Raw genomic sequence first — 121,896 nt, forward strand, 5'->3', positions numbered from 1 at the left:
ATCGATGTGCTGCCCCTTAGACTGTGGATCTGTCCCTAAATAGAAAATTCTGGAAGAGAATTATAGTAATTACTTGACCTATTCCTCATTTTGCTTATGGTTAAATATTTAATACACGGTAAATATTTTTAAATGTTTTTCTTGTGGATCACAATTGCCTTAATCATCTGGATTTTCCCACTGGATCCCTGCAGGACACAGTTGTGTCCCGGTCATCCAGATTTCAATTTTAAATTCCCCTGGGAGTTTTAATTAGTGTTGTTCTTAGTAGGGAGGTGAGCACTGAAAATGCAGTTCTTAATCATTGAAAACTTTTATTTCATTTCAGTGGCTAAGACATACCATGCTGGTCTTTAAAATGCCACTTTCAATGGATACAAAGGAGCCTTTGGCCCCTGGGATAGCTGGACTCTTATTACCAGGAGCACAACTTGTGCTTCTGCTCATGGGCATGGCTACTTATCAACATAAGAGTGCCAACTGAGAGTATGGTAGGGTCAGTAATTCGTTATTTTGTAAATTGTTTTGTTACTGGGGCTGTAAAAGGTGTTTCATCCTTCAAGCCTGGGTCCGTTTGTCACAAAAATACCCTGAGGTGACAGGAGGCTGAAAAAGGTGATTTTAAACTTCCTGTGCTTTCAGCAATAACTTCCAACCCCGATTTACAAAGCACAGAAGAAAAGAATCCGAGGAATGCGCTCAATAGCTATTGAGCAAAGCCCAGCTCCTTTCACTGGGAGTAACCAAGTAACGCCGGGAGCCTCAGCTCTGAGCTCTGCCCTCCCTGCCAGGGCAGGCCGATGGGGAAGGGCTGCCTGGAGGGGTGCTCTCTCCTCCTGGGGAGTCCCCTCATCAGCACAGGATGTGGGAACACACGGATCCATTCCCCCACAAAGGGGAGGCAGTCTCTCTCCCCAAGATTGAAGCATTAAAGCACTATTGTTCTGCATTCATTTTGTGCTGCCGCTGAAATTTTTGGGCATGCAAGAGTAAAAACGGATATTGTACAGAAATGCTGCGTTAGCTGAGAGCTGTAAAAGGAGCTGCTGCATGTGCTGTTCCTGGGAGAGGAGCCTGGAATAGCAGGGCCACTGCTGTGCTGGCACAGGCAGCCTGCACTGCCCTGCGTGATGTGACTTCGAGGTCTCTGGCACACAGAATGAGATGAACAAATTAGTTCTCTCCAACTGAGATTGAGCTGGGAATAGGGGCAATGGTTTTGAACTGAGAGAGGGTGGAACTAGACTGGATATGAGGGGGACAGTTTTACAGTGAGGCTGGTGAAACAATGGAACAGCTTACCAGGGAGCTGGGAGGTGCCCCCAGCCCTGGAAACATTCGAGGCCAGGTTGGGCAGGGCTCTGAGGAACCTGTTCTAGTTGAAGTTGCCCCTCTCATTGCAGGAGAATTGGCCTAGATGACCTTTAAGGTCCCTTCCAACCCAAACCACTCCAGGATTCTAGAGAACACTAGGTTTTGCCTGTAATGGAGAATGGCCTGTAATAACATGGGAGTTTATATTTATTTAAGAACTTTTGAGTGCTTCATTCTTATATCTTAAGAAGTAGAAGAAACAGAGGGACATGTAACAAGCAAACACTTCAGTACCTGAAGTTAGATTGGCACGCTGCTAAAAATACTTAGCAGGGATGGGAATGTGCACAGCATGGGCTGGGGAGGCCTTCAATTTGCACTGGCAACACAGGCAACCTTGTAGGGACTTTGTGTGGTGTGGTTAGCTGCAAAAAGGGCTACATCTCATCCTGTGTAAGTAGGTGGGATGTCTAGTATAAGTTGGAGCTGAATGTATTTCATTAAAATATTTCAGTAGAATTGGGAGCATGTTAGGCTGGTGTGAGAAATTTAATTGAAGTGTATGATAAGAGCATACAAGATACACAAAGTCAATTTGTCCAGGGTGCAAATTGAATGTTGCAAATAGCCATACAGACTGTACCTACAGCTATCTTTTTGCAGAGCTATTGCTGCTTTTGTCAAGGTCTGAGCTTAACAAGATTTTTCACTGTTCAGAAAGACAATCGGTATTCACCAAAAAATTAGCCAGGGTTAAAAAGTTTATGGTAATCAGTTCTTGGACTGAATTGTTCCTGAGGGACTACCTGTGAAACTGCTGTCTGAGCTATAATATTAAGCAGAAGAATCTAAAGAAAATCAGCTAAATTTATTTAATTGCCTTGCAAAGTTCCCTCTCTCATGAAGGGACTCAAGTCCCTATGAGTCATTTGCACTGCGTGTATGTTGGTTTACACCCAAGATATGCTCTGAAGTAAGTTAACCAGACTTCTGTGTGGGCAGGGAGCAAGTCTTTCTGCTCTGCTTCCAAGCATGGGCAGTAGGATAATGTGCATCAGAAACCAGGACCCACATGAAATGCAGCTGCAGTTTGCATCGTTTGCATCACCTGTCCCATGGATCGTGGTGGGCCACCTACACAGATAACAAAGGCAGTGCAAAATCATCCCCTGTCTGGGGGTGTCTGTGTAAAAGCATTAGCTGCTGCACATTGGTTGTGTCAGAATGCATCAGAAATTCAGATTATCTTTCATGACACACTGAGTGTAAGTATTAGCTTTTCACTGCATCTGCAGCACTGTCAAGGCAGTGACTGAGACCTTGCCTTCACCAGAGGCCATGTTATTACCCTAAATAAACTTAACTGGAAACTGCAGTGTCACAAAAACAAAGTGAAGTTCATCTGGATCTCTCCCACTAATGCCCTTTGCAGCTGTGTGTGAGCAGTGAATCACAAAGGAGGAAAACCTCGAGGTAAGTGGAGAGCAGGAGCTGCTCCAGTGGGAGCTGCCTGTGCCCTAGTACGGGATCCTTTGTGCTGGAGCCTGCTTGTGGTAGCTGGTCCTCAGCTGTGGGCAGAGAGAGAGCGCTGTGGCTCTCAAGGAAGCAAAGGTCTGACAATGCCATCAAATCTGTGCTGTCCATTTCAAAAGTGGCAGAGCCATAGATGGAGCCAGAGCATTTGACTTCCTGTGAGATTTGTTAGGACACTCCATAAGTGGCTGCAGAAAACTGGGTCCTGTGTTGCTGGGCTTCTGGACAGACAAAGATCCTTTCAAGAGACCCTACTGGTACTATGGGAAGAACAGCCTTTGAAAGGACAACATGGCAGAAGCTAAAAATTGATAAAATGGCAGTGCAGCACAGTTAAACGTTGTCTGGCCAAATTCTATTACTGAGATCTTAACAGAGCTGTAAGGATAGAAGTACCTAATCAGTCAGAGGAAGAGACTGCATTAAAAAGACACCTCTATTAACAGATTTTGAAGAGAACAAGGAGTGCGGGGGATGCTTTTGGTTAGTCCTTTTGCCTGTCTTTCCTCCAGTGTTGGCTCATGTTTCTTGCTGGTTTGGTGTTGTGAGCATCAGACTTGTTGTCATATTCTTGAAGCTTAAAAGCAAAATTTTAACTGTTATAGATGATGATTATACTGATTTATTTAAAAAGATTATATACTTCTACCAAGTGTTCTGCCACCTAATTGATTTCTGACAAGGCTGTCTAAAAGCCCTCTGAAGCAATTCAAGTAAAACTTGATAACTAGATTTGAAGTGTTGCACTGACTTAATTGAATTATTTGTAGTTTGGATAATTATTTTAAATGTCATCTATCTGGAATGAATAAGTAGCATTACTAATTTGATAAAGGTTGTGTGGCCTCTCTTGAAATGGTAATTCTTCACTGTTACTTTCAAAGTATCTCTGGTAACAGCCAAACAAACATACAATTTATGATGTCACTTAAAACTATGTTAATTTACTGGCCAGCTTCAGATTTTAGTTAAAAATGTCTGGTAGCACTGGAAAAACACACCTATTTGGCAAACTGTCAACTTTTTTCTGGGTCAATGCTCATAAAAATATCTTTTATTTACCAAGATTAAACAATAGCAGTTTGTTTTCCATTTACTATCCTAAAACAATCATGGCATGAAATCTGGTACATTCTGCTAAGAAATATAGGTCCAATTAGTTCATTTATTTCTGTCAACTCTTTGTCCAGACCTGCATTTACAGCTCTTGATGGTTCCAGATCTATTTTTATGGATTCAATTTTAGCTCTGAAGACTGGAAAAATCTAGTGTACAATCTATCATTCCAGTGATATTTTTTTCAAAGACGAAGCAAGACCAAGTCGTCTGTTGTATTATATGTTTGTTTCCTTTTAAAGCAATAGCAATTATCTATTTACCTGAATTTGATTGATTGAACATTTCTAGGTTGTTACGTTTCTGGACTGAACAAACAGTTCTGCACCATGGATCCTCAGCAGAACATTGTTTTCTTGTAACAACTGGTGTTTGAAGCAAGTAGAGCCTCAATGTGATGTTAACCAGAATATTATCTGTTTGGGTTACAGGATTTTCTTACATAATACTCTTTGCTGTTACTTCCAGAGTTCGGCAGCTGTTAAACAAATATTGTTCCAGAGTGTCTGCAGATTTCAGTGTTTAATTTCCCCGTGGCTATTGTTTGTCATTCAACAAAATGTAAGTGTGAAAGGCTGTTCAATGGGAAACGAAAGTGGCTTCATCAAACAGTGTCTCAGAAAGAGCTACGCCTTTGTAATCAAAGTTCTCTCTAGCTTTTACTCCAAAAGAGGGACTGTAGGAAGCAATAGTTATTTTAAAGATAGGATTTTTTTTTTACTTGATGACGTAATAAAAATATCAGGAGGTTCATGGGTAGAGCAGATCAGTAATAAAGTCTGTAATGCTCTATGAGGAGCCCCTTCATGAGGCTCCTGGTGAAGGTTTTCTTCCTTGTAGAAGTTTGGAGCTCCTGTGCCCAAGGTATATATTTTTAATGATATTTACTTAATATTGTTTTCTAGGTAAGTAATGAACTTGTAAATTATATTTACTTTGTCTTAAGCAGTGACTTTGTGCTTTGTGCTGTAAGAATTTAAAAATGGAATTAGTTCATGAAAATCATAGCAAGCAAAAGAAATTTAGAATATAAAAATCATGAAGTAGACTGAGGGGAGTGCATTCCTCTCATGGCTAGAAATGTCTGACAGTCCCTTCTAGTCACAGACATGTGTTTACAAGCTCATAAGAGATATTTGCCAACTTTTGAACTTTGCCTAAAAGGCAAAGCTCCCACCACCTTTATTTAAGCCTTAAAATGGAGAGAGCTGCCTGTAAACTGTAAGGCAGGAGTTTGACAAGTGTTAGTGTTTCACAAGTGTGAGGGGGAGAGAGAACAAACATGTGAAAAAGAATAAATATATATGTGTAAAAATACCGCCAGTGAAGATGAAACACAATGGTCAGAATGAGCCTTGGAAACAAGACTGTCAAATGACCTTCCAAACCCTGCTGTTGCATGTGACTTTTACTGAGCCATAAAGTGAGCAGGTATATTTTAACAGAAGTTCCAATACTCTGCCTTGAATTACCTGGGGGAAAACAAAAAGAAAACAAACAAGTTTTTTCTTCCTTTCTTTTTCATAACATTGCAGCAAGAGATGCTACAGAAAGGGAAGGAAATGAAACTTGAATCATGAACTTTAGAAAGGGTACAAATAAAATGTCCAGGCTATTAATTAAACCCATTTCCAAATGAACAATCTAATCTCTTGTCTGTGTAATTTCATTATCAACAATTTGAAAGGGCTCAAATATTCCCTCCAATGTTTTAGCAGCAGATGTGGACTAGACTACATGAATTGAGAGAGATTGTTTTTCCAGTTGCCAAGAAACAGACAGCTTTTTTGGAGAAAGCAGTGTTGTGCTGACAGCCTCAGCATCCTCCTGTTCTCCTGCAGGTTTGGGAAGTTGATGTTCTGGTAAACCAAGCTTTCCCTGACAGCAGTGGAACTAGTGGATAGAAAGTACCAGCAGTAACAGCTGATGTTCAAACATGTTGGACATTTAAAGAGAGCACTGCAGTTCTGCCAAGGACTTTATACCTTCAGGAAGGGAATTAGATTTTCAGGATGAAAAGAAGGGAAGATACATATTTAAGTGAAGATTACTGTCAGAAAGTTTTAATAGACTAATAATAAATCCATTCCAAACTGGCTGCCAGGTACTGTGAAAAATTCTGTTCATGTTGTCTGAGTGCTGTAGTTACACTTAGAGTTTGTTTCCTGATGCCAGTGATTGTGATGTCTTGTTGCCCTTTTTCTGACATAAAATGGGCCAGGAAATCTGGAATCTTTAACTCATAAGACTAACAAGCCAAGAATTTTGATTAACTTTGAGCTACGAATGTTTAATTGAACGGATGATGGATGCTTGATAACCTTTTCTGATGTGGCATGCTTTTTATGGTATTTTCCACTTTGTAATTGAGGTATTTGTTTATTAAATTGCACTCATCACTTCTGTCAGTTATCCATGCCTTCTTATATTTCCAGCTGTTTGTTTCCATCTCAAATATTTCATCTTCCTACTCCCAGTCCACCAGCTTGCTGCTTAAGCTGCTTAAGGTGCTTGTGCTCTGTAATTCTGTACCACACCTCAGGGGCTGATTGGGGCTGCAGCTTCTCGAGGTGCTCAGCTCTCAGCTCAGGTGGAGCAGAAGCTCCCCCAGCAATGTTGGTGCTGAGGAATGCCAGGTCTGCCTGCGTGTGCTCAGCAAGCAACCTTTCCCTCTCCTTGTACCCTGCCCCACTCACCTGGAGGTGATGCCTGCTGGCCTGGGCTGGTGGCTGTCACCAGGCTGCCCTGCTGCCTCTCCCAGTGCAGTGGCACGGGCTCTGAGCCGTGTCACCGCTCCAGAGGGAGCCCCTGGGGCTGCGTGCCTGGAGAGCAGGAGAGGCTCGTCTTGCCCCGGCTCGTGGCATGTCTCTGGGCTCTGCTGCTACCTGCGCTTTCAGCATGACTGCAACAGAAGGTTCCATTGGAAGCATTCAGTTTGAAGAGTTTTACAATCTGCTTTAGCAATGTCTTTTGTTTGGCCTAGTGAGAAACATGCCAACCTTCACCTTTCCGTGTCTTAGTGCCTTTTGGAGGGTCTAGGCTTCCTGACTGAACAGTATCTGTCTTTTTGTGACGTACAGTGCTCTGTAGCAATTACCCTTAGAACAAGATGACTTGACTTTCAGCAAACTTTATCCTGGATCATCTGGAGAATTAGTTCAACAGAGTTTATGTTAGAGAATGTCAGGCCAGATTTTCCAAAAAAAAAAAAAAAAGGGATGTGGAGAGCTAAAATGCAAATTAAGGCCAAATGTATTCACCTGCATCTGAGTCTCCAAGAGTTCCAGTAGTTGCACACATCCAGACATCCATGGGTATCCATATTTTTGCCAGGCAAGCTGGGTAGGCTCTGGGAGCTGCACCCAGCCTGGTCAGAGCCACTGCATTTGTAGATAAGCCTCTCTGCCACCTGGGATCCCTCATGCAGAGCCTGCCTGTGGGGCTGATTTGTGAAATGTCATGTGAGGATTAGTAAGATTCAGTGATTAAAAGGAGGTCAGCAAAAAGCACAGAACTTGCATCCCTACTGTCATCGAAAATTACAGTAGGTTGCAGAAGGGAGCATTGTTATTGAACAACCTGGAGGCCTTCGCTGGGATGAGAGAAATGAGCTCAGAACCATTTGCAGACAAAAGGAACTGCAGTTCACATTTTTGCTAGACAGGAAACCATTAAACTCTGCAGCTCTTCTGCTAAAGGGACCCTTTTACCATTCCCTATGAAGTCCATGAAGCCATGGCGTTCCGATAAGATATGCATGGGGCCAAGAGAGCCTGGCACTGTGGTCTCACCATAAGAGAGATTTTCCTTTAGGGTACATAAAATTTTTGTTTCTGGTTGCTCAGACAGAAGCTGCTGCTATATTTTGTGTGGATGCTGGGAAAGCAAAGGTATTTTTAAAATAGCAGACTCAGAGTCCCTGTCTTGAGCCCTGAGTGGCTCCTGTAGGGTAAGCTAGTTCCCTGGAGAGTGATACAGACATTTCACTTCAAAGCAGATTGGGTCTATAATCTGGCATTTGCATGGTGCTAACACTGGAGAAGCTTTTCAGCTGTTCTTCCATGTGGATGTTGTACATGGCAACCGCAGGTGTCAAAGCCTTTCACTGCTCAGAGGATGTGAGGACTCGACTCGGGTTTGCCAATTCCATTCCTGCAGCTGAACGGCCCCTGTACCACCAAATGGAGCAGCCATCCCACTGGCCTCAGCACAGTACCACGGGGGCTGTCATCATAATGCTCAGATAAACTGTGGGCTGGGTTAAGGCTGTAATACAGTAGGCCCTAGGAGATGTGATTTGCAAGATAATGTAGTTACTTGCTACAAAATGGAAGAGCATTCTTGGCATTTTATAAACATTGCAACTTGGCACTCCTGAGAGGTTAATTTGTGCCTGAAAATAATATTACAGCTCTTTTTTATCAATACTTCATTGTAATTGGAGCTGTCTGTAAGCTGTATCTCTTCTTTCAATTAGAAGCTACTGGACAACTCAGCTGGAATTCCCTTCCTTGCATTATTAAACCACAAGTTCACTCTTCAAAAAGCAAATATTCTTAATATTCTGTCCAAGCTACAGGATTAAATTCTCATGTTTTGTGTTCCTCCAACAATATGTTAGGTGGACACAAATATATCCTTTGTATTAGTATTAGTTTTTACTGTTTTTCTATGTAACCAAAGTAATGTTTCAGCAGCTTGCTTGTGGGTTCAAGATATCCATTATTAAGAATTAGATGTATTTGATTTGAACCTACAGTAGCTAAATGTAAAAAGTGTAATATACTCTGTTCCTTCACAGTGCTGGGAAAAACTCCAAAGGTCTGGATTGAAGAGAAGAGACGTAATGCCCATACATGGGGGTAAAAAAGCATGAGAGACTGATTGGGATCATGCGTTCAGCCTACAGCCATTAAAGGGAAACGGTAAGTTGTAGCAGAAGCCTTTTGATCTTTTGCTTGTCAGACTTCTCAGAAGTGCTTGTTCTTACTCAAGCTGTCTTGTTTTCCCAAGCCAGGGAGCAGGACTTAATGCATCCCTGTGCCTCCTTCTCTTAGTGCCTGCCCACACTTGAAAAGCCAAAAATGTATCTTTGCCTAGCAAAGAACTGTTTTAAAATTAAAGGATCTCCAAGACCAATATTGTTCTATCAGCTACATAGAACAAAGCTGCCCTTTGTTACAGCAAAAGCTTCTTATCACTCCTGCAAATACCTCTCTTGTCTCAGTTGTTTTCTTTTTGTGGCTGGCACTTGTCTACAACAGTCCATTGCTGACCCCTGTGCATGGTGCATACAGCTGTTCTCAACCTTCAGCTACAGCAAAGCCTTTAAGGGCTTCTGAGAAAATGCTTGTTTTTATTGCTGTCACCTCCGTGGCATTGCTCTCTTTACTGTGCTTAAGATAAGTAAAATTGCATTTTCTTCCAAATTTGACACTTCCTTAAACTGTGAGAATGCGGGGCTATGAAAAATATTCTGTTCTTCACTTGTTTGCTGGTTGGTTTGTCTTTTTGTTACAGCCATCATGTTTCAGCTGTTTTTCATGCAGTCACCCCTCCTCTAAGGTGTGTTACATGTGGCTGTAATATGTTTGTAGCCAGAATTTTCTCTGCAACCAGCACACAAAGAGCAAGATGACTTTTTTGGTGGTTCTGCAGTGGGATACAGCTGCAGAGTGCATCCAGCCAGGTGACACGAAGGAAACTTTTCACCCGTTTCATAACAAAGCCTGAAATTACAGGATCCTAATTCTTTTCAAACTTTAAACAAATGGTCTTGAGCTTCTTAAGAAGGAATTCTTGGGCTTTGTTATTTTAAGTTAGTTATGTCTGAAGGGAACCACATGCTGTCGTCTCAAGTCTAACTTAACAAGCTGTAAAAAAACTTGCACAACTGTGTGCAAATAAACAGCTGTTAAAACCACCCAACAAACAGAGAAGCCAAATCTGATAGAAATTAAACAGCAGAAACAATGTTCATATTTATTCAAATGCCAAAATTACATGGGTTTTTTTTCCCCTTATTCACCCCCTCTTTCACTCTAGATTGAACTGATTCAGATGCTTTCTTAGGAGGAGGAGGTAGAGAACACTGACAAGTGTCTGGTTATGAAGAGGTAAGAGCTCTGTGAAAAAAGTAAAAGCTGGGCTATTCTGTTTGAGATTTGTTTGCCATTGTATCTTCTTGTACACATGTGCAAGTGTGTGAACCTTTGAGGATTACTCCTGTGTTCTATCTTAGCTTTTTCTCAGATTGTGATTATTCAGAAAGAAGTGTGGGCTGCTGACCCCACATGAATTCACTGTATGCCATCATTCAAAGGCAAACATTGGCCTCACCCAGGATGCATTTGGTATACAACATGCCTTTCCTAGAGTCAATCTCATCATGACATTTGCATATTCTGCAACATCATTTAAGGGTTTTTTTTTTTTCTGAAATGCCTTTACTTGCTTTGAAGAGAAAAATAGTGAGGAATGTTGTCCTTTTGTAAGCAAAAAGACACTGAAGAAACAGTGAGTTCTTGCATTTGTTAGTGCTATACCTGACTGAAAAGACACAGAGCCACACTGCTCCCTATGGCTCTGTACATTCACTAGCCCAGAGCTCAGCAGCTGGAGTTTGGATCCACTTCATCCACTATCCTCTTCTACTAACCAAAATTGCATGTGTGACTCTGTGCCTGTGATGGGTCCTTGCTTGTTTTACTGAAGGAATATGGAAGAAGGTTTGAAAGCAGATCTCCTGCAGCTAGGCCACAACCAGAAGAATAATTTCACTTGAGCTCTCCTTTCTCTCTTCTCCTCAAACCCATCTCTCTCAAAATCAGAGGACACTGACCTTTAACCTTTCACAAGCACTTCTGGAAGCCCTGCCTTAGTTTGCCCATAGACACTGCTTTTTGGAGAAACAGGAAATCAGCTTGTGCTATTTTAATCCTGGTGCTTTCATATAAATATGTGCTATTATTTTTAACAACTTTGCGGAAGGAAAAATATGTTTACAAGCACCAAAAATTGTGTCTCCAGTACAAAACATTAATCTGAAAAATAGTGATGGAAACTTGATACTGCCTCATAGAGACTGTAAGGCAACGCCTCTGTTGTTCATGTCCTTTTCATTAGTTCTGATTCTTACTTCTTCTATCTGTGCAAAATACAAAGGAGGTGTCATCTTTTCATGGATAGTACTAGTCGATATTTTAGGGACAGCTGAGATGAATAATTAAAGGGCTGAATAGCACAGTTCTTCGTGCCTTGCATCCTTCACACTCTGGTCTAAAGCACAGCCACAATCACAGCAGGAACTTTGTTGAGAACAAATAAAAGTGAAAGGGTAACATAGCTGGAATTTCTGCTTCAAGTCTCCCACTACTATAACCTTATTCCATCCAAACACTTATTTCAAGCAACCACAGTATGTTTCACTAAAATTTTTACTGGACACATTGACTGCACATTAATGGCTCTTGCATAGCTGATGTATTTGTAGCTCTAGGGGAAGGAAAAGCAAGGCCACTTTGATATCAGTTTATGTAACACAGATTTTGTTTCTTGGAAGGCTCGAGGCCATTAAGAGTAAAAGCTATACTGGAATATGTTCCATATGGCAGTTTCTCAGGTATTGTGATAGCTAATCCGAGTTAATAATTAAAATCCACTTTTATCACTCTTTCCTTCAGGATGCAAGAAGGAAAGTTGGAGGTTGGAGGTTTCCTTTTAACACCATATCATATTTTCCTGAGTATTTGGTCCTGTCCTTACTACCACAGCATTCTTAATATTTTATTATGTAATATTTCATCTGGGTAAACTAGCAAAAGGAAGGAGGATTCATTTGTTCTCAATATTTGTAAGATATTTTTTTACTAAAATGAGCCCACAGTGGTATCAGTGATTGATGCAGCACTAATAGCACTGGCTAAGACCCTGTTTCCAGAATAGTAGTGGAAAATGTCCTCTGCTCCTTTTCTCCTATCTGCACATTTTTATGATGTTTTTATCTTGGTTTGGGCAGCTGCAGAGATGCTGTCCTTGTGCCCAGCATCTGCTGTGCTCAGCTTGAAGTGTTTTTGGATTTGTCCATGTTGGAGGGACTTTCAGAGGTTGAAGGTATAAGAGTCGCCATGAAAGCAAGATTAAGATCAGAAGCCTGGTTTCATGCTCTTGGGACATTTCACCTCCCCAATTACAGAACATAAGGTTTTTGTCTGCCTGCCTGGCAGGATGCTGTGATCTCGTGAGCACTGGATGGTGCGTCCCCTCTACTGAGCCCATAAAGGAACTATCACCAGTACAAACACAGGAACTAGCTGTAAATACTCAGAAACCTGAACTTTCAAAATTATTGTACTTCAGGCTTGTTTGTTGGGATTTTCTGCTCATAAAAAGTTCTTCTAGGAAAAGAAGGCCATGCATAAAATGGAGAATATTCCAGTGTTCTTCTTCAGTATATGGAGATAGGCATTTTTGGTGTCCTATCATCAAACCAAAAGAAAATGTTTAGACTGCATTACCGAAAATGTGAAAGAAAATAAGAAAACAAACTGCCCACTTGGCAGGGCAGCTTCTCCTCACGGGTGTAGGTAGGGCTGTACACATTTGCAATTTAGTGATTCTTAGATGTGACCACCAGCTAATCTCCACAAAGACCCCACAATATCAACTGCTTGCCTTTGGCCTAAAAATGCCAAATTAAAAAGGATTTACTTTAAAACTGTCCAAAGAGCAGGAGAAGTTGGAGACTCAGGATTATCCACTTGCAGATGCTTTCACACAGTGTCAGGACTGGTGTCCAACCTGTTCTCTGGCATGTGGGCTGATGGACTTGCCCTGTGCCAAAGATTTTCATGTTCTGTGTTTTTTCTGCTGCATAACTGTCAGACAGCTTTGGAGTTCACAGTGGGAGCATTCAGACGTAGTGCAGCTGTGCCTGTTGCTCCAACAACTACTTTATATCCCAGGCAGGTCACAGAACAAGACAAAAAGCAGCTGTGCTGCCAGTCCATGAGTCACAAAGCATCTTCCACCTGGGAAGAAAATGGTTGCATCAGTAGATTATGTAAATTGATTCTGCAAAGTTACTAGGAAACTGATAATCAGTTGATTCCTACTTAATATAGTAAACTGCATAACTACAGCTAGCCCATTGCTTACTTGGGCAATTCTTTTGAATTAAGAGGTTATTTTCTCTATTTTGACTAACATGAGATAATAAGCTAAGTTAAACACCTTTGCTGAGTGTGCATCTGACTTCAGATTTCAGCAATTTTTTAGTGAAGATTTACCAATTAAAGTTTTATCAATGGAAATAGCTAATTAGAAAAAACAAAGTTAATGGCTTTTCTCAAATAATGCATGTTTATGGCAAAGTTTTGGCTTATGATAAAAGGAGAAAAAAAATGGGTGAATTCTGAGCATCATTCTCTTTTTCTTCTGGCACAACTTTTCAGGTATCTAAACCCAGTTGCTTTCTCATTTCAAAGCCTTGAGTGTTTGTGGCCAGAAGGCCAGATTTGCTGACACCTGGGGCCAGAGCTGCTGCCAGTGCCCACACGCCTGCCCGAGACACTGTGTGCAAGCCCAGATGGGGGCACTGGCAGCGGCTCTGGCCCCAAGGGTCAGCAGATCTGGTCTTCTGACCAGCCGGGGGAGGTCAGCCAGATTTCTGCCCATATCCACTGCCTGAGGGGGTGAATGCTGCACCAATCTTAAAGGGACTTTGCTTTAGTTCCTCCTTCCTTTTGGATTAATGCTTCATGGGAAAACAGATTGTAAATCGGTATAGCTGACAGGTTTGTTAGTGCTTATCAGATAGCTTAAAATTCAGAAGAAGCAAGCACACATACCATTCTCTCCGGGGAGAAAACCTACCTGCAGGAATTTAGCTGATTCCATTTATTTATTTATAATTACATTATTTATTCAGCAGATCTGGAAGAAAATACTTGCATTTTATTTTTAATTATTTTTTCATATTTTTTAGAGGAAAGCAATAACAGAAGTCAAGTTACCAGGTACATTTTGCATCTGCTAAAACCACCCCCAGCAGGGAGGAACAGCAGCTTGCCACTTCTAGTCAGGAGCAGCACTGCCTCTCCCAATTCACTGGTTTTAAGATGTTTAGACTTGTAAAATATTTCTGCTATTGGTTGTTGGGAGATAGTACCTATATATTAATTTCTTAAACATACCACAACTCCATGGTGGTTTTTGTAAGCTCTGGGTAATGGGCCAATTTGAACAAGTTTAGTGTTTTTTCTCTGCCTTATCATCCTGTGAGGAGGGTGCCCAGAGCTCTGCGGTGTCTTTTTGTCCCCACTCCTTCTAAGAGGAAAGTTTGGCTGTGCCCAAGGACAAGAACTCCCTCCCAAAGTCCTTCTGGAGTGTCAGCATGCATAATGTGCCTTGGAAACTGGTGGGGACAGTCCCTGCAGTGCTTGGGATACAGAGTACAGAATGCTCTCTCCAGGGCAAACAGTTTGGAAAGGCTAAACTACTTAAAATCCCATTCACACAGCAAACTGGTGCCGTCAAGGAAGAGCAGAGAATCAAGAATCTAGCAGTGTTTAATATACTTTTGCAAGGATTATTAGACAGTCTCTTATTTTTGTGATGTTTAGGAGGGAGAATTGTTATCTTTCACTTCCTTTATCGAATCCATTTCCTATGTCTTAGCAAAGGGTAAAAAATACTCAGGTACTGCTCTGCAGCTGTGGTGATTTTACATGAAGACAAATTCCTGAGGCTGGAATACTGTGACTGGTCTGAAAAAATGCTGCACATTTTTTCTTTCTTCATTTAAACAGAAGCAGCATAGAAATTTTGCAAAGAATGGGGGTGGAAGAAATGTTTTCTGTTTTCCAAAAGTGGGCGAGAGGTTGAAATACAATTGCAATTACATTTTTTACGTGTCATTGATGTTGAGATGAAGCTTGTTTGGATGGAGTTTTTCACGACTTTATTTTAATTGTCTTAATCACAGTTTTTAAGACCTTATACACTGTATTTAGAGGTGAATAGGAGCTTAGCTGGAAGGTCCTACTGTTGAAAGCTGAGTATCTAACTTTCCAGTAAGCAGTAAGCTCAGCTGATGTATATATTCACAATGTAAGTGCTGTCACAGCATTAGTTTTCAAGAAGTGATATATAAGGATACACATTAATGCACAAAAGACTTATAAGTGTCTGCAGCTTGGATGTTGCAAAAAATAGTGATCTGTATGTAGAGCCATTTATTTCCTCTTCTGACAGACTTCTGAAGTGGAAATGCTTTAGCAATCTTCACTGCTGAGTGCCCTGGGACCTTTTTCTGAAGCAAATCAGCTTTCACCTGGCAGACGTGGATGAGCAGGGTGGTTTGAATTTTGTCACTGCAGGCAGCAGATCCTCGGTGCTGACTGACTCTGCTGCCTTTGGAGTTAGACAGAAAACAGGAGCTGATGCAAACTGTGTTTTTGGAACCATCACCCTTTGTCAGAGGGCATCGATTCCCTAAACACCATCAGTGTGATGGAAACAAACTGAACTCCTTTGCTCTGCTATTATTAACTGCTAATGAGCTCAGTGAAACCCAGCAAAAGGGTGTTACCAGTTTATGACTCTGCCAAGGCAGCGAGGTGGAGTTGCATGTGGGAATGAAGCCCTGTTTAATCAGGCTTTGTAACTACTTTGATACAATTTTAGCTGAAGCGTGTTCAGTCAAGCAGTTCCTGGTTTAATGCACAACTGTTTCGACTTCAGTTGCAGGTTTCAGAATCTACCAAATACCTCTTCAACAATAATTTTTTACCGTGGCACACTGATCATCTACAAATGTGCCTGTAGTAACTGTACATTGTGTTTTTATTTGTTTTTACTTAGGAAAACAGTTTTAGATGTCAAATCTCCCCTGAAGTCTACTCAATTTTTGGGTAGGATTTAAAGATGAGAAAATTCAATCCTCAGCTTGAGCTCCCAATAAAGGCAAGTGAGCACAGCAGCAGCAGAGCTTTTCCCTCTCTAGTATCAAGCACGGTTTAGTTTTACAGGGTTTTCTTGACTTTCCCCTTAGATCTAGAGGAGGAATATCTTCCATTGTGAGGCGTAGCAGGGACAGGGCAGTTTGAGAGCAGAAGTGCCCAAGGGGAGCTCACAGGTGGGCAGGTTCCAAGCTGCACAGCAGCCTGGCAGGCTCAGCAGTGGCAGCCTGATCCCAGGGCACACCTCACCTGTTGGGAGCACACACAGGCTGCAGAGAGTTTGTAGCAATGGATGGTTGTTATTTATAGACAATGGCAAAGTTTATGCCTTGTGTTTGCAGTTTCAGTTGAGCAAATATACAGTGAAATTGCACTTTATCCTCTTTGTTCAGTTGTTAAACCTCCAAGTTCCTTTCCCAATAATCTACCTGTTTCTCTTGATTTCTTGATTTAATATCTGTAACCAAGGCACCTATCAATCTGAGGATTTACAGCTGTTTTTCTATTTTGTTTTACTTTAAAAACCAACAAACAAAAACCTCAAAACCCCCCAGATTCTAAAGTGTTTCTGAGGAAAAAAAAGCTGTTTGTTTGTTTGTTATCTGAGAAGAACATCTTATAATTAGAAAAAAAACAAGATATTCATGTTTGTAGCAAATGAATTATAGCCTGCAAAGTAGCTTGAATGTTTTCAGCTGAAAGCTGCTTTGGAAGCTTAACATGGGATTAATTTTTGAAGTCTGCCTGGACTATCAAGAAGTTAATTGATGGAGTGTGAGCAATACCCACTTAAAAGGCACAGACAGGGAAATCAGTGCATTCTCCGTGAGAGGCTCTTAATGATTTCCTTTCAGAGAATGTGCACACTATCTTAATTATACAGGAGCCTACGTAAAGGTACCATTGGATTGCATCCAATGAAAGCTAAAACAAACAATATGACAACAAAAAGGGCACTTGCGTCATTTCACTTTAGCATTTATAAGACAAACAATAACTAGCAAATAAAAACCTCCTAGCCTATGGTGTGCTTACCAGTGCCAGCATACTTATTCCTTCACATGTAATCTTTAAAACAAAGAGCTACATATCAGTAAATGCTGGGACAGTCTTTTTTTTTTTTTTTTTTTTTTTGCCTGCACAAAAACGAGACCATCTTACAGCAAGGAGACATGTTTCCTGTGGTGCTCTGCTGGCTTCATGCGATTAATGACCTCAGCATTTCACAGATAAGTCTTTCTGTGTGAATGTGATCTTCTCCTCTGTGCACAAGGACACACTGTCACTAAAAAAAAAAGCATGAGAAGGAATGGATAATAAAGCTAGCAGTGAAACTGAGGTGCTGGAGCATTCTCTTAGAGATGCCACTGTTTTGTGTAAAGTGTAGATTTCAGTATATTCAGTAAGGGTGATTGAAATTGAGTTTTCCTACATGGTAAGCCTTGCCTCTCTAATCAAATCCACCTTATGAAATTCTGTACCCATGAGATCCAAAAATATAGTTTTGGAGATTTTAGCTTTAACATGTGGGTTCAGCTGTGGCAGTTCACTGCTAACATGCTTATTTTAATAACCAAGGGGAAAAATGTCCAGATCTTTGCATATTAGTTCCTGAAAGGGTACTGATATGGCTTCAAATGTCACTCTGGCATTTTTCTGCACCTTTGATCACTTTAGGCATATTTTGGTGACGTCATTCAAACATTTCTCAAAAAACTGTTGCCACAAAGAAAAAGTTATTGCGGTGTTACTTAGCACTGTGGCATCGCCAAACCACCTAGATGGTCTTGGGGAACTACCTTCAGAGGATGGAAGGTGGAGGAAGGGGTTCTCTCTTATCCCACATCAGCCTTTCTTACCTTCATCTGACCCCTTTGGGAACAGTTCCTGTCCATTGAAAACTTCAGCCTTTCCTTGAAGCTGCAGAGTGCCATGGTAGGCTTCAGAGCCACCTCCTTCCGCTTCTGGGAGGAAGACTCTACGGTAGTGTCTCCTGTGCTCCCTTCAGGGCACATTCAGACACAAACTTGCTGTGTCCCAGGGTGTTTTGAGGAGTGCAGAGCATGTTTTCTGTAGGAAGACAGGAAGATACACAGCCCTCCTCTAGCTTTGCATGAGTCAAAAGCTCTGAAAGGTCTGCATGTGGCAGGACATGATTGATAGGCATCAGCATGGCAGCAGTGACACTCAGTACGTGTTAGACATTAATGTACAACACCTCTCATCTCTACAGAGTGTGGTACAGAGGAAGGGAGGACCACAAATGACATGTTTTGAGGTAAAAAACAGCTGCCTCCATTCATGGAGGGGTAAAAATAATCTTCAACATTAATAATGACTTTTTAATTCATATTTTCCAGTGCTAGTGAAGCCTAACTGATCTGAGCAGTGTTTCAAAACCAAATTCTTGTTCCTGTCAGGAAGTCCCACTTCAAGATGAACTAATCCATTCCTTCCCATAATGAGATTAGGAATTTGTGGAGAAGAGGGATGTGCACCAAACATACCACCATAGTCCAGTGTGTCCTGCTATAGCAGCACAGATAGGAGCCTTGGGGAAAGTATGTCATGTTCTTTTCCTTCAGCTAGTGTCTTCTGTAGCATCTCCTCTATTCAAACTAACTCCTAACTTATTTACACAAAAGGTGGAGTCCTCATTTTTAGCTGGACGGGTTTTTTCCTCACCCTTCCATATATACCAGCCTGAATTTTCTACCTGTGATAACTGAACCAGTCCCATAGTAAATGACTGTGTACTTGGAGAGAGGCCCAGGTACCAAAGTGTGGAGTTCTGCCTGACTGCAGGGAAGTGGGAAACTGCAGCAAGAGCTCTGTGGGTTTAACCAGCTTCCTGGGGAACATGCAGTCATTGACTCTTCCCAGTGCACAGCAAAAAAAGGAAGGTTTTCCTCTGGCTGACAGCTAATTTTCAAGAGATGCATTTATATTTTGGGACACTGCACTTGGGATTCCAGTTAATATTTTAATCTGTCAAATGGATATTGACAACTGATGGCAAAATTCAGGGACTGGAACTATGTGAGTTAGAATTAATTAATGATCTAAAGGGAGCTGAACGATAAAGCCCTCTGATAATGTAACACCAGAAAGTTTGAACTTCATTGTAATAGAATAATTTCTCTGGACAGGATAAATTTTGCTCCCATTTATTTCTGGTGTCAGGTTTACCACTACCAGCCCCTGCAATGCCCTTTAGGGAGCTAAGTTTAAAGTTAATGTGACTTCTTGCACAAAGGGTTGGCCAGCCATAACCTCAGACAGCAATGAAGTACCTGATTAGTGCAAAATGTGACGCTTTCGCTGCTTGGCCTCCTGCCCAGGGGCAGCTACTTCTGCTGAGCACATCAAATGAATTCATGTAAGTCACCAAAGAATTGCAGGCCAGGAATGGCTGTTGGTTGTTACTGGATCAGACCAGCTTCTGACCGGTCAACTAGAGAAATATCCTGTACTTGAAACACTGGACTATCCATTTAAGAACACTTAAAAAATACATACAGTGAAATAGAGTTGTTAGATTGGAAAATCCTCTTTAGCATGATACCATCTGACCATTAAATGTCTGAAGAGTTGAAATAGCATAATGTCTCATCAAGAAGTTATTAAATTGTGCAAATAAATCTTTCTTTAGAATTTATTGATTGGTGTGGAAGTGCTTGTGAAGTCAAACATGCTTCTTTGTCTTTAGACAGCTTCAAGCAGGAAATTTGGCCTTTACCCAATTCTCTGACTACCCACAAATTCTGAGTAGTTATGTTAATGCATACTGCAAGAGAAAACCACTATTTTCTTCCTTTTATTCCAGCTTCATTTTAATGGGATTATAGACTGGCCTTTTAAATGCAGAAACAAATTTCTTCTGTTGCGTGCTACAACAGTTTTTAATTGACAGTCTGTTGCTGGCCAAAGGTTATCTCAAAAGAGCTGTAACACCTGGATCCCCTCCCTCCCTCCTTCCCGTGCTACTGCTGCCATGGATCAAATGGATACCAATGCCCTTCTGAGCTCAATGATTTAAACTGATGTCTCAGCACTGAGTGAATGAGATTTATAGCAAATAATGTGAATTTATTAGGACTGTCTAGCCCACCTTAGCTGTGGTTTTGCTTGGGAACTCTTACTAGTTTCTGTTTAGAATTTTCTCCTGATGCTTTTTGTTCTACCGCTTGTCACAGCTATAGGATAACTTGGTCAACGCCTTAAAGTCAATACTATTATCACTCTGGAACTCCTTGTACTGCCCAGGGAAAGGAAATGCATTAATTTTAGAGCTCAGTCAAGCCCAGAAATGAATTAGCACATTGGGTAAATATCTGACAGCACATTTTTAAAAGTAACTAGTCACGCACCCTGAGGTGTTCACGAGCAGATGATAAGAAAGGGATATGTCCTCTGGGCTTGCTTATGGACAGCCTTTGTGCCAGCTTTCTGCGTTTGTTTGCTGATCTCATTTGCTATGAAAACAGGTATTAAATGGATTCTTTTCTTCTCCTCCTCCTGTCATAATTCCTGATCTCACTGGCCAATTTCAGCCCAGATCTAGAGAGGGAAGAGGACTCGATGCTAAGCATTCTTTGTACTTCGTGATACAGATAGTTGGAGAACTGAGATGCAAGGGTTGCACCATGAAGTTGCTCATTATCTGACAATAGGCAATATATAGAAGAGATAGATTACAAATGGTCCAGTGATTAAAGACTTAATAGAAGCAAAAATGTCCAATCCAAATCCATAGAAAATATGACTGTATTCATTCTGGAGCTGACGAAATTTTATTTCACTGATTCATTACAAAACTCAAAATTAATTCAGTGAGTGTTCTAAATGGATTTGGAAGGAAATGTAGAGTAAGTTGCTCAGATCTGGATATGCTGTGTTCCCTTGTTTTTTATTCCTGCAGTTTGCTGTGAGTGTGGACAGTGTAATGCCTACTCTCTCCCTCAATGCATGTTAGAAAGTTTAATTACCCTAAACACACACAGCTTTATCAGGGATCCCAATGAGAGCAGAAACAGGACAAAATATAAACTGAGTGCTTTTGAAAGATAAGAAAGATCTTTTAAGTGCAGATAAATATCTCTCTCTCCCCTTTATTTTTTTATGTGTAGTTCCTTTATCAGCCTTTTGGAACACAAAAGATTTAAAACATATGAACAGTAACAGTATTTGAAATTACCATCTTAATGTACTTCAACTGTAAAAGCAGAGAGCAGAATCCTACAGTATAGGAGACAGATGCATAAATGGACATGGCCCCAGCGCCATAGTCTTGGATAGGCAGTGATCAGAAAGGCAATGAACACAGTCACTGAATTTAAAGAAAGACAGCACTGAATAAGAAAATGCACAGAATTTGCTTTAAAATGAACAAAAGTCTTAATTTCCTGAACCTGTGGATTTATTTCCTTTGCCTGGTTTCTTGTTAAAAATATGAACACCAAAAATTACAGCTACCCACTGACATAATTCAGTGACATGAAGTGCATTTACTTCTTGAGAGATCTAAAGCTGCTTTTCGCTGTTCCCCACGCTCCTTGTTTTCACACATTTATGTGTACTTGGCCTCAGTTCTGTCCATCTGACTCGGTGGTGCAGCTGTAATCCACTTCAGTACAGATATCCGGCTCTTCCTTTAGAAACTTCCTCTTGCTATGCTATAGCTCTTGTAAACGCCCTGGCGGAAGTGGCTTTTTCCTCCTTCCTACTCCTGCAAGAGGTCCCAGAAGTACAAGTGGCTTAATAAACCAGACAACATTTGGTTTGAAAAGAGCCTGAAGAGATATAGTTTGCATTAACTTGAATGCATTTTTTTCCTTACCTTATAGAAACATCATGCATATCACTCATGTTTAAACAAAATGACTGGCAAAGATGTAGAAGCTGTAGACACTGTCCTAACAATTTAATTTATTAGAGCAAAACTGCCAGGTTACTTTCCATCCTCTCTACTCTACATATTTGAGAGAGAACATCTGTCTGGCAGCAGTAATGGTTCCAAGTCAAGTATATTTCTTTTCTTCACAGAGGAAGATAGCTGAATGGTACTCTAGATGTAATTATCTTTCACTTGCACCATTTCCCTTTAAATATGTAATTTTAAAAATAAAAATTTAGGAAAAATACGGCATGCGTATTATTATCGTTTCATGGCACAATTTTTATTATTTATCATCTTATGTTACATATATTTTATAGGATAAAAGGAGGCAGTCCATTCTGCCTTAGCAACATAGTACTCTGGTTACTCAATTTGGTTCTGGCAAGGCAGGATGATACAAAGACAAGCGAGGTTCCCATTTTTAAGTACGTTAAGAAAATCCCCAATAGTTCTGAAATGGCAGATATTATGGGTGTGCTTGGTGTCAGCACTGTGAGAGAAAAAAGGCCTTCAAAAGGCCTAAAATAATAGACAGTGGCTTAAAAGGCCAAAAAAAAAAAAAAAAAAAAAAAAAAAAAAGAGAGGGAAAGAAGCAAAGAGGCATTTCTGCTGGTAGAGAGAAGACTACAGATGCTCTGTAGAAGACAGAGGTGCTTACCTAGAAGGACCAGGGAGGTGAGATATACATGGAGAAGCTGGGAAGTTGCCAAATCTGCCTGAAGAAAGGCAGCAGCACCTTCCCAGCTACCAACACCCTGGTGGAGCTCTGCAAGGACTGACTTCCAGCCTTTTGCTGTCTTTTGCAGATGCAGGGTGGAAAAGCCAGGGGACAAAACTGCCCAGCCCTGTGGTGGGCCATCTGAACAGAAGATGGCAAAAGGCAGTGGTGGGCCCTTTCCCTTGACATGGAATAGATACTACCCATGTCTGGCCAGGTTGTCTTTCTCATTTACAGCATAGCAGAGTCCTCAGTAGACTTTTTAAATTTTTTTTTTTAAATAATCTTGGCTTAGAAAGAAATTCCTTAATTTAACAAAGCGCGTTTACTAAAATGGAGCTGTGGAAACTTTAAAGATGTGCATGACAGTGGGTTGTGTGTTTCTTCATGCATTCTTCAGCTCTCAAACACAGACCCTGCCAAAGAAAATAACTGCACAGTATTTATCATAGTTTTGTTACTATGTAGGAATATTTTTTTTTTTGTAACAATGCTTGCAAAGGTGAACTGTTTGTTAGCTCCTCCTCTCTTCTGTCTGCCAATAATATGGAAATCCAATTGTGGTCATGAAACATTGCTGACTTGGAGCTGCAGTCCCAGGACCAAACCACATTAGGCAGCAGCATGGAGTTTCTCCCCCTGTCAAGAACCGGTTCTACTGCCACGTGAAAGACCAACAGAAGGTTTTTGTCATATTGCACTACATCTCTGAATGCACAGCTATGAAATAACTCCCATTACTCCTGTCAAAGGATGACACAAGACACAGAGAGAGTTTTGGGGGGTTTTGGTGTTTCCTTGGGGTTTTTCCTTTATGTTTTTTTTTGGGGGGAGGGGATTTTTTTGTTTGTTTGTTTTGGTTTGTTGGGGTTTTTAATTTTTTAAAAATTTTATTTTCTTTTTGTTTTTGTCTATAAACTTATTCCTAATTACTCCATCTCATAGCTTCTGTATGTGTAACCCATTTGTCACAGTGCCTTCCGTGTGGTGAGATCTGCCAATGGAGCTTTGATGGCTGGTCCCATGTAGATGGTCATCCTGAGGGAGTGGGCTTAGCCCTCATCTGAGCTGGAAAACAGAGGAAACAGATTCCAAATCTGACCAGTCCAGATCTCACCAGAATGTTTTCAACCCATTTCCTCCAATCCTTCTCCAGCACTGGATGCCTGCAGTTCCTGGGAAGGCAGCAGAGGACAAAGCATAGGCTTTGACCATGCTACCAAGGGCCCAGATTCACAGCCTGGAAATATTTCTTTGGTTTCCAGAGGCTTATCCCTATCTCTCCATACTGTATGGAGGGATATAGATAAATTGTGTAATCCTTCCTGAACACTGGAGGCTCTCCTGATGTACAGAACTAGCACTGACTTTTTTCCCAATCAATTAGTGCTTTGAAGTATAACTAACAAATTTCATTCTGAAGCAAGAGAAACTTTTATTGCAGAGCAAACTGACAAGTATTAAAAGAAATAGCAAGCCACATATTTTCCTTGAAAAATGTTCTGCTTAATACAGGATTTGATTGTGCAATCCTTACTCATATAGAGACAAAAAGGATTTTGCTGGTATGGTATGAAGGTACAAGAGAGAGCCCAGTGCTGTACTGGCAGGACTTCACTGCAAAAAGCTATTGGCTGCTGTTTACATTTCTGACATTCTCTGAGTAAGTGTTGTCACAACAGACAAGCAATTATAGACAATAATGTCAGTAATTTGTGGATTAAGAACTCCTTAAGGATGTATTGGCACGGCCAGACAGTAGCTGCTTTTAGCTTGCAACTGTTCACCCTTAGCTGTGCCAGTGAAACTGTAACTTTCAAGAAGACATTGTGCTCCCTCTTAGGCAGCAAACAATAGCAGGGGTTAAACTTCTCTAGACCCTCCCTGCCACTCCTACAGCTCTCATCCAGGCAGCTCAACCTCAAAGGGCCGCTTTTTAATAGGTACATCTATTTATGCATACACATAAAATGGAAATACAGGCCATTATGGCGAAGAAATGCTGTGCTAGGCGCTTGCCAAAAAAGCCAGAAAAAAATCAGATTTTAAGATTCCAGTACTATAAATACACCTGTAGGAACCTCAGCTGAAGTCCAAGCCCCAGCACGCCGTGGTGGAGGGCGCAGGACCTGTGCTGGCCCTCTGACACACCACTTGGGACACCCGTGGCTCAGGACACGCTCCATATTAGCTTATGCAAATCCTGTACTGTGTGAAACATGCCCTGCTGAGAGAATTATTTGATTATTTTGAGGATCAACAGGAAAGATTCAAATGCAGTTTGCTCTTTTTAAAAGAAATTCAAAAATACCATCTCAAAACATGCACAGAAATGATGTAGATGTGTACTTTCAGCATCAAATTAAAAACACTTTGTTTGTCCTTGGTGCTATTGTTCTTCTGGTTTTATTTCAATACAAACTATTCAGAAAATTAGAGTGTGTTTAGGAAATTGACTAGTGGCGAGGGGAAATTTATCTTACTAAGGCTGTATATGTGTAAAGTAGTCAGTGGGCTAGAGAGGTTTAGGAAAAACAAGAAACAGAAGTTCCTTGAAAGGTTTTAACTATAAAACTAGATAATGAAATTGATTGGGTACCATTAACCTTTTTCTTCCAAAGGCAGATTTGCCTTTAAACATGAAGTACATCATATGCCTGGCTGTCAACACCAGCTTTACAACTCCAGAGAACACAGGTTAGTTTTGCTGCTTGTGCTTACTAATTCAGCATGTTTTCATGAAAACGTTGTAAAAGACCTTTTTCAAAAGCTTGTTTTTCCCAGGCTCCGTGGGTGCAGGTGAGCTCGCTGGGCATGCAGGGCTCCTCTGGCAGTGTCTGGGATGTGATGTCTGACCCCACGCAGGATGGCAGTGCCCTGCTCCCCATCCAGGGTGGGCACCAGCTGGCCCACCGTGCCCCCAGTGCCTGACCCAGCCAGGGCTGCTGTCACCTGGTCTCCTCCTCAAGGAGACAGTGCTTTAGCAATGGCACTCACAGTGAAAGCAGCTTTTTGTGTGGCACCTCCTTCCCACATATGGAGACTGGTTCATCTTTTGCTGGGTTTATCAGTTGATTCTGGTGGCTTAAGTACATCCTGAAGGAGACAATAAAGGCTTCAAACCTAAAATTTTCAAGAGGGTGGGTTTGATGGTGCTGGTGTCCCTGCAGCCCCCAGCCTATGCCCGAGCAGAGGCTGATCTAATTTCACACCCCTGGAAGTGAGGCAGAAGGCTGTGTGTACCCAGAACACATCCTGTACCTTTTCCTTGAGCCTTTTCTCCGCTCCCCACTCCCGTTCTCCCAGGATAAAACCCTGCAAAGTCCCTCTTGGCTGCTCTGCATCTTTTGTAGTTTGGAAACATCCTTTAAGGGCCCAGGCCAGGGCCGGCCCTTCCGAGCCCGGCCGGGCCCGAGGGGCCGCGCTGCCGCAGCGCCAGCGGGCCCGACCTCGCATCCCTGCCCCGCATCCCTGCCCGAGGCGGCGGCCCGGCCCCGGCGGGAGGCCCCGCTCTGCCGCCGGCCCCGCCGCCGTCACGTGGCCGCCGAGTTTTCTCATCCCGCAGCGGTATGAGGAAGTCAGAGCCGCCGCCGCCGCCGCCCGCAGCCCGGGCGGGCGCAGCCTCCGTCGCCTCCTCGCCGCGGCACGACATGTGAGTACCGCGGGCAGCCGGGCCGTCCGGGCTCTGCCCGCCCTGACGCCGGCGGGCCGCGGCGGACACCTGCGGGGCCGGGAGCGCCCGTCCGGGGGCGGCCGGGGGGCGGCGGTGGCCGGGTCTGGGGCTGGCCGGCGTGTGAGCGCGGGGAGGAGCGGCCGCGCTCCCGGGGGCTGCGCGGACGGCGGCCCCGCGCCCCCCGGCAGCCCCGCGGCCCCCGGACGGGCGCACGGACAGCCGGACGGACGGCACATCTCCGCTCGCCCGGCAGGCTGGCTCTCTCCGGCACTCGCCTCCCGGCGTGAAGCCCCCGCCGACGCCGCCGCCCCGATGGAGCAGCCCCCGGCGGCGGAGGAGTGGCAAGGGGCGACCCAGAAGAGGAAGGCCTGGGCCAAGAGCCGCGACTCCTGGCAGGCGTCGGAAGCGGAGGATTTCTCGGCAGCGGCGCTGGCCCGCGGCGAGGAGGAGGAGGAGGAGGAAGAAGAGGAGGAAGAGGAGGAGGAGGAGGATCTCGGCGGCGGCGAGCTGCCGCTGGCCGCAGGAGCAGGTCAGTGGCGGGGGCAGCAGCCCGCGGGCACCGGGACCCCGCGGGGCGGCCTCGCTGTTACTGACTGTCGGCTTCTCTCTCCTGCTCTGCCCCTAAGGCTGCCACAGCGTTCCCAACGAGAAGATCGCGATATGGCTGAAGGACTGCAGGTGGGTGCTCCCGCCGGCGGGTCGCTGCGGCAGCGGGGCCGGGCAGCGCCCGCGGCGCGGAGGGAGGGACGGAGGGAAGGAGGCGGCGCGGGCACCGGAGCGGGCACGGGCGCTTCTCCGGCCGGGCTGCACCGGAGCAGCGCCGAGCACGCGTGGCCACACGGGAGCTGGCGTTCGGCACCGCTTCTCTCCCTGGCGTCTCATGAATGCTTTCAGCCGCCGGGGGAGGAACTCAGCGGAGGGTCGGGAAGGCAGCGGTACTTTGGAAGCTGCAGTGGTTCTCACCAAGGGGCTCCAGTTTAAAGCTTCCGCTGTTTCCTTGCCTGTTTTTTGGTGCAGATTTCAAGAAACGGTACTTCCGCGGCATGGCCTCTGTGCTTACGTGCCTTCAGCAGTGATGCCACAGTTTAGACTAACTTGATTTATCTGAGTCTCATAATGTCTTCTGTCCTTAACTTGAGGCATGGTGTATGTATTCTGCGTTTCTATTTCTATTGCAAAATAATCTTTGGTGTTTAGAACAGGTATTGATGGAATTACTTTTTCTTCATCCTCAGTCACATAAAAGCACAAGTGCCACATTAGTAGCAGTTGCTTTTGTCCTTTTTCTCCAGTCAGTCCTAACAGCCCTTTGAGGCAGAGTTAATGGGGAGAAGTTAACAATCAGCTTTCCAGTAGCTGACAATGATATTTCAAGACCTCTGCTATTTGATATTTGTGGTTTCTTTCTCCTTTTAAGAACAGCTATGTTAAGGCAAGAATTTACCACTGAGATCAGCTGTGCCTTTGTGATCTCTTGATCCAGTAAGCAGCTGACTGATCTTACTCTGTATGTAACTGAAGTGTGGGTTGTTCTATAGGATCCTCCATATAGTTTTCTTCAGATCTTTACAGGCTGTGCCTTGGATAGGGTGTTGGCAGCTACAGGCTTGAAATTTTACTGATCCCTAAAATATAATGTTCAGATCTGACAGACCATTCTTCCAAAATGCTAGAATGAGAGAATATTTTTCTGACTTTAATTCAGATCTCGTGTCCTGTTGGTCTACTAAGAGGTTTTCTTAAAATCAGTATTACTAATTCAGTGCTTTCTTGGAAGGATTGTTTGAGTGGGGAGGGCTGGAGGGGAAAGAGGCCATTGGGGAAGATATTCTTCCTGATGCTGCACTGCCACTGTGTCTAAATCTGCAGGATTTCTGCCTAGAACCTTCCCTGGCCCTGTAGTCCTTAACATTTCCTTACAGAATTTAAGGAATAGCACAAAGCTGCAAACTGACAACATGAACGTCTAATAGATGGCCAAAAATCTTGAGTAATAACACAAAGCTTGCAGTTTCCTACCCGTGCTGTGGTAGCTATCTGTTGTCAAAACTGGCACCACACATTTCTGTGGAATGTGCTTGCATCTCTGGCAGCTGATTTCAAAAATATGAGAATCTTGTTTTACAAATATCAAATGAAGCACAAGTTAACTTTCCTTTTGCCAATACAGAACCACAAATTTAGTTAATTCATGTCTGTGAAACCTGTTGCTCTCCTTGCACAGTAGCCTTTTAAAGTACAGCTATTTACTGTTGTAAGTATTTTCAGAGGAATCTTGTGTTCTGCTCAGGAGGATTTTAAAACCAGATTTCCTAAACAATGCTGTTCAGACAGGAGTTAGCCTCTTCTCTGTGGCGTGCAGGGTGCCAGCGTCTGCAGTTCATGTCTGGAAGATGCAGTCCCAGCTGCCTGTGAAGGGCTGCACAGTTCCTTGTGTTTTAAACTGCAGAATAGTTTAATTTTTTGTGCCTAATGTACATGCAAGCAGTTGCTGGCATGTGCAGAAAAGTGATAGTTCAATTTGCAGTGTTATAAGTGATTGTATGTATAGAAAGCTAGATAACAATGTACATAGGAAAAGAGGACAGCATTAGCAGAGGACAAAGGAATAGCTCTGCAGATACTACAGTGTTTTGTTTAAAAATAACGATCGTGAAATTTACAATTTGTAAGTTATCCCTGAAATTTCTTGCTTGTTTAATAACACTGGTTTTGCTGTCAAGCTTTGATTGCTAAAAAGTGTGAGCATACACAAAGCGAGCTGCTGCTTCTGGTTCATGGCACAACCTTATTTTAACAAGTTAGCTCCACAGCAAGTTACCACGTAGCTATTATTACAAATGAAGATTCACTTACTGAATACAGTATTTTTTCTGTTACATATTTTCTAAAGTAGTCCTTCACATTTTCTGACTTTCTGTATGTGTTTGTGAAATCAGAAGAAAATTGGCACTTCTAAAATCTTGTTTTCTGGTTTGAGTTGGCAACAGCACAAAAAACCTTAATATCAACCCACTGCATAAATAGATCAGCTTATAAGTTTTATTCCTTTGTTTGTTTCTAAAGGCATCAATGGTGTTCTAATATGGATAAAAAGAATTACTAGCTGTCCTTTGATACTTATGTTAGTGGTTTGGGGCTTTTATTACTTGGCATCTCTATTTCACATCTGCTTTAGTGAAGAGGAGGGTTCCTAATTTCCCATATTATTTACCTTGATAGATACCCATTTTGTTGTTTTGGGATTTTTGTAAAGAAATAACTAGCAGCAAACCCCAAAAGCAAAAAAGCAAGTATTTATCATGCTGTGATTAGAATTATGGAGGCATAAAAAGTGTCAGATGTTACTCAAAGTGTCTGGTTCATTCACGTTTTGGGAATCACATGCCTTTGAAAAAGGCCTCTTTTTCTCTCCCCGTACTTTGAAAAGGCATCTTGAAGTGATAAGAAAGCTCATTAAAGTTGAAGCACAAGTGCTTGTATTATACTGATAGATAAAAAGAAATTTTTGTCAAGTGTTATGATGACGTGTATTATTTTGATTGAATATATTTAAATTCTGCCAGTAATACAGGGGATGTGGGAGGTATCTAGGAGCCATCTCCTGAGATATGCAGGAAGTGAGTTCTTGAAATGCCTCAGAAAGAAGAGATTTTTTGCTTCAAGTTTAAAATTAACATGGCTTCTGCCCAGATAAGGTTTTAAAAGCTGAGGTTTAAACACTTCCACAGCACAGTGCAAAACCCTTGTCTTGCTCTGAGAGACCACCTGACCCCAGCTGGTAGCTGAACAAAGTTCTGGGATGAGAGGAAGCCTTGAGGCTGTGTGAGGCAGGCAGACCCCTTCCTGAGGGCACAGCAAGGGGAAGGGTCCTGCAGCCCTAACATTCCCAAGTGCACAGGGCTGCTCTGAGACAGAGCCGTGGGCCTTGCTGGTGGGAAACAGCCTGGTGCAGAGAGGCAGAGCTATCCGTGCTGTTGTCCAAAAGGATTTTTGTGTGGTTTTAAACTCATGTTTTGTCTAGCTCTGAAGAGCAAGTTTTTCAAAGGCAGGGGGTGTATGGCAGCTGTGTGTAGCTGTGCCGGTAGGGCAGCAAGGGGTGGTTGACAAGGATGCTTTTCTGGTAGCTGCTAATGTGCTGTAGTGGTGACAGACTTAATTTCGAAAGGAAAATGCCAGCTTTGATGGATGTTTTTACTGCTCTCTGCCAGCCACTGCATGCAGCACTGACCTTGGCTGTCAAAGTCAATGCCAGCAAGTTTCTACATCAAAAACATAGAGGCATGGGAGTCACCAAGGAAGGAGAGGGAGAAGATTGGGAGTGCACCCATCAGAGCCAGGGAGTAAATATCCAGCATAGTTATTACCTCAGAACACAAGGCTTCTTGTAGCCTGACAGGTTTAGACAATATAGCCTAAGTTATTTCAGACTCTGACTGGACAGACATCCAGAAATGCAGGAGATCTGGGCCTCGGCAGAGTGTGTCCCGTCACCTGGAACGTGCTTATGCACCTGGATGCTCTGGCTGTTTGCCTTGGAGTCCCACCACGGTGGGGCTTGGCTTTGCTTTGCTTTGCTTTGCAGAAGGCGTGTTGAAGTGAGCTTGCTCCATATCAGCAGGCTGCATCTGGAGAGAGTGAGCTCTTTTCAGAGGGAAAGAAAAATAAGGTTGTGAAGTATAAGGTCTGTTAGAAAGCAGATGCAAACTCTCCTTGCTTAATTTGGCTATGGCACCAAAATAAATACTGTATCAGAGCACTGTTTACTTTCAGGTCTTTGGGTAGGTTTATGTGTTTGTCTAATTAAAAATTCAAATGAGACATACATAATGTAGGTGCATAAATCATCTGCTTTTCCCTTCTTTATGAGTATTCTATTTCTGAATTTGTTTTGAGCATTGAAAGTTAATGCTGTGCTACTTAGAAGTGACAAGGCTTTGGTTAAACATGTCTGAGAGACAAGATGTGGAAACATCTAGCTAGTATCAACAAATACAGTGTGAACCCAGAGTGGGATTGGACCTGTCATTTGTGAGGCTTCTGCTGCTCCTTTCAAGCACCATGAGGTTCGGCAAATCCCCTGCCCTTCAGGCAACAGCTATGGGAGGGATCATCCAAAAAAGAACTAGTGTGAACAGCCTGTAAAGCATCAGAACTGAGAAGTGACAGCTAACATAGCTGTCAAGATTTTTTATCTTGATTCTTCCTGATCATCAAATACAACTTTTCACCCCTTTCTCCAAAAAGTTTTAAATGTGTAGAGAAATTGCAACCGTTTTTGCTGCATAAATGAGATTGAATTAATCAATTAAAAAAATCCATGCTTGTTTTTTTTTGGACATTTTTCTGAGAAGTCCATGATTTGCCTCAGCAGGGGCTGCTGCTCCTGAAGGTGTTTGAGCTTCGCAGTTATAATGTTTTGTTGTTTTTGTCTGCAAGGTGTATTTATTTAGAGGGCTGGGGGTTGATTAGGAAGTTATTGCCAGTCATCAGATGTTTGTGCTTTCTGGGGGCGGAGGGAGGAAAGGAGGGAGGGAGGGACAACTGCTGCTATCACAAGCTTGTTACATGCTGTAAGGAAGGACATGAAGCAGCAAGTTTGTAAGTAGTGTTAATCTCTTCTGTGGTTTCAGAACGCCTCTGGGAGCCTCCCTGGATGAGCAAAGCAATCCTCTGTTGAAGGGTAAGGAAGGGTTTTACCTACTGAAATCTCTTTTGCTGGAAACTGTGTTTTCAAGGACATTTGTGTGAGTCTTGGTGTCTTTAGTAGCAAACCAAAGCCGGGTCAGTGTTGCAGAGTTATTCTCACAGCAGAGCAATTGTGCCTGAGAAACTGGAGAAGGGGGAAAAGAACCTGAATAGGTTTCTGGAGATCTTAGTAAGCTCTAAAAAACCTCCCAGATGTGCAAAACAGGGAGATGATTTTGTCTCCAAACTGGAGAGCATTAGGCAGTCTCTGCCTCTAATAACTGTGGTTGCCACACCTGAAAATTTTACTATCCGAGCAGGTCTGAATACTAAAGTTCAAAGTACAGTGGGAATGTGCAGGTAGTGACAGGGTGAAGAAGAATTACTTGCTGTGCCTGGAGTCTTCACTTCAGCTCCTAATCTGGTACAGGAAGGTGAGAGGGGAATGCCCCAGCAGGACTCAGACTCTGGATTCTCCTGGTAAGATATCTGGAGGATAGATAACACAGCAGCTGAAGGCACAGATGTGCTGAGTGGTACCTCCAGGTTCCCACTTGAACTTAATTTGCTCACACATTGACCAGGAGGTGTTTCTGAGTGCAAAACCAAAGCAGTGTTCTAGTTGTTCCCTTTCAAAATAATTTTGCTATGTTCTGAAATGTAACTTCTTGCTTCTTAATGCATTTTAACTGCATGAGTAATGCAGGGATTGTAAATAAAGTCTAGCTACTTCTTGTATCAAATGAAGTGTCTTGCTAATATCTTTAGATAAGCAGCTGGAAGGAAAACATTGGAGCATTGTAGTTGTTGAAGTGCTAACTGTATGTTTTCAGGCATGCTGGTGAGAAATGGAGGAAGTTTTGAAGATGACTTATCCCTGGGAGCTGAAGGTGGGTGTGGCAGATTATGACTCTTTTTCTAGCAAAAAAAATTACACTCAGTCATCTGATTTTTATTTTGAAGGACAGCATTGGCTAGAAAATCAGGATGAATCCCACAAAAAAATGCAGGAAGATTTGGTTTTTGAAGTTATTTAGACTATTGCTAGAGATAAACCCCTGGGTCTCTGGCCCAAAAGTCAGAGGCAGCCCTGAATTTACTTCTGCCCTCTCATTTTAATACCCATGATGACAGGACAGCCTGGAGCACTTACCAAGGCTGTGAGAAAGTGATTTCTCCTACTTGCTCTTCTTGTCCATGGGTTACTCTTGGCAGCCATGCATGCCCCACTTCCACTGAATCCCTTGGGAGTGGCATGTGCGAGCTTCTGAAAGGAGGAATGAAATTCTGTCAGCCAGGAGGCAAACCCATTAAGAGCTAAATGCTTTTAAAAGTGAAAAGTACCAAAGCTGAGTAAGTATTTTGGATCAACCACAATACACACTCTTCTGTTGCTAGCTGCTTGCCTTTTCTTTCTCTTCCCTTTTTTAAGGGGAAGGAGATGTGGCTGCTCCCTGTGGACTTTGTAAAAAAGACTTCTATCCTTGATATTGATCATAGATCAGAGGTGCCCATAAACCAGCTAGCAAAAGCACTGTGGATTCTGTTCTAACAGAAGTATCTTGTAAAATAGCAAAAAAAATATGTCTCACAAACCAGGTCCTGGGGTTATCTGTAGGACAGGGGATACAAGACATTATCTGCTTTCATTGTTTAAAAAAAAATACAAGACTTGCAGTTTAGTTTTTAATGTTTTTGTATTACCGCTTTTGCTAAGTGCCAGAACTGGTGTAGTAGAAAGCCCTTTCTTTCCACGCTTGTCTTGCCATTAGTGTCAGAGTAGTGGGACAAGGCCTGGAGGAAGGAAATATCTTTAATTTTTAAAGATTTAAGACTTCTAAGGGGAAAAAAGTTTGTCTGGTAATGATCTTGATCAGATAATGATGGAAAAGCAGTAAACGAGTCTCCTACTGCAATAGATTAAATAGGATTAAATTTTCCTATTGACAGTCTTTTCCACTTGTTAGATTGCCTGCAGCACAAAGATTTCATAGAAAAAGTTTCTGTGTAATGATAATCCAAGGGTCTGAGCCTATGACCAAGAACACAAGAATCAGTGGATTTTAGTACATCATGTCACTTTTTTCTTTTCACTTTTTCTCCTTAAAATTTCCAAGGACTGCTGGTTTTTGTGGGTCTTTAGCATGATTTAGCTTGTTCAGATGAAAAGATCCCAGTACTAGAATTGCTGGTTGATTTTTCTGGATAATGATGTGGATGTTTTTGCTGGGCTTTGCTTCCCATCCAAGAACAAGGGGACAACAGAGCTGCTTGGAGCAGGGCTGCGTTCCCTGCCAGACAGACAGCCCCTTTGAGGCTGGGATGAATGGCCTGCCCTTGTGCAGCTGTGACTGCCTGAGTCCAGATGCAAGCCAGAGCCCTGTGTGAATGGTACAGAGGGCATTGGGCGGGGACCTGTAACCCCAGCCCACTGCTGAGCTAGTAAAACCCATGGTTCAGCTGTTCAGCTTAGTCACTGGATAATCCTTACAGATAGGCTTACCTTCATATTATAGGCAAGAATAGTAAAAAGAAGAGATGTGGGATCTGTGTTTTGCATACATTCCTTTGCATACATTTCTTTGTGATGTCTCTGAAACCAAGAGAGAGGCCGGGAGGTTTCCATTTTTACTCGTGGTTGCTGACTTTACCCTGCTGGCACGGCAGTCAAGATGTAGAGGTTTCCTGGCTCTGTGTGACATCACTCTTTTCATAGCTGATTCTGAGGGCTGCTATAACAGACACATTCTCCTTGCCTGTCTCCTGGGGCAAGTTGTTAATGCTGAGTTGCCTCTTTGGGGAACTGACAGTTTAAGTCTGAAGTTCAGTTCTGAAAGAATAGTGCTGCCCGGAACATTCCCATGTGATCCAGCTGTGGAAAGTGCTGACTTCCCTGTCAGCCTGGTGACCAGGTGTTTGGTACCTGGCAGACAGCCTCCCTCTTGAGTCTATCAGCTCTGAGCCCTGTCAGCTATCCCTGCTGCCCTGTCAGCTCTGAGCACATCTGCTGGCCCCATCAGCACCAAGGGCTTCACTGAGCTTGGTCCATGTATTGCACAGCTCAGGCAGCCAGGGCCCTGCCCCACTTTGCTGATGAAAAGATGAACAAATAGTCTCAGTCTCTCTTTCTTATATTCTTTACTTTCTCACCTGGAGCAGTCTTTGCGTGCCTGCTTGTCCTCTTGCCCTTCCCACCCAGCAACAGCCCTGCAGCTGGTAATCATGTCTTCAGTTGCAAAGCAATAAATGGTTTATATAACAATTACCAGCTTATCGCAATTTAAATTTCAAGTAATAAGATTAATGACAGGATGTAAATGTGTGTCCATATGAGATTTAATTTTAAACAGAGCTTTAATATACCAGATCATTTTTATATCAGCTGTATACTAGAAACCCTTGACAATCACATATGGAAGAAGTAAAACCTGATTTATGCAGGACTGTTGACAAATGTGCTCGCTGTTTGCGTCTTCGTGCTGATTGTGAGAAGTATAGTTCTGAAGAGGTCTGGATATAACTTCTTCTTCTTTCTCTACAGCTAATCAATTACGGAGTGATACCCAAACAGAAACATGGTAAACATCTTTTTTTTGGTGTTTGTTTACTTCAGAGGAATATTTATACTGAAGGGTGGGGGGAGAATGGGTGGTGGAAATCATGAGGGCTACCACAGAGCTAAAGCTCTTCTGCTTGTGTCTGTTACATGAGAGTGAAGGAAGTGATTCAGATAATACAGAAAGAGATATTAGGAGGTGCAGAAAAAAAAAAAAAAGATTTTATATTCTTTCAGCAGACCTGACATAGATTTTGGAGTAGCAGGAGGAAAACAGAGAAATGACAAATCTTAGCAATGTAGCATGATTAACCTTCTTTGCCTCACTGATTGCTCACTGTTTCAGAAATTTGAAGGGAAAATTAATTTTGCCTGTCACAGCAGATGTGTTTTGGGAGCGGGGAAAAAAGACTTTGAGACAAGAGAGATGGTTAGAGCTTCTAAATGAAATGTACTGAAACTAAAACCCCACTGAGACTTCAGTGAATAGTGCACAGCCCCTGTGGAAAGCATCCTCTCTATTCCTCCTGAGTCAGGCTCCATACATGAATATACACTCTTAGGTGAATCCACCTTTGGTTTCTTGGTGGCTGTTCAGGGGGAAAACAGTTTGTTCCTCAGAGAGATTAACAGGAAAAGTATGTCTGAACCCAGGATACCACCTAGTGCTCAGGCGGCTTCTCCAGATGCAGGGAAGAAATAGTTTGGGGTTGGGAAAGAGACTGGCCAGCAGTGTGGGCTGGAGCTCATCTTGCTTCATTTCCCCGTGCCCGGAGCCTCTTCAGCTTCCCCAGCCGGGTCCAGGCAGGTTCTGTCTGGGGTGGGCAGGGTACCCGAGGCGTGGAGGGGGTGGCCTTGCGTGAGGAGGTGGTCCTGCTGGAAGAGGCAGTGGCCCAGGGGAGGCAGGAAAAGGCAGGGCAAGGACAGCTCACTCGAGGCTGGGCTTCCTTACTGGAGGAGGGTGGAAACAGGGAGGGTGGGGCAGCAAGGGCAGATCAGGGGTTGTTTTCTCAGCTCGCATTTGCCTTCAAAGTCATACGTCTATGTGCATTTTTACTGAGGTGGCCCAGGGTTTGCTTTTGTTTCTGTATTTCAATAAATGACATGGCTAATATAAACCAGATAACACTGAAGGGGAAAAGAGAAACTCGGCAGTGCTGGCGGGTTAGCTCTCCAGTGAGACAGAGAATCAAGTCGCTGAACAGAAGAGGTTTATCACAGGGGTCCTCTCTGTTTGTGTTGACAGCAATGGTGTACTGGCAAAGGACAGGAGGCTGCAGTTCCATCAGAAGGGGAGAAGTATGAACTCTACCGGCTCTGGGAAAAGCAGCGCGACTGTTTCAAGGTAAAACTATGCTTAAAAGGTCTGTTTCTCAGTTAAATGGACTTGGCTTGTTTTATGTGCCTTGCTACATTTAGTAGCTGAGAAAGGAATTTTCATTTGGTTGCTTGGAAAACTTCTGTTTGTCTTTTGTTGTGGTTTTCAGTAAATGGTAACAAATGGACCTAAACATTAAAAATGCCTGAACTTTTAATGGCATTTTAAAATATGAGCTCTGCAGAATAGGACTGATTTTAGAAATTACAGGATTGGATCTGTGATGTGTCTAGGCTAATGGTTCTCATGATGGGAACAAAAACTTTAGATGCAGAGATCTCCACAGTTCCAAAACTAGTCTGAGTTGTAGGAGTCAAAAGTTTGGTAAACCACAGTGGTTACTGGGCTGAGTTAGCAGTTTGATAGAAGGGACTGGATCTTAAAAGGACACATGTAGATTTTTAACAACTTTCGTTTGTCTAGCGTTTCTGAATTACTGGAGCTTTATGAGGAAGATCCTGAAGAAGTGCTCTATAACCTTGGGTTTGGAAGGGATGAACCAGATATTGCTTCAAAAATTCCAGCAAGATTTTTTAATTCATCATCATTTGCCAGAGGGATAGATATCAAAGTGTTTTTGAATGCCCAAATACAGCGCATGGAAGTGGAAAATCCAAGTTTTGCTTTAACAAGTAAGTATGTTTTTGAAGCACAGTTTATTTATGAGTTTGTTAACCATGTAAACAACCCCAAAAGAGGTGTGTATCTAATATTCTGGAAAATAACTGTTACTCTAAAGGCAAACATTCCATTCAGAATTCATAATAAAACTCTTGCTTGGTCTTAAATAGGCAAGAGATGACCACCAGGGTGGTACTCCTTGGGGTGAGTGGAAGAGTTTGTAGTGGGGGAGGGAAATAAGAGGCATCCTGTAAGGTATGCTGCCTTCTGGTTTGTATCATTCTCATCTTTTCTTCTGTTGCAGCTTTAGAGCACTGAAACAAATAGCAATATCCCTCTGTTTCTGGTGTTCTTCAGTCCCTGGGTGGGATTTTTGTTCTGGGTGGCAGTGACCTATTTTTGTCATTGTTGAAATCTGGGGCAGTATTTCTATGGGCTTGGACAAGAGCTTTGTTGGATCAGTAATGAGCACTGCTGAAATGAGGGCATAGCTGTCCTTTTGTAGTTGTAGCTGGAGAGAGCGATTTGAGTAACACTTCCTTTCTAACATTTTGTAAATAAACTTGCATTCACACACATATGCCACTGATTTAGTTCGGGACAACTTTGCACGCTGTTCTTGTGCACTTAGTAAAGATGCTTTTTTTCCATAGTAGGGTATTGCTTTCATGTTACAGGCCTAGGAAGTGTTCATTCAGCCTTAGAGGCCCCTGATAAAACTAGGAGGAGGTTTGCGCGGTTGGGCTGAGATTATGATGAAAATTCCCTCTTCAGATATGTGTTTTGTTCCTGTGCAGGTCGTTTCCGTCAGATTGAAGTGCTTACTACTGTGGCCAATGCTTTTTCTTCTTTGTATTCTCAAGTCTCTGGGACTCCTTTGCAGAAAATTGGTAGTATGAATTCAGTGTCTTCCAGCAAAGAGGCATCCAGCCCTCCCCCTCTGAATCGCAGCAACACAGCCAGTCGGTTAATGAAGACCTTGTCAAAACTCAATCTGTGTGGCACACAGCAAGCTGATGGCAGCAGCTCCTCAAGTCCTTCGCCTGTTGAAAAAGGGAAAAGTCCAGCTGAAGGAGGGAGTGAGGAAAATGATGTTAAAAATGAATCTAAATTGCCAAAATATCCTAAAAAGAAAGACTGTCCCTCTTTTTTGGCTCCTGTGAAGGAGGAGATAGCCAGCAGTCAGACAAAGGCTGCAAGCGCAGAGAGACCTGCGCACCTCCCTGCTGCGGCGGACGGTGCACAGGAGGGTCCTGTGCCTCCAGCAGATGGGCAGGGTGGCAGGTTGGCAAGTGCCCAGGATAGATCATGGGAAGAACCCGGTCTTTTGGACTCGCCAGGCCTCAGCAGCAGTTCCAGTACCTCCGACAGTAGTGTCCTGACACAGAGACTGTGCACAGCGTCACCAGGGAGAGACCCCTGCGCTCCCCTCGCAAACCCGTCCATAATGAACCTAATGCTGCAGCAGAAGGACTCCTTTGAGATGGAGGAGGTGGGTGAAGATACATGACTTTCTTTGTGCATACAGTTTACATAACTCCCTGTCTGCCAGCACAGGAATGTTCCCTCCTGTGCAGTTAACAGTGTTTTCTCCAGGAATACTTTAAATTCTCCGAGTGTTGCGCTTTCTCAGCAGTTGCAGGCTGCTCTAATTGATCCTCTTAATGAGGTAACTTGGTGCTGCTGCTGCTGTTGTTCCTCAGTCAGTGGGAAAGTTCTCTCTTTTTTTTTTTTTTTTTTTTAAATCAAATTCATGTAATTGCTATCACTGCCATAACTCCTGGGAAGGTTTCCCTGTGTAAGTAAATCTAGGTTAGGCTTTGTATGCAGCAAAACCTGTGTTTAGTTTTTACTTTATTTAAATTGTTAACTAGAAATCATTACTTTTGTTGCCTAGAAGTAAATTCAGTTTATTAATTGATGTTGATTAAAGATAAATTTGTGAATAAATCGAGAGTTTTGCTGCAGTGAAACAGAGGAGGGGCTTTCATGCAGTGTGAGGTGCTCATCTTGTGCAACTTTCGGTTTTGATAAGGATCTGCTTTAAGCTGATTTATTTGTTCTCTGGAAGTTAGCACATTGAAAGTCACTGTGACATGATTTTTGGCAACGACTTAATTACAAAGTCTATGCTAGGTGTCTTTTAACATCTTCATATATGCAGATATCCATTTTCATATTGATAATTGTCCCAGAGGAATTTTAATTCCCAGGTTCCTGTAAGTGATTTGTTTATTAGGCTGTAAACATCCACCCTACAGATTCAAGAATGCAATTTTTGTATAGACTTGCAGCTCAGATTTTAAGAACTGTCTCAATAGTCTTAAATGGGTAAATGCTTTTGTGGACATATTTCAATGTGACTGTTAAAAGTTCAGCAGTTGAGTTTTTGTCTGTGTGAAATAGATATATAAAACAAAGGATATTGTGATTTCAGCAGTGAAATGGAGAAAGCAAGTGAATAGAAAGGCCCCAGAATTTTACAGTGAATTATGAAATGATGATTTTGTAGGTACTGTGTCTGGTGTCATATTGTCATGACAAGCTCTTCTAGATCAACTAATGTTGTAGCTGAAGGCGCTTATTAAGCAAAAAAAAAAAAAAAAGATAATCAAGCCTCTTGTGGTTCCTAGCACTTGTTTATTCCAGTGTGTCCTGCCCACATGTTGTGTGGCCATCTACTGAACCAGAACAAAGGACTAGTCCAGTTGAGAGGGGAAAAAGAAACTCAGTGTATTTTGATTTATTTCTTTTTCCTGGCTTAGTTTTCAGCCAGATAATTTTCTTGATACAGCTTGTGTAGCTACAAAAAATGTTTGCATTGGCACAATTGGATGGGACTGAGCAGCAATGCATTTTGCTGTATATTTCAGAGGAGAAATCCATTTTTGGTGCCCTTGGGCAAAACTATAACAATTAGTGTATTTTACATACATGTATATACATGTGTTTCTATTAAAAAGAGGTGTGGAATTTTCCTTCAGAGTAAGCTGGCTGGAAAGGCTCGCTGAATTCTGCGCAAGTATGATGTGTTTGCAAAGTTTTGGTTGCACACTTTGTGTGGTGATGCCAGGCATAAACACAGCTGTTTTGGCAAGACAGCATGTGATGTGGGATGGGATTTTTTTTTATGTGGTGGATTTTTTGTTTATGCAATATAGTATATACTTATCAACTCCCTACAGATCTCTAGGAGGGAGGGATTCAGTTTTGCTGAAGACATTTTAGAACAATTCCTGGCAGCGGGATTTTATTTTTGTGCGTCTCTAAGCAGGGTGTAAAGAACAATAAACTGTATTAGAAACAGTGACAGTAACTCCTCCCCCTGTTTTCCTAGCTTGGCTTGGAGTGCATTCTTATGCATAAGAAAGATGACAGATATATCAAGGAAGTTCTTTCCAAGGCTTACAAATGCCTTGGAGGTTTGCGTGCCCTTCGGAAGTCTGTGGCTGTGAAGATAGCTAGTGTGGGAGTGAGTCAGGGCAGGATTTCCCCCAAACACCCACTCCTGAGTGGCCAATGACAGTCCTGAAGGTCACTTACCAGCATGAATATTGGCTGGAGGGATGGGGAAGGAGCTTCTGAGTGCTTGAGGAGCTGCACTGCGCTGCGGACACGGTTGGAATGCTGTCTCACAGCCAAGGACAGGAGGTGGATGGTATTTAAATGAGTAGAGGCTTAACTTTTGGAGTGCTGCAAATTAAGCCATCAGAAACTGGTTTGAGGTTTGAGACAATCACGACACCTTTTCTGGAAGGGCAGTTTTATAAAGTGTCTGCAAGACTACTTGTTGCTCTTTGTTAAAAAAAAAAACCAAAACCAAAAAAACCCCAAAAAAACAACAACAAAAAAACCCGCAAAAAACAAAACAAACAAACAAAAAAACCAACTAAATTTTTCCTAATCTTAAATGGTGAGCCCCTTCTATGCTCCCCTGCACTTGGATGAAATAAGGATTTTCCCCTTTGGTACAGCCTTCATCTTCTAAAAGAACAGAAGCCACTATATTTATTGTGCAAAAGTAATGCTGCTCACTTATTAATGGTGAAAAGTTCAGGCCAAGTACTCCTCAAAACCTTTGTAACTAAGAAAATGCACTCTTGTGGCTGCTATACACATGAGATCAATGCAAATATATAAAATTACTATTTGGCTCTTCTTTAGCCAAATACTGATTTTGGCTTATCAACATCAGTATCTAGATTTTTACATTTTTAAGTTGATAAAATTTGAGATAAATTGCATGATCATTTTGAAACTGGGCTGGCAGCCCCATTAGAGGGAAGGGTGTTGGCTGGATAGTTGGATGGGGGGGTTATGCATGTAGACTTGCATGTGATCCATTAGATTTTTTCCGGATCACATGCGAAAAGAGAGAACATTTTCTAGGTTTTGAACCAAACAAAGGCCTCCCTATTGAGATTTTAGGCATATTCTTTTCATTGTTTGAACATTTGCCTGAGAACTGCTTTCTTAAAAAGACTGTGTTTCACAAAGTTCTTGAGTGAAAGGATTCATTTTTATGTAGTTCTAAATTTCCCAGTTGAAACATCCATGGATCTGAATACATTATCTTCCTTTCATAAGAATTATTTCCATGAGTGGTGGCGTGGTGAAGTCTGGAGTAAGTTCTGGCTGGGTCTGGGTCCGACTGGTGGCTTGTAGGAAATAGTTGGTAGGGCAGCAGATGGCAGTCCGTGAGTGCTGACCTCCTGATACACTTTTCTACGTGTATTGTACTTGTTTTTTCTATTCAAATGAAGGGCCACGAGTTCTGACCGGAAAAAGACAGTAGTGTAAAGGTGGTCAGAGGTGTTGTCACACAGTAATTTTAGTGTTTTGTCAAAGAGGAACTGAGAGCTCAGTGTTGTCACAGGATGTGATTTCCAGGCCTTGTGCGTGCAGAGGGGAGGTCTGTGCTGTGCGTGGGAGGTGCTGCCCAAGGATCATTGATCTCCTCCAGGAGCATTCCTGAATGCCTGGTGAAGGCTGGTTCAAGGAGATCACAATTTGCTCCTTCAAACAGTATAGGCTGTTAAATTGGACATAAAAACCACCAAAACCTCCTCCTGCATGTGCAGTGTGTATAGCTTAGGCATTCTTAAGCACAGGAATATATTCCAGTTGGCCTGACAAATATTCATCTCTTCCTGATAGATCCAGAGTACAGAGGGGGATCTACCTCACGTTTCAGCTACACATCAGCTAGCAGTGACCAAGTCAAGGAAAGGTGAGTAGACTGCAACTTCTGTGAGGACAGCAGCCTGCTGAGTGTCCTTCCATCTCTGAAAGGCTGATTCAGATATTTTAAGCTTCTAAAGTTTGTTTTCTCTCTAGAAATAAAAAAGATCTGAGTTTCTTTTTTAGCTAAATCACAGAACATTACTACAAAGTGGCAACCAAATTACAGGCAAGACAACAGCCCTATAACCTCACTGGCTGTTTTCACTTTTGTATAATTGATGATAGTTCAGATGGCCTGCAATGTTAATTCAGACTGTGTGGGATTTTTTTTTCCCCTTGGTCGATCCTCTAATTTAAGATACCCATTTAAACTGAAATTACATTGTTTTAAACCTAAATTGCATGATACATGCAGCTTTTTCCTACGCACTACTGCTCTGTCTGCAGGCTGCCTGCACAGAAAACTAGTGTCTCTACACCCACGTGGAAACTGTAGTCCCTCACGTGGAGAACGCTGTGCACTGGCTGTTGTGGTTCACTTAGTTTGTGCTTTCATCTCAAATTCTTATTTATGTGTTTTATGGCTTGGGAGAGACATAAAGCTGATTTTTAAGTTTATTTTGTGATTGTTACTTTGCCCAGTACCAGCAAGTGAAGTTCATTGTCTAGCTGATACATTTAATTAAAGAGGAACTAGAGCTTGTTGCACTTAGGGAGGTGCTTAGGTGAATGCAATTTCTTAGTGAAACATGAATAGCATCTCTAGATACTTAAGAGAGGCAGAAAAACCTGTCTAAAGAAACAGAAATCATCTTATTTGCATTTGCACAAATGAATTGAGAGTCGTGTGAACTGTCAGCTGAATTGCATTAACATGGTTGAGAGTGCCCTGGACTAAGTGTTGGAGGGTAATGCCTGGTTATTGGTGGTGTCTTGTGCTACTTGTTCATCAGTGCTCTGCACAACACAGCCTGGTGCTCACTAGGCTTCCTCTGCTACAAACACAGGCCACCAAGGATTGACAGAAACTGAATCTCTAACGTTCCCAGTACTTCCTCCTTACATGCTTCCTCCTTCCTCCACCTGCTTTACATGACTTCATGAAAGGAGGTGCAGTCTTTATCGGGCAGGTCTCCTGTTTGCCTGGCCTCTCCAGCTCCAGGGAGAGCTTTGCAGAGAAAACCAAGTTAAGGAACCAGGACCTGCAGTCAGGGAGGAGAAAAAATACTTGTTTTCATCTTTTCTGCTCCCAGTAGTTATTTTACCCTTTTTACTCTCTTCTTCCACCTCAAAGAAAGAAGAGTGAATGGCTGTGTGTACTTGCTGAAAGCTACCAACAGTTGTAGCAATGGGACTTCAGTCTGACAGAAGCAGGTCGTGCTGGGTCATGTTTCCCATGCACCATGTCCCTCCTATTTCTGAATACACTTCTCACAGATTAGTGGTGACACTATATTATCAGGCAGGTATTGCCTAGAGTTTTCTATGACTTATCTGACAAGGGTATCAATGCCTGCACATTTGCTAAAAGTTAGTCCAAGACCAGCATTTTATTTCACCTGGGAGATGCAAAAAATTTAAGACTGTGTTCTGTGTGGATTTCAGTCAAGTTGCCAAGAGGGAGAACATTTGATGGAGAACTTACCCAAAATGTAAAAAAAAACTGTAGCCAACTTTTTTTTTTTTGCAAGTTGTCCAACATGAGACAATATGGAGGCCTTTCAGCCTGCTTTCTCAGAGTGAGGATGTTCACCAAATTAGAAGGCATCAAAAGTTAGTGGTCACTAATTAAAAATGCTGGCCATTGTGTCTGAATGTGAAATGCCATCTCACTAGCAATTTCATGAGGTGGGATCAGCATGAAATTCAACCACAGGTCCTCTGTTGCAATGTGATTTCAGTTGACAATCCTTATACAAACCCACCTTTTTCAGTGGCTTTGTCTCTATGGTGCATAAGCACACATAAACCAAAAATTTGATCCAGATGAATACTTCCCCTGAAGGAATACTTCTCTACTTCTTTTTTTATGTGGTAGTATTTCTTTGTCAATTAGTAGGGTTGGTATTCTTTGGTACAGATTATTAGAAACGCTGCAGTGTCATTTTGCATCTACACAGAGGGCTATGGATGCTTTCTCTGAAATTTACAGTGGTTTGTAAGGCATATTAAAAGGACCTTTAATAAGAAGTGAAGTATTCAAATTAAAAAAAAAATCTCTTTCCTACTGGAATAGTCTGGCTGACTGTTGACTATTATAGTTGAACAACACAGTCTATTGTTGCTTAGACTTGCAATTAAAGCATGTTTCTTATCTGAGTTTTTTTTTTTTTTTTTGGGAGCACAAGAATGAAAAGCTTCAGCTAGTTCGCAAACACACAACCCTGCTAAATGTCCACTATAAAAAAGTGGATTGCAAAGTTATCTGGTAGAAAGGTTTGTTAGTGCAAAACCAGAATTCTTACTGACATATCATACAGCAGCACCTTCCATTCCAAAAAAATGCCCCAAAAGCAAGACAAATACAGGTACAATGCCTAGAGGAAAAGGTGTTCTCAAGACCCTGCAATTCATGAATGTCTGGTTGTTGGCATCAGCATGGCTCTGTGAAATTCTGAGTGGCCACAGACCTGTTTCTTTTAAGGCATCCTACGCTGATAGTCAAAAGTGGTTATTGGTTTTGCAAATTTAATCCTTGAAAGGGAAGAAATCACATCATCAGCACTTCCTGTCTTTAATACATTATTGTATTTATAGCTCTCTGTGGGTGCAGCTCCACAGGAGGCTGGAGATGGGGGAGTGAGAAGAAAACATCTGGAACAGATTTAGTATTTGTGGGAGTCTGCGCTTATCTGTCCAGATGCAAGGAAATCCCCCGGGACTCAGAGAGTTTTTGCAGCAGGGCTCCCTATTGGGCTGGTTTTGTTAGTGCTGGGGTGCATGGTGTGATCAGTATGCAAAGAAGGGACAACTGATATTTAATCCCATAATGAAATACCTCATAGTTAAGTTGGGAATGTTAGTTTCATGATTATCTTATGAAATACAAAGTGCATTAGAACTTAAACAAGTTGCAGGTACAAGAAACGAATGTTAAAATGTTATAGACAGTTTCCACATATTTCTTCTATTCTGTGTGAGCAGTTGAGTGACACAGAAGAGGTGAGACTGACACTAGTGGCTCATTAGTATGTTACAATAGATGAACTAATAATTTCCCTCTCAGGGGTGCTCTGATGAATCTGCTCTCACATTTTCTAAACCACAAACTTGTTTCTTCATCATGTGTTCTTTGTTTAGAACATTTTCAGTTTATTTAGATTATTTATGAATACACAAATTTTTTGACATATATTCAGTGCCCAAATGTACTTTGATTTTTTTTAAAATATAATTTAAAACAGCAATCCAATAAGCATTTTCATTTGTGCTCTGTTAAACTGGGATGGGAGTTTGATTGTTCCTGCTGGTTTTGTTTGTTATAGCTGGTTCCTTCTTCCATGCTTTCGTTATTATCCTGCCCTGGCCTTCTCCCAGGAGTTCAGAAGATTTCCTCTGTGCAGTGTTGACAGTAGCTTTGAGTGGCAGAGTCAGTTGTACAGTGGTACCTTTTTGCAGAAGGTAAAATTGCCTTGCTGGGGTTGCACAGGGCAAGGGATGATCCCCTGTCAAGGGATGGCCCCTGTCAACCAACCTTTGGTGCTGAATTTTCTGCACTCGAGGTGAAGAGAGGGGACACATATCTCATCGCAAACTCCTTAAGATTCTCCTTTGCTAGGACGCCATTTAGTCAAGAGCCAAATGTAACTCTGTAGCTTTTTTTGAAGTCTTTTCCTATTTTCCCTTTGTTTGCTTGAATCTGAGAGATATCCAGGTGCTGTAGAGCAGGCTACATAATCTTGTCTACTCAGGCTACTGAGTCTTGTCAAGAGGGTGGATACCATGATGTATCTGTTTATCCCAGTGTACTAGTTGGTATTTCCAGTCTTTACACTTTCCAGTGTCATTTCACTACTGATTCAGTAGAGATTCAAGCTCTTTATAATTTTTTACTGCATTTACATCATAGTGGTGTTGTGGAGAACCCTAAGAACTTGCAAAGGACATGGGGAGGGTGTTGTAGCAGATGACTACTCAGAAAACGTCTTTTCTTATTTGCTTTAGAATGTTAAAAAAATCCTAGCAGCTTTGTAGCACAGAAAGCAAGTGATAGCTGTATAAAGGGGATAGATCTCCTTAGGTTGAACCAAGGCAGTTTGAATCTGTTCATACTGTGCCAGTCACATGCCATGGATAAATGAGGCCAGTGTGAATGACTGCTGTAGGCTGATCCCTTGTCTGGTGGTATCTATCCTGTGAGGCTGTCAAAGCATGTCCATAAATAACCAATGCTACAGAAAATTATCTGAAAGACTGATTTTAACTTTAGTACTGTGTCTCTGAAAAGCCCAAGAATTGATTTCAGAAAACATATAGATGTAATTTTCCTTTCTTTGCTGAAAAGGAAATACTGACTGAGAAGGAAGCAGAAGGGCAGGTCAGTATTCTGTTGAACAGTGATGAAGTTCATGCACATGAAAATAGATGCCAGCACATGCACTGGTGAATTGCTTTATCTGAACTAATTGGGATCTCTTCCTTAAGAGAGGCTAAGGCTTTCACCAGTAGTGGATTTTTTTTTTTCTTTTCTATTAAAATTCACCAGATAAGAAAAGAGACAGAGGAGGCTGAAGTGTCTGGCAACAAAATTAGATACTATTCACATTGAAGAAGGTAACAGCTTCCTCCCAGCTTCAGCTGTAGTGGCAGGCTGTTCATGGCTGCTCTTTCAGCTGTATTAAGTGAACTGGTCAGTTAATAAGATCCAGTTCCCAGGGAAGTAATTTCCATTGTCCTTACCGGGAGTTGGGTGGGGAGTCTGTCTTGAGGTAGAAAAGTTGTTTGTCATCGCAGGATATTGTGGCTACCATGATAACAGAGCAGCAGCACAATTTGAAAGGCACTCCCTAAAAGCTGTGTGACATCACTGATACAGAAGCTTAGTGGGCAGTTTGCCTCTACTGGTGTTCACAGGCGGTGCAGGCTCTTACTTCTGTGTTGGTAAAATGTTTATCAAAATTAATACTAAAAAAAATTAGTTGTGAATATTCAACAGTTTTCATAATGCATGCCAATGCATTGAGCTGTGAACTGGGATTTATTATATGACTACATTTAACTGGGGAAAAATTCTGCATTGAGCCTTTGAGAAGACAGCAGCCAGCTCTCACCTAAGGCTCGAGAGGAGAAGGTGGCAGGGGTCGGGGGCTACAGGCCACTGTACTTGCTTCCCATCTCCAAGATTTTATACTTCTGCTGAGATCTAAAGGTGAGATAAGATTGTTGCCCACCTCAGGCTGCGTAAAATGTTTCTGGTGTCATAAGGTAAACACTGCACTTAGGTGCTTCCTGTGCCCAGTCAGGAATGATATACATGCAATAGTGTGCTGCAGAGCTTGCTGAGATCTCCCTGCAAAGCTGCTTAGTGAGTGCAGTGCTTGCACCAGAGGAAATCACTCCTGGGAAGCACTTAGGGTTTTAGAGCCTCTTTAGGCTATTTTAGTGCTTACCTAATGAGAGTAGAAAGGAACAAGCAGAAGGCTCTTATCTCGTGTATAAAGTGAGCACTGGGAATGTGCTTTGGCGGATTGCCCATTGATGTGTACGGGATGTTCTGCATTTGTCCACTAACCCAGTGGAAGACCCCCTCCAGCAGCTGGCACAGTCCTCCACGTGGCCCTCTCTGCCCATGTGGTGCTGTCCCTTTGGGTGTATGGGGTGGTGTAGGCTGGTAGGAGACCAGTGATCTTCAGGATCTCCATGATCAGGAGAGGTGTCAAATCTGTACTTTTCAAAACAAAAGCAACTCTTCCACTGCCTGTGTGTGAATTAATCAGTGATGCAGTTTTGTGAAAGGAGAACTCCAACGGTGGGAATATCTGCAGAGGTTTTTTCCCACAGCACCGGAAGGAAAAATGTAAAAAGTGGTTACTTGAAGTTTCACAAGTAGGGCTTTGGGTGAGATAAATTTTGCTTGAAACAAACAAGTTGTTCCTCTGTTTCATTCTAACTGGAACCTGAAAAGCAATTGTATTACTATTTAATGTTACTTTGCTGTAAAAGGAAAGCTTGTATTGAATGGGATTGGTCTTGAAAGACTGTGATTTGTAAAGTAATTACAGTTGGGTTTTGGTTGTTTCAAACAGATCAGCTCTTAAGGACAGCGAGTCAGCACTCTGACAGCAGTGGCTTTGCTGAGGACTCTACAGACTGTTCTCCATTCAGTCAGCTTCAGGTAAGGTTCTCATCCTTTGGCTGAACTACTCCTTATTAGTGTGAAACAGTAGGGGAGGGTAGGATGTTTGACTGCTACTGTGACTGTCAGTCTAGATCTATAAAATCATAGTTTTCAGAGCTGGACCTGCCAAGTCCCTGTGTTCAAATTTGAAAGCCTTTCTGGTAGGTTAATCTGGGTATACTTGGGACTGGAATAAGGTGTAAATTCAGTATATTCTGTTTGCTGTTACTGGTGTAACTTCTCTCACTGTCAGTTCCTCTCAGTAGCGGGTAGAGATTAAGGTCTTGAAGGATTATAGCTTTTCTGCTGATTTTTACCTTCCCGCTGCCCATGTTCTTCTCTCCCCCGCCTCCTGCATTTTTTCTTTTTTTTTCTTTTTTTTAATTACCAACCGACTGAAAATGAAAACATTTTCACACTAGCTTTGCTGTGAAAATAGACTAATTTTAGTTGATCTTGACCTTCCATGCTCTTTCTTGTTCCAGTTTCTTTGATCTTTGTCCCAGAAATTGCTGTGATGCTGACCAGAGACCTCATGTCTTAGGGAGAGCTTTTGTTCCAGCCTGGTGTTTAGGTGTCTGCTCAATACACATGCTTTCACAGCATTGTATCTGATATTTTGGAGAGCTGTTCTCCTGGTTCTCCTAAAACATTCACACAGTAATAGCCATGATTTGATTGGCCTGTCAGTCAGCCAGAGAAAAGCCTTGAGTTGGCCTGTTCCCAAGGCCAGCTATTCCTGAGACGTAGACCACAACCCAAAGGAATAGATGGGATTCTGGTTATCTCCAGCAATTTCATTTCTATAGCTTGTTTCTGCTGAACTGTTTCTTATGTTACCATATGTTTCTCCCTTGTGGCACACCAAGCATTTTAAAAGCTGTTTGGCAGTTACTAGGAAGAGTTTTTTACCCTCTTCATCCATCAGTGTTGCTTTTTTATTTTGGTGCTGGAATTCTGGGTTTTCTGATTTAGTAGTTCTTCAGCTGAGTACCAAAATAAAAGCCAAGTCAGTGTTAGTCTTTATCTCCCTTAAATATCAGCTTAATGCTTTCCAAGAGCAAGAAAGGGAGTAATAATGAATAAAGGGAAAAATGATCCTGTGTCCCTACAAAGAGCATAACCATCTGACATACTTTTTGAGCTCTCTACAGAGCTGTGAATGCACTGATGTTGACAGGCATGTTAGAAGGTGACTCAGAGGAGAGTTGGTCACTCCTGATCTTTATGTTGGTTGTAACCTGATTAGGAGCCTACTAAAAGTATGTTGCAGCTAAGTATCCTTTCACTGGAATATTGCTGGAGTTTATCTGTGTTGGCTGTAAAGGGAAGAGATTTTTCTGTGTTCTCTTACGCTGTTTTGAAAAGGTGTATTGAGGCTGCATGAAGTTTGTGCCATGGAGTTGCTAGGCTCTCCTCTGCCACCTTCACTCCTTGATTCTGACCAAGTGCTGAGCTGAATTCAGAAAATGTGGGTGAATGATTCAGCTAGGGAAAATGAGAACTTGGCAGCTGGAGAAGAGAACCTGTGAAAATATGAAGGGGATACAGAGGAGTGTATTTCTTAAAAGTATGGTAATTTAGTGCCATCTACTGTTAAATTACCGGCTCTAGCACCCATAGCCTTCCTCTGAAACTCAGGAGAGAACTCTAAATTTGAAACATATTGCCTTTCATCTCTGACTTCCATAATTAAGATTTCTGAGGGAGATTTTGATATTGAGATAGGGTATTCTGCAGAGGGGTTTTGTGTTACCATGAATTCTCCATCCAGGTTCTTACGCTTTACTCATAATTGAACAATGTGATGGAGGATTATGACCCAGATAGACACACACGTAGCCCACATGATTTCCCACCTAAACATTATAATATTTTGCTCATTTAGTACCTTTAACTTGAAAACCATCTGAACATGCACATTCTTTCACAATAATTGGTAGCTGTGCCAGTGAGTGCAATGTTAAGTATGTACTTGTGAAGGTGACATTCATGGCTGAAATCTTCTAGATGTTGGAGAAGGAACTATTGCCTGACAAACATCATAAGTAATCTCTTTAGAAGGAACTAATAATTAATATCCCAATGGCAGCAAAAGCCGCAGAAAGCAGAGATGGGAAAAATTCTATTTCCTGCATCAAGTATGATAAATTTCCAAGACTGTATTTTATACCACATATTCTTAGGGAAATGTCTTGTGCACTTGTAAATACAACAGTGAGTCAGGCCAGCTTCAAGAATATGCTTTACAATTAATAGATCTCTTCTTTTTTCCTTTCTCTTAAATGCTTTTCCTGCCAATTGTTATCTATTAAATTAGCAACTCCCTCATTTATGTGCTCTGGTTTAGCTGTGATTTAGAATAAAAAGGGGAAGAAGTATCAGGAGAAAGGAAGAATGGGCTAATAGTACCGGATGTGGTCTTCAACTGAGATTAACATCCTAATGTGATATTCTGAGTCTTCAACAATTCTTTATTTACAGGCTTTGTTTATGGGCAGACTGGTTTTCCCATTCTTGGTGTTGTCCTGTAACACAGTTTTACTACAGTCTGCAGTTCTCCTCACTTCTCTGTGTACATTTCCTAATGCTACCCTTCATTTCACTGTTGTGAACCTTTATAAATGGGAAATGCTTTGTCCCATGACCCAGCTGTCTGTTTGTCATCACTACCTAAAATACTAGCATTGTATTCTTCTTGCTCTTACACTTTTGTCACTTCTATTCTTCTTAGAATATTGAATGTATTGTCAAATCAAAGGAATGTGTGGAGAATTTTCTCTTTAGAAAAATAAAAACCTCCTTTTGGTGCCATACTTCATTGTACTCCTAAAGTATCTGATACTATGGTTTCTTTGTTCTTCTTCACAGTTTTTCTTGCACACCAAGTGCATTATTCTTTCTGCTCCTCTCCAGTGAAGGTGTTCTTGGACTTTTGGCCTGACTCCTGAGAAGGCAGTAGTTGAGTCTCCAGTACATTCACTCCTCTGCTTATATCTTTCCTAGGTTCAGGAGTCTTTGCAGGGCATGGGAAGCAGTGCTGACAGCTGTGACAGTGAAACAACTGTGACATCGCACAGTGAGGAACAGAAGACACCGATAGCCAAGGAACTGCCCTGTTTTGATAAGTTTGAGGAGGAGGAGGAGGAAGATGATGATGAGGAGGATTATGACGATGATGAAGAGGATATTATCTCTCAAGTAGAGAGACAAAAGGTAGGGGCATCTTCTGATAGCAGAAGGAGTGAAGACAGAAAAATTAGTGACTGTAAAACTGAACAAAATCAAGGACAAGAAAGCAAGTCATCTCATATATCAGAGACAGTCCAAGGAGAGGTTAGCTCTAAAGAGGAAGACATTTCCAGTGAGCAAAAAGAATCAGACCTGCTGGAGGAAGGCAGTGTGTTTGAGTTTCCTCAGTATCACACACACCATATCCTCAAATCAATGCAGTCTCTGGAAGGTGATGGCTCCTCCACATCATCTGTGGACAGAGTTCAGGTTGCCTTGCAAAGAGCTGAGATGAGGATCATCAACTCACCTGACTCCAAGGCCAGGTGCACTCTGCTTAAGTCGAAAGATCTTCTGAGGAAACAGAGACTCTGGTTTGCTGAATCGGGCTATCCTCTAAGGCGGTCTCAGTCTCTCCCAACTGCATTGCTGAATCCAGTGAAAGTGGTGTCCTCTGTGAATGTCCAGTTAACTCCAGGAAAAGAGACTCTCTGCAGTCCTCCTTCTTTCACCTACAAGTACACACAAGTGGAGGAGGACAAGGAAGCAGCATCTGGGAATGACAGAAGTGAGGATGAGGCAGCTTCCAGCCATCCTGTGTGCAAATCCACGCTGTTTATTGCGCCTTCGTCCTCCAAGAAAGAAGTGCCCCAGGCTGGCCCCAGCAGGCTGTCTGAGGAGCTCAGTCCCACTAGGGTACAGAGCTGCCCCCTGCACATGCCAGCAGCCATGTCCCGCTCCACGTGTTCCCTCCATTCCCTCCCCACGGAGTGGCAGGACAGGCCGCTGTGCGAGCACATGAGGACGCTCAGCACCCACAGTATCCCAAGCATCTCTGGCTCTTCCTTCAGTGCCATGCTTTCCCCCTTCAGCTGCCCCTTCTTTCCAAGGCATGGAGTTCCTCATCGTCCTCCTGCCATGAACCCACCCTCCACTGTGGAGATGCAGCTACGCAGAGTCCTACATGACATCAGAAACTCTCTGCAGAACCTCTCGCAGGTAAGAGGAAGCCTAGTTTTGACCCTGGATGAAGGGGCTCCTTATTTTATCCTTACCAAACCAAGGTGATAACCTGAATGTTCCTTTGTGTAGTTCAACAAAACTAAATCGGAATCAGCTATACTAGATCAGGAAAAAAAAGATATTTTATTCGTGTCTGGCTTGCTACTGTTTCAGGAGCTTCTCTTTAAACAGGCAAGTTTGAAGTGTTCAAAGGTGGGAGATTTAGATATTTAGATATTAGGAAGAAGTTTTTCACCCAGAGGGTGGTTGGGCACTGGAACAGGCTCCCCACAGAAGACACAGCACCAAGCCTGATGGAGTTCAAGAAGCATTTGGGCAATGCTCTCAGGCACATGGTGTGACTCTTGGGGCTGTTCTGTGCAGGGCCAGGAGCTGGACTTTGATGACCCTTGTGGGTCTGTTCCAAGTCAATATATTCTGTCATTCTATGATCATCTTTTCAGTGCTCCACTTCTTTTGCTTTTAATGTTTTCTTGTTCCAGTTGATCTAGAGTATGATTTTTTTCCCAGTATTTTTTATTTATTTAGTTTTTACGGATATGCTTGGTTGGGAGGGAGGAACAGTGTACTCTTTATCAGCTATTATTTTATTTTAAGATGAGAATCATTAGATTTAGATTTAAAAAAGCCTATTTATAGAATCACAGAATGGTCTTGTCAGTCCTTTGATTTCTCTTCTCTTTGACATCTCATCCAGCTGTTAAAAGTGCATTTTTTTCCTTATAGTCACAAAGCTTCAATAATGATGTCAGTGATTGATCTCTGTGTGTTTCTGTGCTGTTTCATGCCAATCTTTTCCACTTGCACTCTGGAGCTAGCCAACATGTTCTCGATACCATCAGTCTTTTATTAAGAATTGATTTTGTCAGAGCATGTGAAATTTTATCCATCTCATCACTCAGAGAAGAAAAGCTTGAGAATGCAAGCACATAAATTTTACCAATTTCTGGCACACCTTCTGCTCCTCCTCTCCCTATTGCCAGCTGTTCCTCCTCTGCCATCCTGGTTCTGCTGTTTTCTTAGGTAGTGATCCAACTTAGGATCCTGCAAGCTCCTGCAGTAGGCTGTGTGGGCAAGGCAGTTACAGACTCTGCTCATTTATGTATGAATATGTGAATGCTATTCAGTTGTAGACCTAAAATTTCTGTGCATTTAACCCAAGAGCAAACATGCGCCTGCCTGCACCATATTGCAGGTGGGAGGCTGTAGTGGCCTTTTTTGGGCCCCTGTTATTTTATTGACTTTGCCACTTGTCAGAAGTTAGAGGTGAGCTCAGTCTTCCTTTGGTTCTGTCAGCTGGCCCTGCTTCTCAGAGCAAGATTTGGTACTGTGACCAGCTCTGCAGCAGGAAGCTGTGGTCACCTGTGTTTTAAGGCAACCATTGCTCAAGGTGCTGTTTGTGGTGTGCCTGGGAGAGAGTGTTTGCAGAACTTAACCTTCTCTAGGGAATTCTGCCATGTGTACCAATTGCAGCCTTGATCTGTGTAAGGTTACAGTGTGCTCAGTACTTCTACCACACATACCATGCTAACTGTACCTGCTGAAAAAGAAGTCTCTGTATTATGTCCAGTACTCAAGCTGGTTCAGTCAAAAAAAAAAAAAAAAAGAAAAAGACATTGGAGGGGATAATAATATTTAGCCCACTTGTTCTTCTTCCACCATATTTTGTTTAAACTAGTTTCATTTTGGGGGCTTGGTCCTTCTTGCAGAAGAGATTGGTTTGGCACATAGCGTACTCAATGGCTAAAGAAAAAGTTGAGATGTTTAAATATATGATTCTGATTTTAAGAGGGAATAAGGAGGACTAGATAAGTTGCTGATAGAACAGGGAACAGAGAAAGCTGGCACAGGAAAGATAAGCCCATCCCCTTGATGTGATCATGTTGGAGCAAAACTTCTCTATATGAGTGAACATGCTTCACATTTTCCATGGCATATAAATAGTCCTTTAAATTCTTTCAAAATTATATTGGACAAACTGTGTTTCATGTTTGAGAAGGTAAACATTTTTGCTGTTTCCACTGTTCTTTGTTGTGCTGTGTCTCTACATGTAACAAACCCCTGGATTTTATCTGTTTGCTCCATATGTTGTTGCAACATGCAAATAGAAATTCTTCAATCTTGTTTTCATGAGAGATCATTAGCAAGCTGGGGTCTTTGGATGTAGGCAACATAGTGAGATTGAAAACCAAAATGAACACAAATTTCCCAAACTAAGAAAATCCCATTACAAATTTGGCTATAATCAGGATTTCAAAATGGGACACAGTTTAATTTGCTCAGTTCTGGTTTTGAAATTGTTCTTTTTGTCATTAGCTAAGACAATTGAGACTAATAAGTTTTCAAGCATAAATTGTTGCACGTGTCAGTCAAGAAGTGGTGCTGACATTTTGTAAGGTTGCCTATTTGCAACACAGTATTTCCATGGATTTCAGAAATCTCAATGCCAGAACGGTTGTGTTTTAGTGGCTGCTTTTGGAGTGTCTGGAAAGGATGCCTTTCCCATTTCAAATTGTTTGTTTCTTCCTCCTAGTACCCAGTGATGAGGGGTCAGGATCTTTCAGCTGCCACTGGTTACACTACTCAGAGATCATCCATTCTACCTCTCTACGAAGTAAGTGACCCTGTTTATGGAGTGGTACTCAGTCAAAATAAAATACAAGGAAACATCCTAAATGTGTCACAGATTGTGCTAACTTTGGGCCTTTCCTTGTATTTGTCCTCAAGAGAGAGCTTCCTGCAAACAATGTTAAAAAGGAATTAATCTAAATACACTTTCATGTGTTTCCTTGTATGATACCACTGAAAATGCTGTTTTCTTGAGTCATGGTGATGGCACAATATGCAGCTTCCATCATGTGCTGAAGTTGCTGAGATGCTATTAACTCAAAGGGCTCATCTGGGCAAATGTGGCTACAGGATCCAAACTAACTTTAATTAATTTTCCCATGTAATTCATTATTATATTTTTATTTCCCCAGAATACTTTCCAGGAGCTACAAGTGGTGAGGAGAAATCTAAATTTATTCAGAACCCAAATGATGGATTTGGAATTGACAATGTTACGTCAACAGACCACGGTTTATCAGCACATGACAGAGGAGGAAAGGTAAAATGACATTTAAAAAAAAAATAGGAAATACTCTGGCATATCAGAAAATGTGTTACTGCTCTTGAAATCAGCAAGAAATCTATTTGTTTCAATTTGAACAGGGTTGGAGATGAGGTTTTTCGCCAAATCATTATTATTCTTTTCTTTATACATCTTCATTCTAGAGTTTTTTACTCTTTATTTCTTCCAATCCCTATTTCTCACTAGTTTGTTTTTTTTTTCTGCATTCTTTCTCCAAAGTGATTCTACAGCTGTAGATTTTGAGGGTTGCTATCATAGGATACTTGAACTGCAATATCATAGGATATTGCAGGGGAAAGAAATCTTAAAGATTTGATTTTAGATCACTCCCATCTTCATAGATGATGAATGAAAACCGTAGCATTCAGTTGCTTTTCCAACTTTCAGTGGCTACTCAGCAGGCTACAGATGGCATCCATATTCTGGTTCCGAGTGGTTGTGCTCGCCAGGAGTTACAGCAGCAGCAGATCTGGAACAATTTTTGAAACTGATTATATATTTAGTTTAGTTGAATCAGCTCTTGGCCTATCACTTTAAAAGTAAACATGTTTGAAATCAGTTGGCTGCCTTAGACTGTGGCTTCCTGGCCAAAAAGTAGTTGTGCGTGCTGGGGAATCTATAACCACACAGGAGAAGTAACATGTCATTACTGCATTACTCTGTGGTGCTTGTTCTTATCAGTTTTAAATTGAATTTGATTAGATATATGTAGAAATACTGATTTCTTCTGCATTTAAAGCTAAAATTTTTGGAGAATGTTCTGTGGTACACTATGTGGTTTTGTTTTTTCTATGGACTGATACATCTTTTCTATAAACGGAAAAAGACTTCTGTGCCATGTAGGCATTCAGCTGACATTTCTGTGTTCTGCTTTGAATTCCCTTGTACAAAGTCCTTTACCTGTGGCACTGTCCTGCTCAGTCACCTTTTTGCAGCTGAGTGCAGTGAATGCTTTTGTTCTTTTTGTGATGCCTTGCTGTAGATTCGAAGCCGATCAGCTGCAGAGCCTGAGGAAGTCTGTCCGCATGGAGCTACAGGAGCTGGAGATGCAGCTGGAAGAACGTCTGCTTGCCTTGGAAGACCAGCTCAGAAGTCTGCACATGTCTTCACCTTACAGACCTCAGGCACACATAGTAAGTATTAGTTTTGCAACAACATTGTTTTTTCTCAGTGTAATGTTCATCATAGAATCATAGAATAGTTTGGTTGGAAGGGACCTTTAAAGATCATCTAGTCCAACCCTCCTGCAATGAGCAGGGGCAAATAATAACTCACAAGTGTTATAACTCTTAGAGTGGGATGGAATCTAATGATGCCATGGGTATCAGGGGTCATATTTTCTCATTTTCAGTCAGTATTTCACCTTGGGGAAAAGGTGTATGACTTTGTTGGTGTTCATACATATCAACACATACCTTGTGGGGTTTTAGGGCTGAGAAAGGCAGACCTCTTCTGTCAGTGCTTCTTCTTTTTCCTCTTCTTGACCCTGAATTTTCACAGTTTTGGTAGCTAGGGCTTATGTCTAAAATCCTTGGAGCATGATGATGGGCTTTCTGGAGTTCTACACTGATTTTTCTTGAGAGACGAGGGCAGAGAGATGAGACATTAACAGTGTTTCTCTCCCAAGAAACAGAGTGTGCTTTCTCTCTAGCTCTGCCAGTCCATGGGAACAAAAACAAAAACAACCAAAAAAAAAAACCCAACCAAAAAAACAAACAAACAAACAAACAAACAAAAAAACCCAAAAAACAAACAAACAAAAAAGCCCAAAAAACCAAAAAAAAAAAATCCCCACCAACCACTCAAAACAAAAAAACAAAAAAAAACCCACACCAAAAACCCCTGCACACACAAAATAACCCCAAACCAAAACAATAAAAAGGGGAAAATCCCATTGTTATGAGTTTTTTCCTCTGTTGCCTTTTGTAGCTCCTTCAAATGAGGACATAGCTCCCTGACAAGCAGTGGGAGAAGCTCTGCTCCCACAAACACTCCCCAAAAGCACAAGAAGGGGAATAAAAGGCCTTTGTCTGTGTTTATTGGCATGGCAATATACTTTCTCTTATTTTTCACTCAGCGAAAGACTGTTTCTCTCTTTTTGTGTTGTGGTTCTGTCGTCAGCCAAACAAAAGAAGCACAGACAAAAAGTGTCACATCTTCTTCCTGGGTTCCATTTCTCTTTCTTAGCCAATCATCTTCTCTAGAAGCAGCACAGGCACAGGCCACATCTTCCTCTTCAGTATTTTGTCATGGTGAAAAAATTGAAACCCAAGAACAGGAAAATATGGTATTACTGTGATCTCAAGCAAACTTGCATTCTTTGAACCATATAAATAACTTTTTATTTGTAAATCCTTTTATAGAAGAGGGCCAGCTTTAAAAATGACTGAAATTAACTTTCTCCAACCAGCTTCACTTCCTGTTTCTAACTTTCTGGTTTTACAGAAAGTTGTCTAAGATACAGCATGTTTAAATACTAGTTTCTGAGAGCTCCAAGAAAGTCCTAAGTGCATTAACTTAACTTAATTTTTCAGGGTATGTATGGAAGCAGAAGTGCTGATAATCTGTCGTGTCCTTCTCCATTGAACGTCATTGAACCAGTAAGTGTTTACTCTGTGTTTTACTGATGGAAAGAACCAGGAAGGCTTTACTTTAAAATAGGTTGCAGGAGATTAATTTGACACATAATTTTAGAAATGCTTTACTGCCTTAAATAGCTTTGTTGAAAACAGCTGCAATTTTCCTTAAGCAGGTTTAACTACAGGTGTAAGTGGCTGTAGAGTCTTGTTAGCTTTTAAGAGGAATATGTGGAAGTGAGATGTTTTTTCATTTAGTTAATTCAAATGGTGGTACTACCTCATTAATTTTCTAGGGAAAATTATTTTTTATATTTCTGAGCACTTTCTGCTACTGAAAATAAGTAGTTCAAAAACTGCAGAAAGGAAAGAACAAATAAAAGAAAATCAAGCCCTTACGTGTGTGTCTGTCAATGGCTCTGGCAAGATGTGTACATGTTGCAAAAGTCGGTGGCTTGGGGAAGAGCCACAATTTTTATTTATGTTGGCTTTAAAAAGACACATTCTTTTTCATGATCCTCTTTGTTGCAGTCATAAAGGCAAAGGATATATTTATTTTATAGCTGTATTTGTTGCATGGAGGGAATGAGTAAGTGATTAAATAAATAGCAAGAAAACATAGTTATGTCTGTGTGTGACTTTTTTGTTTGCTTATTCGGGACTGTTTCTTTTCTGAATCCTTAGGTCTCTGAGCTTATTCGCGAGCAGTCATTTCTGAAGTCTGAACTTGGTTTAGGACTGGGAGAGCTTGGACTGGAAACTCTCCCAGCAGAAGGTACAGAGTCAGTATTCTCCCATGGAAACTCGGATTCCTCTTCAGTGTGCTCTGGTCACACAGGTCGAAAAGCCAAGAGTCAAAGCAAGAAGTTGTACCGAGCCTCTGTTGCCTTAACACCAACTCCCCCGCTGAGAGCAGGCACTGGACAGCCGGTGGAAAGCTCTGAGGATCTTGCAGACTCCAAGCCAGAGGTGGAGCACAAACTTGAAAAAATCCCTCTCATGCCTTCGGTTGATGAAATCCACAAAGCAGTGGAGCAGGAGGAGCTGCAACAAGTCATACGGGAGGTGAGGAAGGAGGGACTGAGATCTGGGATGTTTGAACTGAGTTTTCTGAAACCTAAAGACAAGGCTGGCTGTAACTCCTGTCCACCGAGGTTTTCTCTTCCCTCTCCAGCCAAGGCTCCGTACTGTTCCTGTGCTGTGTCTGAAAGCTCAGAACATGTCACTAGGTGTTGGAGCCACAGCTCTGTTTATGTGCAAAGCAGTGGACCTTTTCTTCAGTGGTAGTGGTTAGCATGTACATTAATAGCTAAGTATGGCTGGCAAAGAACTTGCTGTCTCTACTACTTGGTTAAGCAGCAGTATTTCAGATTCCCAAGTGAAAATTTCTGTCATGTTTGCTTGTTAAAACTGGAGTTCATTGAGTGGTGAAATAATGTTTCTGAAACAATGCTGTAGTAAATACTTAGTGTATTTTCTAGTCCCTCTACTGCAGCCACTAAGGACTATAGGAATGTAAGTGAAACAAGCTGAAGGCAGGTGGGAAGTTATTTCAGAGTTTGAGTGATTTTGGACCAATTGTATTGGACTGGTTTTATTGGCAGTCAATGAAAGTGAGGAGTGCTTGGTTATTTTTCCTGTGGGCCAAGTTAAGAAACATAACTAAAACTATGTGTTTTGTTAGTGGCAGAAAAAAGCTCTCTGGCAAGTAATATAACTGGGGAAAAGAAGCCAAAGAAACTACTTGTTCTGAAAAAAAGTGTCTGTGAAAAAGTGGAGCGAACTTTGCTCTGAATACAGAAATGGGAATTGAGAATTTGTAGATTTTATTCCCTCTTCTTCACAGGAGAAGGACCACTTAGACTTTAGCCAAGGGTCACTGGACACTTAGCCTTTAGCTTGTCCCTTGAAGCTTTTATATGGCTCTGGCATAGACCACTGAAGACTAGGTAAGATGTCATGCTTAGAAATGTACAACAGGCCAGGCTGTAACCCCGTGGTACCTTCCAGGTCTGCGTGTCTTGAGGCTGTGGTTAATTGGAACCAGCTTTACCTGAACTTTGTCTGTGAAATGGATGAGATGCATGCCACTCATCAGAAGAGTGGCACATGAGATATTTAGCACAGTGATCAGAAGCACTTGCACTGTGCTTCTGATTCTGCAGTGAAGCCAGGATGGCCTTTGTATCCAGGCTGTCTGTAAAAATGCACGTGTCAGGGCAGTGGTGTCATGGTGGAGGGTTGCTAAAGGAGAAACTGAGATAGGAAGGAGAGCTGTATTTCAAAAGTACTGTAAAAGCAGCAGAGACAAAAAAAAAGTACGCTGAAGTCAAAGGACAGAATTATTTCAGTCAATATTTTTTCTGAGGTCAGCCTCTGTGAAAGTTCCTCTTTAGCTTCATTAGTTGACAGCAAATAAAGATGTGTACTCTTTGCACAGAGATTGTTATTTGGGTTGTGTGGCACTGAGGACATTGTAATGCTGAAAGAATCCACACTGGACTGAGAGGCTACTATTCAAAGATGAGTAGTCAGCAAACAAGCGAGCTTGACTCACTTTGTGAATATTTGAGCACACAGAGAGATTGTCCCTCAGTTTAACTTCGCTGGCAGTGGGTTCTGGATCAACTCAAGATTCCCAGCATGAGGAGTTTTGCAGGTCAGAGTGGAGGTGTGTTGGCTCAAAGCACTTGGTAGATTTTGCAGAGCCGGAACATGCTATTAAACACATATCAGGAAAATCTTTATTGTTTCATAAGAGTTAAAACAGAGCATAAATTGAAATGATGCCTTGCTTAAATAGCCCTGTTGTTAGCTATTTCATTGTTTCATTGTCAAAAGAAAGAAATCTGGTAGGATGCATTCTTGATGTATGCACTCATAAATATTAAAGCCTTGCTCATTCCTCCCATTCTCTGTAGCTGTGTGACCTTGTGTTGGGAAGGGAGAAGCCAGGCAGTGGGTGTGATATGCCTGGGTGGGCTGTAATGCACGTGAACTTTGACTTGTAACTATTTGTTCCGTGAAAAAAACCCCATGGTGTTAACTTTTGGCATTGATAGACTAACTCCCTCGGAAAAACATTCAGCAACATGAAGTGTTAAAATAGCAAACAGTAGCTCTCTGGATGAAATACAGCCTGGCATCCACAGGATTATCACATGAAGCACTTACTGCTTGACTTGTCTAAGTCACGCTAGGAGTTCCAGGAGGCTCTTTCACTCTGGTCTTCTCCACTTTAAAAGATGTGCTAGTTTAAAGATCTTTCTGCTTATGAGCAGTGGAAGTTATGATTTTGCTAGCAGTTCTTCATTATAAATGACACTTAATGAAGTTACTTTAAGGAAATATATGATTTCCCTGTCATCATATGCTTTAAGAGGCTGTAATGAGTCTTAATGGGACAGAGATGGTCTGGCAGAGAATCATCCCTTTTGCATTTTCCATTCAAATCTGTGTTAGTTCAACATCCCTCAAAATGTCTGTAGGTTGTTCACATGTGCAGGTGTTGGTTTCCTCATCTTGAGCATAAAATCTCAGCAGCTACTGCCCTGAAGAAGTGGCATGAGAAGAAAACAGAGTAGGAAGCAATTCTTGTAATTATAGAAAGTTTAACTTCAAGATCAGAAGTATAAGCACTGTGAAAAGCCTGGTTCCCATTTTTCATTGGTCAGTGAAGAGTACCTATCTCCAGATTTGTAACAAGTGGTGCATTTCACTCTCAATCAGTTCTTTATTTAGCAGCAACATAATATTGCAGTAATGGTAACTCTTTTCTAGGAAGAGAGGTCATTGGTTTACTGTTGTAAAAATGAGAGTGATACTGTGTTTTCAATGCAATATTGAGTATTGGTGTTTTATCAGTGTAGTAAATGTAGCATAAATGAGTGATTTTCTCATTTTTCAAATGATCAATTTTTCATTCACTTGCTGAAAGTAATTGATGGCGCATTCATTGACTGCTTTTCTTCTTCTGTACAGAGGAAGCCTTGGCAGGGGCTGTGCCCTCTGCAGAGCAAATAGAAGGTGCACCTTACCCTAAATCATTTATAATGAAAAAGGCAAATATTGGCCATTGGTCACAACACACGCGTGGCACTGAGTCACTGCAGGAGTCAGTGCTGGCTCAGCACACAGGAGTGACCTTGCTGAGTCTGGAGGGGAGGAAGCAGAGGCTGTGAAAAGAGGCAGTGGAGGGTGGCCTTGTTGTTGTCCAGACAGGAAGGTGAGAAGCAGAGAGCTCAAATAATCAAGGTCAAGCCAGAAGCTGTTGGTAGAGCTGAGAATAGAACAGGTGCTGCTTTGCTTCCAGTCTCTACTTGTTAAAAGACTGTCTGTCATGCTAGATCATTTACTTGCTAATTTGGGAAGTTTTTATGAGCTTTTTTTTGGAAAGTGAGGTTTATTTTCGTCTGTCTGTTGAGAGAAGGGTACAAAATGGCTGTTCTATAGCATACTCACAGACCCACCCCATGGGACACTGAAGAAGAGAGGTGGAGAGAGCACCGGGGCCTCTCTTATGCCTTCTGGACAGCTGGGGTGCTGTCTGCAGGTTTCCCTGTGCCTACATTTCTAAATCCCAGAGCCCTTACTATGCTGACAGTGGTTCTAAAGCTTTGTACATCAGTGTGTGCATCAGCATAGGCATCCTCTGGACTTTCAGCTGTTGTTGAAACAGGCTCTATTGCACAATGGCTTTTCTTCTGTCTGTTAATCAGCAAACAACCCAACTGGAAACCTGTTTCCCAATAATATTATAGTCTCTGAATTTCTGCTTGATGCAAAGTAGTAATGAAATGAGGAACTTTGCCACACTAATGGTTTAGGGATTGAATTGCCTGCCAAAGAGAACAAGGGATAAATAACCTGCTGCTAATGCTGCTGCCACTCTTCTGACGTTGTTGCTTAATCCTTTTGACGCACCAGGAAAAGGGGAGACTAACATGAAAAAGAAAATTGTATTGCTTAACTGAGATGCTGAGTGCTTCTGTGTGACCTTAGGCCAGGCTCTGGCTCTTACCCCACCTTCTCATAGTTGTTGTCCTCCTCTGTCCCTGGAACTGTATTTGACTTGTCTCTCCTGGAGACCGTCCAAAAAAATAAGTTGGTGCCAAAGATTTCTTGTACTTGCAAGAAGCCCATACTGTTTTTCTTTGTCTTTCCCTGCTCTTTTCCAGCATTATACACTCTTGTAGAACTGTGTTCTGCCTCCTTTTCTCCTTTGTTTTCTTCACTGAAGCAATCAGTGCTCTGCTCTTTTTTGTTGTAGCCTCAGCCACACTCACATGCCTGCTACTGGAAACTCCTAGGTGTGTTTTATATAAAACTTAATGAGTAAATGCTTCTGTCACAATCCTGTGAAAAATAGTCTTCACTGGCATAGATTAAACCCATGTGGCCTATTGATGATGTGAGCAACTGCTGAAATCCTTTGTCTTTCCTTCTGAAAGTATGCAGTTAGGATTTGTCTCCTTTTCAGTTATTTGAAAACAACAGCTTATGTTCATGGACTTGGACCTGTTCTGTTGTGTAATCCATTTGTGAAGGAAATCAATCCTGCCTCCCTTTTCAAGAGAATAACAGCTTGTCAAAAAGTAGTACATTTGGGGTGCTTTTGATATATCCTAAAATGTTATTCTTCGGAACTTTGCATAGTTGAAATTTATTCATTTCTTGGCATAAAACCAGATATCCTATGTGTAAAACATAAATATATTTACCATATGGAAATATATAACTAGTTTGGTTTCGTTTATACAATTTACAAGAACTTCAAAATTACTTACAGTTATTTTTTCATTCTTCTAATCTTTTTTCCAGTCAGTTTTGAAAGTTGAATTTTAGTGGTGCATGTTCATGGTGTTCAAACATATCTGCAATATCATTTAGTTTTAACCATTGTTTATGTAAATTACTGGCCTTTAAACTTTGGCTAATCCCTTTCAGATCAAGGAATCTATTGTTGGTGAAATAAGAAGAGAAATAGTAAGTGGATTGTTAGCAGCTGTATCACCCCAAAGCAGATCTGCAACTGGAAAACAGGATGCACAGCCATGAAACTGGTACTACAGGTAATCTTTGGAGATCTGCAAGAACCAGATTTTCTTTTTATTTTAATTGTGTTAAATGTCATTCTTTGCTTTGTTTGCATTTTATCCTTGAAGCATAAGTGATCAAATTTGAAGTTCATTAAATACAGAGAATACTGATAACCCTGGATAGATTTGGAAAGTCAGCTGGTTGGTAGTTTGGCCCATTCTACTGTCAGCTTTCATAGAGTGGTCCTTGATTTTTAGTTTCTGTGTGCTCTGTGATGACTTTTTATGTGAATACGTCATGCAAGAGGATTTCTGCAGTTCGCCTTCCTTAGATATGAATAGTATCAAAATACATACTTCAACATAAAAGAATTCCAAAAATCTAATTTAGGTCCTCATCTTCCTTTTTTTTCTCTAAGGTTTGGATGTCGTCAGAAGTGCTGTGGGATTCTGCTTTGGGCAGCACCCGCTGGTGAAAGTGCCAAGTTGGTTTTGCTTCAGGAAGTGTTAAAGCTGCTGAGATGGGCTACTGTGTTTGGCGCTTGGTTCTCTGATGTGGACCTTTCCTTGAGTTCATCTGTAAGGACTTAGACACTTTAACATTACTTTCCTTAAAGCATCCACAAAATTGTGTCACTCTGAAAGGTCTTGTATTTATTTGTATGTCCCTGTTGTAAATTTTTATGTAGCTAATTTCTTTGTCTAATGATGCATCATGAAACTTGAAGATTTCCAGACGTAACCAATTTATAAATAACACGTACACATTCAGCCTAGCTTTTTAAAAAAAAATAGAAAAAACCCCACAACAACCCCTCCCAAAACACTGACCTCTATGAGGTATTTATTGTGCAATAACTGATCCACTTTAAGAGCTTGAAATAACCAATAATGGTTTCCACTGCTGTTACTTAGTGCCGCTTCAAAAGAAGGAAACAATCCTGTTACACAAATTGCTGTTAATTCTTGAGGCGGTTACTATTAGCAGAGTGGTAGAATGACATGAGGTTACTCTTAAAACTACTTAAAGTTCTGACACTGAAAGCCTTATCTTTGTGTAGAAGACAACTTTTAACTAATTTTATTTGCTTTCTTGCTGTTTGCTCATCCCTTTATAGGAAAGTGCCTTATTTAAGCACTGGGGTGGTTTTTTTGGTGTTGACTACTTGCAGTCATACCAAGAGAAGTTCTGCTTCATATTAACCAAAATGCAATAAAAATGCTATGTTCTGAAAGCAATTAGGATTTGCAACTTGGAATGCGTGAATGACCTTGCTTATATTGTGGGGAAAATGGAAAAAAAAAATCTCTTTTCCTTCTCCATCTCTCACAGAGTGTATTTTCAGTCAGCCTGGTGAATATCCGATTGTTCCAATGGAGAAAATTGGAAGTCATTGGAGTTTTTATGTGGTCAAATAGACATTTAGTGGATATGTAATATCCCTTTTGGCTGTGCTTGAACTCTCTCTACTCCTTTGCCTTTTCCATCTACTAAAACTCCTCACACTATGTCAAGGTCTTTAATCAAAATAGTTTCAAATATTACAATATTATATGAAAAAGTTTATAAAATTTTAAATTGTGTTAGGAAGACACACAAGGGCTGATTTCTTTAAAAAGTGTATATTAAACCAATAAAATATTTATTTTGCCTATAATTTGTGTCAGTGTTTTGAATTGTGCATGGTTTACTCTTAAGCAAAATAAGATAGATTTGGTCAAAGAGTACACAGAATGGGGAACAGCAGGAAAGCTTGGGACTTGGCTTTCCAAAAAGCTTTCAGATATTCAGGGACTCTGAAATGTGAGAACAGTGTTGGTACTTAAAACCACTGTCTTAAAGTTGTTGGCTTCTGTTGCTGGTCCAAGAAGTTGATAGGTGACCTCTCATCAGCGTTTTTCCTTGTAAGTAGAAGCAGGGCTTTCTTGAAAACCTTATTCTGCACATTGAAAAGCTGAAATACAAACTCTGGCAGCACTGATTCGTGGCAATCCATACAAGGTGGTAGTTGCAGTAGATTTCTGCCTTGCTTTGCAGCTTGCATGAGCACACAGCTCCTTTCCAGAGCACCACAGGAGATCAGCCAGCCAGACCCACATGTCTGCCACCTTCCTTTGCAAATGCAGAAACCCAAAACCTACTCAACCTGCTCCCCTTGTCCCCCAGCCAGATCAATTAACACTCTTGACCACTTATGTAGGTCCTGTGCCTTTGAGCTGCTCAAAGCGACTTTCCAAGAAAGGTGACAGCTGCAGCTCTCAGGTGGTGATGGAGGAATGCACTTCAGGAGATGGTGGCAGTTGAGCAGGAGCTGCCAGCAGCATCTTCCATGGAGACAGCAGCCTGACTTCCTGCTACTCCCCCAAGAGAAGTCACTTGCTGGTATCATCCCAGAGTTTCTGAGGTACTTCATGTAGCTTGTAAGAACATTTGATCTCAGCAGTGCAAATCCTAGTGTTTAATATATCCTGAGAAATGAAAAGTACTGGCAAATTTTCATCCAACTGATGGAAGTCAGATTTCTGAGGTTTGGCTATAATTTCAAATAAAGACTTCAAAATGACGCTTCTAAAAACTGTACTAAAATGAATGGATATACAAGCACCTGTTTTTCCATAATCTGGGTAACAGATTTTTGCCATTTTAAAGACACTTCCAGCTAATATTTTCTGAGTGACACTTATATGTAGGAATGCCTATAAACTGTTTAAAAAAATTACTTTAGTGGGTCTGTCCTATAGGTTAAGTTGCACTGGTATCAACTTCTATTGGCAATTGTGTGTGCCTTAGGAAAGGCCATCATTATTGAACACGTGGCTATCCTGGGTGACTTAGCATAATGGTTTTCTGAGCATGGACAGTTTTTATTTTGTTTAATGATTCAGAATGCTACTTTCCTTGCAAATTAGTGTTGCCTTTTTTTCTGCCAGCCTGGAATTTGATATGGATTATATGCAGATTCAGACAGATTTATTAGTGGCTGATAAATATTGATCGACCAAATTTGCAGTGAATAAAGGCAGGCAGTATTGCCAGAGATATTTTGCATGCTTTTCTAAAGTTTGCTATGACAGTGACCTTTGTCATTGCCAGTTGGCTGTAGGAGTAACAGGAGCACCCACCTGATCATGTGGCTTAAAGCCTTGTGCCATTGGTGGCATTTTGGCTTTTTCAGTCATGGGTTGGTAGCACCAGGCTTGTTGGAGACAGACTGGGCTCACTGGCTAAAAGGAGTAAAGGATTCTAGCCCATGGGTTGGTAGTGGTGATTTGAGAGGGCTTTAAGCTGGCTTGGAAGGAGCAGGGAGATAAGACCAGACCAGGCTCAGTAGAGGTGGGCCTAGGGCAACATGGCAGTGCTGGGGCAGAATCGATATCTCAGCTGACGTGCTTCTACACCAGTGCACACAGTGCCAGTAACAAACAGGAGGAACTGGGAGCCGTTGTGCAGCATGGACATAGTGTCCCTCACAGAAATGTACTGGGATGACTTGTGTGGCTGGAGTGCCGCGATGGTGGGTGTAAGCCCTTTGGAAGGGATGAGTGAGGAGGCAGAGGCAGCAGGGTGGCTCTGTACATTAGGGAGTGCTTGTTCTGTGCAGAGCCAAGGATAGTGATCATAAAGTTGAGTGCCTGTGGGTGAGAATCGGGGGGGGGCAAGGCAAAATTCTTGGTGGGAGTTTGTTACAGACCATCCAACCAGGATGAGGCAGCAGATGAACTGTTTGCTAAGTGCCTGCCTGATATTTCACGATTGTTGGCTCGTGTTCTTGTAGGAGGCTTTATTTTGCCAGATATCTCCTGGTCTGAGTTTTCTAACTCAGACTCTGAAACTGTGGAAGTTCATTCCTTGGTTTATCTCCAGCAGAGGTTTAACTCCAGCAGAGGAGAGGGGGCAGTCCTGGAGTGTGCAGAAGAGAACTTCCTGACACAAGTGGTAAGTAAGGCTACAAGGTGTTTACAAACAAAGAAGGGCTGGTGGGAGATGCTGTGCTCAAGACAGCCTTCAACCACAGAACCACAAAATGATAGTTTCTGATTCTTGGTGAAGTAAGGAGAGGGATCAACAAAACCTCGACCTTGAACTTGTAGAGGACAGATTTTGGCCTGCTCAGGACACTGGTTCAGAGAGTGTCAGTGGGAATCAGTCCTTAATAACTAAGGGGTCCAGCAAGGCTGGATATACTTTAAGAAGGAAATCTCAAAGACACAGGAGCAGGCCATCCCCTGTGCTGAAAGAGCTGGTGGGGAAGAAGACTGGCCTGGCTGAATGGGGAGCTTCTACTGGAACTCGGGACAAAAGAGAGACTGAAATAAGGAGCAGGCAACTCAGTAGGAGCACAAGGGTGTCATTAGATGACGTAGAAAAAAATTATAAGGCAAAAGCTCAGCTAGTACTCAATCTGGCCACTGCTGTGAAAGATACTAAGAAGTGTTTTTGTAAGTACATTAACAACAAGAGGCAGAATGAGGAAAAGCTCCATCATTTATTGGACATGGGGGGTAAAACTGCCACCAAGGATGAAGAAAAGGCTGAGGTACTTAATGCCTCCTTTCCCTCAGTCTTTAACAGACAGACCACTTGTCCTCTAGGCAATCAGCCCCCTGAGCTGGTAGACAGGGACAGGGAGCAGAGCAAGCCCCATGCAATACAGGAGGAAGTATTTAGTGACCTGTTGTGCCATGTAAACCCTCACAAGTCTGTGGGGCCAGGTGGGATTCACTCGAGGGTACTGAGGGAGCTGGCAGAAGAGCTTGCCAAGCCGCTCTCCATCATTTGTCATCAGTTCTGGTTAACCAGAAAAGTCCCAGCTGGAGACTGCCCAATGTGACACCCTCCTGCAAGAAGTGTTGGAAGGAGAATCCAGGGAAGGAGAGGCCTGTCAGCCTGACCTCAGTGACAGAGAAGGTTATGGATCAGATTAACTTGAGTTCAGTCTAGGAAAGGTAGGTCTTGCTTAGGCATTGTGATATCTTCATACCAGATATCTCACCTAGCCTTGGCTCCTGGCTTGTCCCTACTCACAAAGCAGCCCCATTCCTGCTACTCCCAACATCTATATAGAAAATAGCAAATAATTGTGCCTCAGCTACCTTGCCCAGGTCACCAAAAGCAGATGCTATCCTCCAGGCATGCCTCCAGGTTTGTCTCAGTCCCTCCCTTGTGGATGCTGCAGGCAGGACCTTGAGGATTGTTGTGATATCTTTTGGTCTAGCATGTTCTCAGAGGGGGAGGAGGAGGAGGCAAGAAAGAAGGGACATCTGAAGAGTCTCAAATTCAAAAACGAGAATTTTAAGAACATGTTCTGAAATTGGCATACTGAGCTTTTGTCGGTACTTGGTGACATTTCATTTTCTGCCTGGGAATGTGTGTTTGCACAGGAGTTTTCTAACTCAGACTCTGAAACTGTGGAAGTTCATTCCTTGGTTTATCTTCTATGTATTCTTTATTTTAACTTTTGTTTAAAAAAATACAGTAACAACTGAATTTTATATTTCAATTGTTTAATTCAGTGATATAGTCAGTCAACTTTTGCATTAAAGATTTAATATGGAAATAATATTATTTTATTCTAAAACCTGTGTACACGACACATTCCTGTTTATTGAAAGATATATTAGATTTACCCTATTCTTTGTAAGGAAGCAAATTGTAGCATCTTTTCCTGCTGAAATACCCTCCTAAAACCAGTACCAGAGTTTTGCTTTCTGCACTATTAAACCATATTAGGCAAGAATCTTTTGACTGTCTACACAGGTCATGTCCCATTAATCCAACTCATTTCCTATGTTTTGGATGATTGTATTCTGTTGTTGATAGTGGATCTAGCAGTATGTGTTTGTACATTACCTCAAAGTGTGGAGAGCTGTGAATTTCAGAGGAAGACTGGAATAGACAGTGTAAGTTCTTCTGTGGTCAGATAAAGTAACTTTAAACTGATCCTGATTAAAACCATACTGCTGAGGAATTATTTATTATCTTAACTAAAGAGCTTGTATAAATAGAAATAGCTTTATCTTTTTACTTATCTAGGCTTTATGTATCCACATATATAGTTAGTACATAAACAAGTCCAAACCTGATATTCTATGGATAAGAACTGGCAATGGAAATTTGGGTTAGACTGTTGCCAGGCCAACAGCTCTCACTGAATGTCCCACTGACTCTGTCGCTGCTCAGAAAGACTTTCTGTTCTTCTTTTTGACCTGCCTGTGGCAACACTTGGTACTCATGAGGCAGATGAGATCTGCTCTGCATTCTACCACCCTGGCAAATTTTAAATTCTTTGCATTTTCTATATATAAATAGCAGACTGTGTTTCCAGCAGCTCAGTGGGAGTCACCCTGTTTGCAATGCCGTTTGGAAAGGAAAATTTCAGTGTCATTTTGAATAAGCAATTTTTTATTCTTGGAAGGCTTCTGTCTGATTTTAGCACCCATGAGTGAGGCACAGTGCAGAGCCCCAAAGGGCAAACTGATCCTCCTGTCTGGGCAAAGGCAGGGAAGAAGCTGTTCATCAGTTTTTTAGAAAAAGGCAGAAGGAAGGGGCATATTGAAGCCCTTTTGGCTGTATCAGAAAGCCAGAGTGCTCTGCAGTGTTTCTCCCTCTGATGCTGCTGGGCTGCCCAGCACTATGCTGAGGACATGTTGCTGTGAGGAGAGGGCAGCTGGAGAGCCCAGGGAAAGCACAGGTCAACCTATCTTTGTTAAACCACTCACATATCAGTGGCTACAGTGGGGATTAAAGCTGTGTCTAAGACACAGGAGAATTGCCACATCCAAGCTGAGCCCTTGCTCTGCAAAGCCCCCTGTTGGATCAGGGTGCTGTAACTTAGTGCTTCTCTGCATCTGCACTGGTGAATTTAGGAGCCAAAGCCTTAAGCAGGTTTGTTTTACAAGGAACACCAGCTCTGCTCTCCAGAGTGGTGCTGCAGTAGTCTTTGACCACACCAGAGGAGCTGAGGCAGATCAGAGCCGCAACAAAAATTGTGCAAAGAGAGTGCAGAACCAAGACCCTTGAACTGCCATCCCAGAAGCCTTGTCCTTGGCTGGAAACAAGATATAAACCTTTCCTAAGACACCAGGGAAATAGCTCAAGCAGGAGCTATGCCACGAGTGCTTCCACAGCTCGTCCCTGCAGCAGGATATTCTAAAAGGCAGTGCTTCATACCAGAACATAGTGAATGACATAGGAAGGAAAGATCTTGGACAGTTCTATTATTTTTAATTCCATTATAGTTTTAGCTGAATCATGAAGGCATCTGAAACTGAAATTGTGGGGAGTGCACTAAAAACAGAAGATGAACTACAGGGATGTGTCTTTAAACGTGTTTCAGCTCTCCCCAGACTATGATGCAGTCTATAGAAAATGCCAGCACACTTTGCCTGCAGACTTCTAATGCTGCAAATTGGTGTAAGAGAGAGCCAAGGCAGGCATCCTGAAATGCTGTATCTGAGTGCTCTCTCACTATGCCTCTTATACTATTTTAAAAATACTGTTATTGTATTAGTGCATGTGAAGATTGTAGGGCTGCCAGCTCCAAACAGGCACAGGGAGAAAAGCTGCAGGAAACAAATACTTCCACATCACATTGGGGGGGTCCTCTCTCCCAGTCTTAGCCAGCCCCATTAAGGATTAGACCTTGTGTTTTGGTCTGTCTTGTTGTCTGTCTCCCTTCAGAAGATGCCAAAAGTGGTTTTGTTGGTTTGGGATTTTTGTAAGGTTGTTGAGCTTTTTTCTTATATACCATTAATAAAAATGCATTTGCAACACAAATTCCTTTTGGCAGCAATGTCCAGCAATCTAGAGCTGAAACACACTGTTATAATCCTTTGTGCACTTAATACTTTAATAAATTTTTACTGTCAATATAGTTTTTAAAATTACTTTATCATTAACATAAGAAATGTTAAGCCTTTGCAGTGATAATTATAGCTCCCGTGATCAGTAAAATATATTAGAATTGCAATTGTATAATTTAATACATTAAGTTTCATAGACATCTAGAATAGATATTTTAATGGAAAACAGGTATTTTCTGGAGAAATTGATATTTAAAATATACAATTTATTAATATTTATGGTAGCAACACGTCTGGAAAACATTTTTCTCACAGTATCTCACAGCAAAAACAAACATTATTTTCCTTCAAGTATCAAAGTTCAAGAGGAAAGCCACAACTTCAGATCCCTGCCTATGTCCTCCCCCAGATGTAACCCTGTGTATGTGGTGTGTATATATACCCCTGATATGCCTGAAGCTGTCATTGGAGATAATGGCACATCTGTGCATGAAGGACTTGTGAAACTGGATAATGAGACTGTCCTGAAAACAACTCTCTAGTTGTCCTGGTGAAAGCAGAGTGTGCCTCTCTTACTTTAGTGCCTTAGGCTTCATTGTGCCACCATAACTTTTACAATTGCACTCTTGCTCTAACTGTGGAAGTCTATAAAACAAATTATGTTTTGTCTTTGTAGGAATAGTGAAGGCTTAAAAATGGTCATATGAAACACTGAATATCAGTGTTTTGTGCATCTCTTTCATTTGTTGTGGTAAGTGAAGCTAAGCATTAAGCACCAAATACATTCAGGATTCAGACTGAGAGGTCCCAGAATAACCTGGTCTCATACCCTGATTCAAGCAGGGGTGGTGGGATCAAGTATCTCCAGAAGGTCCTGACCAATCAGACTCTTCTGTGATTCAAAAGTCTAAGTTAATGCCACCTAAACTATCATAAGAAATTGAACAGGAATGTTGCCAGCTACTAGCTGTCAGCTGGGAACCACTATAGTTCTCAGTAGCTTTGATTTGGATGAGGAGGGGAACTTTGGCCCTCACTGAGAGTTATTTTTGACCATTGAGCCAACTGGATCCTTAACCTAAAGTGTATCCTCACCTCCTAAGCTTTCTCAGGTCCTTCCCAAACCAGCTAGCCTGTGTGCTTGCCTCTGTTCAGAAACAGCCCGGTTCTCCAATAATGTGCCTTGACTATAATTTGTAAAATCAAAGCCAAACAAGTATTTCATGTCTGCCTTGCTGGTTGGTTCTGTGTGTGTGGCCAGTGCATTGTTCCCACCCACAATCCCCGCTCCTTCCCTGCCTCCTCCACTGGCACAGGTGGGAAAGTACTCAGTGACTCAATAAGCCAATGGTGAACTGTGAAAATCTTCAGTGCTCTCAGTGGCCTGAACAAAGAACATTTTCAAATTCCTCTGAGTTTTGCAAAGAGGTAGGCTAGATCAGTGATTGCTGGATGTTTTTCACACTCTTCTTTTGAATTAATGTGAAATGACAAGTGAAAATCAATTATATTCACAACGGAGTAATATTGATATGATTGACCACATTATTTTCCTGGTCTTGGAATGAGGCATGGATTTTGTACCCTTGAGTAGGATTTAGCCTCTGAATTTTAGTCATCCAAAAGTGATTTAACTAGTCTGAATCACCTTTCCTTTTTCTAGAGTTAATGGAGAGAAAATGTAATCTTGAGTAAATGCTACATCCCACTTTGCCTGGATAGAATGTGATGCCTGTTGATGTGCTTAGCATGAGGGAGCCCAGAGAGCTGGCTCAAATGTGAGTGTTCTCAAATCTGGAGCCATGTGAAACAGAGCCCACCAAAAGAAATCACAGTCTAAATATGAAAACCAGGGCTAAGCTGCAAACCCACCAAGAAGTGTCATGTAATTGTGGGCAACTCTGTAGCATCATCACCAAAAATCTTCCTGTAAGATTTAGTAAAGTCTAAAACTGTAGGATTAAAAAAAAATATTTGAAAGAGCAAAGGGAATTGATATGTGAAAAGAGGAGAGTGGTTCTGGCACACTGCAACAGAGATCGAATTTTTGAATCCACCCCTTCTGCTACCTCCACCCCCAAAATCTGAAAACTTCCTGATTTGTGTTCATCAATAATTAAGAGCCCATCAGCAATACTCAGAGGGAGCTTGCATTGCACTTCTGAGCAGCCAGTTAGTAATATACGGTGGAGAGATCCTCTTTTTCAAATCCCAAGGCTCCAGGCCATGCAATGCTAGTATTGCATTTTCAATTAGCTTCTGAGTGAATGCTTGGCATATGTGGAAGTGAGCTGGTACACAATTAGCTTATTGTTCCTTTCAGCTTTCTGCTGAGAGGATCTGAAGGGCTGCTGAAGAGAGGGGAGAGGGGAAAAAAAAAAAAAGAAAACAGCCAAGCCAGTGGCATCTCTGTGGATGTGGAACAAGGGAGTCGCTCGGCTGGCGCAGATTCCCGGGCTAAGTCGGGAGTTACAGCTGTTCCTGCGGAGCTCCAGCCGGGCCGCGGGGACAGCGCCGGGGCACAGGCACAGACCGGGCTCGAGCTCTTCCCTCGTCCGGCTCACCTCAGCATCACCATGGAGCCCAACAGCCCCAAAAAAATACAGTTTGCTGTGCCCCTGTTTCAGAGCCAAATAGATCCTGAGGCAGCTGAGCAGGTAAGGAGGATGAGTTTCCTTCACTGTTTCGAGGGAATGGGGTGGGAATGGGGCAGGGTGTGGGTGAGCACGAGGGATACTTGTGGCCTAAAGGCTTTTCTAGCTTATGTTAGTGAAACTGTAGATTAAATACTCTGGAGGTTATAGTGATGTTTGATATACTTAAAGAGGGGGAAGGATATGTTCTCTAGGCAGAATAAGGCTTCTTCACCTCGGGTAGGTTTATTAATGTATATTTTTTGTGCCTTTTCTGTGTGCCTCTTCTACCCTAATACATTTCACATAAATGCACTCAATGAATACATTCTCAACAAATCAATTCAAGTGTATTAAATGTGCATAAAGAAAAGCATAAAGTTCATAATAGGTAAATAAGAGAAATATTGGGAAGAAGACATCTTATTTACCTTTCATTTTAACATGAGAAAATACAACTAATGTTTTGCACAATATTCATAATTTCATTTACTTCCTGTATTTCTCATGATTTTTTACAGTCTTTAAGTTATTTTTATGGTATTTTACATGCCTGAAAAATATATACGTGTGGAAATATGCTGTACTTATGTCCTTCTTGGAATAATGTGTATGCTATTTTAGGTTTTAACTCACTCCCAAAAGATACACATAATAATATATACATATACACTGTACTGATATATATGTATATATATATATATCTCAGTACTGACATCTAAGGAGGAGAATATATCTGTTACTATGTACCTTTTATTAGGCACATCTAATAAAATGTGCCTAATAAAAGGCCACAGGCAGTCTTGTGAGAAAACTGTGTAAATCTTAATTAGGTGACCCAGTATATTTCTCTCTGTGCAAGTTGTCCCCAACATTTGCTTCTATTTGGGTACGTCTGATTTTAGATGATACCAGGGGAATATAATAACCTCGAAAGTTCCATACAAGTAGCCATGAAATTCTTTGCACCTTTAAGACAGTCATCTGGTTTCCTGAATATCCTGATGTTTTCTCTTAAAAGGCAAAGACCTTTTCCAGGAAACGATGAGTCGGCAGTGACCACTGAATGTGAAACATTAGAAGGGTGCAGAAAAGAATTGTTGTGGGTCCTCATTTTGTCCATAGGCACTCCTGAACTGTGAGATGTCCATCCCTTACAGAACAGTTCTGCAATGAATTCAAGCAGAATGTTTTCTGGCATCTTTCTGAAATCTGTGAGAACCATAGGATTAGGATTTCCTGGAATTCCCACGGCTGTTGAAATGCTGTAGCCTATTTTCTTCATGGTATTTATGGGCAGTCCTTTTTTTTTTTTTTTTCCTGTTGTTGTTGGTAGTTTGATTCCAAGCGCTATACAGTTTCACTGTGGGTGTGTGATGAAATTAAAATAGCAAATTCCACAGTCAGCTACAGTTACACTAATCTAGAATAAACCCATTAACCCTGATGATGTAACTTTCCATTTACACCTCTGAAAGCAAAATTTGAACCTAGCTAAATACAGATGTTGGCTCAGCAAATAAAAAAGAACAAATGCACTGACATTGAGGTTTTGTGTCAGAATGGTTTCTAGCTTAAATGCTCCTGGTCCCAGTCTTAAATTCAATAGAATATCAGGCCTGGAGGCTTTTGTGAAGCAACACAAAGCTTTCAATGCAAATGTGTGCATTATAAGAGGGTATTCCAATGCCATGTAGTTCAGCCACTGTTAATGGAACAAAGGTAGTTACCGAGATGAACTCTGAAGAATTTGGAGTTTACATACAATTCAGGACTATGTATTGGTATGTAAAATCTGCTATATTGGAAATACTCTTTTTAAGGTCTTAAATACTGGAGTATTTTTGGCTAAAGAACTGTTACTGTAGTAACATCTCTGGCAACAGTTTCGAAGCATGAGTTCATTGGAAGGCATACCTGCAAAACTCTGAAATGCACTTGCAAAATATTATTAATTATTACTTGAGAGAGCTATGGCAGTACTAGGTATTTGCACATACAAGCTCAGAAAGTATGAAATTATCTTCCTGATGCAAAGCTAAATGTCAATATTTGAAGATATGACTGATATTTTTCGGCAATACATATCCAAAAAACGAAGTCAAGATGATTACAAATCCTAAAGGTATTTTGGACAGCTCTTCCCATGCCTTTGTTCTCCCTAAACAAGCAGCAGCAGGACCCTGTTTGCTGTCATACCAGACAAGCTGTCAGTAAGACAGTGAAGTGCTGCTGTTCTTTAAATAGTTTCCTTTTTCACTTTTACTCTGGAGGACACCAGACAGATTTTTTGCTTTGCTTTGCTTTGTGTGTGTGGCAATTGATGGGCCCTAATGACTCTCCTTGGTTGATATCTGTTACAGATCAGGAAAAGAAGGCCTACGCCAGCATCACTCGTCATCATGAACGAGCACATGCCCCCAGGTGAGTGCTAACATACCTTCTAAACCACTGAACTTGTATACACAGGACTGGCTGCAGACTGGTTTGATTAACTGCATGAGTTTAAAAACCCAGCATTGATTTTTTGGCTCTAAATATCAAACAACGGATCTTAGAATGTTTTGGAGTAAACCCCACGATCACAGGTAACTCCTGGCCTTCAGATAATGTCACTGATTTTGCAGTTTTATCCTCCATGTCAATCTTGGTTATATGTAGAAGGAGAATTAATATGACCCAGATCCAGTTCTTCCATCCACAAATATTTTCTTTCCCTGGGTGGAGACCTTGGAGATCCATGAAGTCTGATCTCTAGAGACACCAGGCTGGGTCCAGCATTAATTCAACCCAAGGAGTTGTTTCTGAAAAACAGGCCCTCTTCTAGTTTCCTGATAATATATATAAAGTGTTATTTCATTATTCTTTTTCAACTGTGAATACATAATCTTCATCCAGGAGTTCCCACAGAAGATTCCCTGCGGGATGGGATGATTTGAGGTTGAGACATACTTTGTCATATAAATATGACTTTAGAAAGACTACTTAGTAACCTGTTTAGGGAGTGTTATAAACAAAAAACTCCTCAAAAAGGGGAAAATCTTCAATAGTTAATCCCTTGGAACACAGTGCCTACTTTATATCAAACTTTTCCTTTGTTGTGCTCTGCAATATTTTTTTCCCTGCCATACCTCTTACTCGCCTGAATCTTTTTTTTAAATCTTTTTGGAGAGTAACATTCTGTCCTGAATTTCAGGTAGTTCAGCTCTCTAAAATGGTGCATGAATGATCTGCTTTGAACTGACTTTCTTTACCTATATAGGATAATAATGGGATCTACCCTGTCTGTGTTGTTAGGACTTATTTTAAAGCAAATTCACCTTGACTGTTAATCTCTTCTGCAATTCATTTTGTACACTTTGTACCGTCATATTTCCTTTTATAAACAGATACTTGGTACAATACCAAATCAAAACCAAACAAAGAATAAGGACTCTTTAATTTACAGGAAATTTTACTGTAAACAAAGTGGTACATGTCTGTTATCACCTTTCCTGCAATGTTCATAATAAGTCTTTAAATAAATCATTTTTATTATGAGTCAGGATTGCTGCAGGTTTCAGCCAACTTCCATATAAGCCCATGAATTAGTATTTGTCTTCACTTATTTAGACTTGTTTATTTAGATATTTTTCTTTCTAGATACTGGGAACTAATATTAATGAAATTATTATTTGGCTAAATTATAACCTCATCCTGATTTAAAATTTTCCATTAAGCAAGATAAAAATTAAAACTTTTAAAAGCAGCTTCATTTTCCTGCCCTTGACCATGAGGTTCATGCAGGTTTCCATAGGGGGTCACTTGCTTCAAATGAGCAAGTGTGCAGGTAGCTCTGCAAGCCTGCTGAGTAAAAGGACAGTAAATCCAGGTTGGAAAGGCAGACAACAGGTTTACAATGGATGTGCAAATACTAAATAAAGCCTTTGTGGTCTTCATCTTGCAAGGTGCTGTACAGCTCCTGAAATGGTTGTGTGCCTTCAACTTTCAGAGTCAGCTGGTCCTAGGGCCTCTCTGACACCTTGCTGATTAAACCCCAAAATGCTGATCAGTTACTGGATTTTGAATAGAATTCAGGGGGATGCTGAATAAAATTTGTCTCCTATAATTGTAAATTCATCACTGCAAATGGATGTAGTTAATTAAAAAAAAAAAAAGTAGGGGTGCTAACTTGACAATCCAACAAATTGCTTTAGGAGTGTGATTCCCTGGAACAATGGGAAAACTGAGCAGTAGAGAATTCCAGTGATACTGACAGAGCCACACCTTTTTATTAGAGCTGGGCTAAATGAGAGTTCTGTCCCCTGAATTTTACCCACTGGAGTATTATACTTCCTTCATTAGGAGCAAGGAGCTAGTGAAGGATATGCTTCCAGGAGTTGGAAATATGTGTCCTAATGCAATCCTAAATGTTTGGATGCCCCTACAAAGTCTACTCAAGTTATCTGAACTTCTCTTTTTTTGAAAAACAGAAACAGGCATACTCTAAGAATCAGGCTTTTCTATAGCCTTTTGTTACAGCTGCTTCTGATTGCAGCTGGTAAAAAAAAAAAAAAAAAAAGTAGCATATCTGTGGTATTCTGGTGTTCTGGATGCACACCCATCTGGAAACCAGAAGGCAATAAAATGTGTTTGGACATTTAAGAACTTCATAATAAATTCAGCTTGAGTTCTTCTGTAAAAGATCTAAAAGTTGTTTTCTATTAAGTCTTCTCATCCATCCCTGGTGCCTGCTGCAGCTTTGGTAGGGGTATGTCTTCACCTGTTTAGGTCAGGTCAATCAAGCTATAAGTGAAGATGGAATATCTACTAAGCCTAATTCATTTTAAACCAATGACAACTGCTCAAAAACTATAAGAAGAGTCTGCTTGACTTCCTTGCTTTCAAGGAGACGGTGTTAGACCACACTGAATTGTTTAAAGTCAGGTGATAAATGTGACTACAGAAGCTCATATCCAGCCTGTAGCATCATTGACTCTCACATTTCCTCATGCTCACTCTGGTTGGCATCATATAGAAGTGCAATCACAGCCAACGAAAGAGAAATTTGAGTTGCAGCAGCAACAGTGATTGCAGTGGACAAGATGACCTTATGAAGAAACACAGCAATGAAGAAACCATTAACACTGCCTGTAAGTTCTGTGTAAAGCGCTCTTAGATGAGTTGTGTCACATTTGAGCAGAGAAACTAGCACTAGCAAACTGAGACTTGAGTTATGAAGTTGCTGTAATCTATTGTGCTTCAGTTGCCATCAATGGAGCATCTGATGTTTGATTTTGTAATAGCAAATCAGTTCCCTTTTATTTGAAATTATAAGACCTTTTTACTATCTGTGAAGCCAAAGTCAAGTATAAAGTGAGAGAGCTACACAAATGGGCAGCATCTCATCCTGTGAGGATGGTGCATGGGTTACAGGGGTAACCCACTCACATCCTGCTCTAGCTGCAGCTGCTCTACACCTGTGTTTTATAAAAGGAATGTAAGCACACGCTTAGTTTTAAAGACATATTTAACTATTACACTTTACTAGTGTTTAATCAAAAAATTGTAATATCCTTGGAGTCAACAGAAACATATCCCCACCACAAACAGCCTTTTCTGTGTATGCACAACCTCCTGTCTCCATGCCCAGCATGGCAAAAAATATGGGAATATCAATTCTTATTAGCTGAAATAAAAGTCTGAGCATGCTTTAAAACAGCAGAATATCATAATGCAACAGCTCAAGAAGAAGCTGGTAGCAGAGTAGAGAACTGATGGCTGAGGGAAGAAAGCACGTCAGGCCACAACTCAGGTTTAATACCATTAGAGCTCACTTTGATCAGAAAACAATGCCAGCATTCCTGTACAGACTGGCTTTGTCACAGAGCCAACACAACATCAAACAGTCTGGCTGGCAAAGGCTCTTCAACTTATGTCAAAATGTTCAGTCTTCTTGAAGCATTGGAATATGGGTAAACATTAGGATAAACTTCTGTGTATCTAAATTTTCTACATATTTTCTGTTTCCAACTCCCCTTTCTGCTTTGTTGTCTGTTTTGACATCCTTGCTTGTAATGTAAATGTTACTCTGTGTTTAGAAATACAGCTGCCTTTTTGGGCTTTGCAAACCTCATTTCAAAGCAGCAAGGATATATTATGACTGCATAAGCAATATAAAACATACCTTCCCAGTATAACACATCTGAGCTTACTGAATGCTGGAAATCATAACTTGAAGAAAAGCAATCTGTACCTGCCTCCAAACAAGCTTGCAGCTTGTGTTTGGGCATTAGCAGTTTTGCTTTCTCATTCCTAGCTGATTTTTGGTTACCCAGAAAGGTTCCATGCCTTTCAGCTTACTGTCACTTTCCCCAGAGCTCTGCTGAGATGCCTCATGGATAGTCTCAGTATTTAGTGCAGCAGCAAACAACACAGCCAGGTGAGTGGTGGAAGGAAAATCTGTCCTTACACCTTTGTCAATTCCATGACAACCCGAAGTAGTTGAGGTTTTAATGCTAAATTGGTTTTAGACACTCCTGGACTTTCCCTGCACAATAAATCTCATTACCACAGACAGATGTGCTTTTCTGCTGATGCAAACTGTACCAGCACCACATTCTTGATGGGATTAATGTGAGTCACTTTGCCCAGCATTAAGGTTTGTGACTAATATTAGCTGGATCATGCTTCTAGGTGAATGAATGTATTTGGATTTAGATCTAATGATCACTTTATTTTTTTTTTTCTTCCAAGGCAAAATAAACTGAGCTCAAGAAAAGACCTACTTAGTAGGAGGCAGGTGTTTCTGAGCATTGTCCAGCAGTTCTGCTATACTTTCTCAGGGAAAAATCTCAGCAGAAAACTCTTGGTCTCAGAGTTCATGGAAACTGATATGTTTTTCAGACTATTGAGATTCTGGTAGGACATACTGCTTACTTTGGTCCAAGAACTGGAGAGTGAGTAAGCCAAACAGCAGATGTTTTCAATTGCAAATTTAGGCTTCTAATGTGGTAATAGAGCAGTCAGAAAAGCAGTACATGAATAAAAACTGTCATTAGCTGTATTTTTTTTTTTTTTTGTCAAACTAGTTGGTCTTTCTATATGCTAAATGTATGTGCCGTTTAAGTATTCTGTCTCTTTTTTATATCAGTCCAGGAGTCTGTGGAGGTATTTCAGTAAGCAATGAAAAACATTTGTGTCCCCTCACAGCAGAGGGCTGGCATAGCCCAGGGTACATTACTGATGGCACCAGGATGTTCAGAGATTAGGCACGACTTGTCAAGGCAGTGAGGGCCTTCGTGTGCTTTCAGCCTGTGCTGGAAAGGACTATCTGACACAGCCAAACAATGAAATATGTAAAGTAAACATTGTGTAAGGCCTGACTGGTGATAGGGGTTCCAGAACAGAGATAAAAATGTCTGTGCTTGAAATTATCCTGCTGTTTGCAGGGTGACGTGTGACTGCAAATGCTCAGTGGCAGACAGCATCCTTTTTTCTTACCTATATACACTATACTCACATGCTTTTTCATTTGGGTTACTCTGAATTTATTCTGCTGTTCAGACCCACAGAATTCCCTGGGACAAGGCACAGAAAAGTGTGAATACAGACTCCATGAAAACTAAAAGGAAAGCTCAAGGACTTGAAAAAAAGAAAAACAAAAAAAAGGCAAGAACCTGTGCTTGAGCTATTCTCTATTCAGCCCAGAAGGAACAGCTCACAGGCTCCAGAAAGAAACAATGAATTTTAAAAAGGGACTTTTTTTATCATTCATGAAAACATTCCATTTCATGGGATGCTCCATTTTCATGAGAGGAAGAGGATTTTGTATGTCACTGTCATCACTTGTCAGAAGAGTTGCCATGCTCCCTGCAGTGCAGTAAGGGCAGCAGCTGGAGGACAAGGCCAGAGTTGGTTGGGTGCAGTGAGCAGTGCTGTGCCTAGACTGAGGGTTATCACCAAAGCAGCCAGCTGTATTTTCACAATTTTTGCTGTCCTGAACACAGTAATTCACAAATATAAACACTCCCTGTGAATATTTTAGCAGCTGTGTAAACCATATAGTGTGAAGCAGTAGGAAACATGTACCATTTCATATAGAGGCCAAATAGAGTCTGGGCTGTCTCTTTAGTCAGCAAGCAGTGAAGGGTCTGACAGCTACACAGGGACAGTCAAAACAAAAAGCTGTTAAGCATGTTCTGGTCAAAATTCACTTATTTTACTGAATTTTTCATGTTTGTTTTTATTCATGCTTCCTTAATTTTCAGTGTTTATTGATTGACTGTACAGGTACATTTTCCCCATATAAGCTAGTTTCTCCTAGTTGGCTGAAGTGAGTCACTCTCATCCAGCAGAGACTACTGTCCCTCTGTGAGATGGGGCAGTCCAGGGTGCAAACCCTGCCTGGGAAAGCTCTGGAGGACAGAAATAGAGGTTGGATATTCACAACCAGGACTCAGATTTGTGCCTACATCAGAGAAGTGGTGCAGCTGAGAGGGCATGAAGCCAAAACCCCAAGAGCTTTACTTGCTCACAGTATGTGTGGAATTGCATTAATCCATTACTGTCATTCCAGCCTTGAATATCCAAGAAATGAATTGAAATAAGTATTTATTTACCAGTGCAGCTAAACTCCTAATGTGTACCATGATTTCACTTGTTCCTCCTGCTCCCTGCCTCCCATTGGTTTTGTGTTGGAAGGGTCAATGTCCATGGAACTATCTGAAAGTGAATGTGGTATTTTTAGAGGCTGAACTTTGTACTCTTCATCTGTTTTCCTTGTTCCTTATACAAAAGCACCATAGAAACAGCCTTCTTCCACCCCAGGAGATTATTTGCAAAATATTTTTAATATACATGGCTTCACATTACAGCTCTCCAGCTGCTTGATCATTCAGCGTCAGGCCTGATAAGCTTTTGGAATGTTTGCATTTGTTATCACCTCGGTGTGTACAGCACCACAGAGCCCTGCCCTACGTAGGGAATAGCCATGGGCATGGCTGCCTGACCTGCTGAGGAAGTCAGCTGGACAGATTCTAGTTTCATTGCGTTCATAAGGATAAATATTTTGCTGTCTGTAAAGAGGAGCTCTTTACAGATTTGCGCTGTGCCAAATGCTTACCTCATATAGTTTGTTTTGCTGAGAAATCGGAAGAGATGGTGAGTTTTCTAGTTAAAAAATGAAGTGCCTAGGTGAAATGACTTCTTATAGTCAAAATAATTAAGCTATATTTCATAAAATTACATGAGCATACAGTTTGGGGTGTTGATGTCATTTAAAAAAAATACTTTGGATCAAAATATATCTAGTTTAGCCTGTGGAAAAGATTCTGGTTTTCTCTGGGGGCAGGGGTGTTTAATGGAAGAAAAATTCAGAGAATATTTGAAATTGAGTCTATTTAAACATTATAAGATAAAATTTTTAAAATAAGAATATCAAGATTTTTTTTGAGATTAAGTTTAAATCAAACTTCAATAATGTGATAATACTGGTATTTTCAATGTATTTTTTAGTTCACATCAGGTAATAAACTAAGATCCATTAATAGATGTTTCAGCCTTGCTGAGGGGAAAAGAAAAGGGTTTTTCTGACCTCTGCTATTTAGTACTTAATGCAGCCCTCATTTACCATGGTGACGTGTGCGGAATAAATAGATAATGCAGATAGATGAGAGAGAATCCAGCTTTTAGCACTAACCTCATTATGTTCAGAATATTGGGAAGGGGTTGCACTTAAAGCATCAATCAAGGTAGCCCATTTATTGAGCTTTTAGAGACAGAATTTAACTCTTTATATGGTGTAACTAAGTTGAAACTTCACTTTAAAATTCATCAAAAGTGGGAATTTAATGAATCTGGACCTAAAACTAGCAGAGACTAAACGAATTGAACCTATCAGTCCTGAAAGGCTTTGCCAGCTGCAGAAGGTTGCGGAAACTCAGTGAGAGTGCAGGGAGCTGCAGAGCTTAGCTTTGCTGTCCTGTGAGTCTGAGCTGCCTGTGTCATCAGCTGGTGGAAACAGGATCTGATGGACCAGTCAGGTGTCTTTTTACAGTAACCAAAGCAGTTCTGGGGTAGAATTAAGCTTTATGTCTATTGAAAGGAGCTCTGTTGTCTCCTTCTCCCCTTCAAAACTTCTTATTTCTGTGTCTGTATCTAAAAACACTTCTGATTTTTTTCTCAAATGTCTTTACTGGAGGATCAAGACACTATCAGGGTAGCAGAACGAAGCACAGTGACCTGCTCCTTCTTTGTTCATGTTTTCCATGGGATACCCAGCATGCAGATGTCCCACAGAGAATCGATATCTTGGTATTACTCATCTTGTGGAACCAAACTGCACCAACAGAGTCAGCAGTGTTAAGTAGATGGAGGTGAATTGTAAAGGTTGTGTTTTCTACCTGAGGCCATGTCCTTCATTCTGATAAGACACAGAAAATGAACATGAGCAAGGCAGATTGAAAGCTCAATACAGCAGTGAGCTCTATTGCACCCTACAGTACAGCTTATCCTGGAACCTGCACACCCCATAACCTACACATTTCTGCACTGAGCCTCCACCACTCAGTGACACGTAGGGAGAGAACTCCCTTCAAGCCTTTCTGGAGTTCCCTGCCATAGCTGCTCTCAGGTAGTGGTAGAAAGCAAAGATTTGGATGAGCCTGTCCTGCTCTTTCCTTGGCCACCTCCACAGAGTAGCTTCTCTGGGATCAGCTGAAGCACTTGTTCTGCCTTTTCCCTTTGTGTCAGGATCTGCAGGACAGCTGCACAATCAGGGAGCCATTTCACCTAAAAGCCCAGATGGTTTGAGAGCAGCACCTTTGCATTACTAAGCGCTAGTTTGTGTCCTTTTCTCTTCCAAGTGGAATTGTACTGATGAACTACAAGGTTGGAGGGGGAGGAGGAACAGGCAGTAGGGGAGAAAAAAGAATTGTGACCTCTAAAGAATTGTGACCAGGAAGATTTTTGATCTTTACCAACATTAGGTTTTTACCATCTGTATTTGAAATAGAGTAGACAGCAAGCAGGCTGTTACTGTTAAGAGGTGTGCTTTCAAGCCCCCTGAAATGCTGGTGCTGGTGTGTGACTCAGGCTTTAATGGGTACAGCATATCCCATAGGAGCATGTGGCTCATTCCAAAGGAATCACAGCGAGGTGTTTCTGACTGTGACAGTGCAGATGGAGATGTATGAAACAAAAGCCACGGTCCCCTCTGTCTCTGGTATGTAGTAAGGTTAGTAGAAATTCTGAAAAATGCCTTTGGAAATTACAGCTGACTTATTCGGAGCTAACAATGATTGCCCTGGGCTGTTCCAGCCCACCTGGTTGTGCTTAAGGCAAGAATGAGATTATGGAACCTGGTTTTGCTGACTCTTTGAAAGCCTGGAAAACCCAGCAACAGCTTTACAGAACTGATATTTGCATCTTCTTTTTTGTAAAAAAGGGCCCTAACCCCCAAGAAGAACTATTATTAGTAGCTGACTTGATTCCTATGCAAGATGATACATGTATGTGAGGAACTCTCTGCATGTGCATTCTAACCACAAGCAAGCCACAAGCAGTTGGCCAGGACTAGGTTTACAAAGCATTCTTACTGAAATCCTTGAGGTATTATTCCAAAAGGAAGGAAATTGCTAAGACAGCAATAATAATCACTGGCTAAGGAAAAATTGTATTGTTTTGTAAGTTTTCTTCTCCCATGGCAAATGTCACTTTCCAGAATGTACAAACACATTCAGATAGGATACATTTTAAATGGTTTTATGAGCTATAGCATGCTAAGAAATGTTTGGCTGGGGTTTCTTTGGTTTTGGCTGCTGCTGCTGGTTTTTATTTTAGAGCTTAGAATATTCCTACAGCTCCCAGCCAAGAAAGGAACCACTCACAGTGATGGCATTTGCAGCTGTAACACTGATACAAAGACTCTGATCGGTCAGTTCTGAGCCATTTTCCATCACAACTGATTCCTACACATGAAGTTATTAGAAAATGGTTTAAAATTTTATCCTGGGATTTGCTTGCACTGTATTTTTGGTAATAATTAATTTTACTTCATGATCTTTGCTTCAGTATTGTATTTAGATCTTCAGCCTCTTCAGTCATTTGAGCACAGACTGGAGCTAAAGCAAGCAAGCAGATGAAAGTAGCAGTTTACTAACACTGTGCAGTGTTTCTGATGGACTCACAGCCCTGGGTAGCTGTCTGCTCAAGGTATTTTTCTTCCTTCTGTATTTGAGAGTACTTAATGGCACCGTTAAGTCTTTTCACAAACTAATAATATTTTTATGACTTCATCAATGTACAAAAATAATTGCCAGGTGCTTGGGAAATTTTTTGAGTATGAGCATTGGGTACATTTATTAAACAGTAGCAATGATTAACAAGAAATTTAGTAGTCTGGCAGTTTGTTTTACGTGGGGACACCCATTGCAGACTCCTGTTTCTGCTCTTTGAACCTGTTTCTCTGAGTATTTGCCAGCAGCTTCTTGACAGCTCTGGCCTTCTAACCTCTCAAAACTCTTTTTTATCTCCACTGCTCTCCTATTTCCTTCAAGTGAGTCTTGTCTCTCCCTGCCAGGCTTCAGGCCAGGTGAGAGTATGCCATGAGAGTGGTAACTGCCCTTGGTCCATACAGCAAAGATGCAATCTTCATTGATGTCTGTCGTGTCAGAATAGCCCCTATGTCAATGCAATCTCCTTCTACACAGCTGGACAACTTTGAGACAACATTTTGTGATTTAGTCTACTTTGCAGCCTTTGTCCTTTGCTTTGTACTGTATGTCCGTGAAAGCAGAATTTTCTAAGGTTTCCTTGTAGTTTAGTTTGGCCCTCCAGCACTGCCTGGGGCACCCAGAAATGATGGCTGTCCAGTTCCCTTCTGGTTCCTGCCAGAAAATCTGTGTCATCCTGGTTTACATTTATTTGCTGCAAGAAAAAGGAATTTTTTTTCTAATATGTGTTTCAATCTAAATGGGAGATTTTAATCATTCTAAATAGCTGTGCATAAAAGGGTCATATGTAGACCATCACATGTCCTTTAAGTCTTAGTTTACTCATTTTGAGACCTGAGTTTACTAACAGCTTTCCCAATAGACTAAGGATTTTAAATTTCACATCAGTAATCCCAGCAGTTTTCTTCAGTTTGTCTCATTTATTTTTATTTATTTGAATGTATTAACCTGGCCCTTCAATGGTGTAGTGAATATTGAGAAGACTGTTTTTACTTAGTTTAGAAAATTAGCAAGATTTTTGACTAGGAGGCAGTTTATGTGTGGCTGAAGTTCCTTCTCAGTTGCACTAACTCTAGAACTATTTAGTAAATGAGAAAGTATTTTGCTTTTTCTCTCTTTTTTTTTTTTTTTTTAACCAGTTCATGCTGTATATATAGGATAAAATACTGACTTTTAAGTCAATAGCAAAACTTGCTGTTGCTTATGAGCTAATGAAGTCAGTGATAAAATGGTTGTCATGCACTTCTCTCCAGCTTCCCCCTTTGCCCAGTTTGCTTTGCTGGTGCTGGATTTGCACTGAGCACGTGTTGATCTCCTGTGGGGCTCATTCTGCCTGTAACTCCACTCAGCTGCCCTTAACACCCAGCAGAGCCAGGCACTGATGAACTCCTCCTTGCCAAGGGTCAGACCGCAGCAGACATCCCAGATTTCTAACTGAACTCTGCCATGCTGGAAACAGAATCACTTTGCTGTTAATATCTCTTTGGGATGAGTAAATTTTAGGGAGCTTCAAAGCAGTGTGGAGGCAAACCCTGATCCAGAGCTTCTGCCTGCAGTGACACCCTGTGCCAGAGGCTCCTCCAGCTCTGGTGCCAGGAGTCCACACAGGTCTGCTGCAAATTACATGAAAAGTTTGGCTCAGAGTCACTCCTGGAAATTTAGTCAGAGAATTTTGTTTGGTTCAGAAAATGTCTCATCTGAGACATGAAAAGAAAAAATACTTACCTCCTTCTGGTTAATCTTATGTAGTCAGCCATTCTTTGGAAGCTGTCTCCATTTCCTTCACCAAAGAGGAGTTTGTGCTGCTTAGAAAAAAACTAGAAGAAGACATCTTCTTCTAGTTTAATTCACAACATAAACAGCATTGTTTAATTCACAACATAAACAGCATTGTTTATGTTGTGAATTAAAGCAAATCTTTACATCAGTTGTCCAAACAGGCTTTCTCCCTGGGTTGATTACCTCCCTGGGAAGAACTGCCAGCTCTGGAATTATCCCCATATCCAGGACTTCACATCAGGAACTCTGTTCCCAGCACCTTGCTCACCTGACTCTCCCTCATGGAGCAGGACAGGGCCTCTTGTGTTTCAGAAAAAGAAAATTCTGCATGGAACTATTCTTTTCATGATAGCTTTTTCCACAAAACCTATTTTATGTCCAGTCATTCAAAGACAGGGCAGTATCAGAATAAAGCCTTACAGAGCTGGCAGCAACTGGAAGGACACAAAGTCAGGCAGAAATGACACACCAAGACAAGAGGCAGAAAAGTAAGTCCTTTTCCAAGAAGGGAGAAAATAATCAAATTTTAATTCTCTTTCAAACTATATTTTGAGAAGCTATTTTTGATTTATGGTACTTGTTTAGAATTTGTCTTTTATTAATATTTATCATGTATTTTGGGGAGGGAGAATGAAAAATTTGGAACAAAAATGCTTAGGAGGAGGATGATTTTTGTACTTGTTGTAATAATTCATGATTGCTCTGTGGTAAGGCTGCAGACCTTATTCATCACTCTTGTATTCTAGTTTCATGCCAGTGAAATGAGACTGATTTCCATGAGTCTGGCATGAAGCTGGAATAACAAGGCGGTGAATCAGGCAGTATAATTCCTTTCTGGGAATCATGTGATGTAAACAAATATATTCAGATTCACATTTGAGGTTTGTAATGTCTCTCCAGCTTCTTCCAAAATAGATTTTGTTTACCAGAATGCAAGTTTTAAGGAAATTTTGATCTCTGTAGCTTGCGAAAGTTAGTTTTATTTCATATTCTTATGGTTGTGAAGTTTAAAGGGGGTCCTTAGATTCTGTATGAGCAGAGATGTTTGGATTAGATGGTGCTGTGTGCATCAAGAGGAAAACAATGATTGTTCTTTTCGTTTGGTGGCTGACTTTGAGCACCATGAGGAAGGACTTGGTCTAACAAAGGAGACTGCAGCCCCTAGTCTCAGTACTAGCAATGGCTACTTAAATATTGAAGGTGGAAAACACAGGGTTGTTTAGAAAACCGATTTACCTGGGAAAAAAAAAATGAAATGTCCAAAGAGCAGATTCATTTGGCCTGCAGTATTTTAATGAAGCACGAAGGGCTGGTTACAGACAGGAGCTAGCTGGGAAAAGCTGTGCTATGATCTCTGAGACAGAGGCACAAGAGGTCCCTTGGTGACAGCATAGTCAGCACAGTGTGGGATCTTCCCCAAACTACACACCTGAGCTGCAAGGCCTGACAGGGTAGATAGGCATGCAAATGCCTCTGTGTACAGCAAATTCCTCTCTGCCCTACGTTTTCATTAATGCTTGCTATACAAATCTTGTTATTAGTGCTCCCTCAAGGGCCAGGCAGTAATTTAGATGCTGATTAGTGAGTGGGATGCAGCAGCAGCAGCGCAGCACAGGCTCTCTCCTGTCAGCACTTGAGCGAGAGGGGAGCAGAGCTCCCAGCTCCGCCTGCCACAGCAGCTGCTCCCGGGATCTAATGAGCTGCTCTGCAGTGGGAATAGTTTCAGAAACATATACTCACTCCAGGAGGGCTTACCAGGATATTTCTTTGTAATTAAATGTAATGACATCTAAACCCATAGTCAAGTTCTCATTGCTAAACACTGGCAAATAAAAACCAGCAAGCGAAAATCAAACAATTAGCTATGTCAGCATTTTTATCATGGTATTTTCTGATTTTTTTTCCTTTTCCTACCTCAGTGGTTTAGTAAAAAGCAGTGAGATGCTAGATGATGTGGCAATATGTAGTTAAGACTCTGGCAAAAAGAAAATATTAAATACTTTTTGATCTTGCTATGTCTTCTAGAAGAAAGGAAAAGTAGTTGTGATAGCAGAAAAAACAAGTATTATGTCAGTCAATTTCTAAATCAGAGTTCAGTGAGCTTGTTTTCCAAATACCAATGGCTAATACAGATGGTGGTGGTCAAACACCAGTAAACTGGTAGATCAAAAAATATTTATTTTCTTTTACTGATGGAAAAATTGAAGTGTGAAATGACTGAAACATAATTTTCAAAAACTTAATATTTTTCTGCCACTAAATGGCAGGAGAATGAAGGATTATTTTCTGGTTTTAGTTTCTAAAATTGCCTGAGTCCAAGTCTATCAGCCACCTGTGATTTTTATCTACTCAGCTGTTTTCCCAAGGAAAATTCTAAACTCTCTAACAGAAGATTTCTCCAACAATTATACCAGCCTCTTACTGAGTTTCTTTTGTGTAAAAACTGGCCTCTGACCTGTTCTGTTTCTCCAGTGCCTGACTGAAACCCCACAGAAAAGGCTTTTATTTGCTCTTGCTGAGGGGAAAGCAAGCAGGGTACTTAGCTGGATGAGATAAGCCTTTGCTGGATGAGACCTCTGCAGAGCCCATGGGTGACATCAGAGGCCAGGTCCTTTAAAACAGGCCACCTCTGGCCCTGCATGGCTGCTCCGAGTGCATTAACACTGTCCAGGGGGAGAAGCAAGGCAGATGAATTTTGATCTCGCTCTAAAACGACCACAAAGCTCCCCCAGCACGGGCACGATGTTTGCACAGCAGGAGAGATCCATGGAAGAAGTGATCTGCACCACCAAGCAGATTTCATTTACAGTCAGCCTCCTTCCTCTGGGTTCTTCTCTGCCTTCAGATGAGGACAATTTTGGGGGAGCTCAGCTCCTTAGATCGCCTGAGCTGGGGGATGTGCCAGTGAAGACTCAAAGAGCTCCCCTGCCCTGTTTGGGACACAGCCCCCAGGGCTACTTCAAACTATTTTGGCAACATAGTCGGGCCAGGTCTTGCAGGTTTCCCTGCAAGAGGGAAATGACACACTGCATATTTTAACAAAACTACACTTAATTGTTAGCATTTAATAATATGTGTCACATATTATTGACATTATCTTTTAGTAAAGTACCTGATGCCCCTCTTAAGAAATTCATTGTAATCAGAAAAGGCTGTTTCTTATGTCTTGAAATAAAAAAAAAAAAAAAAGGATTTGACTCCAAAAGGGCATGCATTCCCACTGCCTCCCTCTGAACCTTTATTTATTTGCAGACTGGCTGATTTAGGTTAGGATCAGTATTTGGTTCTTCCATTTATCATCAGTGCTAACTTTATGGAAATACAAAATAGATGGTTTCCCTGCAAGAGGGTGAGGTTTTGCCCTGGGTAAAGGCTAAAGCTTAGAACTCTGATTCAGAAAGGAGTCTGTGCAGGCAGATGGGCTCTCAGGAGTGACATTCCTTAAAAAACTAAGGCTTTGTTTCAGAAAGTCTGCGCACAGATCTGGATTGATGGGAATACCCTTTAGACTGAACCCTTCATTGTATATTTATTTGTCTGGGGATACAGAAAAAAGCCTTAAATCCTGTTTATTTTGCCAGGTGATGCTCCAGCCTATATGAGGTAAGGCTCACACTAGGCTCAAACATTATTCACCCAGCACAAGGGAAAGTCCTCAACTGCTTTTCCCTTCCTCAGCACAGATGTAAAGAAGTCTCTAAAAAAAGCTCCAGTCTTGTTTTTACTTACCTCCACTTGGGTATGTACAAACCCATTCTCAGCTCTTCACATGATTTCTATTACACTTCTTTAAAACAAAAACACAAAAACTGCCAAGAAATTACTTGACTGATTAGAGTCCTGTTAGTAATTAGAGCAGCCTAGAATAAGTTACACTGGAAAAAAGCTGTATGTTGAGATTTGGAATACAATACAGCTATGTTGTGTTCTGTGAACAATGTTATGGTCTGTGAGGACCAGCCAGCTGTACCTTTCCCTTCATCTCACTTGAAACACTTCATGGCTCCTGCCCAGAGTTTGTATCTTTCAGCCCCCTAGGTTACTTTCCTATCTCTGTTTACTGATTCCGAAAATGTTTGTTTATGTGATTTTACAAGCTGTCCTTAAGTGTCCACATTGTCTGATGCTTCTCATTGGCACTATTTGCCCTGTGGATATGAATGGTTTCTCTAATTCTATACAGGACCAGTCCTTATTCCCAAAGCTGCCTGTCACAGAAAGGCTGCTGGCTGAAGGGAAAGGCTGCAAATGTTCCAGTTCTGACAATTTTAGTGTCACATCACTCAGAACACTAAATGTGCGAGCCCGAAGGGTTGGAGTTGTGCACATTCTGAGGATCAAGACCTGAAACACAACAAAGCTACTGATGTCAGTTTTTGTTCCTTATGCAAGAATCACCTTGGGTTCACAAAACATATTTTTAATCTGGGCAAATTTAGATCTTCAGGAAGGAATGGGACGTAACTTACTCTTCATTGTTCTTTGCTGAAAGTCCCTGATTTATTCAAATTTCAGCATTTAAGCTAAATCCAGTACCCTGAATAAAAAAAAAAAGTCTAATGTTGACTAATTGATGTGTTGGTATGCAATCAATAAGAAAGGCTGCAAGCACATAAATAATCCCCCATTTAACCAGCCTGACTTCATACCCCAAAGTGTTTTGTGAGCTGGAATAGACACTTCTGTACTGAAATAGACACTGTTATACTTATTTACAGGTAGGGAAGTCCAGGAGGAGATCAGTGACCTTACCAAAGTTCATGCAAATGTCAATGGCAGGAAACTCCTGATTGTCTTGTCTAATTCTGTGTCTGTGGGACCATGCTTTGGTAATCAGCCCTGTTTTCAATTACATTTTTTAACCCTGAGTGATTTGAACATCTTTCAGAGAGAGATAATGCAAAATACTTATATTGAAAAATCTAGTAAATAAATTAATCTTTGAAAGATGCACAAAGACAATGGTAAAGGATGTGACAGAAAATGTGATCGACTCAGCTGCATGGACTGGCTTGTCCCCTCATACACAGCACACCACGAGAGGCCAATATCTACAGAATAAGTCAGATGAAATCATATTGCCTAGGCTTAATTCTTTGCTCAGACCTATGGTTACAGATCTGTCCCACCTCAGTGAAAATTACTGATACACTGATATCTGCCAGTGGAAAATTTTAGAAGGCCCATTGCAACAGTGAGAGATTGATGTCTATGTTTTGAATGACATTTTATTTTAGGACTCCAAACTACTGTGTATCAAATATCCTGCATGATCTTTGTCAAATATTTGTGAAATCATCAGCAGGAGACAGATACTTTCTGGCCATTAACCACATGAAGACAACAGCAGCGAAATAATTTAGCTCATAGAAAAATTGGTTACATGCCATGGTTAGGAAGAGCCTTGAGCCTCCTCTATGTCATACAATCTTAGTTGTTCAAACAAATTCTCAGAGGCTTATTTTTAATAGAAGTCTGAAGTTTTGCCAGTTCTGCCATACACGTAGCCTAAAGAAAATTAAGGTAACAAAAGTAAAAAGTTTCAGTAAAAAATTCAGTCTGGTAATGTCATAAATTTTTTAAGGTGAAAGATCACTCTTTGTTAAGCTTTGTTTTGTTAATTTTACATATTACTGCAAGGCACTTTTCAGTACCAGAATTGGTATATGAATAACTTAACTGAGGTGAGGTTCTTGTTATTATTCGAGTGCAGTGGAACCCTTTGTGAGTTTTCTTCACACCATTTGCCAACCAGGCCTTTTCTGACCACAGAAGAAAGCTCAGTCCCTGGGCAAAGCAGTCCCTGAGAGCCCAACTTGCAGTGCAGAGCCCTGCTGCCAGCCAGGACAAAGGACCTGCTGCTGAAGGAACTCCATTGCTCACTGTTATTCACAGACAAAAATGGGAGTTAAGTGTTTCAGATGCAGTGCTTATGTCTAAATGCTAATCAGGGCCTCTGGCTTTCTGAGACACACAAATGAGAAAGAAAAGCTGTAAATTAGAAGGTCAATTTCTTATTTACAGCAGTGCTGTAGGTTCATGGCAGAGTTACAAATGTTAGCCCCGAGAAATGCTTCTGTATTAACTTTCCTCTTTTCATATGTTTTTCTCCAGAAAAGGATGAGAAGAGAACAAATATCTCGCAGGCAGAGGTAAGTGATTTTATTTTTCCTAAACATATTTATTGTTAAAATAGTTCAATTGTTAAAAACTCTTGGAAACTCACTGATTCATCCTGGTGGATACTTTTATTTACATTGTCATGCCATCTGCAGTAACACAGCCTTTTAAGAGCCATCATTTTCAAAGCAGGGCTGTGTCAAGCCATGTTGTGTGTTGTGCCAGCTCCCTGTAGCAGGGAGCTGGGAGAGGTGAGCTTCCCCTCTGCCTTGGTGCCATGCCCTGCCACAGCACAGCACAGCCAAGGTGACCTGGATCACCCCAGCCAAGCGTTGCTGTGGATCTGCAGGTCTCTGCTGGGCACAAGAGCATTCAAACACCTCTCTGCTCTCTCCATCGCTTGTCAAGCCTGCAGCAGGCAGTGCAGGCATGTTGTCTGCACAAGAGCTGAAAGCTGGCTCCTCTGATCTCATTTTCTAACCTCCCCTCGCATGGTTCCTGCAAGCCCCTGATCTCTTTCTCCTTCACCCACTGCTCAGAGCACCTTAAATAGCAGCAGGAGGTATTGATTGGTTCAAATTTGAACTCCAATACAAGCATATAAAGATTTACTGGCGTGAGGTTCACCAGGTTATCCCATAGTGTTTATAAATAGCTTTCTCTTTCCAAAGACAATATTTTATTTATAAATGTTATCATTCTATCCACTGTGATAAGCTAAGTTAATAGGATTAGCCCTACTTGTGTGAAACATGTCTCCAACATTCCCTGACGAAATAGATCTGAATAAAATTCATGGTGTATATATTAGGCATTTTTAGCAAATGTTTGGGTAAAGGCAACATCATTACTACAACCAGAAACTGATAAAATGAGGGGGGGGAAAAAGCTTGGTTACACACAGTTTTTCCTTAACCTTTTGGTTAGGAGTGTGATATGGTGTCTTCCAAAACTAGCTGAGGGTGTACTGTATGAGGCTTGCTTGTCCTTTTTATGTAGACATAATTTATGTTGGTATAATATTGACTCCAATTTAGCTGCTTTCATTTTGCAAAAGCTGCTCTGCTTTAGCACTGAATGTACTCCAGTTAGTTTTTGCTAACTAAATATTGATATAATGTAGTAATACTATTATTACTCTATGTGTATTGGGATAATATAATAATACTATTATTACTCTATATGTAATTTTACTGCCATTATTTTGGAATAATTTATCTTTTGTGCATAGATGAGATTTTGAGGCCACACAAAGTTTAACTAAATACAGCACTCAAATGAGGCTCAGTTAAAGGCTGAGTGATTGCTGCTGAAATTATGATCTTGGGTTTAATAGAACACATTGAAAAGGTACAGGGGGAGGGATTTTCCACTTATTTATATTAAAATGTATATATTAATATTTTAGTACCACCTTACACATGCACATAATCACTGATTACACTGTAATTGGAACGTTGGCTAATGTAAACCTTGCAACTATTTTGATATACATGGACATTTATTTGCCTTATGAGAATCAATTACACAGGTTGTTAAAAGCACAGGCTATCCTAATTTTATGTTACACAATATTTTATAGAGTGAAGGGTAATTTTCAGTAGTATTGGGTCCATTTTGCCTGGGAGTCATAAAGGTTGTCCATTAAACACATATTTTTGTCTTAGTTTTCCTGTGTACATGACAGCCTGGCAGCTGGCATCAGCTGTACACGGCTTGTTTTCCTCGGAAGCTCTCTGATGGGCGCTTAGATGGGTGAGCACGGAGCTGCCAGGAGCAGAAATCTCTCTCTCTGTGCCCGTATCTCACTGCCCCTCTCTGTTTTGTCCCCGCAGTCGCAGAGTGCCTCTCCCAAGCAGAGGAAGCAGAGCGTCTTCACCCCGCCTGCCCTCAAAGGTACCGTGAGCTCCTGCCCGGCCCCTGGCACGGCTCCCTGGCTCCGGGGGGGACAGCGGCACCGGAGCAGTGCCACAGGGTCGTGCCCAGCCACCACTGCCTGGCACTGCCCACCTGCCTGGTGCTCACCGTCTCCCCATCCTCAGCACAGAACCTTGCTGCAGGGGCAAATTTATTTGCTCGAGGAAAAAAAAAACCCAAAGTTTTATGCTTTGATTAGTTTGCTATAACAGATAATTCAATGCAAAACTATGAACAGAGCTTCTTGAATATATAAATTCTATTGGTGCTGGCCCCATAGAGTTCTCTGTTTCTTATTTGAAACCACTCCCCCATCTTCTGGCTCTCATTTCCAGGCAACTGTGAAAAGGAGAACCAAAACTGTGCTCTGGGTGTGTGACAATAGGGTGTGTAAAGACTTTCTTGGAAAGATAAGGAAAATGAGAACTCTTGATAGAAATTTTGAGGGATAACATGCTTTTTAGGAATATGTACAAAAGCAGCAGTGATATCACCTGGGATCAGAACAGCTACATTTAGGCCTTGCTTCTTACGTAGTTCTGCACAGAATTTGACTGGATGGAGATTGAAGTGAAGCAAGATCTGTGGTGTTTCACCAGCACGTCTGGCTGACACCTGTCAGAGCAGGATTATTTCAGAGTACAGTCTAAAGGCCATCCTGCCAGGTGTCTCCTGATGGATAATGAATACGTAAATTTCCATTTGTCTGCTTAACACAGTTTATTACCTGGGATATCTGATTAGTTGTGTGAAATACTGCTGCTGTCATGAGGTAATCTACCGTATCAGCCAGTTCTATGTGTCTCATTCTGGAGCTGCAGTTCTCTAGCACTTGTCCTAACCACAGTTAAAATATCACTCAGATGCCTGAACAAGACTGTTTGCCAAAATAGGCTGAAGTTTGTGTGCTGGATATTAGCAATAATCTTATGATGTTCAATTTCAATATTTTTTCTGGAAGAAAAATTATTTGCATGGATAGCAATACCTATTGATCTCACTGCTGTATTATTTTGCTGTACAAGCCTAAACTAAATGCTGGGCAAATGAAGTGCAGTGTAAAACAGGTCCTCATAGCTCCTCTCTAGAACTGCATGCCTTAGCATCCTAAATTACACCTTAGTCCCAGATACACAAGTAGGCGCTTGGAAGTTGATAACCCTTCCTGTAAACTGACTGGATTGCTCCAGCTCTGCCATACTGTTACTGTCATAAATATGAACTTTTTAATTTAAAAATTACCTAGTTGAAAATTTATTATTCTTCCTTTTCACTGATATGAAAAGATTACTTTTTTTTTTTTTGTTTGGACTAAGAGACTGTGAGGCAAATATATAGCAATATGAAATACACAAAGCTGGTTTTACTGAGAAATACAGAGTTTTTGTAATGATTTAAATTATTCTAGTTTTATAGCAGTTGAAGATACTGTTGAACACTATTCAACAGTATTTTCTGAATAACAGGCTTCTCAGTTGCACAACTCCTCCTCAACTTTGAGCATATACTTCATACATTTCCTGTGCACTGTTTTTCCCACAGTGTATTCATAATATGGTATTTGATATACAGTAAAGTAAAAAAATAAAATTCTTTACAGCTCCTTGTCTGCTCCATACCCTCTGGGGCTGTTACTAATGGAAGCTGGGATAGACTATAATCTGGTACCTTACATTTAAAGCTGGAGATAATAAATGGAGTGGAGAAGAGGGACAAATATTTTCATTTGTTAACTTCTGGGGCATTGTAGTAGTTTGTAGCTGCTGTTAACTCAAAGTTCCCAGAAATAAGCCAAGCTTGCAGGCAGTGGAACTGAGCCTGGAAGCTGAGACAGCAGCTGTGTGCAGAAGGCTGTGGGAAAGAAAAGGGGCCATGGCAGGAGCTTTGCTCCATACTTGCAGCTGAAAGGGATCAAGAGAAACCATGGGCAGAGTCATACTTCAGCCTGACTCCAAACCTCCAATAGCTGAAAATAGTTTTGTTACAGTTTTCTGTAAGTGTCTTGAAATAATTACAAAACTGGGTGAGAGAAAGGTTGCTGGTTTCTGTATTGATGGCAAGGTAGGAGAGAGAAAGAGGAAATTAATATTGATGTTGTGGATAGAAGCCCATATAGAATGGGAAATTGATGGCATGGTTGAAAAGATCTGAAGGAACATCAGACAATGGTGATGACTGGTTACAATACCAGATCTATAGTACATGTTACATGAAATATCCAAATACATGAAAATATATGCAATAAATGCAGTACTGCTGAGGTTTTACCTATTATGGTAAATATATGGAGATCAGCCTCTTAGTTGAATTGCCCAGATGAAGGATTCACATTATCCAGATAAGCTGTGACTTCCATCCCTGGAAGTGTCAGCTTATCTGGAAGTGTCCAAGGCCAGTTTGCTTGGACCTCTAGGAAACCTAGTCTAGTGGGCAGAGTCCCTGTCCATTGAAGCGGGGCTGGAATGAGATGATCTTTAATGTCTTTTCCAACCCCAGCCATTCTATGATTCTCTGATTCTATTCTTTGATAAATATGGGGGCATATTTTTTCCTTCTGCCATTGCACTTATTGAACTAAAATTCAGCATTATTATCTGTCTAAGACCATCCCTAAATATTTCAGTTTCATCATTGCAGAAACTTCCTCTAGCTCAAGGCTGGGCTGTGGCTGCTGCAGCAAGCTGTAGCAAACCTGGTGCAACAGGCAGGTCCTTATTACTGCATATCTGTGTGTACCTTGGCTCCTGCTTTTATTTTCCTAAACAAAAACACACCAGAGTTCCTACAGACAGAGCAAATAGCTGACTCATCTCAGAGCATTGTTCTTTTTACTGGAATACAGTGTGCTGGAAAAATCAATGTGAGAGCTATTGATTTAAGTAGTAATCTGGAGAGGGACTCAGCTGGCCAACCAGATAACAGCTGAGCATGGTGTGCCTCTTAGTATTATATTACCAAAGCTAATGGATGTCAAAGAGGTTTTCCATTTTGCTTTCATAGATATTTCTTTCCTAACCTGCCTCACTAGTGTTTAATTCCATGCTGGTATGTAGCATGCAGTGTTGGCAAAAGTCAGGGTCTGAAGATTGCACCAAAGGAACCCACTTCTGTATGTTGTGATTCACCCCTTGTCACAGTTTTTTTCTATGTTTAGCAGCAATCTTAACTAAGGGTTCATCGTCTCCAGTTCCCCTCTTTGTGTCAGTTTTTCTTCTGTTATTCATGTGCTTTTATGCCTGAACTTCAAATTTTCTCATCCTTTAAGGTCGTCTTCTTAATGTGTGAAGGTTAGCTTGAACCTGCCTATGAAAAATACCATAAAAACAACCACAGGAATGTTTTGCAATTTGAATAGTCACCACTTTTGCCTTGGGCAATCTTTTCCAGTCAGTTCTCAATGTGTAAGGCCTTTTTCCTATTTACTAATCTGCTTCTTGTTCTGTATGACAAAGCCAAGAAGAATCCTTTGATCCTTTTCCAAAGTAGATGTCCAGCTGCTTTAGCACAAAGGTCCATCCATCCAGGAAAGCAAAAACAGCATCTTCAGAAATGTCTTCATTGTTCTGCTTGGTGGGCTAGAGGAGCCCCTGGAAGTCTTGCTGGAGGCTCATTTTTTACCCTCACACTAGCCAGAGAAGTCTAAAATGGGATGATAACCCTTCCAGATAGAGAGGGACCAAGTGAAGGCACCTTAGACTGCCAAGGCAGAAGTGGATTGCACTTACCCCAGGTGAAGGTGCTTCCTTAGTGTCTCATTGCCACTTGAAAATCAAAAGAGGACATCTGAGTCTCCGAGCTGCAGCTGCAGCTTTCCATGCCCGGGCATGCTTCGTGCTGAGGCAGGTTTCCTTTCTCCCAGGTAGTCATGTTTTGTTTGGTAGCTCAGCTCATCCTTGGAAGGAAATGCCGACGGCAGTGGCAGGAAGCAAGGTTTACACAGGCTAACAGAAGACAGCCTGAGCTGTTCCCAGACCTGCATTGCTCCCTAGAGGTCCCAAACCCCCACAATATCTACCAGCTATTGCTATTAATACTAGTGGCTATTTAAATACCACCAAGGTCTCCCCCTGTGAAGGAAGTGCACTTTCCCAAGTGATTTGAGGATTTCATTAGCAGTGAGTCTACTAGCCTGGATGTGCTAGAGGTCAGGGAAGTAGGAAAACTTCACTCATCTTAGTTCACTCTGCAAGAGGCTGTTCAGATCAGATCAAGGTCCTGCTAATTTCAGCAGGCTTTAGAGCAAGTTACTGTAGCTGTCTGTGTTCACTGGACCACTTTTCCAATGAGGAGCCATCAAATCATAATTAAAGTCATTCTCCACACAAGTAAGAGATGTATTTGACTGTTTTCCCTCAGCCTTTTGGGAAACAAAAGCTTTAAATTCCCCTTCTAATGTATTTTTCTTTGCATAAAAACAAAGGTCTTTTCCTGGGCTAGGCCCCAGCTACAAGATTTGAAATGGGATTAAATCAGAGCTGTTATAAATCTAAGGAACATTCAAAGACATTATTTTGGTTTGAGTCATTAAAACAACAAGAACTCACTGGCTTTTCCCAAAGTGTTCAGACCCGGGGATTTGATACATGCATAATTCTAGTATTTACAATGATGGTTGATATTAAATGAGCTCTTTCTAGCTTCTGCCATGAATTTCAGATGCTCTGCTTGTTTAGTGCCTGCTTGTTCTTCTCTCCAAAGGAAACAACATGCAGAATAAATGATTAAAATCATGATGTCCCTCCTGAAATATGTAATTTATTAGAAGCAATTAGTAGAGTATGTGGCCCTCATCCAAATTTGTAACCCCTTAGGCCATCTTGACGATGTCTGATGCATCTCATTACTTTGTGAGTGAAGGTTAACAACGAACACGGGTAGAGTCTGGAGACATTAAAGATTATTGTTAGTATGGTAAGCACTGAGTTTGGAACCCATGAGAATCATGGTGGAACAAAAATCTCAGGCTAAATTTACTTCAAGTGGCACAATAATTAAGTTTCTAAGGCTTTAGCAGTCACTACAAAAACTTGTATCATTTTATAGGCTTCCTTTTCACATGGCAAACTCTGCAAAGAGCTTCTAGTGTTAACTAAACACATCAGTGTAAGAACACCAAACATCCCACTATTCTAGAAAGAAAAATACCATGTCTTTTTTTACTTCTGCTTCATACGTGGACTTAAATTAATTTTTTTAGGAAATTGATGTTAGCCATAACATCAGACATCTTACACAGTCTTCTAAACATCAAGGCCAGGCCTGTGAAAATTCACAAATTGAGCTGGTGCCCAGTCAAACTTTTCTTATGTGGGTGAGTCACTTTGACTCAGCCTATTACATTTTTCCAGCCTCTCCAATAATGATCCTTTTTCAAAGATGATTGTGCTGCACATCAGCCATGTGGCCAGAACAGGAGATGGAGATGGGTTTCAATTATCCTCTCAGTCCTGAGTGGTATTTTGGACCTCCTTCTTTTTCCAGTAGGCTAAAAGGCTGTGATAACTACTGGGCAGGGGGCTAGGACTACTGCACAAAAACAGGCAATGTCCAGTGGTTGGAGCAATTCCTGAGGCTGGGCAGTCTTCCTCCAATGCCTTAGCAGAGCTGCCATGTCCCTGGAGAAACATCTCTTCTTTAGCCTGGTAGCACCAGCTCTCCACCACATTCCTGTTAAGTAGAAAATCTGTCTCGGTGAGCTGTTTCTTGGGTAACAGAAGGCTAAACTCTGCCTTGTTCTTCGTGTGCACTGCTCTTGTTTGTTCACTTGTTGTGATGTGACAAAATGCCATCCGTGCACTTCATTTCCTGGGTGGAAGGCCCACAACAGTCTGGACCTGCTGAAGAACTAGGAATAGAAGATTTATGCTGCAGTTTTGTATCATTGTGTTTTTTCCTTGCCCCTAACTCGGTCACAAGAGGTGCAGCTTTGTTTCCCAAACTACTTTTTTTCATCATTTATATACTGTTCTTATCCACATCTTAGCCAGTGCATAACAACCACACCACTGGATGCAGAATGTCCTTAAATGAATTTCCTGGCTATCTTTACCAAGATGTTCCCTTCTAGTGCCTGGTCTCTTTCCCCCTCTCTCTACCCTCCTCTCTCCTCCCTCAGACTGGAACAGTAGTATGATGACAGTAGATACAATTAAGAAAAAAAAAAAATTAAATTAATTAGTGAATCACTGAGTTGGTGACAGGGATACATCAGATTGCTGCCATCCCAAGTTCAGTTGGCTGCCACTGTTATGGTACTGCCCAACACGCTGGCAGACACTGCTGCAGTCTGTATTTAATTCCTTACTGTTGGCAGCTTTGAATACATTTCATTTCACACAGTTGGCAGCTCCTGCTTCAAAATGGCTCTGGCCTTGGCTGTAATAAATATTGCAGTACCTATAGAGAGACCAAGGTGTCCAGTGGAGACTAAGCTTGACATCTGTTCCACGGAAAAACTGGGGTGTTTGTGTTATAGCCACTGTTACCTGGTGTGAAGAAGAAAGGGCTGTGTTGAGCACTAATGTCAGTGCCTAAATTACCTCGTGTGGTCCAACACAGACCAAAGTCTGGGGGAGTATTTCTGCTGGCCTCATCTGGCTCAGTGTGAAACCCACATATCTGATAGCTCCTTCTAATCTTGTGCAATGAATGCCAAACAGGCCTCCTTCTAAAGGTACAATTTTATTTTTATGATAGAAGCTAATCTTAGGAAAGTGCTGTGAAACAGAATTTATGACTTGTAAATAGTGTTATTAAACATTGTTGTATTAAATCCAGGGCAGTGTAAACATTGTAGTTTCTAAGCAGTAACAGAGGACAGTAAAAAGTTAATCTTTTAAGAGCTAACAACATAAAATACTATAGAACAAAAATATGGGAGTCATAGTACATGTAATGTAAAGTTTACTTTAAAATGTAAAGTAGAAATCCCGGGAAGGGCAGCATGTGTTGTTCTGGTTACTTTTTTTACAAGATGTATTTATAGTGAAATTACAAAGATTTTGGCAGTGTTGTGTTCTGAATTGAAGCTGCTTTTGAAGAAAAGATAATATTTTTATAGGAGAACATGTGAGATTCTTATGAAGTCAGCCATTTGACAGGGCATTCAATTTTATTTCCTTGCTGTATGTTCTGTGCTGGAGGCTAACAACCAAGCCACATGGCAGACACTGACTGCAGCCAGCCCTACTGTAATAAATAATAATTGCCCCTCTGTTTCATCTAAAGCATTGTAAATCCGGAATTTGATCCCAAGCAAGATGGCAGAATGAAGACGTAGATTACCCATTGCTGCTCCTGTTCAGGGTTTGCCATCTCCCAGACAGGCAGGGCAGGACTGTGCACGCAGTGAGGGCAAGAGCATCTGTCAGGGCTCACTGTCCTTGGCTCCTGCTGCAGCTCGGCCAGGGATCATGGCTGGGGAGCAGTGGGGGGATCGCTCACTCTGTACTGGGCTGCTCTGCAGGTAGATGCAGTATATACATACAGAGGTGCCTCTCTAAGGAGTGTATTTCTAAAAAATCTCTACAGTATGTGGGCTGCTGTCTCATTTAATTTACCCTTCAAAAGAAAAGCCTTCCCTGCATTTGTACCTAACTGCATATTTCTACAGTCCCTCTTTGTCTACTAATGGCTCCTCTCCATGCAGTCAAATTCCATATATAAATATCCCCACCCCCAAAAGGCAAATCTTTCAAAAGACAGAATGACGACAGGCAAGCTCAAGGTTAATAGTGAATTTGTGTAACATGAAAGGCACCACTGTGCATTGAGCAGTGGCATCAGCCTGACACAGCAAAATCATCCCACAACCTTCCAGCTACGATTCCATGAGCTGTGCTGGTCCTTATGAGCATGTGCAAGTGGGTGCAGGCTCACAGCCATCAGCCAAGCTCTCACCACCTGCTCTGAGTCCTCCTGGGATCGGGACAATGATTTCCATGAGAGTGGCTCCAGGCCACAAGCTGCTCTTCCAGGGGCAGTAGTTTACCATTAGCCCTTTTACTTCAGGTTTCATCCTGAGTCCCAGTAGCACATTAGCTTTGTGATGTCTCTGTTTCTGAACAACGTGGTCCTTATTTCTATGGTTAAGCTAAGAGAAACATAGAGAAACCATGCTTTTGATTTTTAGGGACCATCTGTGCTGGGTTTCTTGTGGTGGGGATGTTTTCTGGGTTTTTAGTATCTGATTTTTTTTTTTCCTTTTGAAGTGGATGCCTATTTGAATTTATCAAAAACCAAAAATTTTCTACAGAAGGCCATGTGGTTCTTCTCCCCTCCATAATTTCTCCCTTCCTTCACCCCTTGAGATGAACATTGCCCAGTATAGCAAGAACACAGAGTTCCCAAAACCATCCACCAGAGCTTTGGCATGGAGACAAGAACACGAGCAGCCTGAAAATTTCAACCACATCCTTTCAGGCCTGCAGCGAGGACTGAGTGCTCACATGAATTATGTGTGTGACTGTGACCAGAAAAACACAGGAAATACTGCAGCTAGCATATGGACCTGAAAAGGGATTCATTTTCCTGTGAGCTGCACAGGCCAGCAGGATGTTGTTTAAAAGCTCTCATCTGATGTAGCTGCTAGTTTTTCTTCAAACAGAAGGAGGGAGGATACTTCAGATTTTTCAGCTCTCCCAAAACTGAGAACAACCAGTATTATTCCATGGATATATATTCCCTGGCCCAGCACCGAGCACCCAGGGGCTGGCCATCCCTACAGAGGCAAAGGGAGGCAGCAGCCTTCTCTTTTTTTCAGCAATGAGGAGAAATTATGTAAATTCAGCTTTCAATTTTCTTGCAATCTGAAAGAAAAGAGTTTTTTGAAAAACAGTGGGATTTTTGGCATGCAGGCTCCCTCTGGTGACTCCTAGTGCAGCTCCACTGTTGAATGGAAAGAACATTACAAGGAGTAGAAGTATATTAAATTTGACTAATTTCAGCTTAAAATCTGTGAGGTTCTTACTACATTTCACCTGCATTCCAGTGGTGCAATGAGTGGTTAGAGCCTTTTATTTCAACTCACTCTATAAGAAGTGTAAAAACTAATTTTTAAAGAATCTATGGCAGTGATCTGAATGTGTCTAAACCTATATAGGAAAGTTTACCTTTTTGTTCTTTCTTTATATTTTCCCCAATTAAATTGAGTAAACTGATATTCTCACTGTGCTTTCCAGAAAAATTGAGAGCTTTACTTGTTATCAGGCTCTGACAATTCTGAGTGTCAGGTAGTGTTTCTGTGGCATAATTGTCTCCTGGTTGTGCTGGGTGCTGGCTCTGGGGTATTTTGATGCTTTTGGCAAACCAGAAGAGGTAGGTTTCTCACAAGTTCAAGTCACTCAAACAATAAAGAGCCACCAAAGATTTTGTCCCCGTGTTGTGCTGCTGCCCGTGGCACCTGCAAGGTGCTACTGTCATTTTTAAAAGTGCTCTGGCATGAATCCATCCTGCTTAAACCGAGTCAGGCAAGACTGGTTGTATCTACTGCAATGCAAATAATTTGTGGTGACTGCATTTTTGTTGAATAATGCATTTCTTAACAACGGGCTTTAATTTTCCAGCGATCAAAAATACTTAAATATAAGAATTTGGTGGGGTTTCAATTGTCTATAAGCTGAACAAGTTAAAATGAAAGCATTTCAAATTTAAAATATTACTAGAGATGTCAAACTAAAGCTTTAACTTTTCTCCTCTACCAAAAGATCAGACACTGTGCCAGACACCCTCTGAAGCTTAAGCTAAGAATTTGATTTTGCTGAATTTTTCTACCAAAGAAGTGCCCTGGTTGTGCATAAATATTATGTACTAAATTGGTTTGCATTTGTTTTAAGGGTGTGAAAACCTACCTGTGTTACTGTGCAAAACACCATAAATTGCTACAATCCAGTTTGTCTCCCTTGATTCAAGGGATTTGTACCCTTAATGTGTTAACATTGTTCCTTGCAGCAAAGCAGTGCTGCTCCCTTTTATGCTCCCAGGTCAGGAGAGTGATCCAAGAGGCCCAGTGGAAATGATACTGGGCACCTGCACCCAGCTGGGAACGCTCTGGCTGAGAGCTAATTGGCACAGACTAAACCTTTCACAACGTGGTAATGACAACATCAGTGAAAACACCATCCCACAACTGCCCAAATCCAAGCTTCACCTTTCAGTCCAGTGGGTGACAACTTTTGCGGAAGCACATTCCCTGCTTCTCCAAGACAGCTCTGCAGTGTCAGTTTGGATGGGTGACATTGTGTGCTAGGAAAATATCTCAGAAGCAAAAATTCAGACTTAGGGCAATATGAAGAAAATATTAATGGCCTATTATTTACATGCCACTCATGAAACAACTGCAGTGGGGATAATAAACAAAACACTGGCCTATCAATCACTTCTTTAATCATACAAGGTTTTTCTAATTTTGAACTTGCTTATAAAATATGTAAAAGAAGAAGTAATTTCAACATTTACAATATTAATAATGTGACGTTATGCTGATGCCAAAATCCTATCTCCTTTGTCATCATAGGAAGGACCATAAAGAAGATTCTAAGTATAACTCAGTAGAGAATTAATCAGAAAATTAACAGAGAAGCTTATAGACTTCTGACAAAAGAAAGAGACAGGATTAATTAAAAGTGGAAGCCACAGGTTACATGAAAGTATAGCAGAGAAACACCGTCTTAGAATTTTGGGTGACCAGCAAAGATTTTGCTCCTGTCTTCATTTTGAAAACTCACTGGAAATTTTTTCATCTCAACCCTAAAAATCCTAGGCTGCACAGAGTATTCGGCAAGAAATTTACATCTGACATTAACTAATATTTTTTATGTGTCTGCCCCAGATCATGGAACGAAATAATAACCACAAAAAGAATAACAAAAATAGAAAATATAGATCAAAAATATAAACTGAACAGAATGCTGGGGGTGTCTTGCCAGACCTGGGGTGAAACAGAAGAAGCAAAAGCTGTTCAGGGATTACACACAAGACTTCACTCCATCACATACTCAGGCTTCTGCTTCTCAGGATCACAGCCTCCTCTTCTTCTTCAAGGACACTCTCCCCTAAGGATGTGGAAATAAGTTTTTTCTCAACTGTTTAGGTTTATTGACCTCATAAAAATTCCCATGTCAGTCAAAACCAAAAAATGTAGACCCACAGTGCAGTTGTCCAGGAAAAAGTGAGCAGCTGGATAATGCTGTCCACTAAAAACTGAAGTCAGATAAGAATGCCTTAAGAAAACTGAAATACAGCTTCTTGGAAATGGCTTATGAAGTTGGGGAGATTAAAATGTTTTGTAAAGCATTTTCAGTTAGGTTTTGAATGAAAAAGCCCTTAATTTCCATTGTGTTTTGAATGTGTATAAAAATAAAATTAATTTTCCTGTAGCATGTTTACATTTTTATGTTTAACAAACTAGGCAAAATGAAATGTTCTGGTATTGCTGATTTTTTTTTGGTGGATCTTTTTTTTCTTCCTAAAGGGAACTGCAAAATTTCAGAGCTATTTTCCTAATCACCAACAAATTTAAATTGCCTGGCTTCAAGGAAGTGCAAATATTCAGCTATTGAAGCCTGCTACTGTCATTTTAAAAGTGCTCTGGCATGAATCCATCCTGCTTAAACCGAGTCAGGCATGGAACTACCCTGGGCTAGTTACAGACTGCTTAGTAAAACATCCAGCCCTGGAAGTCTCTCTGCTGGCTGGACAAGGAATCACAGACAAGTGCATTCCCTTTTCGTGTGGGGAGCAAATCACTGTAAGTAAATCACAGGAAAAATTGCTGGGCTTTGTTCCCACTGCTCAGAAATTTGCAGATAAGGGGCATTTTCCTTTTTCGCCTTGCTTGTGCTGGCTGTGCTGCCAGAACAGCGGTGTGCAGTGGGCTTGCCTTGCTCTGGGCCAGCCGCCCCAGCCCCACTCACTGCCCTCACTGCACGCTCCTGAGCTAAGGCACACAGCTCCATTTCTCCCCTCCATGAAAAGAGCTCTGCCAGCCAATATATTTTTTAAACCTTGACAAAAATTGCCATTTGAATGGATGTCGTTTAATTTCAAGTTAAAACATATGGCATGAATAAAATGTCATGCTGCTCTTCTGTCACAGTGCAGCCCCACAGAGCAGCTAGGTGCAATCTGCAATCTCAGCCCATGTAAGGTCCAAAAAGCTCAGACTCCTTCAGCTCAGGTTCTTTAATACAGCATTTCCCCCAATAATTAATTGCTGAAGGCAAATCCCTTACAGATGCTTAGGCATTTACTTTGAAGGCTGGTTTGCACAGCACCAGCAGGAGTTTGGGACAAGAATATCTACAGACATAACTGTGCTGCAGTAAGAGAAATGGCCAGGAGAGACAATCAGAAATTTCCCATTAAGAACACTGGAAAGGACCCTTATTTTTGTAACTGAACCTCTGGCATAAAGTACGCCCTGCAGCCTAATACTACACTTGATCCATATTTGAGGTTGAACAATGGCATATATTTTAGAATGCAGCAGTTAAGACATCCTACAAAAGTTAAGATTTATCTAATTCTCCTTAACTTTTCCCTTATTTACTTACAGCAGGTAGGATGATATAATTATTTTATTTTGTACATAGCAGCCTACATAACTAAAATTTTGTCACTACCTCTAAACAGACTTACCTTCTGTAGCTGAAATACTGAGCATTGTTTCATGCTGTCTTTAGCATCAGCTTTCCCAAGTCTTTGCTGATGTGATCTTCTAGCTGTAAGACTTACTTCTCACTTTTAGCCTCCCAGCTAATTTTAAGATAGTCAGGCTACAGAGTGGCTCCAACTGGACACATAGGCTGGAGAAGCATGTGGTTAATCCTAAGAATGACAGAAGTTGCCTGTGAAAGTGTAAGATGGTTTAATTTAAAGAAGCTGTATTTAGAAAATGCTACTCACTAACTTTTAAGGCCAGTGAGTTCTAACACATAATTTGTGACAGTAGCAGAGCTTTTGACTTCTGTTATTATGGAGCAGCTGATTAGAGGTTTGAAAATGTGGCCTTTTATTTGGTGGAATTACTGTAATCTTTCGACATAAGGGAACAGTTCTGCCAGTCCTATGGTTTTGACTCTCAGGCAGACAGCTGCCTGACTGAAAGTGGTGCTGATGTTAAAAGTGAGGGCTCAGCAATTCCAGCAAACAAACACATTGCTCAGTAAGATTTGGCTTCCAGACAAGTGTTTTTTCAGAGGAGATTCTGACCATCTAACAAGCTTCCCAGGAGCCATCAAAGCACAGCACCTTTGAGAGTCTGCTTGCATTGGTTGAATTCAAGCACACTTACCAGCAGTTCTAAGCCTGTCTTTTAGCTGTGAAAAATTGCGAAGGAAAAGTATCATCTGAAAAGCTGTAATCCTCTCCTGAGTGCTGGCCCCAGCTGCCTGGTCAGGGCAGGACATGGAAGGAGCCATGGGAAGGAGAGCATTGCAGTGCTGCCTGGATTCATTGCTGCTGTGGAAGCCACCTCTGGCTGTTTTTCTAATCAAGTTTTTGGGATATTTGACCAAGAGCCATCCTCGACAGAATCGGCTAATTAATATTTTCTGGTTTTCCAAAGGGTAAAGTCACCCACTTGCTGGCTGTTTGCAGGAGCTTCTGCTCTTCACCCCAACTCTGAAGACTGGCTGTCTTCTGCAGTCTGAGGGCCAGCAAGGGAAGGAAGGACTAGCAGAACAAGATGTTTCCATACCAGGAGAAGTTGCCTGGGGCAACAAAAACCTCTCTGTTTACTCTTTAGGCTGCTGAACGTGGGAGATGCAGTCCCTTCAGCCATGGCAAAGCTGACCCCTCTCTCCAGTGCATGTCCTGGCCAGCCTGTGGAGGGCCAACAAAAGCCTTTTCTGTGCAAGAAGCTCCTTCACGTGACTCTTAAGGAGCCAGTGCTGCTTCAAGCCATTCTGAGAGGGAAACATGGAAAGTGGAAAGCGATGTCTCAGAGAACAAACTGGAAAGTAGCCAGATATTTGCAACATGATTTTTGCTGCCCTCATACAGTCTTCATTGTGATAGTATAACAGTGAGCCTTTTGACTGAAAGTAGCCTCAAATGAGCCTCAACATTTGTCATTTAAAAGGCTCACCATGACGACTGAGGATTGTATGACTTGAGCTAAGAGAAGTTAGCAGCAACCAGCAGACATTTAGAAAATTAGTCATACTTTATTGCTGGGTTTCTAAATGATCATTCACAAACCTCTACAGGGCCATGGTGACCTGCTGAATATGCTGATGATCTGATCTGCTCCAGATCAGATATGTGACCTACCTAAACCTGTCATATTTGCCAATGCTTCAGATCATTTGTTTTGGTTTAGTCATGCATATTAGAGAGAGGAAAAAAAAGTAAATGAACTTGCGAGGCTGAATAATATCTTGGTCTCATAATCACAACACACATGAGAATTTTTTCTCCTCATTTTGAGCTGAGGTGTAAAATAATACAACACATGGAGGGTTTTTTTTATTATTATTATTTCTATATTGCTATAATGTCAGCCTAGTTTAAACTGCCACATTGGTGCATTCTTTTCATCCTAAATGTTGGAGGTCCCCCATATCTGCTGGTGTTTGAATGTTGATTTACCTCATATATCAATGGTAAATCACAGAGTGACAGCCTGACTTTGCTTTTTCTAGGCTAATCTAAACAGGAGTTTGAGAATATCTAGTGCACCTACTTTTTGTACCAACTCGTTTATCTCATATCTCAAACTTAATGCCATGTACAACAGCAATTTACAGTATTTTACACAAATTCATTGCAAATAAACAGTAGCTGGGGTTTTGTCTTTATAACTGGAGCTTAACATCAATGACTCTTTCTTTATGTTGACTCTTCTTTCTTTAACAATAGTAAGAGAAAAATCTCATTAATTTCTGGAGAAGTGAGACCAAGGTCTGTGTAACAAAGAAAAGACCTGGTTATCTTCAAACTCACTGGCTACAGGATTAAGGGCCACCCTTGCATGTTGGTTATCAACCTCCTGTAAAACCTTGAAACTCACAGGCGTGGGTACCACTCAGAGTCCCTTGAGACTGTTGCACAGTGCCTCATTTTTCAGTCTTTCTCCACAAAGAACAACCCAAATTTTAGAAAACTTTCAAAGGCTGTATCAAGCAGACACAGTTACCGACATCTATAAAGCAAAATTTTCCACATCCCTTTATTTTTATTTTGTCTTCCCTCCCTCATATTTTTTCTGTTTACTTACTCATACACTTGGGAGTAGCCAAGGCCTGGGACTGTGTGTTTTGTTGTGTTTTATTGCTGTCATGTCATAGATAACTTTTTGATACTCTTTGAACTGCCAGTAGCTTAGAGACCACCCAAGAGAGTGGCAGCCTTGGGACACACAGGCTGGGCTCTTGTTGTCAGATCTGCTTGGAAGCAGGATTAACCTCCTGCCACAGGTCATCTGGTTTGATTATTGAACATGAGCATCCACAGATTAAATAATAGCTGCCAGCTTGTCAGACTGAAGCCATTCTACTGGGTGGGCATGAAGAAACACAAGAAAAGATGTGAAAAATGCATCTTGTGTTTGCATACAAACATCAGTCATTGTCTGGCTCTTTGTTCATACTCAGTAATCATCCACTGATGGCTGTACACAATTCTTGTCATTTGGTACTGAGGTTAATGAAACATCGAGGAACCCACACCAGGAATTCTGGCCATGCCACATAAGCCTTGTTCAAACATTTAACACAAGCTGGGTGTTGCACCAGGGAACTTCCAGCTAGGGTGTAGCAATCCAGCCCGGGAATGGATAGAGAATGTTAGGGAGGAAAGCAACAGCCTTTGTCTCAGCAGGCTGGCAACAAAAATGTTCTCAGGGTGTTTCTGAAATTCCAAAACTGAGAGCTTTGAGGATTTGGATATAGCCATGGAGGGAGATATTTGTATCTCTCCAGAACTTAGAAGAAGGAACAAAAATGCTAACCTAAAAGCCTAGCAACTTGAGAAGCGAAGCTGTATCATTTCCTGACGTGAGTACAGAGGATGCCCATAATATATGAAGAAATTTAATTTTCCTTGAAAGCATAAATAGCCACCATTAGTCTGAAATATTTTGGAGGGAATCAATGGAGGGAACTCAAGGGGGAAAGTAGTGTCAGGAGAAAAGGTACATTTATAAAGCTTGGAGAAGGAGATGTGGTAGCAGTGAAGATCCCAGAAAAAGGAGAGTTTCAAAGTCTGGATATATGGGACATATTAAGCAAGAAAAACCATGCAAGACTCAGATGACAATTGGATATGGGGATCTAGAGAAGAGAAATCAGAAATGTGTAAGCCTAAATACCAGTAAAGAATGACAGTGTTGTTCATGGTGGATGAATGTTTTAGACAGGACTTCAGATCAAGAGCTTGATTTTGACCATTTGAGGTGCTGTCTTAGACTTCCATGAGCTTGCATAGAAGACGCACTCTAGAGTTTTAATTTGGACAGAAAGGAAAATGGCTCAGAGAATGGCAAGTAGAAAGGCATTACAACAGCAGGAGAACCACAGGGAAGGAGAACCAAGGCAAAAATTGTCAGAAGCAAAGATATCAGCAAGCTGGAAAGGACAGAGGAGGTCACTGGGACTTGGCCAGAATGCTGAGACTGGGTCCAAGGGCAGCTGGATCAAAAGGAATGGAGGGTGGGGGCAGAAAGGGCTGATAAGGTGGAACCAGTGAGCATCATTTTTGGTGAGCAGAATGGTAGAGAGAGAAGAAGGGGAGGCAGGTAGGGTTAAGGATAGGGTTAATGGTTTTTGGGAGTTACTAATGAAAGCTTAAGCACTGAACTCTGACTTGTATGCAAGTAGAGCTTATCTAAATCACTCAATTAAGTAAAAATGTATTAAAGGTTTCAGGAACTGATTGTACAGATGAAGGAGAGAGATAACAGGTCATTTATGCAAAGAGGAAACAAGAGAAAGCTCAAAATAGGTTTTTGGGAAACTATAGCATTTTTGTTACTGTTCTGCTCCTGTATGGAATATACACCCTCCTGCATTTCAGCTGTTTAAAAAATAATAATAATAATAATAATAAAATATATATATATGGTAGGATTTAATTTCTTTCCAGCCAAAAAACCAAATTTTTTTCATCAAGAAAGTCAAAATGCATAGGAGATATGTGTGCATGGGTAAGATTTGACTTTCTCCATGGCCAGTAATGACAGCTGTGTTTCTGATATCTTCTCCAAATGGGGCAGAAAGAAGAAAAGACATGTATTTTTTGCATTTGAATAAATCAGGTAGTGTAGCTGGCGTGTACCCGACAGTGAACATTTGAAGATGATGAAACTGGATTTTTCTAAACTTCTATGAAGCAGAAAGTGCCGAGAATGAAGGCTAGTGAAGCTGTATTCTGTTGAACTGAAAGTCATCACAGAGAAGAAAAATTTTTAATAATAATTCAGAAGCTGAATTATTATTAAAGGAGGTTTCTGCCAGGCAGCTGCTCCTGCAGGTTCTAATGGTCCTCAACTTCTGCTGGAGGTGGGAAGAGCAGGAAGTATTTGATTATTTTCAGAGCTGAGACTGTGCCTGTCAGAGCTGGATTGTGGTGCTCATGGCAGGGACAGGCTCTGGACTCTCCCACTGACACATTCCATCCCAGGGAGCACCAGATGTTTCTGGAAACATCTGGCAAAACATCTTGTGGAGGGTAGAGAGCCTGTGTTACTCCCAGCTGAGCAAGAAAGGCATTTCTTGTGAAGCAGGGTGCACAGGCCCTGGTTTTATTAGCACAGCGTGGTTTTTAACCTGTTACTTCTGCAGGCAGCTGAGCACATTCTTTTAGTTGCAGTGGCAGTCAGCAGCCTCAGGCACCACACCCTGGCAGTGACTGAGACAATGATGGGCCCTGAGGCCCCCAAGGGAAGATGAGCCATTCCAGCAGCAGTGCCAGGGCTCATCTGCAGAGGAGCAGCTCTGTGCCTCCCTCTCAGGAATTACATTTTTCTGTTGCAGTTCCATGCACTGGGCCACACCTGGGGTGATTTGTGTGTGAGATTTTGGGGATCTCATGGGTGTATCTGTCACATGCAAGAGATGCTCAAGGTTCACTGACTTTAATCCCGTTATTTTCATCCCTTGTGTTTGAGAAATATGTAGCTCACATACATGTATATATAATATAGCTCACATATATAGCCCACATATGTAGCTCACATACATATATATATATAATCACAGTGGAGCACATAATTATGAGTTTGTATGCTTTCCAAAATCAGCACAGAAATATTGATTTAGTCTGGCCCCATGGTTTTAAGGAGTGAAAATTCCATTCCTGAAATAAGTCTGACTGGTGCACTTCATCACTTTTCCAGAGAAAGGAGTAATTTGAAGCTCCCAGGTGGATCAATATGTAGCCCACACAGTTAATGTTAATACATTGTTGTAAACTGTAAGATGCATTTACTGAGTTTTTCTGATTTCACAAAATCATACAGTCATTTAGGTTGCAAGGAACCTTGGGAAAGTCCATAGCTCAACCTGATGCATAAAGCAGAATTAGCACCAAGTTTAACAAGGTTGTTCAGTGCTTTGTCTGGTTCAGTGCTGAAAATCTCCTTGAAGAGACACATCACATTTTCACTGTGAAATCACACCAGTGCTTAAATACACTCAGTGGAATAATTTCTTCCTTATATCCAGTCAGAAAATAGTCTTTTCACAATTCACAACCAGACACCATCATCTTCTGGGTAACATTCCTTGGTACAGGCAGGCTGCTGTTAGCTGCCCCAAAGTTGCCCCTGACCTGATGCAGCTGCTGTTCCCTCCTGTAACTGCAGGGACCATCCCTATGTATGCCCTGGAAGACCTGCCAGCTTCATTTGGTTCTTCCCAAGTGCTTTCCTTTGCACCCAGCCCAGCCAAAGACCTGTGGTGGATACTGGATTTAGTGATGTTAATTTGAGGGGTTTTTCCTGTTTGGTTGTTTTTGTTGTTTGTTTGGGTTTTGTGTTTTCTGTCTGTTTGTTTATTTGTTTTGTTGGCATATTTTAAATCAAAACTTGAATTGGGAAAAAAAAACATTATGAGGAAGACACATCAGAGAAACATAATTTGAACTTATTTAACTGGTAAATGCAAACCAGAATGTACAATTAAAAGAATAATCGTTTTTCCTGTTTAGTGGTATGAGTCTATGATATTTCTTTTTATATTCTCATTTTTGCTAAGGAAAATAGAAAACAATTAATTTAGCACTGGCTTAGACGTTTTTATTTGGCTGTTATCCTCTTTGGCCAGGTCTGTTTGCATGATTATTTCTAAGTGATTTGAGTTCTGAAACGCTGAAAATGAGCCTGTTTTATCTGTGCCTTTCACTGCTTTCTGCAAATCTGGAAATGTGTTTTTGATAGAGAGAGGATCAGCTCCAAATCGTAAAACTAAATAACCCTTCAAACTTTAGGGAATTCAAGCTGCCAACCAGACTTCAATCCTGAGTTTGGTAAATGTCAACACTCTTCCTTGGGCAGTGAAGCAGAGTGAAGGAAGAAGTGTTAAATAGGATGGGGAGCTGCCTTAATTACTTGAATATTTTTAAATTTTTTTTTTTCCAGGAGATATTTAATTCAGGAACACTTGGTTGTTTCAAATCTTGTGACCCTACTTAGCTTTCTGAGCTGGTGCTTTGGTTAGATGGAGAGAAGCTAAAAGACAGCTGCTGATGAAGCAGCATGGATGTGATGTGACCACAAATGACACAAAATTGTCCCATTCTCATTCATAATTTATAAGTATCTAGAATTCTACAAATATTCTTTGAGACAGTGACTTCATCTAAAAAGAATTGACAGTTCAAATTATATTTGTGTATAGCTGCTCAATCTGGCTTGGAATTACAGGTTTGTTTATCAACATTAATTGTATTAAATTACCTGCAGTGAAACATAAGCCCTTTGAGGAAAAACAATTCTTGTCCTGCTGGCTTTAGCGGTGTTCAGACACAGTTTGCTTTAAAGTAGCATAAGGATTGTGAAGACATTGTGGGTATGAGACATTTTAGGGAGTGGTGAGAAGGGGCAGTGTTTGGTCTGGAAGGGGATTTTTGGTGCCAGACATCCCAGGTGAAGAGTGGAGCCCAGGGAAGGTGTGACACTGTGAAGCAGGGGCTGGGTCAGCTGCAGAGGGGATTGGGACATCAGAAGCAGAGGGAATTGGGAGCCCATGGGGACAGCGGAAGGGTGGCACCCTGTGAGCCCCATCCCCAAGAAAGGGCAGAGCAGGGCAGGGCACCCAGTGAGAGAAATGGAGCAGCAGGCACAGCTCTTCAGGAAACTGAGTGCCCACAAATTCACTGCCTGAAAAAGGGATATTGATGGGACAGGGTGACTCCATGGATCAGCATTTGCACTCCTCCCTATTTGCTACTGACACTGTAAAGTTTGTGCAGTTTATGTGGAATCAGTAACTTGATGTTTCTAATTTGGATGTACTCTTACATACAAACAATTTCTTCTAAAATATTTTAGCTTTTTGCTACAAGTAAAATCTTACAGTCTGTATTTCATGCTCATCTTTACACCGTGTTCAATCAGCGAACAGAAATAATCCCCAAACTACAGCATTTTGGTCCTTCTTGGTTACTAGCTGAGAAAGCTGAGGGCATGAGCTGTGTCACTGGTACAAAGATTGGAAATATGAGAAGGAAATATCCTTTCTCATAAATTAGTGCTGCCATAGTTGTGGTTGTAAAAACGGCTGAGATGACCTGAGTAATGAATTATTACTCAGTCTCTGACAGAATGTAACCTTTCAGCAAACAATTCAGATATTGCTAAGCAAAGATGCTGAACTGATCCAGCAATACGCTCTGTGGGTAGAGCTTCACCTCACTGCCTGCTTGTCACAGGGTTCATATTGACAAAGGGCAGGGCACAGCCTGAATAACCCCACTGGAGCCACGCTGGAGAGCCACTGTGCCAGCCTCTGCTCTGGAGCTGTGGCTGAGAGTGCCAGTGTGCACCTGCCCAGCTCCACTGCCTTCTGACCACCCTTGGCAGCCACGGAGGGCTACTGCAGTGTTATGTGGCTAGATACGCTTTTAATCCAGGAGTATGATTGCTGTAATTTAACTAAGTATTTTTATTACTCCTGGTCATCTTTCACACTGTAAAAGTCTGCAGCTTTGTGCAGGAAATGTATCTTTTCAGGGCAGTTACCTGCATTTCCTGTCATACATGTTCATATGTTACTGACAGGAATTTCATTTCCTCTATGTCAATTCACACTAATTTATTCCATTGTGTAGATGAGCATCTTATTTCATAATGCCACACCAAGGGTCAGTTCATTCTGACAACCTGATGCTGTGAGAACATCTTGAGGATTATATATAAGCATATGAACTCTTGGGCACTTACTGGTCAGAGAAGGAAACTTCCAAGGGGCACTGTAACATAAAATGACTGGCAGAGGTGAAAGCAGGCTGCAGAATGGAGCTTATGAAAAAATCATTAAATAAGATCAATAGCTACTTGCCATGCAAAAATCAATGGGTAATGCTCAGTGATGTAATTTCTCTCAATTTCCTACAATTTTCATATTTAATATTGCAATTAAACCACAGAGCCAAAAGTCTTCACTCCTACAAAAACTACAGTTCTGTGGTTTCGTCATACCATGTATGACATGCCTTCTTTTCTGTCCATAACTCTGCCCTTCTCATCTTTGAAAAGCTCCCTAAAAAAATTATTCACTCTGGCTCCAGCAATTCCTGACAGAAGTACTGAACAGCAGCTGTTAGATGAATACTGTGAATTGTGCAAGAAATGGCTCTGTAAGTGCAGAGGAAACAACAGCAGACAAATTTACCTTAAAAACACAACATAGTTTGGAAACAAATGTCCAGTAACCTGTAGCTAGGTGAAATCAAATTCAAAGTGTTTGTCTTACTAAAGGGTGTTGCTAAAGAGGAGCTGCTAAGGGCTTGGTAGTAGCTGAGCACTTTCATGTATCACAGCTCTTAACTGGAAATGGCTGGATTATTGCAGGGCACACTCACAAGAACTGTGGCTTTGGAGCATTAATGTATTTTCTGGGTTTGTGTCAGAACAGTGCTTTCCCAGGAGACTGTGTGCTGTCATTTGTGTGGAAGAAAAGAGAGAGAGGAGCCCAGAGCCCAGCAGCGAGCGATGGGCTCCTGTTAGAACTAGAGCTGGTTGTTGTACAGCCATTGTAAAATACTGTTTTCAGCTACTTGTAACTTTGTGGAACTGGAATAACATATGCTGAGATTTTTTTTTCAAGTGATATATTTGGAAAAAATCTATCCTGTGTTTTGGAGTGATGTGGACATAAACAGTGAGGTGTAGGAACTTCCAGATGAAGAGACACTGGGGCCAAAGCTCTTGGACATACACCCTCATCAATTCTTCTTACTTACAATTAACAGTAATGAGGGTCTTGCCCTCACCCCTCAAAGGTGAACCCCTTTTTGAAAAATGTGCCCCTACAAGTGCTGTGACTTGCAGGGTGCACATTGGGGTGTTTGATTGTCTAGCAGTGATTATATGAAGCAGCTGGGGTGTCATTTCTCCTCATCACAGACAGGAAGTGATACAAAAGGGAAGCATTTTTCCTAACAGTTAGGGATGGTTACTAGAACTATGTATGATCTTTAATGAAATAAAAAATCATTTTATGCAATGACAGTAATGGCATCAGAAAATAGCCCAACTCAGGGTGACAATTTGTTCAAATCATGCATTTTTGATCAATAGTTATGTTCCCAGTTTGTTTGCAATAAACTGGGGGACCCCAAGACTAAACTTGCTCATTTGCTCTTGAGGTTTTTTGAAAATAACAACTCTTCCTGTCTGGCGTCTCTGCCATCTTTTTATCTTGATGTTGCTTCCTTTTCTAGCTCGAATTCTATTACACCAAGGTGGAGTTAAAATGGGATTAAGCCCATTCATTGAAGTCTGCTTCCTTGTACTGAACATGAGACAGGGAAATATCTATAATTTGCTTCATTTTCATAAACTCCACTTCACTCGTTGGGTGAAACCAGCCAGCAGTAGGTACTTCATAACTTTCCTCAAATGAAAAACTTGATATAAGAAAAAACAGAATATTTGAACTTCCAAATATCCTGTGATAGGTATTTACCCTTTTCATCCAGCCCTTCGTGGTATTTGGAGGTCAAAAGAACACATTGTCCCTGTAAGAAGCTACCCAGTGCTGTCACAGCTTTGGTGCCAGCAGTCTCCTCTCCGTCAGGACAGAGCCTCTGCCAGGCTCTCTTTGGCTCAGGACAGCTCTGCAATCATGTTCAACACAAACTTAACCAAGACTTACAAAGAAAAAAGAAGCAAATACTGTTCAGAACCTTTATTCAAGGAAGAGAATACCTCTGCTGAAAATACACCATCATATGACTTGAACTAAGACGTTTGTGAAAAAAGGAGCAAATATGAGCATTAAACTTGCCCTTATTTTGGTTTTCTGTTTCTTCCTCCACAAAAAAAATACCTGATGCAAGCCAAACACAACCTTAACCATGACTTCTGTATTTTCAGGGATTAAGCATCTGAAGAGTCAGAGTGAGTCAGTGTTTCCAGAAGAAGAAGAGGGACTTGGCGAGCGGGAAGAGGAGTGGGGCCATTAGCCAGCGCGGAGCTGCCCCGAGCCCAGAGCCCCTGCCCTGCCCTCGGCCCGCCGTGTCCTGCCCCCCGCGGGGGCTCTGCAGGCACTGCACACGTGTCCTGGGGCCCTTCTTCCCCGAGACAAAACTGTTATTTTAGTCATTTTTTTCTTTTATTTTCTATGACTTAGAAATGTCATTTGCAATTGTGTTAGCTCCCTGACGTCAGTACTGCCAGAGCTTAACTACTGCGTGTGAGCTGTATCTAAGGCTTGTTGTAAATAAAAGTGATTTAAAAGGTACAAAATAAATAATACATTAATTTAGACAAGATTGTCTGTTGTACAGAGGGTTTGTCTTGCTACAGGGAAATGTTCACATAAAATGATCCTTTTGGTTAAGGACAGTTTTTACCCTTGTTGGTAGAGTTACTTGCAGTGATGTGGATAGAAAAAAGGAAACCAAGCAGAGGTGACTCTGTCTGGAGAACGATGCAAAGACACTCTTCGCTCTGTTCCCTGGATATGGGACACTGAAATACTTGCCTTGCTTTTAGTCTGAGGCTGCCTTGTCACAGCAGCCAAAATGATTTCTCTCTACACAAGATCACTGTTATCTGGAGGCAGTAAAACACCTTTCAGTGGGGGACAGGTGTGTGCAAGGCCTGGGAACAGGGTCCCAGCTCCAGCTGAGCCATGGGAAGTGCCACATCCCCCTTTGTCACCTGCAGACAGGACAGGTGACAGCCTTCCTGCCCTGCATATGGTTCAGTCTAAGCCAGCGAGTGACAGCACTGCAAGCTGCACAAATTCCCCTTGTGAATGAGTCCCAGGGTTTTGGCTGAAGTCAGCAT

General features: G+C 41.4%; 2 protein-coding genes across 3 annotated transcripts; both read left to right on the forward strand.

Moving 5' to 3' along the window:
- Positions 1-26,071: 26,071 nt before the first annotated feature.
- Positions 26,072-66,636, forward strand: ITPRID2 (ITPR interacting domain containing 2). 2 transcript variants are annotated; one of them, XM_041403365.1, is made up of 19 exons: positions 26,072-26,192; positions 26,467-26,742; positions 26,840-26,891; positions 31,847-31,896; positions 32,735-32,791; positions 35,443-35,479; positions 36,704-36,802; positions 37,259-37,467; positions 38,254-38,948; positions 42,614-42,686; positions 48,886-48,974; positions 51,984-53,207; positions 55,765-55,845; positions 56,213-56,340; positions 57,347-57,497; positions 58,899-58,964; positions 59,625-60,005; positions 64,887-65,011; positions 65,398-66,636. In XM_041403365.1, exons 2-18 carry the CDS (start codon positions 26,526-26,528, stop codon positions 64,995-64,997), a joined length of 3,720 nt encoding a protein of 1,239 aa, XP_041259299.1. In that variant the 5' UTR covers positions 26,072-26,192; positions 26,467-26,525; the 3' UTR covers positions 64,998-65,011; positions 65,398-66,636. The 2 variants fall into 2 exon arrangements, with proteins under 2 accessions (XP_041259299.1, XP_041259300.1); XM_041403366.1 differs by lacking the exon at positions 26,072-26,192 and having other exon boundaries at positions 26,297-26,742.
- Positions 66,637-67,174: 538 nt separating this feature from the next.
- Positions 67,175-121,460, forward strand: PPP1R1C (protein phosphatase 1 regulatory inhibitor subunit 1C). The gene is given in 8 exon segments (XM_041403429.1): positions 67,175-67,383; positions 68,847-68,915; positions 75,105-75,275; positions 75,278-75,438; positions 77,778-77,838; positions 95,520-95,557; positions 97,361-97,421; positions 120,979-121,460. Coding segments are annotated over 6 exon segments (489 nt in total). The 5' UTR covers positions 67,175-67,383; positions 68,847-68,915; positions 75,105-75,196; the 3' UTR covers positions 121,068-121,460.
- The last annotated feature ends 436 nt before the right edge of the window (positions 121,461-121,896 follow it).

Source organism: Onychostruthus taczanowskii, unplaced genomic scaffold, assembly GCF_017590055.1.
Source record: "Onychostruthus taczanowskii isolate IOZ18803 unplaced genomic scaffold, ASM1759005v1 scaffold20, whole genome shotgun sequence".
Lineage (NCBI taxonomy): Eukaryota > Metazoa > Chordata > Aves > Passeriformes > Passeridae > Onychostruthus > Onychostruthus taczanowskii.

What these genes read in the sequence shown, in the direction of transcription:
- ITPRID2 (XM_041403365.1), top strand. Translation starts at nt 26,526, where the DNA reads ATGGAGCAGCCCCCGGCGGCGGAGGAGTGGCAAGGGGCGACCCAGAAG. An exon ending in GCCGCTGGCCGCAGGAGCAG is followed by an intron (nt 26,743 to 26,839) that starts GTCAGTGGCGGG and finishes TCTGCCCCTAAG; the next exon opens with GCTGCCACAGCGTTCCCAAC. An exon ending in TGCAACAAGTCATACGGGAG is followed by an intron (nt 60,006 to 64,886) that starts GTGAGGAAGGAG and finishes AATCCCTTTCAG; the next exon opens with ATCAAGGAATCTATTGTTGG.